The 128,903-nt window shown below is 39.9% G+C and overlaps 6 protein-coding genes across 12 annotated transcripts; 4 read left to right on the forward strand and 2 right to left on the reverse strand.

The window, feature by feature from the left end:
• Positions 1-16,012: 16,012 nt before the first annotated feature.
• On the forward strand, positions 16,013-30,748 carry Pde6 (phosphodiesterase 6). Of its 3 annotated transcripts, none has more exons than XM_076775025.1 (13): positions 16,013-18,101; positions 23,007-23,208; positions 23,867-24,186; positions 24,611-24,844; positions 24,929-25,286; positions 25,577-25,746; positions 25,815-26,037; positions 26,643-26,716; positions 26,779-26,827; positions 26,954-27,235; positions 27,603-27,979; positions 28,119-28,583; positions 28,992-29,252. In XM_076775025.1, the coding sequence occupies exons 2-13, from the start codon at positions 23,155-23,157 to the stop codon at positions 29,101-29,103; spliced, it is 2,718 nt and encodes a 905-aa protein (XP_076631140.1). In that variant the 5' UTR covers positions 16,013-18,101; positions 23,007-23,154; the 3' UTR covers positions 29,104-29,252. The 3 variants fall into 3 exon arrangements, with proteins under 3 accessions (XP_076631140.1, XP_076631138.1, XP_076631139.1); XM_076775023.1 differs by having other exon boundaries at positions 16,025-18,101; positions 28,119-28,555; positions 28,992-30,748; XM_076775024.1 differs by having other exon boundaries at positions 16,033-18,101; positions 26,643-26,717; positions 26,789-26,827; positions 28,119-28,555; positions 28,992-30,748.
• A 465-nt stretch (positions 30,749-31,213) lies between these two features.
• Positions 31,214-38,890, reverse strand: LOC143346691 (uncharacterized). Its single transcript, XM_076775038.1, has 6 exons — positions 38,822-38,890; positions 38,271-38,541; positions 37,336-37,567; positions 36,836-37,000; positions 35,688-36,517; positions 31,214-34,519 (listed from the first exon to the last, which is right to left on the reverse strand). The coding sequence occupies exons 2-5, from the start codon at positions 38,387-38,389 to the stop codon at positions 36,227-36,229; spliced, it is 807 nt and encodes a 268-aa protein (XP_076631153.1). The 5' UTR covers positions 38,390-38,541; positions 38,822-38,890; the 3' UTR covers positions 31,214-34,519; positions 35,688-36,226.
• Positions 38,891-39,500: 610 nt separating this feature from the next.
• On the forward strand, positions 39,501-43,489 carry LOC143346094 (protein-lysine N-methyltransferase SMYD4-like). The gene is made up of 6 exons (XM_076773852.1): positions 39,501-39,657; positions 40,275-41,362; positions 41,423-41,700; positions 41,973-42,137; positions 42,827-42,970; positions 43,048-43,489. Exons 2-6 carry the CDS (start codon positions 40,285-40,287, stop codon positions 43,294-43,296), a joined length of 1,914 nt encoding a protein of 637 aa, XP_076629967.1. The 5' UTR covers positions 39,501-39,657; positions 40,275-40,284; the 3' UTR covers positions 43,297-43,489.
• A 135-nt stretch (positions 43,490-43,624) lies between these two features.
• LOC143346095 (cytoplasmic dynein 2 intermediate chain 2) lies at positions 43,625-45,879 on the forward strand. The gene is made up of 9 exons (XM_076773853.1): positions 43,625-43,869; positions 43,941-44,025; positions 44,103-44,318; positions 44,378-44,612; positions 44,680-44,881; positions 44,941-45,140; positions 45,205-45,347; positions 45,423-45,625; positions 45,688-45,879. The coding sequence occupies exons 1-9, from the start codon at positions 43,811-43,813 to the stop codon at positions 45,755-45,757; spliced, it is 1,413 nt and encodes a 470-aa protein (XP_076629968.1). The 5' UTR covers positions 43,625-43,810; the 3' UTR covers positions 45,758-45,879.
• A 5,696-nt stretch (positions 45,880-51,575) lies between these two features.
• On the reverse strand, positions 51,576-64,244 carry LOC143347093 (uncharacterized). Its single transcript, XM_076775994.1, has 2 exons — positions 63,156-64,244; positions 51,576-62,723 (listed from the first exon to the last, which is right to left on the reverse strand). Exon 2 carries the CDS (start codon positions 62,677-62,679, stop codon positions 62,275-62,277), a length of 405 nt encoding a protein of 134 aa, XP_076632109.1. The 5' UTR covers positions 62,680-62,723; positions 63,156-64,244; the 3' UTR covers positions 51,576-62,274.
• Positions 64,245-65,773: 1,529 nt separating this feature from the next.
• On the forward strand, positions 65,774-113,354 carry Mura (ring finger protein murashka). Of its 5 annotated transcripts, XM_076775097.1 has the most exons (12): positions 73,281-73,851; positions 74,385-74,487; positions 74,813-74,990; positions 102,060-102,535; positions 107,175-107,376; positions 107,478-107,565; positions 107,642-107,745; positions 110,305-110,931; positions 111,255-111,452; positions 111,690-111,979; positions 112,071-112,374; positions 112,876-113,354. In XM_076775097.1, exons 4-12 carry the CDS (start codon positions 102,300-102,302, stop codon positions 112,948-112,950), a joined length of 2,124 nt encoding a protein of 707 aa, XP_076631212.1. In that variant the 5' UTR covers positions 73,281-73,851; positions 74,385-74,487; positions 74,813-74,990; positions 102,060-102,299; the 3' UTR covers positions 112,951-113,354. The 5 variants fall into 5 exon arrangements, with proteins under 5 accessions (XP_076631210.1, XP_076631213.1, XP_076631212.1 ...); XM_076775095.1 differs by lacking the exons at positions 73,281-73,851; positions 74,385-74,487; positions 74,813-74,990 and adding an exon at positions 65,774-66,133; XM_076775098.1 differs by lacking the exons at positions 73,281-73,851; positions 74,385-74,487; positions 74,813-74,990 and adding an exon at positions 65,776-66,133 and having other exon boundaries at positions 107,660-107,745.
• Positions 113,355-128,903: the final 15,549 nt, after the last annotated feature.

Below are 128,903 nucleotides of genomic sequence, written 5' to 3' on the forward strand. Positions count from 1 at the left end.
GTTCTTCCACGTGGACGACCCAACAGATAATAAAATTATCAACAATCTCCTGTACGTTAAACGCTCGAGATGTTTGCTCGATCAAACAGTGTAATCGATGGAATTATTGGTTGACGATCTTCTGTACGTTGTATGCTCAAGCCACTTTACTACCCAAACTATACGATTGATTAAGTTATTATCTAACAATCTTTAAGATGTTTAAGATGTTTGCTCATCTAAACAACGCGATCACCTGGAACTGTAGGTTACCAATCTTCTGTACGTTGTAAGTTCCACTTTGCGCCTATTCCGTTCTATGACCGTTTCCTTAAACTTTCCCTCGACTCCTGCTTTGGGAATTTTCCATCCCCCTTGCAGATATTGAAAACCTTGGATGTCAAAGTAAATATTAATTTTCACGGACGGTAATTGATAGAAAATTTAATAACGGAGAGAAGAAATCGTTCCGGACGTATGGTTTCCTCGAAGAGCGTGGGATACGTGGAACTGAAATAATTCATTTCGGTCCGATGGACGCCCACTCGCGGGTCCAGCCACACGTACGACCCCTCGAACGACTTTTTGGTGCCCTAAACGAGGGACAAAAACCCTTTCGACGTTTTCACCCTCTCAGGCGATCTTGGGGAGGGAAAGTTAGATCGTGGATAGGGTTCTGGGCGGTGTAATTCCTGGGACTTTCTATTCCTTGGTAGGTTATACGATGCGTTATTGCCACGGTTTCACCTGACACTGGTCGGATCAGGATTTACGATGTGTAAACGAGCCGCGTCTCCCCCCAACCCCCCCATTCCCATCCCTCGTAGCCAGTAATACCTCCGTCGGCCTAACGGCGATATCGATTTTTAATTCACAGTGGTCCGTCGCTCCTCACGGCCACGGTTTCGTAAGTAAACTCGCAGCGGGGAAAGATAAACGACTCGTGGGACGACGAGAAAAGAATGATGGCGGATGCGATCGAACCAACGCGACGTCCCGATTCGATACCTCGCCCCCTCGACGTCCTCGAGATATAATTTTTACTTTGCCCGACCGGAACGCGACGCGAAACGAATTGCTCCGCACTGATACGATCGCGCGTGGAAAGCTTCGGGGGTAATAATTTATGGGGGAAAGATGCGCTCGCGAAAGTGACATATTTTTTGACAGGGCGATACCGCCGACCATAAATCCTGCGGAAAAGAAGTACAACGGGTTAGTGGATGGTACAAGATCGTAATTTACGATGGAAAAAGCTTGACCGCCGGGATCGGTCGATCATGTGGCCGGAAGTGCAGAGACTAACGTGACGTTCGTGACAAATAGCAGGAAATTACTACGTTAGCGATCGAGAGCCATTTCTGGGCTACAAAAGTATCGTTTCCAGGCCAACGAAATTGATTTTTATTATTTTATTAATGGCGTGGCGTCGCCTCCCATGCTCGCCACCAGAGGGGTCGCTCTCTCACAAGCGCTCGACCGACCCCTCGGTTGCTATACAGGGTGTTCGGCCACCCCTGGGAAAAATTTTAATGAGGCATTCTAGAGGCCAAAATAAGACGAAAATCAAGAATAAAAATTTGTTGATGGAGGCTTCGTTAAAAAGTTATTAACAATTAAATTCAACAATTTCAAATCGTTCTGAAAAAATTATTTTCAGCTGCGGGGATCAATTACAATCATTTTTGGTCATTACACATACCTCCGAAATCCTATCCACTTTCGAGAAAAAAATTCGAGAAGGTGTTGAAGTTTTTCGACGAAAAAAAAATTTGTCAAATCGTTTTGGAAAAATTATTTTCGGTTGCGGGGGTCAATTACAATCATTTTTGGTCATTACACGTACCCTCGAAATCCTACGCACTATCGAGAAAAAAATTCCTTACCGAAAATCTAATTTGGCGCCTAAATTTTTCGACGAAAAAAAAAAATTTCAAAACGTTCTGGAAAAAATATTTTTAGTTGCAGGGGTAAATTACAATAATTTTTGGTCACTAGACATACTCCCGGAATTCTACCCACTTTCGAGAAAAAAATTCGAGAATGTGTGAAATTTTTCGACGGAAAAAAAAAATTCCAAATCGTTTTGGAAAAAATATTTTTAGTTGCAGGGGTCAATTACAATAATTTTTGATCATTACGCATACCCTCGAAATCTTGCGCATTTTCTAGAAAAAAATTCGTTATGGGCGGAACTTTAAACGTTAATAATTTTTTAACAAAACCTCGATCAACAAATTGGTATTCTTGATTTTCGTCTTATTTTGGACTCTAGAATCCCCCATTAAAATTTTTCCCAGGAGTGGCCGAACACCCTGTATACAGGGTGTTCGGCCACTCCTGGGAAAAATTTTAATGGGAGATTTCGAATTCGACGTACGAGCTAATTGCCTCCGGGAATCGTGCGAGCCTTTAATCCGAAATTATTGGCGAATTTTACTCTCGAATAATTATATTCGTAATTAGGTGAAGTGCACCAGTTATGATCAGGTTTGGGGAAATATTGAAGGTCCTCTCGGCTCTTTGGGATTGTTTGGCTATTAGATTAGGGACAGGATGTTTGGCTACTCCTGAGAAAAATTTTAATGGGGGATTCTAGGGGCCAAAATAAGACGAAAATCAAGAATACTAATTTGTTGATGGTGGCTTCGTTAAGAAGTTATTAACGTTTAAAGTTCCGCCAATACTGAATACTGAAAGAAAACCTTACTGACGAGTCCACTAGCAGGCCCGGACGAAACGCGCCCCCTCTGGTGGCGAGCATGGAAGGCGACACCATATTAATAAAGCAACGGAGTGGTCGGTCGAGCGCTTGTGAGAGCGCGAACCCCTCTGGTGGCGAGTACGGGAGGCGACGCCACAATGAAATAAAAATTGGGATTCTTTAACCAATTGTGCTCGAAACCTCGAATTTCGTACGTGGATTTTCTCATCCTCTGTCTTTAAGCTTTCGAGTACGGTAATCCTTCTTTGATCCTGAACTCTTCTTTTTAAACACGCTGTATAATGACAGCACAAGAGGCTCGAGTATCGACGTGGAGGACCGTGAAAAGGGTTAACGGATTACAGCCGTATCACCATCGACGACGTCCAACGCACTAGGAAACGCAATCACGTGGACAAAGGGCGAGATCGAGTTCAATTTTCAAGTTCCGACGCGTGGAGTTCGAATACTATGTTTCTTGTATCGTTCGTAAATTGTTATTAACTTTGAACAAATTTCATTAATATGAAAATTAAATTGACAATAGACACAAAATATTGTCACATTAGTCGTTAGAATAAACGCGGGTAAATAAACCAATCGTGTACTATAATTAAGGTTAGGTTTTAATAACAACAATTTTAGCCGCGACTCGCCTCCCGGGCCATTATGTGCTTCCTTTATATTCGTGAATCCGACTAAAACGTCCGGCACAATACGACTCGCTATTCCTTTCAGGTCTCCGCTTTTTCTATTCCGACAATACATTCCATCCCTTCCTGTCCAACTCGACACGGCTGTATACTCTACTTACGCTCGGCTGACCAGCTGTGGATACATTCCACTTGCCTTTGCATCATCAGGCACGAGAAATTGCTAAACTTTAGACGAAGAATCGAAACCTCTTTATAGCAATTTACTTGCCACGTTCGTTACATTCAACAGTTATGCGGGTAGGAAGGAGGCTGAATGTATTGACACCATCGATAAAAAAATACCTTCGGTAATAATTTAAGTAAGAATGATCGTGATATCGAGTGTTATTATCAGTATACTGTTTGAGAACAATGGAACTCATGGAATAACCCCTTTAATTCCAAATAATTTTTCAAACACATACCATTTAATTTTGTTTAAATATAGATCTGTTTTACGAATACTTCGCGAATGTAGAAATATGCTGATTTTAATATATATGACTCATGATTGTAAAACTAGACACCAAGAATAAGACTCGCTATTAAAGGAACGTAAACAAGTGTATCTATTTAATATTCAGATAAATCTAAGCAGTAAAAATTACCAAGGACTTTGTTTCATATTCTCAATAAACAATACAGTCAAGGGAAAGTAAATACACACGAAACTGATAGATAATCGATTCTACGAGTCTATCGCAAAATAAATAACGAAATGCTCGAAAGAATTGCGTAAACCAAAAACTCCGGTGTATGTACGGTATTTGGGACTCGATATAAGTCCCCCGGAGCCCGCGAAGACGTTCGTGGCAGCTTAGAGCGGCGCGTCGGGGCTCTGAGCAATTTTCGGTGGAAAATCGCGCGAGCAGACACACGAGGGATGCTGTGTCCGGGACCCGTGCTCCACTATCGATCTTCTCAGCCATCCCCGACGCGGACGCACACAGCCAGACACCCGGCTACCCGCTGGCAGCGTCCGTGAGCTCGATTCGCGAGCGCACGCACGGCCCGTGGAAAGTTCGCGCCTAACCTGTGCCGGCTCCGGGTACTCGCGCGCGCATGCAAGCCACCGCTCCTGCTACCAGGAACACACGTTGCACACGTTCTCGTGCGTGGGAATGTGTGTCGAGACACGCGCGCGCGCGACAGAGCGCTAAGGAGTACGTACATACGTGTGTCGCGGAAGACACAACACACGTGAAACCCGAGACTTCTGTCAGCGCCGTTCGGACGTTGGAACGGTGAGCTTGCACAGGAGAGGGGAGGGGAGGGGACAGAAGCTGAGTTGTATATAGAGGGAGGATTGGGTGCATGAGTCTCTAGAATTTGCGCTTCACTAAAATTCAACTATGGTCGTATGTAAGGGTGTTCGGCCACCCCTGGGAAAAATTTTAATAGGAGATTCTAGAGCCCAAAATAAAACGAAAATCAAGAATGACAATTTGTTGATTGAGGTTTCGTTAATAAGTTATTAACAAAATCATTGTGAAAATTATTATTAAAATTTCTCCACCTACAGGAATTTTTTTCTCGAAAGCACGTAGGATTTCGGGGTTGATTGTATTCACCAAAAATGATTGTAATTGACCCCTGCAACTGAAAATAATTTTTCCAGAACGATTTGAAATTTTTCTTTTTCGTCGAAAAATTTCATACCTTCTCGAATTTTTTTCTAGAAAGTGGGTAGGATTTCGAGGGTATGTCTATTCACCAAAAATGATTGTAATTGATCCCTGCAACTAAAAATAATTTTTATAGAACGATTTGAAATTTTTCAATTTCGCCGAAAAATTTGTCCACCTACTCGAATTTTTTTCTCGAAAGTGCGTAGGATTTTGAGGGTATGTCTAACCACCAAAAATGATTGTAATTGTCCCCTGCAACTAAAAATAATTTTTTTAAAACCTTTTGAAATTTTTCAATTTCGTCGAAAATTTTGTTCACTTTCCTGAATTTTTTTCTCGAAAATGCGTAGGATTTCGAGGGTATGTCTAACCACCAAAAATGATTGTAATTGACCCCCACAACCAAAAATAATTTTTATAGAACGATTTGAAATTTTTCAATTTCGTCGAAAATTTTGTTCACTTTCCTGAATTTTTTTCTCGAAAGTGGGTAGGATTTCGAGGGTATGTCTAACCACCAAAAATGATTGTAATTGTCCCCTGCAACTAAAAATAATTTTTTTAAAACCTTTTGAAATTTTTCAATTTCGTCGAAAATTTTGTTCACTTTCCTGAATTTTTTTCTCGAAAATGCGTAGGATTTCGAGGGTATGTCTAACCACCAAAAATGATTGTAATTGAACCCCACAACCAAAAATAATTTTTATAGAACGATTTGAAATTTTTCAATTTTGCCGAAAATTTTGTCCATTTTCCTGAATTTTTTTCTCCAAAATGCGTAGGATTTCGAGGGTATGTCTAACCACTAAAAATGATTGTAATTGTCCCCTGCAATTAAAAATAATTTTTATAGAACGATTTGAAATTTTTCAATTTCGCCGAAAATTTTGTTCACTTTCCTGAATTTTTTTCTCGAAAATGCGTAGGATTTCGAGGGTATGTCTAACCACCAAAAATGATTGTAATTGTCCCCTGCAACTAAAAATAATTTTTTTAAAACCTTTTGAAATTTTTCAATTTCGTCGAAAATTTTGTTCACTTTCCTGAATTTTTTTCTCGAAAATGCGTAGGATTTCGAGGGTATGACTAACCACCAAAAATGATTGTAATTGACCCTTGCAACTAAAAATATTTTTTTTAGATCCATTTCAAATATTTCAATTTCACCGAAAAATTTTTCGATCAGTATGGAACTTTAAACGTTAATAACTTTTTATAGAATCCTCAATCAAGAAATTGATATTCTTGATTTTCGTCTTATTTCGGCCTCTAGAATCTTCCATTCAAATTTTTCACCTCTGGGAAATCTTTTTATAAGAGATTTTGCAAAAATTCCGTGTTAAGTAGGATTAAAGAGTACCAAGAAATACATTCTAAAGAATGGTAATACTATTAGAAGGTATATTGGAAATAAAATTGTATTATAGGAGGGAGGGGGAGTGTCTGCTGGAGAGCTTATGGTTGGAAATATAATGCGCCTTGAGTTTTATTTAAAAAATTCTGTTATAAGAAACTTCTGTTGCGAATGACAGTTAGGAAGAATTTAAAGCTCGAGCAGCGTCGCTTGCAAGTTAAAGTTCTTGCAGAGGTTCTGAAACGGCTCCGAGGAAGGGGAAAAAATTACCGAAGTATTAAATTTATAATTCCTTTCGAAGCATAACCGAGGAAAAAATAAATTTGTTGATAATATCATAGTTTTTTATTTTTTTTATATGATGCTAGTTAACTTCTGTTTTACTTCGAGATCGGGATAAATATTCGTGTTTGTAATCACGCTGAGTTACGAAATGTAAATATTAAAGTCGACAAAGGGCCACTAACAATTTGTTCTTTCGTTTTTCGAACTTTTTGAGCCACCCTTGTAGGGTACGAGGGTTATTTACGATGACGTTACATCCGGGAAGACTGAGATCAAGGAAGAAGAGATTTAAGGAAGAATTGACTATACACCATTATGTTTTTTGGAATATCGAGAATAGTATAACCCCCGTATGAGAATACTGAAGATTATACAATCTTTTTATACGACTAATATGAAATATCGATGCGAGATACGAGGGTTCTATTTATAAACGAAGTTACGTCCGCGAAGTACAGAATCGACAACGTCTTTGGAACAATTGCGTATTCTACCCTTGTGTTCTTGGGAATATTGACGATCGCGACTCGAGATACGTATTTGGAAATATTAAAAATTGTACGCCATCCGGGTGATCGATAGAAACTATCGCAAGATCGAAGACGAGGCGTTGAATTCATAATGAAATTAAATAAGAATTAAAGGTAGACTCGAAGAAACGATCCCAGAGAGTATAATACTCGCGCCAAATTCTATTCCCTGGATGAAGATTTCATTTCTTTTCCCAGACAACGGTAAAGCAGTAAAAAATTCTATAATCTCCTCGCGTAGCCGTTATAATATATGGACGCGGAATTTAGGTATTCCGCATACGATGAAATTAAACCTGAAAAGTCTGACATCGACACTTTTCCAAAAAAAATGTTGAATACGTAATCCTTGTATCCAGTTCTTATTGAAATATGGTCGTGCATCTGTCACTGGCAGGCATGCATTTGGAAATATTGGAAATTGTATAGTCTGCCTTCGTGACTGGTACAGAATATTGATATAGGATTTACGTGCTCTATTTACAATGCCGTTAAGCCCCGGAAAGATTAAGGGCCCCGGTTTTGTGGAAAAATTTCATACACGAAGGGTTCTCCCGTACTCTCTACCCCGTTGAAATATGGAGACGTTGGTTCGTATTTGAAAATATCGTGGATTCTATGCTCCCCTCCAACCCCTCTTACGGTATTACTAGGGAAGATTTTTACTCGTTACGAAGTTGACTAATATCGGCGATTGTTGCGGAAAAATTGATTACACAACCTTGGCGTTACGGCCCTGGGCGAAATATGGGGACGAGTGTATCAATGTCGGTGGTTGGCGTGTATCGAAAAATGCACGGTTCCCTCGCGTGACTGATACAGATTGTTCTACTCGTTACCCAGTCATTCTCACAATGAACGATGACCACAATTTCGTGGAAAAACTGCATCTTTATGTGCTTCGTAAAAATGTTTAGAAAAATACATAAATAAAAAAATTCCCATCTAAAATTCTTTATAAAGAATTACATCGACTTGATTGAATTGATCTGCAGTGAATGCTCGACGGAAGATTTGATACGTGATTAGTGTACGTGAGTGTCATTCGACTCTGGCGAGGGCGATTCTTTTACTTGGTACATATTTTCTTTCAATACAAAAATACACTGAAATTTATCGACTGAATTGATATTAAATGTCACGAGACATCCTGTGAATGGATAGGATTAGAACTGTTCTACGAATACTTTTGTGGTGTTGCATCCCATGCTCGCCACCAGAGGGCTCGCGCTCTCACAAGCGCTCGACCGACCCCTCAGTTGCTATACAGGGTGTTCAGCCACCCCTGGGAAACATTTTAATGGGATATTCTAAAGACCAAAATAAGACGAAAATCAAGAATATCAATTTCTCAATTGAGGCTTCGTTAAAAAGATATTAACGTTTAAAGTTCCGACCATACTGAATTTTTTTCTCGAAAGTGCGTAGAATTTCGGGGGTATGTCTATTGACCAAAAATGCTTGTAATTGACCCCTGCAACCGAAAAGAATTTTTCCAGAACGATTTGAAATTTTTTAATTTCGTCTAAAAATTTCAGTACTTCCTCGATTTTTTTTCTCAAAACTGGGTAGGATTTCAGGGGTATGTATAATGACCAAAAATGCTTGCAATCGACCCCTACAACTAAACATAATTTTTTTAGTATGATTTGAAATTTTTTAATTTCGTCGAAAAATTTCAGAATCTACTCGAATTTTTTTCTCGAAAGTGCGTAAGATTTCGAGGGTATGTATAATGACCAAAAATGCTTGCAATCGACCCCTACAACTAAACATAATTTTTTTAGTATGATTTGAAATTTTTTAATTTCGTCGAAAAATTTCAGAATCTACTCGAATTTTTTTCTCAAAACTGGGTAGGATTTCAGGGGTATGTATAATGACCAAAAATGCTTGCAATTGACCCCTACAACTAAATATAATTTTTTTAGTATGATTTGAAATTTTTTAATTTCGTCTAAAAATTTCAGTACTTTCTCGATTTTTTTTCTCAAAACTGGGTAGGATTTCAGGGGTATGTATAATGACCAAAAATGCTTGTAATCGACCCCTGCAACTAAATATAATTTTTTTAGTATGATTTGAAATTTTTTAATTTCGTCAAAAAATTTCAGTACTTTCTCGATTTTTTTTCTCAAAACTGGGTAGGATTTCAGGGGTATGTATAATGACCAAAAATGCTTGCAATTGATCCCTGCAACAGAATATAATTTTTTTAGTATGATTTGAAATTTTTTAATTTCGTCTAAAAATTTCAGTACTTTCTCGATTTTTTTTCTCAAAACTGGGTAGGATTTCAGGGGTATGTATAATGACCAAAAATGCTTGCAATCGACCCCTGCAACTAAATATAATTTTTTTAGTATGATTTGAAATTTTTTAATTTCGTCTAAAAATTTCAGTACTTTCTCGATTTTTTTTCTCGAAAGTGCGTAGGATTTCGGGGGTATGTCTATTGACCAATAATGCTTGTAATCGACCCCTGCAACTAAATATAATTTTTTTAGTATGATTTGAAATTTTTTAATTTTGTCTAAAAATTTCAGTACCTTCTCGATTTTTTTTCTCAAAACTGGGTAGGATTTCAGGGGTATGTATAATGACCAAAAATGATTGTAATCGACCCCTGCAACCGACAATAATTTTTCCAGAACGATTTGAAACTCATGAATTTAATTGTTAATAACTGTTTAACGATGCCTCCATCAATAAATTGGTATTCTTAATTTTCATCTTATTTTGGCCTCTAGAATCCCCAGGCGTGGCCGAACACCCTGTATTTAACATCATTAACCTGAGTCTTTGATTATATTTATATCATAAAGAGCATCCACGTCTAATATTTTGCGTACACTAAATGGGATCACTCTGCAAATGCACATTAAACGCCCAAATCCTTCCCCTTTTAGTAAAAAAATTTACAAAAATAAATCGTTGAAAAAGGTGAAAGTAATAAAGAGATTTTAAAATTAAATTTTAATGATCGTAAATTTTTATCAACCCCCCCGAGCGAGAGATATTTTACGTCGCTACGTGAAAATTCTTTGTAAGCCATTTTATTGATTTAAGCTCGCAATTGATGCACAGTGACAACGGGATTAAATCAGACTTAACACAGTGTATGTTTGTTATGTGACTTTGGAGTCGCGCGAGGCGGCAGGGGATTAAAAAATACACACGTTCATCAGCGCATTCCGCAAATATTGTTCGTTTTAAAATAAACAAAACAAGAAAAATGATCGTAAAGACTCGAAACGTATTTTTCAGTAAAGAGAATTTTCTGTTGTTTGGTTCCACGTTTGGCGTGCACGATAACCCCTTAAAGGTTTCGGACACCTGTAGCAGGACACCGTGTATAGAACTACTGAAATACATGTATATTCGGAATCGTAGAAGATTATATTGTCTCCTCGCGTGACTCGTACACATAGTTCATACGGGACAGAATTCAGATATTCTACTTGCAACCGAGCTACAACTACAAAGATTAATATACCTGCAGTTTCAAGAAAATCGAGCGCGCCATTGCGATTAGCTCACAACACGTCTACGTACGATATAGTTGCTTGGACATAATTAGCGTAGAAGTACATACGCGTAGCTAATTGCAGCGTATAAATCAATCGACTTACGCTTCCTTTTTCTTTTTACAGCCATAGTTAAAATAGTCTGGATCGACCCGACACGCGTGCAGCCTGCTTAGGTAGCAAACCTGTAATTTAATAACAGCAATCAACGTTTCCTGGCGCGGACACGGACGAATATACTGTTGCAAGCTGGAAAGAATTATCCCAAAGGGAACCATAATTTAGACGGAATGCTTCTCGACCCTGCAAACTGCTTTTTTCACCTTATTTAGCAGTTTCGCGTTAACCATTTTTTTTCGTTTTTTAATTACTCTGTGAAAATAATTTTTCCAGAATGATTTGAAATTTTTTTTTTTTGCTGAAAAATTTAAGCACCTACACCCTGTCGATTTTCCTTAAAAATTCGTTTTTGATTTTTAATAATTTTGTTTGACGCCCTACAGAAAAGTTGTCTAATACTTTTTTGTAGGTACTCGTAAGCTCTACTTCAGGAAAAAGTTTCATTGAAATATATTCACTCTTGTAGGAATTATGGCTGTTTGAAAATTGGACACTTTTATTTGGGGTTTTCCTCATTTTTCGAGGTCAAGGATCAACTTATCGAATATTTTTGGAATTTCTACATATTATCTAGTAAAATACGCGTCGTTCGTTTTTTTAAACATTAAAATCCGTCAATCCGTTCAGGAGTTATGACATTTTAAAGAATCACATGAAATTTCGGGGAAGCATTTCTGGCCAGAAATTATATTTTCGGTAAGGAATTTTTTTCTCGAAAATGCGTAGGAATTCGGGGGTATGTGTAATGACCAAAAATGATTGCGATCGACTCTTGCAAACAAAAACAATTTTTTTAAAACAATTTGAAAAATTTTTTTTTCTGCCAATTTCAACACCTACCCGATTTTTTTTCTCGAAAGTGGGTAGGATTTCAGGGATATGTCTATTCACCAAAAATTATTGCAATTGACCCCCGCAACTAAAAATAATTTTTTTAAAACGATTTGAAATTTTTTAATTTTTCAAACTATTTCACACCTCCTCGAATTTTTTTCTCGAAAATGCGTAGGATTTCAGGGATATGTCTATTCACCAAAAATGCTTGTAATCGACCCCTACAACTAAATATAATTTTTTTAGTATGATTTGAAATTTTTTAATTTCGTCGAAAAATTTCAGTACTTTCTCGATTTTTTTTCTCAAAACTGTGTAGGAATTCGGGGATATGTCTATTCACCAAAAATGCTTATAATTGACCCCCGCAACTAAAAATAATTTTTTTAAAACGATTTGAAATTTTTTAATTTTGTCGAAAAATTTCACACCTTCTCGAATTTTTTTCTCGAAAATGCGTCGGATTTCAGGGATATGTCTATTCACCAAAAATGCTTGTAATCGACCCCTACAACTAAATATAATTTTTTTAGTATGATTTGAAATTTTTTAATTTCGTCGAAAAATTTCAGTACTTTCTCGATTTTTTTCTCAAAACTGGGTAGGATTTCAGGGATATGTCTATTCACCAAAAATGCTTGTAATCGACCCCTACAACTAAATATAATTTTTTTAGTATGATTTGAAATTTTTTAATTTCATCGAAAAATTTCACACCTTCTCGAATTTTTTTCTCGAAAATGCGTAGGATTTCAGGGATATGTCTATTCACCAAAAATGCTTATAATTGACCCCCGCAACTAAAAATAATTGTTTTAAAACGATTTGAAATTTTTTAATTTTGTCGAAAAATTTCACACCTTCTCGAATTTTTTTCTCGAAAATGCGTAGGATTTCAGAGATATGTCTATTCACCAAAAATGCTTGTAATCGACACCTACAACTAAATATAATTTTTTTAGTATGATTTGAAATTTTTTAATTTCGTCGAAAAATTTCACACCTTCTCGAATTTTTTTCTCGAAAATGCGTAGGATTTCAGGGATATGTCTATTCACCAAAAATGCTTATAATTGACCCCCGCAACTAAAAATAATTGTTTTAAAACGATTTGAAATTTTTTAATTTTGTCGAAAAATTTCACACCTTCTCGAATTTTTTTCTCGAAAGTGGGTAGGATTTCAGGGATATGTCTATTCACCAAAAATTATTGTAATTGACCCCCGCAACTAAAAATAATTTTTTTAAAACGATTTGAAATTTTTTAATTTTGTCGAAAAATTTCACACCTTCTCGAATTTTTTTCTCGAAAATGCGTAGGATTTCAGGGATATGTCTATTCACCAAAAATGCTTATAATTGACCCCTGCAACTAAAAATAATTTTTCCAGAACGATTTGAAATTTCTGAATTTAATTGTTAATAGCTTTTTAACGAAGCCTCCATCAACAAATTGGTATTCTTGATTTTCGTCTTATTTTGGCCTCCAGAATACCTTAGTACAATTTTTCCCACGGGTGGCCGAACACCCTGTATAAGAACGTACGCTTTAGACGTTACAGCACTTTGGCTGGCGCGCTCGAGTGTTCTCACCTTGGTCCCCTTACGCAGGGTGTCAAGTACCGTAGGAACTCCTCTGGCTGGAGTTTCCACGGTTCCACGTGTGCATCGCGGTGGATCAGGCCAAGGGTCGTCCCACGTGCGTAATTTTCTGTACGGTGGTTCTTTTTTGTCTTTGCATCGATATTGATGTTCGCGACTATTTACGAGGAGATTGATGTTTTAAAAAAAGCCACGCGTAGGATTACGTTCGACGGTGCGTGCCTTCTGTTTCGGTACGGCGACTAATTGTCAACCACCAGCGAGCTATTTTTATTTCTCGTTCGACAGTCGTCGGGAGACCTTTTGGTAACGATCCATAAATAATACGCGATGAGCAGAAAATGCATTAAACGATATAAATACGTTCCATTAGACGGACAAAAAATAGAATTTATTTATCAAGATGTAAAAAGTTTGGAGGGCACTGTTTTAAATGAACGTTAACGCGACAAATTTGTTAACGAAGACTTCTACCGCAAAACTCGTAAAAGTTATATTTTTAGGAATGTATCATTGCCCATAGAAGTTGCAGATCTTTGTTCGATTTATTAACTTTTCCAATTAATTCGTCTTTTGAAATATTGTCAGGCGAAACAATGGTCTCGGAACTTGTGCCTGTTTATACTGCATCGCTCGAGACGTCGACGAGACACGTATTTCCATCGCGGAAGTCCGAGTACGCCATAAAAGAGGCTAGAATATTGTCAGGAATGAACCTTCCACTGCCGCGGAGCAAAGTTTTATTAGTCTCGAAAGCCTTAATAGCATTTTACTCGAGGCTACCTTTTTCAAAAGATCAAAAAGTCATTTCTAAATGATAATCTCTGTTTAATTTTTGAATCGAATCAATATCATCAAGCTGGGCACCAAAAAACACCGATTTAGAACAGGTAGCCATTTTGAATGAGAATGTATACTTCTGGACAAAATAAAAATGTTTTCGTACTCTACAAACATTGCATATTCGTGTATTTCAAGCGCAAATCATTCGAACATGTAGTTCCACTGTAATTAATTCCTGAAGAATCGCTTAAATGTAGTGCTAGGTTCACGAAAGATAAGCCCTGGAGCAACGGTGCGGTGGTACTCATACAACAAGACAAGAATCACAAAGTAATTGTATACCAAATCCAAATTATTCGGACATATGCTACCACTGCATTAATTACTAAAGAATTGCTTGAATGTAGTGTACGATTCTTAAAAGAAAAGCCCTGGAGCAACGGTGCAGTGGTATTCATCCAACAATTCAAGAACCACAAAGTAATTGTATACCAAATCTAAATTATTCGAACATATGCTACCACTGCAATTAATTTTTAAAAAATCGCTTGAATGTAGTGTAAGATTCTTAAAAGAAAAGCCGTATGGCGACATTCATCCAACAAGTCAAGAAGTCAAGAAGTCAAGAACCACAAAACAATTGCATATCAAATCCAAATTATTCGAACATATACTTTCATTGCAATTAATGACTAAAGAATTGCTTGAATGTAGTGCAAGATTCTTAAAAGAAAAGCCCTATGGCGGTATTCACCCGACAAGTCAAGAACCACAAAATAATTGTATACCAAATCCAAATTATTCGGACATATGCTACCACTGCAATTAATTTTTAAAAAATCGCTTGAATGTAGTGTAAGATTCTTAAAAGAAAAGCCCTATGGCGATATTCATCCAACAAGTCAAGAAGTCAAGAAGTCAAGAACCACAAAACAATTGCATATCAAATCCAAATTATTCGAACATATACTTTCATTGCAATTAATGACTAAAGAATTGCTTGAATGTAGTGCAAGATTCTTAAAAGAAAAGCCCTATGGCGGTATTCACCCGACAAGTCAAGAACCACAAAATAATTGTATACCAAATCCAAATTATTCGAACATGTACTACCACTGCATTAATTACTAAAGAATTGCTTGAATGTAGTGTACGATTCTTAAAAGAAAAGCCCTATAGCGGTATTCACCTGACAAGTCTGAACCACAAAAGAATCGTATATCAAACCCAAATCATTCGAACATATGCTACCACTGGTATTAATTCCTAAAGAATCGCTTGAATGTAGCGTCAGATTCTTAAAAGAAAAGCCCTATGGCGGTAATCACCCGACAAGTTAGAACCACAAAAGAATGGTATATCAAACACAAACGATTCGAACATGTACTTCCACTGCAATTAATTCCTAAAGAATCGCTTAAATGTAGTGCAAGATTCCTGAAAGAAAAGCCCTGTGGTACTCACCCGACAAATCTGAACCACAAAAGAATTGTCCATCAAACACAAACGATTCGAACATGTACTTTCACTGCAATTATTTCCTAAAGAATCGCTTGAATGTAGTGCAAGATTCCTGAAAGAAAAGCCCCGTGGTACTCACTCGACAAATCTGAACCACAAAAGAATCGTATATCAAACCCAAATCATTCGAACATGTACTTCCACTGCAATTAATTCCTAAAGAATCGCTTAAATGTAGTGCAAGATTCCTGAAAGAAAAGCCTTGCGGTAGTGCTCGCCCAATGAGACATAGAATTGGCATTGAAATAAAGTTATCGAAACCGTCGAGAATCGTATTTGATTTCCAGTTCCATGAAGGTAATAAAAATAGGAATACGATTAATTAGGGAATGTTTGTTGGTCGGTTCCCCAGGGACGGCAGGTACCGGTGGCCGCGTGGCTGTCCAGCACCGCTGGTCGTCCTCCGCGGGCAGACTCAGGCTCGCGAGCGGTCGAAGCTCGCGCACCAGTTCCCGCGATCCACCAGCACGAGCACCAGCGCACAACCCCGTCCCGGCGTGCACGCGACGAGGGGAGATACACGCCTACACGCAGAGGCGGCTCGCGAAGACGGGGAAAGCTTGCGCGCATCCGTCCGAGCTTCGTGTTTCACGAACACCCGTCGCGTCGTCGGTTGGCCTGGCTTCAGTAAGCTCGGAGCTTTCGACCGGCTTGGTTGACCGTTTCGCGATCGTCGCGCCGCCGGAACCCGCGTCCCGACGTCAATCCTACGCAGTACCCAGGACACATGTGCGTGACGGTGAACTAAATTCCATCGAAGGTGGGGGGAGGGTAGCGAGGAACACGAAAAAACGAACTGGTTTCGTTGGCGAACCCCGCGAACCCGGAGGACCCTGACGGCGAAAGAAAATCCATAATCCATCGGAGACCCGGTGAAACGTGCCCTGGCGAGGCTGGCCAGCGAAACGAGCAGAGTCGAGAGAGGCTCAGAGACAAGAGGAGATAAACGTCGATCAAAGGGACGCTCTCGGGTATACGGACGACGTTCCGCCGGAATGCGTCGACGCTGACGGCCGGGGGCTGACGAGGACCCCAGTGCACCGGGTGAAAACGTCGACAGCGCACTCGGTTCTGGCGACACTCCGCCGAGAGGACTCGACCGGCGAAGTCACGATGACCGGGACGTGCGTTCCTTCGAGATCGATGCAAACGTGGAACCGTCTCGATTATCGTTACGCGAGACGAACGGGGGCCAGGACGCCCGGCACTGGGCCAGCCCGCGACTGATTTCCAAGGTTAAATGGGACAACCACGGAGGCCGTTTACGAAAGTCATCGAAAGATTTTTTCACAGAGGGCTGTGAGAACTCTGGGTCAGATTAGGGGTTAGGTCTGCTTCTGATTCCACGGTGTTACGAAACCTGGAATCCTCGAAAGTTTCTTTTTTTAAGAGTATTTTCTCGTCTAAATATGGTTGTTCAAGGGGAATCACGAGGCTATAGAATTTAGTTTCGGTGCCCGAGTAACCAGTGCTTCTCACGAAACAAAATACTTCGACACGTGAATGGCAAAGAGTATTTTGTTCGAATATGATCTTCAAAGGGGATTTTTCGAGATCACGAGGCTGTTATGTAATCCTCGACGATCGGATTAGGAATTAAGTCGAGCTCTGATTAGAGGACGGCTAAATGGCCAGGACGATTGAAGGGTTGAGACCATTTTACGCGTTTCGAGCGAACCCATGAATGATCGACGTTAACCGGCGCTTCCGGATTGCCCTGTCCGGGGCTGTTACGAAACCAAATTGAATCCTCGATGGACGTTTCGACGTCGACGCGTGGACAGCAAAGGTACCTTGACCCGTGGAAGTCGTCGAATACGATTTTCCAAGGGTCCAGAGCGGCGAAACCGACGGACCACGAGGTTATTACGCGGATAACCTCGGAATAGAGGGTTAGGCGGATGAATGAAAACTCGAATCGTCCATTTCCAAGGGAAATCAAGATTCCAACGGAAGCAAATACGGTCTCCGACGAGTCTAATGGATCTCAAGAAATCACGACGATTCCAGAATTAAACGGGAGATAATTTACGGGCCACGAAGATGCTTCACGGTGGTCGAACAAAGGGTTGGATCGATCTTTGATCAGAGGACGGTTAAATGGTCGTAATTGAGGGGGTGCCGGGACAATAAGGCCGTTTCGTGCGTTTCTATAAACCGAAAAATTGAATGGTCTTTGCCTGAGCGTTTACGAAGATTATCCAAGGGGATGTTTTGACGTCAACGCGTCGACAACAAAGAAGGTATTTTAACCGGTGGAAGTCGGCGAATATGACTTTCGAGGACTCCGATGGGGTGGATCTTGGGAAGATCGCGGTGATTCTTCTCCGGAGTTAAACGAAGTTATTATAAGGGCCACGGGCGATGCTTCGATGCTGTCGCACAAAGAATTAACTCTCGCTCGATTGCGGGTCCAGGGATGCAGTAAAAACGCGGTGCACGGTTAACAGGAGTGAATAAAAGGACACAGAGGCGTCGGCGAGGCCTCGTGGCTGAAATATTCACGCGACGGACCGACTCGTCGCGGGAATGATCGATGGTAATTAGATCGCGAGCTTTACGACTAAACGAATCGTTTTTTAAATATCAATTACAGGCTTAAATTAAAGTATTTATCGGCGAGCAATTTCATCGAACCACCGACGAATGAAGCGGGCGATCCATCGAGCGTCTCGAAGCGCGATAAAGAATAATTTTTTAAGGGAATCGCCTGCTTTATTTGGTCACTGTTTCGAGAATTCTCGAGCAAAAGATTCTGCACAAAATATTTGTAGATATTTTTATACAGGGTGTACGGCCACCCCTGGGGAAAATTTTAATGGGAGATTCTAGAGGCCAAAATAAGACGAAAATCAAGAATATCAATTTCTTGACTGAGGCTTGGTTAAAAAGTTATTAACAATTAAATTTAAAAATTTCAAATCGTTCTGGAAAAATTATATTTGGATTCGAAGGTCAATTACGAGCATTTTTGGTCAATAGACATACCCACGAAATCCTATCCACTTTCGAGAAAAAAAATTGGATAGGTGCTTAAATTTTTCGACGAAAAATAAAAAATTTCAAATCGTTCTGGAAAAATTATATTTGGATGCGGGGATCAATTACAAGCATTTTTGGTCAATAGACATAACCCCGAAATCCTACCCACTTTCTAGAAAAAAATTCGAGAAGGTGTGAAATTTTTAGACGAAATTAAAAAATTTCAAATCATACTAGAAAAATTATATTTAGTTGCAGGGGTCAATTACAAGCATTTTTGGTCAATAGACATATCTCCGAAAACCTACCCACTTTCTAGAAAAAAATTCGAGAAGGTGTGAAATTTTTAGACGAAATTAAAAAATTTCAAATCATACTAGAAAAATTATATTTAGTTGCAGGGGTCAATTACAAGCATTTTTGGTTAATAGACATAACCCCGAAATCCTACCCAGTTTCTAGAAAAAAATTCGAGAAGGTGTGAAATTTTTCGGCGGAAAAAAAAAATTTCAAATCGTTTTGAAAAAATTATTTTCGGTTGCGGGGGACAATTACAATTATTTTTGGTGAATAGACATACCTCCGAAATCTTGCGCATTTTCGAGAAAAAAAATTCAGTAGAAGCGGAACTTTAAACGTTAATAACTTTTTAACGAAATCTCCATCAACAAATTGGTATTCTTGATTTTCGTCTTATTTTGGCCTCCAGAATCCCCCATTAAAATTTCTTCCAGGGTTGACGGAACACCCTGTATACCAATTAAGATTACATAGTCAGATAGAATTAAAAGATTTTACTATTTAATAAAAGATAATGAAAAAATGTATTAAAAATATATTTTCATACAGTTTAAGGGTTTCTCCTGGTATTCCTAAGAGTCTGTTACAATAGAACACTTAATTCTATACGGAAAAAAAATTAAAAAGGAAACTTTAATATTGACGCTGTTACGAGAGAATCCACCCTTAATGCGTGAATTGTAGCGGTGTTTTAGGGCCACTCTTTCTCCCAACTAGGCCGAACGGGGCTATTTATCTTGGCGTTTGTATTTATGAATCGGTCCCGCGGAACGGAAGGGCGAAGAAAGCCCCATTGATTAGCACGAAATTTCGCTTTTCACGGTCGGCGCAGGTGATAAACAAAACGATGGCGTGCCATCGTGATAAACGCGTCCACCAGGTGGACGTTAATTTCACGAACGAATGCGTTTCGTTTCGCGTTCTACGGCGGTTATTTTACGCGGTGAACGCACACGGGGACGACGAACGACCGGTTTGAATATCAAATCGCGCAATTTCATAATTCACCGATTAGACGCGAATTTCCCTGGCGAGTCGTTCGCGAAATAGGACGGAGAGGGTGAAAGAGGGATGCCGTAGTTACGCAACCGCGGGGGTTTACGACGCACCAACTTCGCGGCGGAATGTTTGTCCCGACGAATACGTACAGAGAACAACGGGAACCTCTTCGGGGGATACCGGGACACGGTCGCTGGAAAAATTCTGAACGCGATGAAAAGGGAAGGAATCGCTCGAAAAATAAATAACAAGAGGGATGGAAAGCCAAACCGAAACCGACGTCGCGAGGACCCTTTAGTTTTTATAACGACCAGTTCGTCGCGGCGAAAACAAATATAAATATGTGCACAACGAAGCAAACGAAATGGCTAACCGACGAAACGAAAATACAGTTCGTTTTGGTGGGGGAAATATTTGGAGGCGCCCAAAGCGATAGAAATTGGAAATAGTTTCGAGAGAAGTTAGGTTATTTAGAAATTCTGATTTTTTGTGGAATCGAGGAAGGGATCGAAGGCTTCGAGCTTCTTGCTAGTGTACCGAGGTATTTTCTCCATAGTTCACTCAATAAATTCAATGTTACTAGTTCCACTTGCTGTCATAAAGTCCCCTAACATTACGGAACCTCCTCCATGCTTAATCGTCCGTCGGGTAATACTCTTGTAAAATTCCGTGCCAGGCTGTCTCCATACACGGAAATGCTTGCTATAAACCAACTTCCATGTCTTGATAAACATTCAAATTTGATCGTGCAAGCGTGGAAAGCGTTGGGAAATGAATATCGTTGCGCAACAATTTTCCACCATTCAATCTTTCTGGGATCTTACGCCAATGGATTCTACTTCTCTTTGAAACAAATATTGACTACAATCTATTATATGTGACGTAATATTTGATGATAAATTTGAAAAATTAATTCTTTTTTTTGCGATTCTAACTTTGGAAGCGATGGAAATTCTTGTTATCCTGCGCCATTGGATTCTACTTCCCTTTCAAATAAAAATTAACTACAATCTTTTATATGTGACGTGATATTTAACGATAAATTTGCAGAAATTATTTTTTATTTCCGATTGTAAGTTTGGAAGCTATGTGAATTTTTGTTATCCTACGCCAATGGATTCTACTTCCCTTTCAAATAAATATTAACTGCGATCTTTTATATGTAACGTGATATTTAACGATAAATTTGCAGAAATTATGTTTTATTTCCGATTCTAACTTTGAAAGCGATGGAAATTCTTGTTATCCTACGCCAATGGATTCAACTTTCCTTTCAAATAAAAATTAACTACAATCTTTTATATGTGACGTGATATTTAACGATAAATTTGAGGAAATTATTTTTTATTTCCGATTGTAAATTTGGAAGCTATGTGAATTTTTGTTATCCTACGCCAATGGATTCTACTTCCCTTTCAAATAAATATTAACTGCGATCTTTTATATGTGACGTGATATTTAACGATAAATTTGAGGAAATTATTTTTTATTTCCGATTGTAAGTTTGGAAACTATGTGAATTTTTGTTATCTTACGCCAATGGATTCTACTTCCCTTTCAAATAAATATTAACTACGATCTTTTATATGTAACGTGATATTTAACGATAAATTTGCAGAAATTATTTTTTATTTCCGATTGTAAGTTTGGAAGCTATGTGAATTTTTGTTATCCTACGCCAATGGATTCTACTTCCCTTTCAAATAAATATTAACTACGATCTTTTATATGTAACGTGATATTTAACGATAAATTTGCAGAAATTATGTTTTATTTCCGATTCTAACTTTGGAAGCGATGGAAATTCTTGTTATCCTACGCCAATGGATTCTACTTCCCTTTCAAATAAATATTAACTACAATCTTTTATATGTAACGTAATATTTAACGATAAATTTGAGGAAATTATTTTTTATTTCCGATTGTAAGTTTGGAAACTATGTGAATTTTTGTTATCTTACGCCAATGGATTCTACTTCCCTTTCAAATAAAAATTAACTACAATCTTTTATATGTGACGTGATATTTAACGATAAATTTGCAGAAATTATTTTTTATTTCCGATTGTAAGTTTGGAAGCTATGTGAATTTTTGTTATCCTACGCCAATGGATTCTACTTCCCTTTCAAATAAAAATTAACTACTATCTTTTATATGTGACGTGATATTTAACGATAAATTTGAGGAAATTATTTTTTATTTCCGATTGTAAGTTTGGAAACTATGTGAATTTTTGTTATCTTACGCCAATGGATTCTACTTCCCTTTCAAATAAAAATTAACTACAATCTTTTATATGTGACGTGATATTTAACGATAAATTTGCAGAAATTATTTTTTATTTCCGATTGTAAGTTTGGAAGCTATGTGAATTTTTGTTATCCTACGCCAATGGATTCTACTTCCCTTTCAAATAAATATTAACTACAATCTTTTATATGTAACGTAATATTTAACGATAAATTTGCAGAAATTATATTTTATTTTCGATTCTAACTTGGAGGCGATGCAAATTCTTGTTATTCTACGCCAATAGAGTCTCCTTCCCTTTCAAATAAATATTAACTACAATCTTTTATATGTAACGTAATATTTAACGATAAATTTGCAGAAATTATTTTTTATTTTCGATTCTAACTTTGCACGCGATGCAAATTCTTGTTATCCTACACCAATGAATTCTACTTCCCTTTCAATTAAATATTAAGTACAATCTTTTATATGTAACGTGATATTTAACGACAAATTTGTAGAAATTATTTTTTATTTCCGATTCTAATTTTGCACGCGATGCAAATTCTTGTTATCCTACATCAATGAATTCTACTTCCCTTTCAATTAAATATTAAGTACAATCTTTTATATGTAACGTGATATTTAACGACAAATTTGCAGAAATTATTTTTTACTGTCGATTCTAATTTTAAGAACAATGCAAATAGTGCAAAAGACTATCGTTAGTAAAAGATACAACCGAATAAACGGGACGACTCTACACCAAAATTAGAAGGTTTAGGTTAGGTTACTCTATCTTAGGTTATGTTCTCACCCGTATCCGTAGAAAATGTTATTTTCTTCAATTTGACTCCTTTTCTTTCGACCTGTCGCGTTGGCAAAGCGTAAATTCAAGTAACAAGTCCATGGAAACGAATACTTATTTCAGGTTCGGGAGTTGCGAGCAGAAAGCACGTAAACTTTCACAAAGCGACGCGAGCACAATGTCGACGATCCTCGTCGCGATCTCGAGTTAGCGTCGAGAGACGTCGCCCGCCATTGCAGTCCAATGGTAATTAATTCAGACCTAAGATGATATGGAGTCCGAAGACGAAGTGGACGAAGAGCTGCCGGAGGCAAAAGACACGGAGGTACGGACGAAAGTGGAAAAAGGAAACGTCGTAATTAAAACCCGCCCGTTTTATTTTTCTCGAGCCACGTACGACGCGTAACAACCTATAGAAATAAAAATCCCCATACTCCTGTACGGGGAATCCCGCGCGTTGGCTGCACTCGAAACGTCGATGGATACGTATTAACGTTGACGTTTCATTTTAATAAGGGAAATTGTGTTTGCTCTGTAGAGATCGATAGGATAATTTATATGTAATTTTGTAGTCATTCATTATCCGTAACAACGGGAACGAAGAGTATAATTTCGTAAATAAATTTTGCGCGATTAATAGATTGCGTGTAAATTAAACGAATCGTGTGAAACAATATCGAAACAATTTTGTTACGCAATTGATATTCCAAATGAAACTGGAACAAAAAATTGTAACAAATTAGAATTAAAAATCGACTCTAGAAAAATTCTAGTAGCCCCCTTCAACGTTTCGACCTTATGCTGGCATTTTTGGTTATTTTTTTATAGTAAAAAAAAAAGCAGAATGTACACGTGAGAACTGTCTTGAATGAAAGGTCAAGGTTCAAGCGAGCAAGGCTCTCGTCGCGATTTTATTAAGGTTAACTGTTGGTCAGGCATTCCAAGATGGACGACGAACGTAAAAGATTTAACAATGGACGCAGGTGAACGACAGCTTGAAAAGTTTCGAGACGATGAAAATTTCGACGAAGCTCGTCTCATCCAAGATGGTGGAGAGAAGCGAATGCCAGCTGGTGCGATCACCGAATCCCGAGGAACCCGACGCGCCTGACCCGTGTCAGGAACCCGGCAAGATGAGGTCGTGCGCCTCGGAGAAATCAAAATTACCTTTAAGCGCGAGCACCAAGACTGAACTGAAGGAAACCGACATCGCCAGGCTGTGCAGAAGCAAACGGATCACCTGCCAGGAAACTATACACGAGTACGACGAGGACGATGGTCTCACCATGGAGAAAGTCGGAAGGTAGACCAAACGATTCGTTCCTTAACTACTTCCTCGTTCGAATCAACAGAATTAACCCCTTGAATTTAATACCATTCGATTGCAAATAATTTCTCAAACTTACGCTATTTAATTTTGTTTACGTTTGCTCGTACGAGGAATGGCCACGAAAAAGAATAGATTTGGTTTACGAACACCCAGTGAATGTCACCTCACTATTGGCTGAGGTGACCACGTATTAAGCCAGAGTAAGATAGAACCGTATCGTAGTCATGAGCTCATTAACCATAAATAAAGAGAAAATGTATCTCTCCTGAATATGGACATCCTCTTACTACGTATGTAGCTTGCCCTCGCCCTGTTCAATTTTCTATGGTACCCCGCAATATTTTCGACCGATGCACCGGGTGACGCGTATGTATCGCGAGTATTTTTTCGAACAAAGGTACCTCGAGGCGTATCCCGACGCAGCGGAGGCCTGGCTCCGAGAGAACGCTAGCTACGAGCTTCGTCAGAGGTTGCAAACCGTGGCCGAGCCTCAGACCAAGTCACCGGTTAGGAGCTTGCACCGGGAGGAGAGCCTCCTGACCCGAAGTAAACGCAACAGCGTCACCTCGGACTTGTTCCAAACCTGGCTGGCGTCCAGCTCGCCGGCAAAGCGCAGCACAAGCCCCAGCAGGTGAATCACGACGAAACGAACGGCTCCGCGACCTAGCGAAACGAGGATTCGCGCCGAGGTACAATTAGTTTTCGTTCCGTGCAGGACTTACACGTCGTTGGTGGGACGACGGGAGGAGCTCAACAGGCTGGACGAGAGCGATTTGTTCATGGAACTGATCAGGGACGTGGCGAACGAGTTGGACATCAACGTTCTCTGCCACAAGATCCTGGTGAACGTGGGTCTTCTCACTCACGCGGATCGTGGCAGTCTGTTCCTGGCCAAAGGACCTCTGGAGGACAGGTACCTGGTCGCTAAACTGTTCGACGTGACGCAGGACACGGAGCTCGAGGAGGCCATTCAACGCGCGAAGAACGAGGAGATCAAGATACCGTTCGGAGTGGGAATCGCTGGCTACGTGGCTCAGACCAAGGAAAGCATCAACATCAAGGACGCTTACAAGGTTTGGACGATAGTCTGCTAGGTGGATATCGAGTATTTTCGTGTTTCGCTATGCAGGGTGTTCCGGCCATTCCTGGGAAACATTTTAATGGCAGGTTCTAGAGGGCAAAATACCCTCAATTAACAAAATACTATTTCTGATTTGCGTCTTATTTTGCCCCCTGGAATCTCTCATTAAATTTTTGTTCTATAGATGCCAAATGCCCTGTATAGTATTAGTCCCGCTTGGAGTACCGGAACTCCTACGCTCAAGACACCGTCCGAAGGATCAGCTTTTCGAATGGTTTCCAGGACCCAAGGTTCAACAGCGCCATCGACATGCGAACGGGTTACAAGACGACGTTGATCCTGTCTATGCCGATCTGCAATTACGAGGGCGACGTGATCGGGGTAGCGCAGATCATAAATAAGACCAACGGGAGCAACGAGTTCACGGAGAGAGATGTCGAGGTGTTTCAGAGGTTGGTCGACGATTGTCCGATCGCTATAGACATCGTTGTCGTCTTTTAACGGGTGAAACTGGTCCCAGGTACCTGACCTTTTGCGGTATCGGTATACAAAACGCGCAACTGTTCGAACTCTCGGTGCAAGAGTACCGCAGGAACCAGATCCTCCTGAATCTCGCGAGGAACATATTCGAGGAGCAGAACAATCTCGAGTGCCTCGTCACCAAGATCATGACCGAGGCGAAAGAGCTGCTCAAGTGCGAAAGATGCGCCGTGTACCTTTTGGATCTGGACTGCGGCGAGGCAGTAAGTTCGCGCGAATATCAAACGCGTTATCGAACGTATCAAATTGGACATTGCACGTTTCCTGGGCTTTCTCGATTCGTTCATTGTAGCTTTAACGCGGGGGAGGGGGAGGGGAGACTATTTAATAGCCAAAAGTAGATAGATTAAGTCAATTTTATCCAATTTTTTTCTAGTTAATTTGCTAAAAAGATATTCTACAGAATATCTACGGATACAGTAATGATTCGTAAATTGAACATTTCTATCCCGCCCAATTAGTGAGGATCTGTTGCATCGTTCCTATTCCATCGTGAATCGTTGGATACAGTAACGATTCTTAAAATGATCACTAGCCATGATTCGTAAATTGAACACTTCTATACCTCCCAACCAGGGGAATCCTCTTTGGACCCAGTGAAGCGTGGAACACCCGCTGGTGTCGAATTTCACCTCCACTGTACGAAAGATGAACACCCCAACTTCGAAGCGACGTTCATCTTACGAATCCTTGCTGTATATCTAACATTTGATCACGGATCGCGAAAATTGTCCAAAGCGAGGATCCGTTGAACTCCTTGAAAGCGGGCGGCGACGAACATAATAAGAGATCCTAAGTTTCGTTTCAGGGACACCTCGAAAAGATCGTCGAACGACCCGGTAAATCGACGCAAGAGAGCAGAAAGCCATTGTCGAGGAGAGAGGTGAGTGACACCGGCACGTGTTGCTCGAATTCGTAAGTCTGATCGTCTTTTTCTCTTTCCTGGCGGCTCAGAGCAACAACATCGAGGTGGAGGACATTTTCCAACAGCACGTGAGTAAAACCGTCCCGCGCTAAAGGGAACTACCGACTTAAACTTTTCGCGCGATTTAAGGAACGGGCTTCCGCCATTGGTCGCACGTTCGTTTTCTCACAAACAATTCTCATCGACGTTCCCAGGCATCGAACGAGAGCAACAAGTTCACCACCATCTTCGAGATGGACAACAAGAGCGAGGAGGCGAAGGTGTACAGGCCGAGCGGGAGCGATCTTTGCAGCCCTCTGGGTCAGATCGCGAGGTACGTGGCGCTGACTGGGCAAATTCTCAACATCGGCGACGTGGCCACGTGGCTCAAGAAGGACGTCATCCAATCGGGGAACGAACCGATCAAGAGCATCCTCTGTATGCCCATAGTTAACGGCCAGAGGACCGTCATTGGTGTTGCTCAGTTGATCAACAAGGTTGAGTAGACAATTTTCTGTTGCTCGGTAAATCGTGGTTACCAAACGTTAATTTAGAGTCCATCTTCCTTCCACTTTAGACGTTCGTTACCAATACCATTTCTGTTGTTTCTCTGATTCGCCCATCGCCTCCCCTACTTACCACCAGAGAGACAGTTTCTCTCGCAAGCGCTCAATTGAGAGGAGTGTATATGTAGCAACGGAGGAGTCGGTCGAGTGCTTGCGAGAGAGACAAGAGCGTAGCCCTCTGGTGGCGAGTACGGAAAGCGATGGACCACCACGTAGCTTTTAGCAACGACGGCTCCCAGACTGATCGGTTCGAAATGAAAGGATCGTTTCGATGCTCACCGGGAGTATTGTCTTGCAGGACAACGGAACGTCCTTCACCGACTCGGACGTGTCGATCTTTGAGGCGTTCGCCATATTCTGCGGTCTCGGGATACACAACACCCAGATGTACGAGTCAGCGTGCAAGCTGATGGCCAAACAGAAGGTCGCCCTCGAGTGTCTGAGCTACCACGCGACCGCCAGTAACGACGACACGGTCAAGCTGATCTCGGAGACGATACCCTCCGCGGATTCGTACAATCTCTACAGCTTTACGTTCATCGACTTTGATCTGACCGACGAGGACACCTGCAGAGCCACCATCCGGATGTTCAAGCAATGCAACTTGATTCACAAGTTTCACATACCGTACGAAGTCCTGTGCAGGTGGATCCTCAGCGTCAAGAAAAACTATAGGTACGATGTTTCTTCTCTTCACTTCTATCGTACGTTTTGTTTCTTGAAATTTATAAAGTGGCTTTCTTGTTATCTTATTTCTTCTGTCGTTTCCTTGCACGTTGTCTGACTTTTTGCGATGGGATTTGTTTTGACGTAGACCGGTCAAGTACCACAACTGGAGGCACGCGCTAAACGTGGCTCAGACGATGTTCGCGATGCTGAAGACCGGAAAGATGGAGCAGTTCATGACCGACCTGGAGATCCTGGGACTCCTGGTGGCATGTCTGTGCCACGACCTGGACCACCGTGGAACGAACAACGCGTTCCAGATGAAAACCGAGTCCCCGTTGGCCATCCTGTACTCGACCAGCACCATGGAGCACCATCACTTCGATCAGTGCGTAATGATCCTCAACTCCGACAGCAACAACATCTTCCAGAGCCTCTCCATGGAGGATTACAGAAGGGTGATGAAGGTGGTCGAGAGCGCGATCCTCTCCACCGACCTGGCGGTCTATTTCAAGAAGAAGAATCGCTTCATGGAGCTGATAGATGAGGGGGAGTTCGACTGGCAGAGCGAAGAGAAGAAAGAACGTAAGCACTCTACCAATAACGTCACCAGGTGATCCCCGTCTCGTAATCAATCACGAGATTTTAGGTGGTTCAGAAACAAATGGCGGATTTGGCTCTAACGCGTTGAACTTTGAACACCTGGAGCCTAAAACTGAGATCTTCTTTGTGATAAAATATTTTGGGTGTTTAAGAAGAGACAAGGCTACTTATTCCGAGTTCAATAACCCCCTAGTAACGATGAAGTTAATATGTAGAACACAGGGTTTGTTTAGCCTCCCGTTCCTCTCGCAAGCGCTCGATCGTATCCTCCGTTCTTAAAATGATTGAATGCTCCTAGAGTTGCACTAAACTCCGGAAGCAAAAGGAAGCTAAGAGTGTTCCACATGCTTTCATTCAACCGCCATTTGCTTCTGGACAACCTAACGTGTACACTCTAATGTTAACGTTCGATTCGCAGTGCTGTGCGGCATGATGATGACAGCCTGCGACGTAAGCGCGATAGCCAAGCCCTGGGACGTCCAGCATCGCGTGGCCAAGCTGGTGGCGGACGAGTTCTTCGACCAGGGTGACCTGGAACGTCTGCAGCTGAACCAGCAGCCTGTAGCGATGATGGACCGCGAGAGAAAGGACGAGCTGCCGCAGATGCAGGTCGGTTTCATCGACGTCATCTGTCAGCCGCTGTACAAGGTCATGTCAGACACCTTCCCCTGGATAATGCCTCTCTACGAAGGCACCATGGAGAACAGAAGGCACTGGCAAGACCTCGCGGAGAAGGTCGAGATGGGTCTGACGTGGATCGACCGCGACACCATCGATGAACCGGTCGAGGAGTTCGTCGCGTACGAACCTAAGGACATCGAGTTCACGGTCACTACGCTCAACTGCGCGCACCCGGAGAGAAAAGAGGTCCCAGAGAAGTCCGCGCTAGGACGATTCGCGTCGTTGAGGAAAGGCAGTAGCTCGTTGAGCAAAGGCGTCAGGCATCGTATCAGCAGGTCGCTGTACGCGAGAAGCACGCCGGAGGACGCCGCGAAATCGAAGGCTCTGATCCCCGACCGGAAGAGCCGCAACAAGCTCTGTTTGCTCATTTGACGCATCACGTCTACCACGCTTCAGAGCCTGTGAATCAAATCGAGAACGTTCTCGGCCGTCTGCGCGAACTGACAGACGAGGAAGAGAGACACCTTCGGCTCCAAAGGTCGTTCTCCGGCCGCCTTAACGCGTGGGTCGACCAAGGACGCTGCGGCACCTTGCAGGTACCGTAAATCATTTTCGAAATGGACAGCCACCGATCATTGGAGAAAGTCCCAACGGGTTCCCGAAGGGTTAAGGTCGCTGACCAGAAAACTTCACCGACCCGCTCTCCCCTCTACCGGAGAAACGGAGACGAGTGGCGACGCCGGTGATCGCCTCGAGACAGGGACGGTAGAGGTCGCTCGCTACGATTTAATTGTTAGAGAGGGTGGGGATGGTCGTAACCTGCGCCGACGTTGCTCGTAAACGCACGACAACGAACGGTGAATATGAATTCGATTTCGACAATCTTTTTCTATTATAGTCTCGATATCTTAGGATAGCCCGAAGGACGGACGTCGACGGACCGGGGGAACCGAACGTTGGATACTTTTTTTCCGTTTTTTGTTTTTTTTTGTTCGTGAAACGTAGCAGGATCGACCGTTTTTATATGTCACAGCGAACGAAGCACGCGTCACGTTTCGATTCACGGCGAAGGACTCGAGGAGAAACCAGTTGGGCGTATCGGTGTGTCGGTGGGACACTGACGAACGGATCCGACGGCGAGTCGGCGCGGATTGCATTAATGGGGTTCCGTTGCGTCACGCGACCGTCGCCGACGCGGAAAACGAAAACGCGAGTTTCGTGTTTCTCGTATCGACCTGTCCCCCCGTTTCTGTATTTAGTTGTTCGCCGTTTTCTCGGAACAAAGGCGATACGAACGAACACGATCGTGTACGATCAACGAAGCTCGAGGAATAACGGAGGTCCTCTGACCGACGACGCGAACGCGACGGCGGCGAATCGACTCTACGGATATCGTTATCGCCGCGATGTGTCGGGCGCAGTGTTTTTAAGCGAACGTGAGAATTCAGGCGACACGAGTGAGACTGGTTTCTAGTCTTTTGATATAGCTACGAGTGCGAGCATGTCTGTCGGAGACTATTGCGTGCGACAAAATAAAATCTGAATGTGCTCAAATATGTCTTTCCAATCTATTCGCCTTCTCCCCGCCTCGTTTCCTTCGTTCGCGTGTAACCAAGGTCGAATTTCAATGTTGCATTGCCTGGATGTTGCATTCGCACGCGATACTCGGGTTTTAAGTAGCGCATAGATAAACGGAACTGTACCTCTCATTTCACGTGACACAGATACACGTGTACGTAAGATTAAGTGCATATCGAATTTGCATTTAATATTCCGACTGTTCGTATCACGGAAATAAACTTGACTATTCAACCTTTGAAACGTTTGAAAATGTTACAACCTTCCGTCGAATCATTTAAGGAACAGTGAATACCGAAACGTTCTGGGAAAACGATTGTCCGTGAATCCGTGATTTTCACGGTCACGTGTGACGCCATGTTGTTTGAATATGCGTACAGAATGATCGTAGACTCTAATTACAACTTCACCACCCACGTCCCGACATAGTCCCTCTGTCGATGACTTTTACGCAGTTTTTATTATTAAAACATTTAGAAATTACACTCGAACGATGGTGTCCTTTACAGTAACGAATCATCAAACGTTTTGGTCCTACAATTAAATTAAGTATAACAAACGGTTCTTCTTTCTTGATACTCCGTGTTATCGACGATTAATTCGCTATTTACACATTATGCAACGTCGCGCGCGTTGCATACGAGCGGAGCCTGCCGCGCGTAACGTTGCGACGCAAACAAACCGAACCGTGAAGTTTTTACCCTCTTGATCTTTACGCTCAAGATCCACCTGTTAACGCTGTCTGAGATTCGTTTTCATTATTTCGTTTCGTTCGTTTCGTTCGCCGGTAAACGGAAAATAAAATTGTTCGAGGCAGTGGCGCGGCTATTTGGCAAGATTCGTCAACTCCCACGGTGGAAAATGTTCGCTGCTTCTTGGTGCCTGCCCTCCCTCTGTCCATCATCGAACCTTGTTCTAACGTGTCAGCTTGCAGCCATCTTCGACAAGGACTCTGACGACACACCGATCCCACAGTGTAGAGCTCCTGTGCATGTTATCGTTTGATATAATATGATAATATAATACTGTACGATACGGTACAGACATTAGTATAATAGTGTATGATAACATACCACTGTATACTACTGCGCTGTATGGCGATGTATGTCGTAGGCTTGCTGCATGACGTTGTATGATAATGTACGTATGTATGTTGCATGATAATGTACGTACGTATGTTGCATGATAATGTGTGTCGTTGTACGATACCGTGTGACAGTGTATGATATCGTATGCTTGCGTATGATGCTGTACGATAATGTATGGTAGTACGTATGTTACATGATAATGTATGATATCGTATGCTTGCGTATGATGCTGTATGATAGTGCATGACGTTGTATGATAATGTACGTATGTTGCATGATAATGTATGTCGTTGTACGATACCACATGACAGTGTATGATATAGTATGCTTGCGTATGGCGCTGTATGATAGTGTACGTTTGTTGTATGATAATATATGTCGTTCTATCACAATGTATGATATCGTATGCTTGCGTATGATGCTGTATGATAGTGTATAATAGTACGTATGTTGCATGATAATGTATGTCGTTGTACGATACCATATGACAGTGTGTATGATATCGTATGCTTACGTATGGCGCTATGTGATAGTGTACGTTTGTTGTATGATAATATATGTCGTTCTATGACAATGTATGATATCGTATGTTTACGTATGACGCTGTATGATAGTACGTATGTTGCACGATAATGTATGTCGTTGTACGATACCATATGACAGTGTATGATATAGTATGCTTGCGTATGGCGCTATATGATAGTGTACATTTGTTGTATGATAATATATGTCGTTCTATCACAATGTATGATATCGTATGCTTGCGTATGACGCTGTATGATAGTGTATGATAGTACGTATGTTGCATGATAATGTATGTCGTTGTACGATACCATATGACAGTATATGATATCGTATGTCTGCGTATGGCGCTGTATGATAGTGTATGATAGTACGTATGTTGTATGATAGTATATGTCGTTGTATGATACCGTAGTGTATGCTTCTCTGTAGGATAACGTATGAGATTGCACGAAGATCGATGATGATATTAAATGACACTCAATGGTATGATACTGTACGATACCGATCATATCCTCAGATCCTTGAAACGAAGAACAGAGAAGCTGTTGGCGACCAGCCCTCAACGGCCTCGTACGACCAATTGATATCATTTTTCCAACTATAACCGCATCACAGAATCCATTGATATTAATCGTGACACTGATTAATACCAATCAGTACTCGCCTTCGGATCGCTATACACGGTGTTTCGGAGATGTAGTAAATACTTAACGAGTTCAATCCACACGCTATAATATCAGATGTTCCTCGAATAGTCTCCAATCGATTTTGTAGTGATATACCCGAATATTATGGAGTTTTTTACTTCTCCTGGCGTACAGATTCGACTCGACAAATATTCACGCGTATCTCCGACGAAACTCTGTCGGAGCACACTTTCGAATCGACAACACTTTCCACCTGGAAGTCTCACACAATATCAACCGTAAGAATCTAAGGCCCTAGAAGCCTCAAAGGTCTTGTCCATCGATTCGGTCGCGTAATTACGTCGAACAGGCTCCGCGTTCATTGTGACCAAGGACGAGGCGAATACTTTTACCGCAGTATAAAATTAATCATGCTCCTCTTTGTGACACGGTTACGTGTGGTAAGTATACCCGACGCTCGTACGCTTAACATCCGTAATAATTGTCGCGGCGAAACGCGTCTCGCTGTAAAATCAGACCGCCGTGTGAAAGTCGCGGATAAAAAATGGAATCGGAAGTCGCGGCTCGCATGAGATCATCTCTCGTTCCTTAAAACGAATCAAATCGAAAATGACTCAAAAAACGAGCATCGGAGAGAGAGAGAGAGAGAGAGAGAGAGAGAGAGAGAGAGATTTCTGAAAGTTGAATCGCTCGCGTTATACTGTACAAAAATATAAAATAAAAAAGATCATCACGCATACAATATACACACCTGGGCACCGCGACGTCGATGCGCGTAATCGTAATTTATCCTTGATCACAATGTTCACACGATCAATCCGTTTAATACAATGTATTCTACTAATATAATCACCTCTCTTTTGTTCTCGTCTTCTCTTTTTTTCGTTTTTCGATATTTTTTTTTCTTTTTTTTCTTTTGTACAATTTCTCTTAGCCAATCCCTGGATTTCTTAGCGCAAATACTTTGTGCCAGCAATTTCGATTCGAATTCTGTTGGTTTTCTGGAGAGGTGTCGTCCAACGGCAAGCGAATACCTGGCCTCACGTACGCGTTCGAAACAGAAACGGAAAATCGACTCGGGCGTTCTCGTGAACGTAAAGCATCGTGGAAGATAGATCGCGGAAGAGGAAATTAATTGATGTCGCTCTTAGTGTTTACGAAGCATAGAAACTTAGGACGCGAAGAGAAAAACATTTTCAGTACTTGACGGAGACGGTGAATCAAACTTGAAACCAAAATCTGTTCCTCGTACGAACGGCGTCGCGATCAAGTTTGATTCGTATGTCGCCTATTAAATGCAGATGACGATAAAGTCTTTAAACGAACAGCAAAAAACTGTTTATACCTCGCCCAATGTGCGAAGGAACGACGCGTGCCGGATTTGTAAATAAAGCTTTCTTATTTTAAACGCAACTTGTTGCGCGCGTAACAATTGTTCTGAAATAAACGTATAGCCCCGTTCCTTCGCGTTAAACGTTTTATTTGCACTGTTATATACAGGGTGTTCGGCCATCCCTGAGAAAAATTTTAATGGAAAATTCTAGAGGCCAAAATGAGACGACAATCATAATACCAATTTCTTGACTGAGGCTTCATTAAAAACTTATTAAAAAATTTAATTAAAAAATTTCAAATCATTCTGAAAAAATTATAGTTAGTTACAGGGGTCGATTACAAGCATTTTTGGTCAATAGACATACCCCTGAAATCCTACCCAGTTTCGAGAAAAAAATTCGATTAGGTATTGAAATTTTTAGACGAAATTAAAAAATTTCAAATCATACTAAAAAAATTATAGTTAGTTACAGGGGTCAATTACAAGCACTTTTGGTCATTATACATACCCCTGAATTCCTATCCAGTTTTGAGAAAAAAATTCGAGTAGGTATTGAAATTTTCAGACGAAATTAAAAAATTTTAAATCATACTAAAAAAATTATATTTAGTTACAGGAGTCAATTACAAGCATGTTTGGTCAATAGACATACCCTCGAAATCCTACTCAGTTTCGAAAAAAAAATTCTTTACTGAAAATCTAATGCGAGGCCAAAAATGCTTCCTTGAAATTTCATGCGAATCTTTAAAATGTCATAACTCCTGAACGGATTGTCCGATTTTAACGTTTAAAAAAGCAAACGACGCGTATTTTGGTCAAGAATATGTAGAAATTCCAAAAATATTCGAAAAGTTGATCCTTCACCCCGAAAAATGAGAAAAACCCCATAAAAATGGTTCAATTTTCAAACAGCCATAACTCATGCAATAGTGAATATATTTCAATGAAACTTTTTCCTGAAGTAGAGCTTACGAGTACCTACAAAAAAGTATTAGATAACTTTTCTATAGGGGGTCAAACAAAATTATTAAAAATGAAAAATGAATTTTTAAGAAAAATCGACCAGGAGGTGCTTAAATTTTTCAAAATCGTTCTAAAAAAATTATTTTCAATTGCGGGGGTCAATTACAATAATTTTTGGTGAATAGACCTGCCCCTGAAATCCTACCCAATTTCGAGAAAAAAATTCAGTACGAGCGGAACTTTAAACGTTAATAACTTTTTAACAAAGCCTCCATCAACAAGTTAGTATTCTTGATTTTCGTTTTATTTTGGCCTCTAGAATCCCCCATTAAAATTTTTCCCAGGGGTGGCCGAACACCCTGTATATATATATATATATATATACATATATCTGTACGCACATAAAATTTAACTTGTACAACGCCATGGTCTCTGTATGTGTCCATGTTTTAAACTGAACTCTATATGTGGACTCCAAATACAATAATTCTCAACCGATCAAAACATACATGCAAAAATAAACTCTGTCGTTGTTTGCGGACAAAACCTGTGATAAATTGTTAAATTCCATCGATTCTGTTTGCATCCGTGAAATATAAAATTTGCCCTTGAACGAGAGAATCGATTCTTATTCTGTGTAATTTCGAAGAGGGTAAGTGTCGTTCGCTGGATTCGCGACAATATTGCGTGTATGTTTACAAAACGGTTCACTGAAAATTGTAAATCATCGTGGATCATTACGAAATTCACGTTGCATTAACTAAAACAGAGGAGGTCGGAGTTCAACGTAATTATGTCCAGAAACACTCATCGGCTCACATAGATCTGCAATCCTGGCAAAGTGGCAGAAGCGCACGGATCACATAAAGAACTCCCTGGATCGGCTAATGTGCAGTCACGACGCAGGTCTGTCCAATACTGAAATTTCTATTAGCCTAAGTCCACGCATCGTTGGATCCGTTAAGAACAGCCCACGCGGCTTATAGACTCTGTCATTTTGTTCGTTAACAAACTTTGCCACTTTTCGCAAACACTTCTCGTAATGAGTCTCTGTACATATATAAATTAGATAAGCAGTGAGACAAGCAAGGCAGCCTTCGCAGTATGTAGAACAACTGGCCCGTTCCGCTTCGGCAAAGTAGTTGTTCAACTGAGTGATCGTATACTCGAACGACTGTCTGTCCAGCTAAATTGGGAAGTAATATAGCAAATCATTTCTGATAAATGACATACAAATTGCAAATATCCTACTATCTAGTTTATAAGGAAAAAGTTAGGTCAACAACCAAAGCCAATGTATCTCTTCGACATCTTCTAGCATCCTATAGGGGACTCGGATACATATACACGAATGAACATAAAGTGACATTAAAAATAGTAAACATGTAGAAACATAGAGAAATATGCCGATGCCGGTTCAACTTGACAGAAACAAAAATCAAACTCTTCCTAATTGTCTGAATTTTATAAATAATGACGATCAAATTAAAATTCTATTACATACTCTGCTCTCTAATTCCGTTGGAAACTCTGTCTGAAATTTAACCATAGTGCCTTCACTGTAGTCACGTTGTATAAAAACTTTCTGACAATTCGGTGGAGACCCCCCACCTCCTTGTCCCCGACCAGCTGACATGTCCTCCAGGGGTGTAAGGGCAGCATGATTGCCCTGGAAAAACGTGATCAACAATCTCCTGATCAAAGAGTCCCCTTCGATATCGGACATTTGTCCTTTCACTGTCTGCGTTCGCGACGATTGTTATTTTATTCTGTCGCGGATGTACGTATTCTCGGGGTGTCTAACCACAAAAACCGCACCCATAATCGCTGGATCAAAAATCGTCGACGAGAAATTGAGAATCCAACGATAACCAGGTGGCATGTCAAACTCGAAATTAACTTTCGGACGCGAAGCAATCGAGAAACAATCGAGGAACGAAAATGTTTCGCTGAGTGAGTGACAGTGAAAGAACGAGAGGAAGACAGCACGAAAAGTGGACTTACCAATGGCATTTTGAACTTCGTCTTGACGATTTGGTAGGACAGGTCCGTTGAAAATAATCTCGACTCGCTGGTCGGACGCGAAACGAAGCGATAACACCCGACGGATCGAACGACAACGAACGTATCTTCGATAATACGGAGGGTAGTGCTCTGACCGACGGACTGTGGCACGACGTCGCCATGAAGCGTGCGCGCGCAATTCGTTGTAATTGAAACAGGCGATTCATGGTGCCTTCGCAAAACTCACTTACACTAATCAAATATGATCTTAATCATATAATAATATAAGTAACTTCACGGTAATGTTTTACAATTGCTCAAATAATGTTTCACGTTCGAACGTAATGCCTATCGATGTCAATCGTCCATTGTTATTTAAATTGTTACTTGCGATCATTCTGTACGCTATTTTTGCATCTACAATCGTTCCTTTATCTAATATTTCCCGTTATTTTACTTTCCGCAATAATTGTAATAATGAATGTTTAGTTTAGAAAGGAAATTATTTAATAAACATTGATTTATCGTCGAATTTATTGAGTCTTGAGTTATTGAGCTTAGATATTGTACCGGGTGTTTCAAAAGTGTACTGTACAGTTCTGATTACCTTTCACTCTGTATCGATCGAACAAACATCACGAATGAATCGTTGTAAGCTGATTTTATTTGTCATTTATTATTTGAATAAAATCTTGCCCACCTTTGGTGGCAAACAAGGGGACTCATGAATGCTTTACCATTTCTATCACTTCCAATGTTATCGATTCGGACTGGAAGAAGATTGCAACGCTATCCCCGATAATAATTAAAATTAAGTATTCCGAGAAACACTTATTCGAAAACGATCGAAATTTAGGTTATCTTATTAAAAAACACAAAGTGCAATCGACATGATTGAGAACCAAAGAAACAACAAATAGTAGGCAACAACTCACCAATTGTAGAATGCAATCAAGTAGTACCTTGGCGACGAATCGACGATGATGCTGCTGTACAAGGATGTCGTAAATGTCTCGGTGAAATTCTCCATAGTGCACAAAAAACCACAAAACATTACAATCTTTTACTAAAGATGCAATGGTATGTTACTTGTTATAATCAGATATAATTGATTCCATTTGAAATTCGTTCGAAATGATTTTCAACTGTCATGGCGTCGATTGCGCGCCAATAGCACGTTCCTGGCATTCGAATTGCAATCTGAAACTGTAACAGAAGTAAAATACAAATTTAATGCAAATGCGTTTACGTAAATGCACTCATATTATAATACGGCAACAATTTAACTCGAATTATATTGGAAAATTGTAATTTAATTCAGACAGATCGGAGAAAATGCACAAAATCGATTGAAATCTTTTCACGCTATCCATCGAATTTATAATGAAATGTGTATTAATATTGGACGAAGGCATCGATGGACAGTAAACGGCAGTAATAATAACGATTAGAAGTGATTATGTATTGACAAATCAAAAATACGAACCTCGTTAGTCGAAAAACACGTCTTACCTCGCCAATTTCCAGAAAACAAATGACGGTCCCGCGCTCTAGCGTGCCAACCGTTGAACTAATAGCAGAATCCAAGATTCTTGAATTTGCTAATGTTACCGACTTTAGTGGTTAGGTTGAATATAGTTTCCCGAGATTTGCAGAGTGCGCTGCAAATGCATTAATTTTTTTCATGAGATCGATACATACTGAAGCTCATGAAACGTAAATTCCCATAAAACGAAACGTTTGTTTCAGAAATAAAAGATCAGAGACTGCATGCCACTTCGTGAATTCCTCATAAAGCTGTACATTTCATGGCAATTTTAATAAAATTATATGAAGATAATTACCTGCCTAAAAATTAATGTCTTTCAAAGGGCTTATAAATCAGCGACTCATTGTTTAGTTTACATTTTTTTCTCGCATTTTGTTCGCGAACCAAACAAGAACAAACATGACCCCGCCAAACACAGATCTATACGGTTTACTAAATTGAATAAAATATAAATTGTAAAATTAAGAAACGGACAGTATGTTAGTTTTTAGAACGTTGCAAAAAGCATTGTCGTAATTGCGTTTTGCTATGATCGCAGTACACTTGGTGTACACGTTGCTGTTGATCGCAATAGAATTAAATGCTAAATAGTGCACACTATTTTAGTCCGCGTACCAAAAATGAATACAGAGTAAACTAAGTCACTCGTCAGTGATGGAAGCTTACAATATTTTCTTGACATTTTAAAACGATTTAAGATACGTGTTAATATTTTGAAAGTTCCGAAAATTAATTGTCAAAATCGTATTTACAAAGCCGCCACATCCTAAAAGGTATTGTATTACAAGCTGTAACTCGTCAATGTTATTTCCAAGCAGGAATGGGCGTATTCAAATAATTTTATAATTGAAATACACGTAGAATATTGACTGTATTGTTTAAAATAACTGATAAACAATCTGTCACGTTCCATTTTGTCATTAAATATTGATATTTGTTTCTATTTTAAATTCATTCATGCTGACGAATATTAAATACTCATTTAACTTTCGATGTTTCGACGAATACCGAATACACTGTGTAATTAATATTCGGTACATTGTTAATAAAGAATATTTATATTCAGACTCACTAACGAATAGAAAATATATTTTTTATAAAATTTTGTATAAACCAAAAAATAAATTTAGAATAATACAAATATTTTATAAATCTTTACAAAATTTAAATACTTTAGAAAATATTTCGTGAGTTATGTCCTTCGTAAATTTTTAGGAATATATAAATTTAATTGTTTATTTCTCTACTTATAGACGATTAATGCACGCAGTTATTATTAATTTTTCCTAATAAATATTTAACACGATGTACGAATACTAATAAATATATAATTAAAAATAATTTTTTATTAATGTGTAGTTCTCCTTTTATCCAAAATTTCTCATTGTAGCAAATAAAAGATGAATGTAATAGAAGCATGGAGTGTAATAAGGGAAAAGATAATTGCAAATGACCATCAAGATTTTGTTAATGATTTCAAAATGCAATGCACAGATGAAGAACGTATAATATTTATCCTTAATGTTATGTTAAAATATGATATTATTCCTAGCATGTGCCATGATACAAAGAATGCAAAGGAATCTGAGAAATTAAGGGAATGTGGTAATAAAATATTTCTTTCCATGCCATTGTCAAGTACCTCTTGCATGGAAACACTAAAACTGTATACTAAAAGTATAGCTTATGCACCTCATCCTTCTGAACAGCTTGCCTTGGCTTATGCAAATAGATCTGCAGTTTTGATAAAATTACATAAATATGAAGAGTGCATTCGTGACATAGACAGAGCATTGGCATTAATGTATCCAGAGAAGTTGAGAGCAAAAATTTATGTAAGAAAAATTGATTGTTTCGAGGCTCTAAATCATCCCAGCATGGAATTTGCTATAGATGAAGCACAACAGTGGTTGAACAAAATGTCTTTGGACAATGTTAATTGTAAAAACTTGAATGACAAACTTGCTTCTATAAAAAGGATGTCAAAAACATGTAACACGAACAAACAAAGTAATACAAAACATAGAATCGAACCTCCTCTTCCTACGATAAAGACTAGCAGTGCTAAATTTCCTTGTGCCTCTGATGCATTAACTATAATGTACAACGAACAATATGGTAGGCATGTTGTGGCTACCCGCAAAATAAATCCTAACGAAATACTAGTTGTGGAAAGGCCTTATTCGTTATTTTTAAATCCTGAAAATATGTACACGCATTGCTCGAATTGCTTAGAACTATGTTGGGCTAATATACCTTGCGACTACTGTATTTGCTCTATGTATTGCTCGGAAGAATGTAAGATCTCAAGTTGGAAAAAATATCATGACGTAGAATGCCCGGTGTTTCCTTCTATGCTGAAGATGAATTTTAGCACGTCACAGTTATTCAGCTTAAGGCTTGCCATACAGGCTGTGAGAGAAAGTTCGAGTATACAGGAATTAAAAGAAGAATTGAAAGAAGTCGACAGTTGCAATGGTAACTAACTTCGTACATTTTACATGGAAAAATAGTAATTTTAATTGTGTAATCTTTCAGATCCACTTACGAAAGGTTTCTCTAAGAATGGTGACTTTATGGGCAATAAATACAGATGTTTATTAGCGTTCGACACTCACGCGAAAGATACGGAAGACCGTTTGTTTATTAGATCCCTGAATGCTAGTTTTATTTTATACACCTTGGCGACATGCACCAACATGTTTGGGAATCCGTTGAAGAAAGATGTATCTGAGTTGCTGAAAATCAACGATGTCACATTTGTCGGAGGCCTCATATTAAGGAACCAACAGTTGATTCCCTGTAATAGACACGGCGTAGGTAATCGCGAGAAAGGCAACCATACGGAGGCTAATATGAATTTGTCTTGTGGACTTTCCGTACACGCCATCTCGAGCTGCAGTAATTTGCTAATAATAATGACTTTTGTAATCTTAGAAATGGCGTAAATAAAACTGTTACCCTTGACAACGTGGTGCATATACAACCCACGCGACGTGAACGGAAAGTTATTGAAAATTGATCCGGCACTTATTTTGATGAAAGTTTTAAAAAAAGTATATAAAATGTAGAGTTAATCTATTTACAGGTCTCGGAAATGCAGCTTCGTGAAATGCACCCACTTTCACGTGGTTCTGCAATTATGCCGTTTCTTTCTTTCATTAATCACAACTGCAATCCAAATATAACCAGACATTTCAGGTCTGGACATATGATTATGTCTGCCCTATACCCAATTGAAAAAGGCGAACAGGTATATAGACGAATATTTAAACTAACCGTTGAAGTTATACAGGGTGTTCGACCACACCTGGGAAAACTTTTAATGGGGGATTCTAAAGGCCAAAATGAGACGAAAATCAAGAATTTTTTTCTCGAAAATGAGTAGGATTTCGGAGGTATGTGTAATGATTAAAAATGATTGCAATTGACCCCCGCAACTGAAAATAATTTTTCCAAAATGATATGAAATTTTTTTTTTCGTCGAAAAATTTAGGCGCCAAATTAGATTTTCGGTAAGGAATTTTTTTCTCGAATGTGCGTGGGATTTCGGGGGTATGTGTAATGACCAAAAATGATTGTAATTGACCCCCAGAGCTAACAATATTTTTTTCAGAACGATTTGAAATATTTTACTTTCGTCGAAAAATTTCACACCTCCTCGATTTTTTTTCTCGAAAATGCGTAGGATTTCGGGGGTATGTGTAATGACCAAAAATGCTTGTAATTGACCCCCGCAACCGAAAATAATTTTTTCAGAACGATTTGAAATTTTTGAATTTAATTGTTAATAACTTTTTAACGAAGCCTCAGTCAAGAAATTGATATTCTAGATTTTCGTCTTATTTTGGCCTCTAGAATCCCCTGTTAAAATTTTTCCCACGGGTGGCCGAACACCCTGTATTAGTATAATGCTACCGATAAAAATTATTTTTTTTTAAGATATTCGATAGTTATAGCCAACTCTACGCGTGTATACCAAAAGCTATACGACAGAAACATCTAATGGAGAAATATTTTTTCAAATGCAATTGTTTACCATGCCAGGAAAATTGGCCTGTATGTAACGATCTGAAATCGGGCATTGTGAGTTCTTTACTAATGTAATTTATACCAAAAATTACAGTATTTGAATATTTATTTTTGCTCTTATCTGATCATAGAATTTGGGCGTCAAAAAGGATGTTTTATATGACGTCATTCAAGTGTTAAAGAAATTGAAAACGTACAAAGAGAATGCTAGTAAAGGAATAATTTTGGATAAATCTGATATCGAAGATGATGTGATAAAAATGATTAAAGTTTTATATTACCGGACACCAAAGCCCTGGTTGGAATTGTCGAAACTGATAGAAGCGTTGAAATCCATCGTCTATTTAACCGGGAACAAATTCGAAATTCCTAAATTATAAACGTGTTTTGTATAATTACGAGTTGCCCTTTTTATGAAAACTAAATGTATGCTTTCCGAATACTTTGTTTACTTACAATACGTTTCAAGGTATTGTAGTTCGATCGTAATAAGTTACTAGTCCAATGAACCAATCTTAACGAAATACCTATCGTATTATTTTCAGAATTAATTCTGATACAAGTAAATAATATTTCGCGAATGTATTAAAATGTGATGTATTATGTATTAATAAAAAGTTTGTCCATTGCACCAATAACCTATTTCAAAGCTTAAATAACACCATCTGGCGTACTATTCTCGCGACAATTGAGAAGGAGAATTTCCCAATAAATGGACACTGTGTTCCAAACGAAGTTCTCAAATAAACACTGACGTTATAAAATATTACAACATATATCCTTATTTTTATTTTCATTGGAATCATGAATTGTTCACGTATTTTTCATTAACAACTGAAAATATTCAGTCAAACGATAAACAATTTTCAAAAGTGAAACAAGTTTTGTTTAATAATGTTCACCGACCGATCTCTCGATACAGTCAATTTTGACTCGCAATTATCACCTGCAAAGTATGTTTAATTATTCGGATATTTTTATTATAGAAATTTCGTTATTCTTTTTCATTATGAATGTCTTCCAGATCAGAATTGTCTGCAAATGTACAAACAACAGAGATTATTTATAATCAAAACACCGTGCAAACAGTTGAAACAAGAAGCATCGAGGTGGGTATTAAAGTTACCAGGTCAAAAAGGATATATTTTTACATGGACTCTCTTATGATTAAAATGTCTTTTCTTAGATTCAAACTGTACCCGAGGAAAAGGAGAAATCAGAAGTGGACTATCAAAGATTGGCTCAGTTTTTAAACAAAGTTACACCGAGTATATTGAAAGCTTTAGATGAATCGTACGGGACCAATGCATTTGAAGATTATGACCCAAAAACCAGCGATGATTCGCTTGCTAGCACTCAGCTTCTACAAAAGATTAATACTACAAATGAAACAGATTTGCAGGTACTATTCCTAATCATTACTATTTTATATGATTTTTAACTATTTAAACATGCTTTCAGACCAAAGTGAGCGACATGTGTTGGAGTAATGTAGGTGGAACGTTAGCTGTATCTCACGGTAACCCGTATCATGAAACATGGTGCGATCATCTATCTAAAATACAATTGTACAGCCAAACAAAGGACGGTGATTTCACAGATACGCCAACTAAAACATTAGAAACAAATTCTTGCGTCACCTCTTTAGCTTATCATCCAGTCGATCCGTCCGTTATAGCAGCTGGCTTGTTTAATGGTAACTTAGAAAATTGTCAAATAAACGTTCATGGATCGATAGCTCTACATGTATAATTTTTACAAAGGTGATGTTCTTGTTTGGAACTTGAGGGACAACGTATCGGCGACATCGATGGTTGTCTGGACGCACGGGGACAGCGTGTCTCAAGTGTGTTGGAAAGCAAGAACTCTAAACGATGCATCCGTACTAGTAACCTCTGGCAAAGATGGTTATATTTATATTTGCAGAATAGTGGCTAACTTTAGCCCTGCACGTTCATACAAACGGTAATTGTTGCTTTGGAAATTGTTGAAATTATTTCCTGTTATGTCGTGTTTCTCTTTAGATACAAAATAGCCAAAGAATACAATCCAATAGAGAGTTCGAGGCCACGTAGCGCGGGTGGAACTCGCGAACGCGCGATTGAATCTGGTTTGTGCATCACCAGCTTCGACTTTTCGTACAAAAATCCAGCATTGTTTGTTGTGGGTACCTTGTGTGGTGGAATATACAAGTGCAGTTTAAATCGCGTCGCTCCTATCGAAGGTGTGCATTCTGTTGATTTCTTTTTTGTACCGTTGTATTGGAATCTTATGTGTTTCAATTACAGGAGACGAAGCTCTTATGGATCCTGTGATAGACGAATACGACAGACACGAAGGTAGTATCACTTGCGTTAAATTCTCTCCTATTCGTAATCTTTTCGTCAGTGCTGGCACGGATAAGGAGATGCGTATATACGATTTTGACGAGGTAAAGATTCCGTTTGTAAGATTTACCGTGGACCAAACGAAGTATATTAATTTTATTATTCTTTATTTTATTCAGCATGTGTGTCTACGATCGATTTCCTTTGAAAATACGATTGTAGGATTTACGTGGATGATTGGAAATAAAGATGTATTAGCGACTTATGGTGCCGGTTCAAACGTAAGGCTGTATAATGTCACGGATGGTAGACAAGTAACAAATGTGAAATTTGAGACTTCCGACAGGGAAAACACCAGCTGTTTATGCGTCAATTCTAAACAGTAAGTTCCGGCAATATACGATCGAATATTTCCGTTATATTATTTATATGTTTGTTTTATAGAGACTTGCTGGCTATAGGCGACACCCAAGCAAATATAGAAATCTGGAAAATTCCACGACGATTATTCTAACGATATTACTCAACGTTTATTTAATTCACAAATTGTACTACTAATAAACTTTGTTTTTCCTATGACACATGTAATAAAATGTATATTTATTAAAACAAAATATATTACTTTTGTACGAATTGTATCCGGTTATTTTATACAAATTTGATTCCCACTATTCCTGTCAACAATGTTGCATTTTCGAATTCTCTTGCAACGAGGATAATAATACCGCGATATTAATAACGTTATTTCTACATCAGACATATCGTGGACGAGCTTTAAATATATCAGGACAACTTCGAAGCGGATACTTCATTGCCCAAAAATAGCTTAACATGTTTACTGCGAAAATACACGTATAAAGAATACAGATAAAAGTACAAGGAAATAAGACTGTTGGTAGTCCAAGAAAATATTGAAAAACAGATACAAAATTGCGTTTCAATTACTTCTCACGATAGGACTGAATAAGTGAAAGCTTAAGGCCGATCGACACGACCTACTATTGTGATCGATTCTAGAAAGTTTAAGAACTTACGGTATTTCCTAGGACTGGAATCTGCGAATTAGAAATTGAAGAATATTATAATGTTATTATTTAAAAATACATTTATTAACGCTTCGTTTTCGGTACAAAACCATAACCTTAAAACATATCGTGTTTCAAAGTTACACAATAAAGTCGTTAACAGCGAGACGAATTACTATAACGGTCCAAACCGATTTCCCTCGCGTAGAGAACAGCTATGCTCGTCACGCTCTTACTTTCAATTTTTGAGCCGTGACTTCATTTCTTTCGATTAGTCACACTTGGACGTCATAGTTACGCACGTCACGAATCATACGAATAAGATAAATTTGCCAGCTGTACGTAAGCACACAGAACAAAATCAACAATAAGAATAATCGTCAAACAAGTCGACTTATTCCTTTTCTTCATTCAACGTGACTGGTTTACGTAAATCGATGCACCAAGAGTATTAATCTTCATACTATTTTATCAAGTTTCGAGGCCACCATGTTGCATTGATCACTTGGTTCAATGCACCTACTACAGGGTGTTCGGCCACCCCTAGGAAAAATTTTAATAAGGGATACTAGAGGCCAAAATAAGACGAAAATTAAGAATACCAATTTGTTGATGGAGGCTTCGTTAAAAAGTTATTAACAATTAAATTCAACAATTTCAAATCGTTCTGGAAAAATTATTTTCGGTTGTGGGAGTTAATTACAATCATTTTTGGTGAATAGACATACCCCCGAAATCCTATGCGTTTTCGAGAAAAAAATTCAAATAGGTGAACAAATTTTTCGACAAAATTAAAAAGTTTCAAATCGTTCCAAAAAAAATATTATCGATTGCGGGGGTCAATTACAATCATTTTTAGTCATTACTCATACCCTCGAAATCCTACCCATTTTCGAGAAAAAAATTCGAGAAGGTGTGAAATTTCTCGATGAAATTAAAATATTTCAAATCGTTCTGAAAAAAATAGTGTTAGCTCTGGGGATTAATTACAATCATTTTTGGTCAATAGAAATATCCCCGAAATCCTACGCGTTTTCGAGAAAAAAATTCAAATAGGTGGACAAATTTTTCGACAAAATTAAAAAGTTTTAAATCGTTCCAAAAAAAATATTATCGATTGCGGGGGTCAATTACAATCATTTTTAGTCATTACTCATACCCTTGAAATCCTACCCATTTTCTAGAAAAAAATTCGAGAAGGTGTGAAATTTCTCGACGAAATTAAAATATTTCAAATCGTTCTGAAAAAAATAGTGTTAGCTCTGGGGATTAATTACAATCATTTTTGGTCAATAGAAATATCCCCGAAATCCTACGCGTTTTCGAGAAAAAAATTCAAATAGGTGGACAAATTTTTCGACAAAATTAAAAAGTTTTAAATCGTTCCAAAAAAAATATTATCGATTGCGGGGGTCAATTACAATCATTTTTAGTCATTACTCATACCCTTGAAATCCTACCCATTTTCTAGAAAAAAATTCGAGAAGGTGTGAAATTTCTCGACGAAATTAAAATATTTCAAATCGTTCTGAAAAAAATATTGTTAGCTCTGGGGGTTAATTACAATCATTTTTGGTGAATAAACATACCCCCGAAATCCTACGCACTTTCGAGAAAAAAATTCAGAACGGGCGGAACTTTAAACGTTAATAACTTTTTAACGAAGCCTCCAACAACAAATTGGTATTCTTGATTTTTGCCTTATTTTGGCCTCTAGAAGCCGCCATTACAATTTTTCCCAGGAGTGGCCGAACACCCTGTATAGTTTACTAGTCTTAATCGGTGTAAAAGGTCACATCAAAATAAAGAAATTCTAGATAAGCGTATGAAATTCATTTTTGGGGTCTTATCGAAATGACTAGATTTAGTTCAATCCATAGATGGTCAAATAAAGTTGATAATTCTTTTAGTCGCGAGCTGTAACAAATAAATATTCATGTAATGAATGCCCACACAAGCACGATAATCTTGATAGGGCATCGTCCAAGCAGCCACGAATACCTCCTACACAGCATGTTGGTGGAAAGAGTCACACGATGATACTGCGAAATAAAATAAACATAGGTTAAGTGCTTGAAAATAGTTCATTAAAGTTGATTTTTTTCGTTCTTTTAAGCACGATAAAGTCACCATTCAGTTTTCAAGCAATTATTCAAATTGCTATTTCGAATGAAACCGTTTACTACCACTCGTTAGTGTACTCGATGCATTACGACGATTTTCTGCTATCGATAATTTTATAATGTAACGCTTCCCAACAACACAAAAAAATGGATCAGAAATTACGACGTGACTGTACGGTAAAACCTACTTGTTTTTCTAGTGAAACGTGACGCGGCATATTTAACTTCCTGAACGTTCCATAGCGGTTATCTTCCATGGCCTTCTTAAGTTTTTACGCAAATGAGCTCGAGCCACGCTCGACACGTGTACGTACATCTGCATGCACAAACCATATGTTGCGTAAAAAAAAAATTGTTGGTTTTCGAACGAAATTAAGTTTCTTGCGAACAAATTACATTTATAAAACTGTAACAAAAAATGGAGTTAATTCACGGAGTATAGCGTTAGAATTTCACAAGAAAAGTATACGCACCTAACGAAGCGTCATCCAAGCTCAGAGTTTCACATAAAATCTAATATCATTATTCAACCCTAGAATGAATGCAAGTAATTCAGGTACAATAGAATTTCATTAAAAGGAAAACAATTTTATTTAATATCTCTTCCGAGACTGGTAAAACTCTTTGTCCTTACGAAGGACAAATTTCACAGTATCCTGTGAAAAAAGCATTCACGAAGTTTGCCTCGAAAAGAGACAAACTTTGATCATTTTGTCCTAAAACGGACACGGTAAATTGTCCTGAAAAGGACAGTTTTAATCGAGTGTCCTGAAAAGGACATTTTTTTTATGTTCAGTTTAACCTGAAAAGTTGCTTCTTCGTGGATGAAGTATTTGCGGGCCCTGAGAAGGGCCCTAAATTAAAAAGGGATAGTAAGAGGAAGTGTGGACGGGATATGCAATAGTCTTTGTTGAAGTGTAAGGCGAAAACAAAAGCTAAGGACGATTCTCGTCGAGTAGTCTTGAAGAATGAAAGGTTATGTAGTTTCGTAGCTTATGTCCGCCATGTTTCGTTTCACTAGTACCAAGGGAAAGCGGGGGTAGGAAGAAAGTTGGGGGAAAAACGAGACGGGAGCAAACGAATAAGAGGATATTAGTTGCGATACCAGGAAACGGTAAAAATTTTCTCCGGGTTCTATTTCTTCTTCCATTTTGTTCGTGAAATGGCTCCATCTGCGCTAGGTAAACACCAAAGAAACTTCAAATGCGGCGTGTGTCGTGTTCCTTCCAGCGTAACGGTGGCCTTTCATCGAAAATTGTCAGGCGTTCCCGTTACAGAGACAGCTTTCTCTCCATTTTGCATCTCTACCTCTGCAATCTTTCTCTCGATTCCTCGAAGTTTCTTGCACTTCCCTCTATCCGTTATTGTGATAATGCCAGCGGTAGGATATGTGCGTCCAGTGTTCGAATTTTGCACACGTGACCCACATAAACGTTCGTTTTCCTTTTGTTTCCTCTCTTAATATCGAACCGACACAATGTGACCTTTTTTTTTTTTGTTTCTTCTGCACTTCTGTCGCGTTATGTACATATATGTGTATGTGGATGTATTTGTATGCCTGTGTGTATGTAATTGTGCTGTACCGAAATATTCTTTTAAAAGACCGTCAATTTTTAGAAATAGTCTCGCGAACATCAGAGACTTCTCCTTCGCACCAAATACACCTTTTGTTTTCGGATGGAAGAGGATCCAAAAATTTGTCCTTCCATCGACTCGTCTCTTCGAGCTTTCTCGCCGGAAGCTCTCAATTTCTCCCGACGATTATTGCACACCAACAACTCCTGATTTCTCTCTTCTTCCTGTCGATATCATCTTCTTCGTCACTTTCTCCCAGCTTGTTTATACTTTTTCCACGAACCTTCTTTACGTATCCATTCATCCTCTCTTTCATACGCGCACGCACTCTCGACTGATTTTTATACAGATTTTTTTTTTTTGGTGCTTTTTGTTCTCAAAAAGACATTTTTCTGATCGTTTTTTTTTCTTTTTCTTAAAAAATTCTCACATTCGCTCCGACTTCGCTCACAGATCCGATTTTAATCTCAAAATGATCAATATGGATTTTTTCTCTTTTTGATTCCCATATATATTTGCTTCGTTCTTTCGCAGATACGTTTCTCACAATCCTTCAGCGATCAAATCGACGATCTTGAAAGACACATGCTCTTCATACCGGTTCGTTCTGATCTTTCTCTTCGGTGCTGCCCACCTAAGCTCGATCCTCATCTTTTATATTCTCTTCTCGGTGCTGTATCTACAATTTCCTCTTCGTCTTCGTGCCCATCGTCGATACACGCGGTGTATCTTGCAAATACGCGTAAGATACCGGATACAACAGTACCAAAATTACGATATAAACGATTACGGTTTAGGTACCGTCATGATTATTATGCATTCTACCCATCTCGAATTATTATGCATTCTACATCCAATCTCGTTTACTGGCTCTCCAAATGTTCCCCTTCATCTTCGTACGATCTCTCGATCATTTTAACATCATCGTCGTTTGCGTTCAATTCATTTCGCCGTAACTGTTTTGTTCCTATTTTGGAAACTCTTTAAGACTCGGTTTCCTCGGTAGGTAGGAGATAAAACGGCAAAAAATAATTGTTCCTCTATAGAGCCTCGTAATGGACGATGCTTGAAAAAATTTTTCGAGCCTTCATTTTCCCAACGACTGGACCTCTTCGCTTGTTATTCTCTCTGCCAAATAACCGGGTTTCTTCGAGCAATCCTCTCTTCACGTCGGACGCGCAAACACGAGACAATTGTTTCGCCAAGAAAACAACGGGATGCGCGTCGAAAGGTGGCCCCAATCGATGATCCATTCTTCGTCGATCGCGCCATCGTCAAGCCCTTCCCGTTATCCTCTTGTCTCTCGTTTACTCTTCAGTCTTGGTCCTCCTTTTCCATTGGAAAAAAAAAATCCCCAGTCCGAGACTACCACCTCCTCCTCTCGAATGAATTGTGAATCGTGCGTGATCTTGAGATCGGCGATTGTAACCGGAATGTATTCTTAATCGATGCTTCAGCGACGTACACGTTCAGAACGTGGACCAAGATGGCGGATGAGCTTGGGAATGATAAAGGAAGTCTCGTTCTTGCGCGTAACGACGGCGTTCCCTCTCTTCTCTCTTCTCTCTTCTCTTCTTCTTCTCTGTTGCCACCCTTTTGTCCATCCATGCTCTCTTGCGTTACTCGAGTAACTTTAGCTTCAGAGGCCGCTAAAATTCCATCCTTGGAAAACGTCGGGGGAACCTCGGTCGGACGACTTTGAAAACGCGCGTTCGAAAATTACGCACAGCCATCGTCATCCCCACCAATTCATCGAACATACACCTCCATCGTTTTGCATTAACAAAATATTTTATATAGTGCGTCTGTCGCACAGCTCGCACGTACGAATTTTCGTTTCTTTTCATTTTTTTTTCTCTCTCTCTCTCCGTATGTACAGCTTTGTTATCGTTACATCGTTTATTATCAATCGTCGACATCCTCTTCGTCGTCACGTGGGAAACGGGCACCCGTCATAATGCGTTGCACGTTTACGCGTTTTCTCGTACCGTTAATGCGCATTAGCCGAACCTTAAACGTACATTTTGCATTTTACGTACAATAATAGATATACTTTTATAACTCTATTTCCTTACGTACTCTAAAACTTGACAGCAAATTGCATCGTGTCCGCGACGGAGTTATCAAAGGAGACACGAAAGGGGGGAAAAAATCGTTATCTTTGTTCTCCGGGTTCTCGTTATCACCGCTCGTCATCGTACGGTGATTATCATCTCCCTCAGCGTTTCATCGTTTCTCATCACAAAGATCGCGACTCGATATCCTTAACATTATCTACGATTTTTTTTTTTTTTTTACTGCTTACGGTAAACTCTCGTCGCCCTTCTATTCGTTGGAACGTCGGAACAAAAGTTCCCGACGACCTTCTGCTTCTTTTTTTTTTTTTGTTTTTTGTATAACCTTATCGGACTCGTGAAGCCTATACTCGCGAACGCCAACGGGCAATGGATACGCATATAATACTTTTGCATCGTCTTTGAGCTATTTTTTTTTTTCTTTTACTTTGGCGTGATTATTTTTCTTTCTGCCTGAAACGGATTCTTTTTTTTTTTCATTTGTCTCCAAGGTGAACGGGTCGAAAATCTTAAAATGGCGCTGATGAACGAGAAAAATGAACCCCGTGTCGTTTCTGAAGTATAAGCTTCCGCTGAGTAGTGCCATCTGGGTGCACTGGCGCGAGTCGCCTCCTTTCGTTCGTTACTTTGATCGTCGTTCGATTAAAGCAGACCAGAGAATTCGCGGAACAATGCTCTGTACAGCGACGCTCGGTGTAAAATGTAAGCTTACAAAAGACGGGGAACAAAATATAAGGAAACCATTCGAAGAAGAAATGCCACGTGGTTCGTAGGACGTACTCGAACGACGAAGAGAAACATCTGCGCGCAAGAGAAAGGCCGTTTTCTTCGAACCATTTTTATTCCGATACCGTAAGCGTTTTGTGCGCATCAAGTCGCATTTAACACGTTCGTTGCGCGACGGAGATACGAACAAATTTAAATTTCATACGCTGAATTTTGAAAAATAATAGGGATCTGGTAAACCAAACCACATTCCCACCATAAAGCCATCGCAAAATGGTGGAGTATAGGCGAGGTAAAATACTACCTCTTCGGCAACGAACACGTTAAATTTCGTCTCTTAACATTCTAAAATCCTAGTCTCCGACACGGAAATCATCGAGTCCAAGTCGATCGTTTCTTCCGTCTGGAGCATCGAGAACTCGCGTTCGAGGATTTTTTTCAAATATCCTTGAACGTACACGGCAGTTCGGTTTAGAACCTCTATACACGTAACGGAGTATCTCGAGCAGACGGTGAGAAATGATCTGGTGCACTTAGATCCCACTAATCTAGGCCTACTAAAGAAACAGCCGTCGCTGACCAAGTTCTGACGGCCATTTTGGATCCAGCTTCTCCAACGAGGTCGGCGGGGGGAGCCACGTGTCCGCGGCCCCGCGAGTTCCGACCTTGTTGCTGAAACCTTACGGCGCGTATTCCATTAACCCCTCAGGCGCGACGCGACTTTCGATATCACAAGCTACACACGGTACAGCTTGTCGTTTAAATTTTAGTGACCTTTGAAGGAGTTGTGTCGTAGAAAAGACGTTGAAAAAATAGGTGCGTATCGTCGCCGGACGATAGAGTTTGATCCGTGAACACAGAAATACACTGCAAACCGTCGATCGCTATAAAAAAGGTTCGTGAGTCGGTAAATTGCACGACAGTCGGCCTAAAAGGGTTAACTGACTAAACTTAATTATCGAATGAGTATCGTTTCGTTTGAACCGCTTCAACAGCACGAAGCTCGTCTAGGGATCTGCTGACGATCCTCTGGAACGTTTGGAGACTAGAATTTTCTAATTTTTTAATACTGGCCAATTATAATCGCAACAGAGATCCAGCGGCGCAAGTAACTTAATAATTGACGATTCGAATCATCGGTGGTATATCGTGAAATTTGTAGGCGGTGTAGCACTTTTTTGCGTCAAGGAATCCGCCCTATACTTTAGAAACGACACTGATCTATAAATCTTTGTCCAGAATTAACTTGATAACGAATAAAAATTTGTTTTCTTTTGAATTTTACTTGAATTTTTGTACAATCAATTCTTTAACCTTTAACCCTCTATAACCCAAATTATATTTGGCTTCTGAAAACAATTACACGGTGGGGCAATTGATAAACACAAATAACGGTATGTAAATTGAAAGGTAAATACAAATAAACGCAACCTTCCAAGCGTACCAATCCTGGCACGATAAATTGTAGCTAACATTCGTAAATAGATTGTTCGTCGGCCATACTAGTGACGTAAGGCCACAATCGATACATATTAATGATGGGATTAAATCAGACTTCGAAAATGCAAATAATGGAAACGCGTAACTTCAAAGTCAACAGGGTCATAGAGGATTAAAATTCTCGTTAGTGTAACAAAGCGTAAATAAATACGTACTTTTTAAACAAGTTTGAAATGTCGCCCAGTTGTTGGGGCTCTAAACTAAAGGCGGACCCCTCAACGGAAGACGCGTTAATTTCAAGCTCGACGGAGCGACAGAGACAGAGCCGTGATTCGTCGAAATTCTTCGCGCAAACGTTTACTCCCCGGCGTTAAGTCTTGTAAACGAAAGGTAAAGACGAAAGAAACTAAAAGTTACTTCGCCGATTTACACGTAGGAAAAATGTTATTGTCACGCACGTGCGGGCGACGTCACACGATCGTTCTGTGTTTGTTAAAATTTGGAACGCAAACGTCATATCGTGTTCCTTTGTTTTTTTTTTGTATCGGTTGCAACGTCGGGGAACCAGCGCTCTGCACGTGCGAGAAACTGAGAAACCAAACGGACGCGTTCTTCCAGCGAACCTCCTCCCCTTCGCTTTTTTTTTTCGCTCGCTTCGTTCGTCCAGTTAACGGATCAACGAATCTGTCCGACTCGCGGGACAAAACGCGCCCGTGTTTTGTTTTCTTTCTTTGCTTCAAGAGCGAGAAACTCTCCCTCCGTATATAATATATATAATATGTATATATATATATTTATCTCTCTTACTCACACAGACTCACTGTTTTGGCACGCTCGCACACTCAAGCACACATTCTCTCGTTTCATTTCTCTCGGACGCGAACATACTTTCTTGAAACACGCACATGGTATATTATATATCAAGGTACATGGTCGAATCTCGATTCGCTAAAATAGTCAGTGCGTTTTCTTGCCGCGGCAGCGGCCGATCCGTTTTCCCTACTTTTCAGTTAACCGTGCGCCGGAACGACCGACACTCGACCTACCAAACGCTTGTGTAATTTTGTGCAACTCCACTCTCTGTTCGTTTTAGCACTCGACGCGAAATTGTTCCATTTTTAAACTTAGTCGAAGAATAAAAATGGAGGGGAACGAAGAACGTTCGGGTCGTCGAGCGTCGCGCGTGTCCGACGTACGGCCGGACTTTCACAAGCAGCAGCAGGAAGAAGGATAAAAAATATTGTCATCGACAGGCTCGTCAAAGATTACGTTTTAACGGGAATTTTTTACGAGTAAACAATCGATAGATACGCGACTTCTCCTTGCTACCGTAGGTAAAAATCGTGTTTCCTTTAACGATGGTCTAATAGCTTTTCGAAAATGTCGTCTTCAATCAATCGATACATATGAAGATCGGTTTTGATCACGAAATCACGCAGCGCGTAAAAGCTTTTGTTTGCTTTTTTTTTCCTGTTTCCTCTCGTCGACGAGTGGAAAGAGTGTCGCGTCGTGTTCGAAGCGATACGATTCGAATACGAAACGACACCGACGACCGTCGACGACCTTCGAAAACAAGCGAACCTGCGTGGTCGAATGACGAAACGCTTTCTTGGCTCTCTCGAATCAAAACGGAAAAATATTCGCGCGACAATCGAAACAAGAACGGCGTGTCCTGAATTTGTTTTTTTTTTTTTGTTACGCCAGACACTCGACCTCGAAATTAAAACGTTACCGATATCGGACGTAGGTACGTACGTACACAGGAAAAATCGAAACTTTGAAAAGATCCGATCGGAATAATTATTCGATCGTAGACCGTGGACTATTTTCAACGACAGAGCTCTTTCTCTCCTTCTTTCTCCATTTTTCCGTTTTATCTATCTCTCAGACCTTTTCAACTTAATTCTAAATTTAAGGCTTAATTAATTAATCGACATAGTGTTTCGTGTGGCTGTGTTTTGTGTCCCTGTATATGATCAGTGCATACTTTGTATGAAATCGATGAGCTGTTGTGATTCCATTTTCTGCTCTCGCGCGAGAAATTGTGAATGATATCGACGCAAATGTACGCCACGAAGTTCTTTCGTGAAAAATACCTTTTGAAAAAAGTTCGTGGCGCGACTCAATATGTCCGTTTGACGATCGTTCGAAGACGTTTGGTTCCTTTTGTTTCATGAGCGTGTGTGTTTTCTTTTTCTATTTATTATTCTTTTAAAAGAACGTTCGATTAGTCACCGGTTATTCTTTCCTTACGAGAAGTGGCACGGATATGCAAAATTCGTAGAATTTCTCTGCTCTTTAACGTTTACATGTGAGTTTCCCCAGAAATGAAAAGAAGAACGCTAAAACGCATAGAAAGTGTTCAAGTGTTACCCAAAAATTTGATTAAACCGAACGATCGAATCGATTGCTTACAAACCTTAAGGTAATCGTGAATAAAAAAAAAGAAAAAAGAGTAGCAAGAGACAGGTTTCCCGAAGTCATTAATCTAAAATTATGCGAATGATTTTAAAACGAAGAGCACACTTCGGTAAACTTTGTTAAAACTTATTAAGAGAAAGGGAAAGAAGCGTTGCTTACGAGAACAAGCAAGATACCTGCTTAACGAAAGAAATGGTCTGCAATAATGATCACGATTCGCTTTTACTGGAAAGTGACGAACTCTCTTTCGATCGGAAGAATCCGTACGAATGCTTGTACGCGTCACAGAAAAATCTAACAACGACGGGGGGAAAGCTAATTTACCTAGGAAACCAGAGACACGCATGTTTCTGACGTAACGATGGAATTGAACCGTGCTTTTTGAGGGAATTCGATAAACGAAATCGGGGACAACCAAAGAGATACGTAGCGTGAACGTATGTTTCGCTCGATATATTCTCTTCGGCGTTTTAAGTAGGTATACGCGACAGTTTGATCGCGTAACGAGCGTACAGGACACGATTTTAACTTTCGAAAGAGACCAGTAAAAGAAAATTGTTCAAAAGGTACGAAGATACATATGTAGATTTAAACGAGACATACAAGAGGCACATGCAAAGTCATGTGTTCGCTTACATGTCACGCAATGTTCGTCGACGGATGCATCACGGTGTAAACAATGGTGGACATGGCAGTTTGTAATGACGCATTCGCTTCGACGCAAACGCGTTTCCGGCGCGTCGACTAATTCTCCTATCGGTATTTTTCATTTCTGAACATTCGCTGGCTATATAGTTTCGAAACAAAGCGATGCTGGCCGAACGAAACTCTGCTAACCCGAAACAACGACAAACCATAAAACAACATTTTTCGATTCTTTTTATCGTAGCTTCTTCGATCTCTGACGTGTGTAACTTATCATTAAGTAACATTTTACCGTAATAAATGGGTAATTTATGCGACCATAAAAGAGGGCAAAATAATTATACGTCGCGACAAATTTGAACAAGAGAAAAAGAAAAATCTAGGCAAAAAAAAAATATTGCAACCCATAATCGATAATTCGAATTTCGTTGCTGAACAACACTGCGAACATAACAGATAAATGCTATAAGCCACAGAATGTTCCGACGTGGATGCCACTTGTATCTTTTGTGTTTCCGTTTTATTTATTTTTTTTCTTCAAAATGGACCCATGACACATCCGTGAAGCTTTTCACGAGAATCATAATTTTGTCTTATCGATTATTCCTCGATCTCTCGTGTAACTCGCGACGAACGATTTGTACGTTACAATATCACAATAAATGCCAGTCGAGTATGGATCGTCTCGTGTCCTTTGTTTTCTCCCTCTCCTGCTCCCGTGACTACCGGTTTCGACAAAACGGCCCCGCGGGGGCTTCTCTCCACCGTTTCGCGTAATCCTAGCAATTCGAAATTCTTGGAAAACGGAAAAAAAAAAGTGTAAATCGAAAACCGGAAACGTCTCCGAAGATAAAATTCTCGCCTGACCTCGATCCCATTTTTCGAAACGACCCAAGTTCTCGTTGGCTCTTATAATTAGAACTACTAACTATATTCTCATCTTAAAGTCACGAAGGTAGATTACGACACACGATGGACGACGTATTCGAGAGTTCTTAAACAATATATTTTTTTTTTCCTTTGTCCTTGTCGCGGTAAACATTGCACCCCCTTGTTTTATTTTTTTTATTGCGTCGCGCGTTCGAGCACTATTTATCTGCGTGTATCGCTAACCACTAAAACATTACGATAAATTAATAGTAACACTTGAAGAGCGTGTGGGGCGGTAACCCCATTTTTTTTGAGACAGAGAAAATCGTCTCCCAACGTTTTCGTTTTGTTTCGAATCACGTACACAGAGTATATCGTATCTTTCTCTCGCGTAAACCTCGTGTTTTTCACGAAAGAACCGTAATTTTCATTTTGTCATCGTAACTCGCACGTTCTTAAATTACCCCACCTTATTATTTATCATATACATATAATATATAATATATATGTGTGTATATATATATATATGTTGATCAGTTACCAATTAAAAATTAGTAGTACCTATAGAGTCATCATCACAGCTAATTTCTTATCATTCTTTTTCATTAATATTATCGATTGGTTGATTAGTTCACTTTGTAAATCGTGCCTCTCGTTCCCCGTCCACTCCGGACGCCATTTTTCTTTCTTTCGTTCGTTTTCCCTTCGCAGCGCCCCCTCTGTTTCATTCGCCAACAGAAAGATCGCTCGAATCGAGCCTGGCAAACCTTCGACTGGTCTTTCCTCCCTTCTATTTATGTTTTTTTTTCTTTTTTCTTTGAAATCTTTGTTACTTTGCACATACTGACTATTTTTCGCTTCTCCGCGAGACTCGAGCAAGTGTACGCGTTATATTGCTGCACTTAAAGATCCGAATTTCTAATCACGCTCTCGATCGGAACGGAACAAAACGCCGTTACCATCGAGACCATTATTCCCCTTATTCGTATGTGTATATATATATATATATATACATATATATATACATATACATAATACGTGTCTGTTTACTTTTTTTTTTCGTTCGTATATACACTAATTTTTACAGGACATTTACACGTGCTGTTCAAAATTACAATTTCCACCGCTGTCTATTTACACAATTTGTAATCGATGCGCGTCTGTGCGATAATCTCCGTACGTATCAGCTTTGTTAGTTCATCGACCTCTCACAGGACGGCAGTGTTTTAATTCGTTTACTTCGCGCCCAATGAGCCTTCAGAACAATTCGTAAACGCACACTCATGAAAAATTTAACCGATCCCTGGCACGTATTTACAAATGATGTTTAAATGACTAAAGAGGAGGCTCGCGACATTTCGAAAACTCAAAGAATCACTGGGTAAATACTGAAACGCCTCGCGGCTCTGAAGAAAGAGATCTGTCGTACTAATTATTTCGAACTAAAAACCACCGAACGGAACAAGGACACCTAACGAAATGATTTTTTCCCAACAAAGACGAATATATGCTTGAAATATTTTTCAATGTACTATTTCACGATGAAAAGCGACAAATTAACAGGTTACAGGGCGACGTTCTATTTCCAGTTTTCATCTACTGCTGCGACGACGATTCCTCTTCCATCGAGAACAGGAACTATTTCGCAACTAACCAGATTACACGTATGGATCTCGTCGGTTATTTTTCCGACTCTATCGCTTATCACACATGAGCTGATGAAACATTCTCGTTTGCGAAACGTTTTCAGTGAACGGAAATCGTCGATCGACGCGTTCAACAAAAATGCAAATTGTTTCGATAATTTACGAAGAATCTCAACCTTAACGATTAACCGATATCAAGGGGAAATAATAATTTTGTGGAAACTATGTAAATTTTAAAACATACATTCGCGAATAATCGAATTACGAACGAGACGTTTTCTCTTTTCTCGAAACTGTTCCTTCTACCAGCCGCTGCACGGCACCGGCTATCGAGAAAGAAAAACAAGAATTGATCGAGAGATCGTGTTCGATGAGAACCGGTTGCTGATTGAAACCAATGAAATTCTCGTCGGACTTCTCACATCGGGATTTCTATCAACCATTTCACGCGACGGCTGTTAAAGATGCTATAGATACGATTAAAAATTTTGCCTTACTGGACTACAAATACGGAGAAAGTAATTGAAAGTTCGAAATTGCACATTTTGATGTTTCTTTTTCTCACTTTCCCTCTCACTCTTCCATGCATATTATTCATTCATACAGACGTATTGGATGCACTCGTTCTGAGATCTGCATATACATACACCATCTTATTTCGTAATTCACCCTACAAACTAACTTATCAGACAAAAAAAGTATATACTAAGGGGGAGAATGAAACTAACGTAATTTAAAAAAAACAATGCCTTCTTTTAAATAAAACAAAAAAATGAAGTATTGGTTAAAATATCGCTTCGAGTAATTTGGTCAGTCTACATATTTAAATGTATCTGTGCTTCGGGTAAAAAAAAAAAAAAAAAATTTTGCAAGGCAATTAAAAACCATTGTCACTTTTATTATAATGTAATGTCAAAGTAAGTGCGATATTATTGAAAAAGAAAGACGAAATAATATTGTTATATCCATCAAGCAAAAATTTAACGTTTAGAAGAATTGTTGAAACATACGCATTTATGGAAAAAAGAAAAAAAGATAATGAACAAAAAAAAACTTTTGACTTTACGTTCCAATGTAATATTTATGTAGTAGGAAATTATCGACAGTATTATCGAACGATACTACAATTTAGAAGATAAGCAAGAGTCCTATATTGACTTTATAACGACAATGTCCCGACTACACCTCGTATATTATGTAAAAACTAATTTTTAAATTTGTCACGTATAGGAATTTTTCGTAAAAATTATTTAATTTAAGCACAAATATTGCTAGATCATGAACACCTGAAAGAAACGAATAATTATCATATATCAACACACATCTTAATCTCTTTCTCCATCATTCATTCGATCATCAATCACATTTATTTCATTTTTTAATCAATGAATCACGAATTCCAAAGTATTAATCCAGTTGTATACACATTGGAAACTCGTCATTTGAATCTTATATATTGCTTTACAGAAGTATTGCAAAGCTGCAAACATAATAAGAATACTTTCGATAAAAGAGTAAGACGAATAGAAATAAGAAATTTTGCATGGAAAATTCTCACAAGGATAATTTGATTACCCCATTAAGAATAAACTTACGAGTTACACCAAAATATCAAAAGCTTAACAAAAACTGGGGATGACAAATTAGAGATTATAGTCATTAGTCAGAGACATACTGAATCGATACCTAGGTTTACGCTAAAGAGCAGTAGATGAATATATATAATACTTAAAGTTTACCACTTATGTTGTAAGTATATAGTAATCCTCGATGAAAAAAAGAAAAAATGATAGCATGAATCCCAGGACAAACCATATAAACAGTTTTAGAATTGCTTCGGACATAACGCGAAAATAACGAAAGATTACTATCGCGATCAACAGTGCCAATGTTGTGGCAATTTTGAGTAAAGAAAAAAAAAGAAGAATATAGCTATCATTTCTAAAAATAGCTAATGCAACTTTGCTCGTGTCTTCGTACCATTTCGTCAAACAGATAATATAACAATGTTTGTGTATATGTGTATGTGTATGCGTCTCTGCAAGTTAACCATATATAATAATAATCTAAAATACATACGTTTATATCTTCATAGACGGCGCATAATAGAATTGTTACAAGTTATCATATACTTGAATCACGGTTCGCAACAGACGCACCCGCGTCGTTCTCCTTAGTGTTTGTATGCTTTGTATAATAGCTTAAAGAACAAATTACGGTTTTCACTTAGCATCCATTCCATGAAACTGAAGACACTGGTGCCCTGAACTAGTTGCGTATTACTTGTATCGTCTTTAGATTGTGTTATCACGCAGTTGTTCTCATGTAAACACTTTCTCTTTTTTTTTTTTTTAAACGAGCAGCTTGATATCACATGTAAGAGAAAAATACATCCTTCATCCACGAGGGAGGACGATAACGTTGTACCTGTCTCTTTGTTTTAAAAGCTGACAACCGTTTTTAGCGGTCCGTTGGTCTTTGGGTATCAGGCTTGGACGTTTAATATCATCTTAAGATGATTTGAAATATCGCAACTCCTGTCAGCTTGCTGACAGCTGCCCATCAGTCTCATAGTCCAATGGCTCGGTGGTCTGGGAAGGCTCGCAGGAGACGGCGGTTCGGAAAACTTTGCGCCAGCATAAAAGCTGTTTGTTGGACTTCCGCGGGGACTGTAGTCGTACCGTATCAGAGAATTTCTTGTACTTTTGGACGAACAATGAGGACTGCAGCTCAATCTACCGGTTGAATTTCTGCCAAAAGATCTTCCGCTATTGTGGAAGAACGTCGACGATTTGATTGCACCCGTACGGTGATGGTGCCGGTCTACGCCGACATTTGGCGAACCATGCCGTTCTACCTTGTTGTTCAATTTTGGTGCCGAATTCGTCATGGCTTCTTTATCGAACTTTCGACTTACAAAGTCAACCAACCCGTCTGTAAAACGAATTGCTCTTTTAATCATATACGTCGTCATATACACAGTTCCGATCGAATCGATAACCGTTAAGTTCGATAAGACGATACATCGCATTTAATAAACATCCCTTAATTAAATTCGTTTATTTAGTTTTGTTTCATGATGTCGCGCAATGTGAATACTCATGATCGAAGAATAACAAAAAACTTTGCATCGTGTTAACGTATACATTCCGCGTTTAAGTGGGAATAAAATGCACCGAACGAAAAATTTCTCAACGCGCAATATTCCAGAAAAAATCAATTTCATTATTTTGATCATACATAAATTGATAATAAAAATATACCGAGGGATTTTGTTCGCAACTATAACGCTTCGAAGCCGCATAAACATAAAAGAGGGGACACGAAGGTATGTAATTAATTTTCAATATACACCGGAAGACTTACCGTATTATGTCCGCGGGCTACTTTCTGAAGATGAAACCAAAAGCTTTAGATGGTGTTGTGTGTTCAGTGATTTTTCTAACTGCGCAATAATCTCGAGATCCAGGACATAAAGGGTAGGGGGAACGCGGAGAAATAAACTTGGTGGGGTATCCCACGAACCACCTCTACGAGCGCAATGCTACCTCGCCCCGCTTGCTTCGAGTTCTCTCGCAGTCCTCCCTATTCGTGTTTTTTGCAAATTTGACCACATTCGGTGACCGTAGGCCACCTCTTGTTCGCACTTCTTCCAACAAAATAAAAGCACACACGTCGTTTTAGTTCTCCCACTTCTTTTCAACGCAGCTGGTGAGGCGCAAGATGGCGGACACGAATTGTTTGTTTTCGCTGCCCTCCGCGGATTTTTCACGATACGATCACAGTCCGATAGCGAAATTTACGTGTTCGTCCTTTCACTACGCGCACGCGCGTGTACGACATATGTTCACAAACGTGAATTAACTTTATCTGTAATACCGCGTACGTGACTGTATACGCACACGCATTAAACGACGTTCATTGAATTTCAAAAATGCTTGTAATCATCCTAATCGATGCCCGTCAATTTTCAGCTTCGTCTTTTCCCTCCTTCCTCTTCACTGTAACCTTTACTCTTCACTCCTCTAACTCACACTATACTCGCTGAAACCAGATACTGCGATTGAACTCGTAAACTTCGTGCCCGTAAGCACAATCCTTCTCCAATACTGTCTCTTGTCTTTGTGAAGACGCAGGCCTATCTTAAGGGTACGAACATTCCCCTCTACTCGAGTTTGGCCAATAGTAAAGAGCGTTTCGATTCACATGACTTCCTCTGTCCAATCGCGTCGCTTCTCTTTCGTGTGTTTTCGGCTTTTTTCGTATAATTTATTATATGCCCTTAAAAATCGTGTTGTAAATATAATTTTGCAATTTCTGATATGTTAAAAATGCTTTAGAATTTTTTGTTGTACGACACACTAATTTATTGTTGTATTCTATGGCAAATTTGTGAAATAAACTGGCGTTCCGTATAACGATCGGAAGGTACTGGCGTGATGATTGGTCGAAAGTAGTAAAGCACGACACCTTGTGACACAGGTCTGAATTTAAGAAATGGTTTTGCACACCTTATTGTTTCTTCCCTTGTTTATCAGATCGCCTTTATGAAAGATGAACAGGAAATGCTTGAAACCTTTTGATAAAAATAAATAAAAATGGTGTGTCAATTCGAACGTAAGTTTCTCCTTGCTTAGCAATAATATATTTGCATTCGTGCTTTTAATAATCGACCAAACATATGTTCGTGCATTGTAAAATATATAAACATAGTATAACAATAGAATATTCGTTATTAAATCGTATATAATAATTTTCTTAATCTACTTTCTAAATATGGAAACATTGAAGAAATGTAACTATACATTTGTTACTTTTCATATTAATTTATAAGCGACAAGGTAAACGTTAAATAAAAGTACAAATAAAATTATATGTTTGCGAACTGTACATTGATAGAATATATTTCGGATAAGTAGTTGAAATTAAATAATATTACACATACGAAAAGTTAATATCAGTCACGCCAGTTAATTTGTGGCGTCAACCATTTATGTGTCAGCAGTTTGGTAATAATAATAATAACATGATGGCGATACGTAATAATATTTATTTTATAAGTAGGTTATTCGTGTCCAGGTTAGATGTTTCGGAAAGTTAAAGCTGTTCTATCATACGATCAGCATCATAGTGATTCTACGTCGTGCAGCTGCAATAACGCCATCTAGTGTTTCATCTGCACGACTTTAAAACCTTGCAGGAAAGAGAAGGGGTTGCATTTACGTATCTACTATATTCCCTTCAGCGCAACTTCAGTGTAGCGAGTGTATGTATATGCATAAGGTGGTATGATTCGAAGGAATAAGAAACGTAGTTCTGTATAATTTCCCTATAATCTGTTGTAAATCATAGCTTTTTATTATTTAGAAGTTACAGCATCTGGAGACGATATTTAAAACCCTACAAGGTACCGGTTTCTTAGTTTAATTAATTTCCGCGATATTAAACAATCATTTTGTCCAGTTGTTCATTGCGGAAGCTTAGTATACCGTATCTCAAAAATTGTAGAAAGAATATACGTTTTTCGCGAATCGATCGCTCAACAGCCTCTTCGAGTATTGCGAAATTAAATGGATTTAAGAAATATATAATCTTGAGATTCGTAAAATACTACGACGCAGGAACTGAAAGAGAAATAGTCTATGGAGATTCACAGTACGGGAAAAGCGACTCGCCTACCATACTCCCACCGTGGCGAACTTTTTAAACTTGTCGAGCTTTACGTGAATATGCGGCCCCTTTGCATAAGGTGGAAACGCACAAACGCCAAGGCAGACAACAAAGGAGATTCGTGGATACGACATTTGTAAAAATTCGAACGTAAATCGTAAATAAATAAAGGAGCAACGATAACGAAAAAGAAGAAACCGTTTAGTAAAAATACGAGAATAAACGCTGTGTCGTCGAATATTTTTTTCTCCGTCGATATCGGTGGAAAACAACGCGACTATTGCGATGCAGGCAAGTGGTGCCGCCATTAACCTACGGCGAGATATCGGAAGTTCGTGAAAGGCTTTGACGTCAGTGCCCAAGAACGCTGATAATCTTGCGACGCAGATACTGCTACGCGGAATATCAGACGATATCTTTGCTAGTTTACGGGCGATATTAATCAGATATATGAACGTATTTGGTGGTTTATGGTTTAACATACGACCTCGAGAATATCAGTAGGCCCATGACATGGGCGAGGTCGTGGCTTGGGTCGAGTGAGAGACATGGAGCGACCTCAGTGTTCTCAGTGGTGAGCTGCACGGCCATCGCCGACCGTCGGTTTCGCCTAGCACAACGAACGTACTCTGCTATGACATCACTCTGAAAATCCCAGATTATCCCAGTAAAAGGTAGGAGTTTTCCCTCCGAAATTTGGACGCGCGCTGTCTCTCTATCTCTATCTCTCTCGCTCGCTCGACCCTGTCTTTAGATCACCCTGACGGTGTGCTGTCCCCGACACTTCCATCGCTTTTACATTTACATCCCAAACGCGTTTTTCTGGTGACTGAACTTGAAATTTTTAGCCCCCCTACTTCCCTTTGCCCGCGCCCAAAAAGCTTCCTGCTCCCACCTCCCCCTCCCCCTCCCGTTTTCCGTATTTCTTTCTTTCTCGTTTTCCACCTCCCCACCATTCGATACGCATTTTGCCCACACTTCTTTGTCCGCTCGGGTTCGTATTTGGCTTTCATTGTGGTATCCCACCTTCGATTTTTTTTTGATAAGTGTCCTTCGCAGACAGAGGATGCACAGTCGCGTGGTGAAATCCCTACATGCACAGGAAAGATTTATAACACGTTCGATCGCACCGATGCACATGTGCCGTACGTTACGATTATTCTCCGATTTGTTACTCCTATTTACCCAACTTTTTCCTTCGTTCCGTTCGTACCGACATCCCTGCATATCGAGTGACACGAGTTTGTTTATCGCGTGCGAATGATCACGCGGCGTCCGTGTATCCGCGAAAGCGATACGCTTTTCACGCGGCCAAAGCTTTTCTTCCGAAATTGTTTTCGGGGCTTCGTGATTTCGTTGTGTTCGCGCAACGTAGCCGAGGCACATTGTACTCCGACGGTTAGTCGTTATTTCGCCGACAATACGCAACGGAACGAGCGACGGACGCATCGTTCGAAACGAAAAGTGTCCCGATTAACCCGACAGAAATATTTATCGTCGTTCGTAGCTGTGATGTTTCGGATTTTTAATTAGACGCCGCTGACTCTTTAAATTTAAACGCATGTGACGTGCAATCGATTATGTGCTTAGTCTATATGTACATACAAAGCAACACTAATAGTTCTCTGTACATAGCTATAGATAGTGAAACTTTGTTGCTTCGATCAGTATGCAATAAATTTTCGACGCTTCTCTTACTCGATACTTGCCGCCATTTATTAATCGCGTGTTTTATCCACCCTACGCGTACACGCCCGATAAAGGTGTAAATGCACTGCTAATTAATTTGTGGATGTAAACAAACCCCGGCGTGAAATCGAGTTATTTTATCGCAGATAACGCGCGTTTTATTTGTTTCGTTTTGAAAGGGAATTGCCCCGGTTACGTTAGGGTACAGTTACAACGTATACAGGGTGTTCGGCCAACTCTGGGAAAAAATTTTAATGGGAGATTCTGGAGGCCAAAATAAGACGAAAATCGAGAATATCAATTTCTTGACTGAGGCTTCGTTAAAAAGTTAACAATTAAATTAAAAAATTTCAAATCGTTCTGGAAAAATTATTTTCGGTTGCAGGGGTCAATTACGATCATATTTGGTGAATACACGTACCTACGAAATTCTATCCACTTTCGAGAAAAAAAATCGGATAGGTGTTGAAATTTTTCGGCGAAAAAGAAATTTTTCAAATCGCTCTAAAAAAATTACTTTCGGTTGCAGGTGTCGATTACAATCATTTTTTGTCATTACACATACCCCCGAATTTCTACTCATTTTCAAGAAAAAAATTCGAGAATGATCCTAAATTTTTCGACCGAAAAAAAAAATTTCAAATCGTTCTGGAAAAATTATTTTCTATTGCAGGAGTCGATTACAATCATTTTTGGTGAATACACATACCCCCGAATTTCTACTCATTTTCAAGAAAAAAAATCGGATAGGAGCTGAAATTTTTCGGCGAAAAAGAAATTTTTCAAATCGCTCTAAAAAAATTACTTTCGGTTGCAGGTGTCGATTACAATCATTTTTTGTCATTACACATACCCCCGAATTTCTACTCATTTTCAAGAAAAAAATTTGAGAAGGTGCCTAAATTTTTCGACGGAAAAAAAAATTTTAAATCGTTTGGGAAAAATTATTTTCAGTTGCGAGGGTCAATTATAATCATTTTTTGTCATTACATATACTCTCGAATTCCTACGCACTTTCGAGAAAAAAATTCCTCGCCGAAAATCTAATTAGTTGCCTTTTTTCGATGAAAAAGAAAAATTTCAAATCGTTCTGGAAAAAATATTTTCTATTGCAGTAGTCGATTACAATCATTTTTTGTCATTACACATACTTCCGAATTCCTACTCATTTTTACGAAAAAAATTTGAGAAGGTGCCTAAATTTTTCGACGGAAAAAAAAAATTTCAAATCGTTTTGGAAAAATTATTTTCAGTTGCGAGGGTCAATTATAATCATTTTTTGTCATTACATATACCCTCGAATTCCTACGCACTTTCGAGAAAAAAATTCCTCGCCGAAAATCTAATTAGTTGCCTTTCTTCGATGAAAAAGAAAAATTTCAAATCGTTCTGGAAAAATTATTTTCGGTTGCGAGGGTCAATTACAATAATTTTTGGTGAATAGACATACCCCCAAAATCTTGCGCATTTTCGAGAAAAAAATTCAGTACAGGTGGAACTTTTGACGTTAATAACTTTTTAACGAAGCCTCCATCAACAAATTGGTATTCTTGATTTTCGTCTTATTTTGGCCTCTAGAATCCCCCGTTAAAATTTTTCCCAGGGGTGGCCGAACACCCTGTATAGATTTTACTACTGCATAAATTGTGTGTTTACAAATTGAGTCGAATTAAAAGTTCCTTCGGATATTTAAATGGGTACAAGATGTTCGCTATTCAACAATCACGATCTTCTTATTGGTTTATGGAGTCTACTTACAAATGCATAGAATTTTTCAAAAGTGGTTGTGGAGGGTTCTGGCTCATGCATAAAAGTTCGTACGCCGCAGCGTAATGATAACTGAAATTTCTTGTTCGCAATTATAATTCTTGCACTTTTAATACCACCATTTTCTATAAACGTTCGAAACACTTATAGACGTCGAATAAAATTAAATGTTATTGCAAATTATTTTTACGTAGCGTTAGGATACTATCGTATGATTCGTTTAAAGCATCGATAAGCGGCTGTAATTTAATTATACGGATATATTTGCAGAACCTAGCCGAATATAAATTTACTGCGCGAAGAAGCACACCATTTGCTGCTACGAAGCGTCATTCTCTATTTCCTCGAGCCCAACCCCAAGGATTGTAGCGCGAGCCTCTAAGCATCGGATAAAAGTTTCGTGAAAAATAGGCCCTCGGCAACGACGTAACTGGGAAAAGTTAAATTAGAAATTACGACCGGGGCATCGGTTGACGTTGCTCGTCCGAGTTTCGCCTAGAGTTCGGACAACTCGTCCAAGTTTTCTGATCAAATATATGGACTGTACGACGTGTAATTATTTTAATAATAATACACGAATAACGATGTTAGAATAGGCCCCGCCATGGTCGAAACGATTCCAACATTCAGCATCCGTAATTCCAATATTTTGTGCGCTCGTTAAATATTTAGATATTCGTAGTATCCGAATGGCGTGATACGTTATCAGTTGCATTCGAGTAGTTGAATATTCGAGTACTCGTAAAATATTCCAATAGTCTCAACCCTAGTCTCGACGCTATTTTACGAGGCATGAATCACCGATTGGCGACTCGTCGTGTCACGAGTATCATTTCATGGTGCAGTAATTTAAAAAAAAAAAAAAAAAGATTAGAATAACGTCGAGAGAAACGAATCGTCGGACGGGTCATCGCGTTGGGTTTCCATTCGACTCAGTCGTCTGCGTAATATTTTCTGAATCACCGTCGACTTCGATAAGGTTCGGTCGACCATTGGCAACGTCAGACGCAATTTTGCGATCGGAACGGAAGGGAAGAGACCCAGATTTTGCGAGAACGGGGTGGACCCGCAGTATGGGAACCGCATCGACGATAACCCGGGCGTCGTGGCGTTAGAGCCACAACGTTCTCTCAGGTTCTCGTGTCAACACATTCCCGACGCCCACGACGAGTGACGCATGCGCCCTAAGCGCCTTATCTCTCTTCCTCGTTCGCTCCTTCGCTCGGTTCTCGTCCCTCTCCTGTTCTCTTTGGCTGATTCACTTGCTCGTTCTCTTGGTTCTCTCAGCGTGCACACAAAGGCTCCCTTCTATTCCTTGGATACGCCCCTGGCTTTTGTACGAGTCACCCTTCTCGCCACCAGGGCTCTTCGGTCGGTAGGCTGAAATTTCTAATTCGCGAGGGTGCATAGACAATGCAGGATCGTTAAAACAATTTCTGACTTTGGAGGATCCCCTCCTGTCCGACGTGTTCGACGAAGGTTCGAAAACTGGAAAATTATACCCGAACTCGATACAATTTCTTCGGTGGCCCCTCCCAAACGACCTCCCAACGCGTACGTCCCTGACGCGTAAACCTAATCGCTCTTCCCCCTCCATCGGTGAACGTAGTCGAGTCCCCTCCTCTTCCGCTCCCACTGCACACACCAATTTTCCAATTGATAAGGGTGCACAGTTGATACAGACTAACCCTATCCCTCCGTCCTCTCTTTCACTGTCACTCCATCTCTTTGTTCGCTTCGTCCCCTCTTCCTCGTGCTGCAAAGTTAACATAGGCTGTGCCGATAATATCGGTTTGTTTTTCGAAAGCACGTCGAAGCAGTCTGCTACGTCTCGTTCTGCGACCGAATGAAAACGTTCCTCGAGACCGTGAGAACTTTTACGAGAGCTGCACGAAGTAGTTTTTTCCATCGTCTTTCGTTATCATTATTATTTATTCGCATTGTTCGTATATCGTCGTCTACCGAATAACTCGCGCGATAAAGAGGCACAGCCCCCGGGGGGGCTTCGACCTAACCTCTTCCTCTTGCACGAAAAATGGAAAATAAGATTTTTTTTTCTTCCTTTATCGACCAGAACAGGGATTGGGAAACGGAGAGAAAATTCAAGTCCGGTATCGAGCGGAGATCTGGGTAAAAGCTGGAGGGGAAACTTGTTCCTAGCAAGCAGACAAGCCGTACGTTACGTAAAATTAACAATCATGTTCCGAAACTCACTTTCCCGTCTGGGATTTCGGGAGAGGGAAAAGGCGTACGGCATGAGAACGCCACGAGTTAACGCCGGTACGGCCCGGAGTAGTAATACCATGGCCACGCAACGCTGTCCTTTAACTCGGAAATGGCTTTTTACCAGGAACAAAGTTTGATAGTGTGCAGCCGCTGTGTCGTGTTAGTTCCAGCGGTTCGTATCGCCGCACGGAGGGAGACAGAATCCGGCGACTCTTATAAAACACTTATGTAGAATAAGTTGAGCTTTGACTCGATGCGTGACGCGGTATGACAGCTGTGGCGCGGCGTTGCCACGTGTTGGCTCTTGCTTGACCAAAGGCGACCAACTCGTCGGCCGAAGCATGTGCATTCTGATTGTCTCGTATTCGTGTATTACCGCGGTACGTCACAGTGACTAGATGACGCGAATTCGCTGTAAAGACGAAGGTGTCGCTTGGCAAAACGTAGCGCAACTTCGTCGATATTGTGCAAGCCTCGTGTGATCGGAGTAACAATGGTCAGACCTGTATAAGTTTCGCTCGTCCCTGTACGCGATTCGATGGAACGAAACTTGTCTCGTGTCACGGAAACTATCGTCTATACGATATTTCACACTGCGGGTCAGTCGAATTTTCGATGGTTTCTGCTTACACGACGACCGACACGTTCCCATCTTACGGGCTTCCATTATCGTTTCGTTTTCTTCATGGTGGCCCAACTGGAAGGCTCCATGCTACACGCGAGCGACCGTTTGCGCTTCACGAGGGTACCCAACCTCGTGGAAAATGCTTCGTTCCATATCGAAGTACCAGAACTTCGGCGTGTTTACTTACTCGCTCAGGGCTGTGCCAGCAGGGACCTAGTGTGATCTTGAAGAACAGCGTGGGTGCGGCCTTTCCCCAGGCTCGAAAGAAGGGGGACCGGATTCTCGCTCTCCCTTCCTCGTTCGTTCGTTCGCTCAGTAGGTCCTACCTTTTTTTTTATTTGAAGGTCCCTTCATGCTCGCGGCTTTAGCATCAGCACTCCCTCGCTGTAGGGTCGCCCCTATCCTCCTTCCTCTCGGCTACCCTTCACGATATTAAACCCTGTAGGACCCAGGGATGTACAGTACAGAGCAGTTCCATAGTTACGGCGGTCGAATATATTTTTTATCTACCAGATCAACGAAATATACATTAATGCAGAGTATAGTGAATTAAAGCGAGAATATTTTATATTTTACACGGATTATTATGTTATATTACATTCGTGGATGACCGATACATGCGTTAACGTTTTAATTGTGAATGAATAATAAAGGACTCCATGCAAGATTTGCATTCTGTTAATTTTAGATTTTCTACGTATTGTAGCGTACGAAAATAAATTTCCCTTGATTCACTGTATTCTAGATTAACACTAGGTTTACGGACACTCGTTGCGCATATTTTTATTATAATGCAATTTTTTCTTTTAATTAGAGTATACATCCATATCGTTACATCAATTCAGTTCAACATAAATTGCTAACAAATAATATTTATGAATCCTATAACGTTAAGACGCGTACCATAAACCTAGCGTTAATGTCATATTTCATTGTCGAGGAGGATCAAAATAAATTGGCTCGATGAAACACTTGAAGAAATTTAAAGAAATTCTGATCTTCTCAAACAGTTGCAAATATATTTTTAAACAAATCGAGCTCGGGACTTGTACCGAACGACATACTTCTCGATCAAATGGGGGACATATGTAAAAGGTGTATAGTATTCCTTTAAAACTACTTACGTGCCAATACCGTCTCTGTACTTTTACATTTAATGTCAATCGATAACATCATAATATAGGAGAGAGCATAGGTTACATAGTATGAAATTCACAATTCGAAGCGCCTTGTACACTTTCCCTTTGATTTAGCGTGATATTACACTGACCGGAGGAAAAATGGACAGTATGTACATTATCAAACGATCGGACGCTAGAATAGTTCGATAGTTTCGGAATTGTTACAGGTTTTTCCATACCTTGATCGATTCTCGATCAATTTTAACGAGCATCATATTCGAAACAAATTACGAACAATGCTTGTGATTTACGATCGCGTATCATTGGCAATGATATCGCCTATTAATTTAAAGTTTATATCTTCCGTTGCATCGTATATTCCGTGTTCGTCTTCTACATTTGGTTTTGTATCCCGAAAAGGGCGTGTGGCCGAAGCGCAGATAAAGAATCACCGTATTGTTCTGCTATCGCTAAAAACTACTTAACGAGCGCTGGCACAGATAGTTAAATGCATAAAAGAGAAGAACAACGTTAAATCTTATCGACCCATGTCGACAGAGCACTTATCGACCGTATCGTAGCGGGAGCAATAGGCGCGGGGCACCGTGGTGGCGTTGGCACATCCTTGCGACGAGCCTCCCCCCACCAGAGCCACTTCAGCCCCACTGCGCGGCTACCTCCCCTTCCAGTCTAGCGAGCCGCGTTTCGTCTCAGTCTGTCGCGCGCCGCCATCGAGTTCGGTTGTGTGATTCGTGTACCGGGCGGTGGTGGTTGTTCACATATCCGCGCGTGTGTGTAGGTGCTGTGTGCGCGCTGGCGTGCGTACATGCGTGTACCTTCTACGGTGTCACAGTGTGTACGTGCGTCTGATACTATCATCGTGGCCCCTGCTTTCAACCGTTCGCGCACAGAAACGGTGTGACATCGAAGGCATGACAGCGACGCGGGAGTGTTACCCCATACGGTAGGAAAACTGAGTTCTGTCGTACTTCTTACGGCAACTGCCGATCGTGAACAACGTATAAGCGTCGCCGACGTAGAAAAACACGAACCTCCGGTCTGGTTCGTTGGAACGTGTTTCGAGAACGGGTACACTTGGCCACGGATGTTTTGTCCGAATCGATACGCCCTCCGGCGGGCATTTCGTATCTCGCGGAACGTACACCGGATATATTTTCCTTTGCACGCGAGTTCGAAACAATGTAATAAACGACAAACAATGCGTTAGAACGCGATAGGGTACGTCGCCGTCAGTATGCGTGGTCTCCTTTTCCGTGGTTATCCGTCGATCGTTTCGCTTGGCTCTGTCTCGCTACGTCAATGCTTCTCTCGACTCATGCTCGTCACGCGTTCAGAGCTCGCGAACAAACAGACCTTCTCGCTAGGGGAAACCGCACGGGGTTCTGTCGATAGTTGCACGATACACTGTACGAGACGGACACGTATTTTTTACCGTCGATATTCTGCTAGCCAACGTTTCTTTTTGCTCTTCCCAAGGTCGTGTGCTTCGCATTACGATAAAAACGTTAAGAAGATGCATCGATTCGAAAGATACACCGTATGCGAGCCACCTTTGCAAACGTAGTTGGCGTTACTCATTGTATCTTTATAAGCTGTTGAAGATGTATGAATCACGAATCGAGTAAAGTTTCACAAGTTTGTCGCAATGATCGGTTGGTAGACAGAAATCTAAATCGATCGTTCGAATAGTACTTTGAGTGGTTCGATTATCCAATCAATACTTCGGATAGTTTGAACGTATTCGAACCGTACAAGTTGTTACTTTTTTTTTTACTAAATATGATCATTGGTACTACCACTGATCATCGTAGTGCCGCAAGTGAACTTGGCACGATCGGGACGGACGCGTGAGAAATCTCGACAAATATTTGCGGTTCTGTCAGATAGCGTGATTTAAATTTCAGTCGACGCCCGGTTGACCCGATATACACACCGGTCTACCAGTGCGAAGATAGTCCCACTCGAAGCCATAACTTCGGCGTGTGCTCGCTGTTGCGTAGTTCTTATTTCTACCGATAACCAAGCACAGAATCAAACCATTTGTGTGCTTGACCGAGTGACACCGACCGAAAAGGTTACCAGGTATATTCTTGTGCAATATTTCTGTCATCTCTGAAACCGCTTCGCGAAACGTTAACCCGCAAGCGAAGCGTGTTCGTCATTGGCGAAGGGTAAATGCGCGACGCTAACTGGTCTTCTCCGTCGCGAAATTAACGGAAACGAATACGTCACAATTCTTTCAGACGCGTTTCTTACGATACTATATTAATTCCAAGATAGAAATGATTCGGGCAAAGGAACAGTTTTATTAATTTTTACAAATCCACGTCGATGAAACGTCCAGATATGATTTATTCAAAAAATCTAAAAGGGTTCGTAGCGTGATTTTCGGCGCGTGAAAAGGATCTATAAGTTGGAGACGTGCGTGTGTTGGGACGCAAGGTGCGCGTACTACGCGTTTCTGTGCCTTGTTCGTTTTTTTTTTCTTCCTTCCGTGGTTTCTCCTTCTTTCCTTTGTCAGGAGGATTCTACTGGCGATCCATGGGTTCGCCCATCCGGCCATCCGCCGAGAGAAATGCGATACTGTCGCGATAAACAATGTGTGCTCCTCCTTCTTCCTAGTAACGTTTCTTCTTCTTCTATTTCGCGCGTCGTCACGTTTACGAACATAGAATTTTTCAACGTTCCGTCTCCTTTCTCGTTCTATTGTATTATAGCGAACGAGATTAGATTTTAGGGTGGTATTCAACTCAGGATTCTTCTTCCCCGATTTATCGTAGAATTTATTCCATCGATTAACCCCTTAACGTTCATGCCCGAGTCTGCATTGAAAAGCGATATTTGTTTAATCTAATGGTTTGAGGGATGATAATATTTGTTTTCTTTCAAAAACCGCATTTTTAGAAACAAATCCAATAAAGAAATCTCATCATTCTTGGTTAACTTGAAAAATACGAGCGTTAAGGCGTTAAAAGAATTGGAGGTTATGTGCGCGTAGTTACAAATTATTCGAGTTCCGTTGCAAGTAATTCGATTGTTTCTGTCTAATTATTACTTGTTATATTAGTAAATGTCATTGTTCAAGATCATTGAACTTTATACCAAAAATCATATGATAGTTAAATAAATTTGAATGCAGGTTAAAAATGTATTTTCCGTACGTTCTCCAAATAGGGCTCTGCTACTTAATGGGTTAGAAAAAATTCACGTTTGCCCTCCGAGGCGACCTATCCTTCGTAAATTGTTTTATTCGTTTCTATTTACGAATAAAGACCCTTTAGCATACAATACGTTTACATTAACGTCCATCGTCGTTTACGACCAGCAGCTTCTCGGCTGAGGTGAGGATAAGGATCCACAAAGACTAATTCAGCAATAAATATTCACTAAATTGGTTATTCTGTACGTGGAGGTTGCGGGCGTGTAGCAGTTTATTCTCCACAATGTTACTCTGTGTTCTGAAATTCTGCGTGTCTTCTTTCTTTACAAAGTACGGTGAACTTCAAACAAATTTCTTAGTTATTGAAAAGCGGTAAAAAAGAACTCCCCGCCTTTTGTTCGGTACTCGAAACTTTTATCCGGATAAGAAATTTGCCTGTCTCTGCCTTTGGGGCGTAGGATCGTGTATCAGGGGCCAGAGCTTTGGGGTTATGTTCGTACAGTGTCGTCAAATATTTTGTTAGATTCGAACCGAGGCGTACAACCTACAGTTTCACCCGTTCGTTCTTGCTACGAAACGCGAGGGGAATCGAAAGCGTTTTCTTTATCGATCGACGTGGAATTACAGCTCACGCATTCTCGTTTCGAAACGAGGCGGCAGGCCAGGCTGCCTGAGAATATCCTTCACGGAAAGCGTGCGCTGGTGAGAACGGCTTGTTGCGAGGGACGGGCAGGTGGTGGCTGAAGAAAGGCGCCAGGTCCACCTGGGCTTTTCAGGAAGTGGACATCACCCATCCAAAGATGGGCAAAATTCTTATCTAGTTATAAATGTCTAATAACGAACGTAAGCCTATCCGAATAACCCTGCCTAACTGCATAACCTAACCTATAGAAACCTGCATAATTCTATCGGGAAGTAATTTTTGATCGTGTACCAAGTTCGAGTAACAGTAAGAGCCTGTGAATAAATTTACGTGCTAATGACATTTTACGTGTTATTAAATTGTGAGGTCATTACATTATAAAATACGTAAAATGTCATTACTATGCAACTATACTTGCGGATATTTCAATTAAAGTCGTACCGATGGAGGAGAACGCAAACCCTGGGTGCCATTTTGTAGGGGCACGGTCAGGCGCTGTTGAAGATTTTTAAAAATGTTATCAACCGCGTTGACCGAAATAAATCTCATGATATATTTTTACATTCGTCTTTAACATTAAAATATTTTACTAATAATCAATAAATAACTTGACGGAGAGTTAATAATGTAACAAAGTTTGTTCCACAGCCTTTGAACTCGGGGTAGAAAGTTAACGCGCAGGCTATGCCTCGACCGTTCTTGCTGGAACAGTATAGTTAATGTACATATACAGGGTGTTCGGCCACCCCTGGGAAAAATTTTAATGGGGGATTCTAGAGGCCAAAATAAGACGAAAATCAAGAATACCAATTTGTCGATGAAGGCTTCGTTAAACAGTTATTAACGTTTAAAGTTCCGACAGTACTGAATTTTTTTCTCGAAAATGCGCAAGATTTCGGGGGTAAGTCTATTCACCAAAAATGATTGTAATTGACCCCTGCAACCGACAATAATTTTTCCAAAACGATTTGAAATTTCTTTTTTTCCGTCGAAAAATTTCACACATTCTCGAATTTTTTTCTAGGAAATGAGTAGGATTTCGAGAATATGACTCTTCACCAAAAATGATTGTAATTGACTCCTGCAGCCAAAAATATTTTTTTTAGAACGATTTGAAATTTTTGAATTTAATTGTTAATAATTTTTTAACGAAGCCTTTAAAAATCCATAGGTACTGTCGGTTCAATTACAATTCTAGGATATGACATTCTTGAAAATACTATCAAGTAAAATTTCCCAAAGTATAGTCTTTCTTTTCTCAAGAGCTTTTAACCATATTCGGCTAATAATTGTATACCTGCGTATTTTGTGGGCTGACACGCTGATTTCGTTGAAATCGGTGTCTTCTACAACTAACCTCTTCCCCCCTCAGGTGGAAGGGCCCCGCTAAGGCCCCTAGGAAACTACAGTTTCGGCCATAGAGGCTGGTCGTGACTATTCGACTTATGTTAGCTTAGTCTTAACCGCCCCCCTCTTCCGTCTCTTTTGGGTCATGGCCCTTTAGAAGCTAAGAAATTTCCTTGAACACGATCGTTGGACGATGACAGAGAGAGAGAGAGACCGATGGTATGCCCCACGCGTTTATTTTCGTTTTACAAGCGATTCATCCGTGAAAATGACGCGTTCGTAGTGTCGACGTACTCGAAATACACGAGTAGTTTCGAAATTCGAGCCGAACGGAACTCGTCCTGTCCCACCGTGCCGTGTATGTAGGTACTCGACCATCGACTAATAAAGTCAACAAACCCTGGCCCGTTGGGCACAATGGCCGCGCTGCTCGGGACCCTACAATTTCCCCGTTTATTTTGCGAGTAATAATATTTACGATTCGCGCTTTTTATCAACAGACGTTCATACTGTTTATTCATGTAAATAGTTATTGGGTAAATAAAGTAATTCTCGGCATTCTTATGATTCGACCATTCTATTTTGGGCCTTTTTAGAAAAACATTTATACAGGGCGTTCGACCACCCCTGGGAAAAATTTTAATGGGAGATTCTAGAGGCCGAAATAAGACGAAAATCAAGAGTATCAATTTCTTGATTGAGGCTTCGTTAAAAAGTTATTAACAATTAAATTCAAAAATTTCAAATCATTCTGAAAAAATTATATTCAGTTACAGGGGTTAATTACAAGCATTTTTGGTCATTAGACATATCCTCGAAATCCTGCGCATTTTCGAGAAAAAAATTCGAGCAGGTACTGAAATTTTTCGGCGAAATTAAAAAATTTCAAATCATACCAAAAAAATTATATTAAGTTACAGGGGTTAATTACAAGCATTTTTGGTCATTAGACATATCCTCGAAATCCTACGCACTTTCGAGAAAAAAATTCGAGCAGGTACTGAAATTTTTCGGCGAAATTAAAAAATTTCAAATCATACCAAAAAAATTATATTTAGTTACAGGGGTTAATTACAAGCATTTTTGGTCATTAGACATACCCTCGAAATCCAACGCACTTTCGAGAAAAAAATTCGAGCAGGTACTGAAATTTTTCGGCGAAATTAAAAAATTTCAAATCATACCAAAAAAATTATATTCAGTTACAGGGATTAATTACAAGCATTTTTGGTCATTAGACATATCCTCGAAATCCAACGCACTTTCGAGAAAAAAATTCGAGCAGGTACTGAAATTTTTCGGCGAAATTAAAAAATTTCAAATCATACCAAAAAAATTATATTTAGTTACAGGGGTTAATTACAAGCATTTTTGGTCATTAGACATACCCCTGAAATTCTACGCACTTTCGAGAAAAAAATTCAGTACGGACGGAACTTTAAATGTTAATAACTTTTGAACGAAGGCTCCATCAACAAATTCGTATTCTTGATTTTCGTCTTATTTTGGCCTCTAGAATCTCTCATTAGAATTTTTCCCAGGGGTGGCCGAACGGTATAGTTGTATTAAAAATATTTTTTTTTGTATAAAAGTTGGAAGTACATTAATTTCGAAGTTATTTTAATTCTCAATATTTCTTGGTTTAATTTTTATTTCTACAGGCTTAGAAGTTTGTCTATCACTTCATGATGTTAAGATTAAAATATCTTCTAAACTAATGATTTTTCGATATAAATAGCTCAGTATTTTTTCATAGATAATAATGGTCCATTAACGCATTGAAAGTTATACGATTCCATCTAAGAACCCGTGACCTTCGTATGACCTCTACGCGTCCATTTACAGAAAAACTAATTACACCATTCAATTGTTACCATTTTGCCTACAGCGGAATAATTCACATTTATACATAAAAATCGAAGATCTTGTTGTCTTTTAAACAAATTTTATTCGAATGTTGTAAAATCGCGAAGTGGGCGAGTTCTTGACAGGGTCTCCATTGCCCCCCCTTCTCGGTGATTGATATCAGAATATCTTCATCGATGCATGCAACTGCATATTAATGCACGAATTAATACACGAGTTTCCACAGTCTGGAACGTGTTCGCGTCGATATGGAAACGAAGCACTTTATGTGTGCGTCCTCGATGGTATTGTCATCAGATCCCTCGCGATCGCCTTTTGTCGATACGTCACGGTCGAAAATAAGCAGGCATTTCCTTTGCAGAGGGAAACGGTATGCAACACTTTCTGAAGTTCACTGTCGACTCGAGATCTCTTTTATGCAGCCTCGTCAAGACTCTGGCGTCATTCTCGGTCCTGTTCCGCCGATGGGATGCAATTATTTATATCAGCCGTTCCTCGTGCCCTGCTCCGGAGCGTATCAAAATTCATAGAGTATTACTGTAAGCTGCAATTTTTCTTTTTGAATATGTATCGCGAGTACGATTCCGTTTGATATTTCCGTGACGCGGACGACTTGTAGCGAAGATCGAAAAGGAATTTTATATCGATCTGTAGGGTGGGCTGTTTAGATGGAAACGATCATACATCACCATTTAATCACGCGGTTTACTTTATTTCGTAACGCGTCGTTTTGATACTATTTTTATTTTTTATTTCCTTATCGAGCGAACTAACGGCGTTACAAATATTGGAACGATTAAATAATTTCTCCGATCGATCACGATTGATTAAAGACAACTATTATTTAAACGAAACGATTTATTAAATATTATTTATGACACAAGTTATTAATGTGTTTAAGTATGCAGTGAATATTAAAATGATAGTATTTCGTCCGCATTTTCTTCGATTATAATGTTTCCTTTCTTTGTAGACCGGAAACTAATAAACGATGATAATTTAGTCAGTATTAACCAAGCTATTACGGCATTTTGAAAAACGAAATGAAGTAACAGTAATGTTGAACTAAAGGTTAACTGAAAATTTAGAAAAGTTAACATAAATTATGAATGAATTAATATGGGAAGATAAGCGGCCAAAAAGTCTATTGTTTTCGAGAAGGTTCCCTTGCTGTGTTTCCTAAGTAATAAGGACCCCAATATTGTTGGTTAAACGAGATAAGGAAACGCAGAGTTGACCGTGAGAAAATACCGATAAGAATATCTTCCGCGTGCAAATTAAGTAGTGTGTACTTACCATCGGAATATAAAAAGCAACGAAACAAAATTTAATCTGAATCGACCAAAAATAGCACGTGTTACAGGGTAATCACAAACCCACAGATTTTTACTAAGAATCCAGAGAAATGATCTTTACAAATGCTCTACAGGGTGTTTGACCACCCCTGGGAAAAATTTGGGGGATTCTAGAGGCCAAAATAGGACGAAAATCAAGAATTCCAATTTGTTGATGGAGGCTTCGTTCAAAAGTTATTGAGAATTAAATTAAAAAATTTCAAATCATTTTGGAAAAATTATTTTCGATTGCGGGGGTCAATTACAATCATTTTTGGTGAATAGACATACCCTCGAATTCCTATCCATTCTCTAGAAAAAAAATTCAGAAGGGGTGGAACTTTAAACGTTAATAACTTTTTAACGAAGTCTAAATAGAGAAATTGGTATTCTTGATTTTCGTTTTATTTTGGCCTCTAGAAGCCCCCAAATTTTTCCCAGGGGTGGTCAAACACCCTGTATGCAACATTAGTAATCATATCAGGTATAATGACATGTGAAATTGATTTTTCGAGCATTGATAATAATTGAAAATAAACGTGCAAAGTTTTAACTTGCACGTTAATTTTTGTCAGCGATATTCGAAAATTGTATTTTGTTTCGCGTCATTTATTCTGTTTCCGTTTCAAACGTTATTTACTATCGTTAATTCAATAGTTTGTTTATTTGAAGAGGAACGCGTGAAAACGTTGATCAAATAATTATTATTAATACATTATCATTGCATATTAATGTCAAAGTAGGACACAAAGTATATTGCATACTTTCGCGAGTAACATAATCGAAGCAAATTTTGTCTATTATTGCTGCATGCATAGCATAATGTTTTTCTCAAACACGTAGAGGAAGCTACGAGGAAAATGGCGATACGAAAAAAGTTTCATAGGTACTTTGAAAGGTTTCAAAGAACGAATACATACGTTCAAACGCTACGTGCAACGCTTTTCCAATTTTAGCCTTCCCAGAATTTTGTAGATCGCGTATTTGTTTTTATTTTTTATACACAGGAATACATATTAATCGCTTATGTATGCTAACATAACCTTAAAAATGAAGTTCAGAATACTAACTTCAGAACCTAACCTAAAATCCAATGTTCAGGTTCGTTCTTTGAAAGAAACCTACAAAATATTAACGTGTTTCTCTTTAAATGATCCACCCTGTACATAAACGGAAACATTACATCCCCAGAATTTTGTAGATCGCGTATTTGTTTTTGTTTTATACACAGGAGTACATATTAATCGCTTATGTATGCTAACATAATAACATAACCTTAAAAATGAAGTTCAGAATACTAACTTCAGAACCTAACCTAAAATCCAATGTTCAGGTTCGTTCTTTGAAAGAAACCTAAAAAATATTAATGTGTTCCTCTTTAAATGATCCACCCTGTACATAAACGGAAACATTACATCCCCAGAATTTTGTAGATCGCGTATTTGTTTTTATTTTTTATACACAGGAGTACATATTAATCGCTTATGTATGCTAACATAACCTTAAAAATGAAGTTCAGAATACTAACTTCAGAACCTAACCTAAAATCCAATGTTCAGGTTCGTTCTTTGAAAGAAACCTACAAAATATTAACGTGTTTCTCTTTAAATGATCCACCCTGTACATAAACGGAAACATTACATCCCCAGAATTTTGTAGATCGCGTATTTGTTTTTGTTTTATACACAGGAGTACATATTAATCGCTTATGTATGCTAACATAATAACATAACCTTAAAAATGAAGTTCAGAATACTAACTTCAGAACCTAACCTAAAATCCAATGTTCAGGTTCGTTCTTTGAAAGAAACCTAAAAAATATTAATGTGTTCCTCTTTAAATGATCCACCCTGTACATAAACGGAAACATTACATCCCCAGAATTTTGTAGATCGCGTATTTGTTTTTATTTTTTATACACAGGAGTACATATTAATCGCTTATGTATGCTAACATAACCTTAAAAATGAAGTTCAGAATACTAACTTCAGAACCTAACCTAAAATCCAATGTTCAGGTTCGTTCTTTGAAAGAAACCTACAAAATATTAACGTGTTTCTCTTTAAATGATCCACCCTGTACATAAACGGAAACATTACATCCCCAGAATTTTGTAGATCGCGTATTTGTTTTTGTTTTATACACAGGAGTACATATTAATCGCTTATGTATGCTAACATAATAACATAACCTTAAAAATGAAGTTCAGAATACTAACTTCAGAACCTAACCTAAAATCCAATGTTCAGGTTCGTTCTTTGAAAGAAACCTAAAAAATATTAATGTGTTCCTCTTTAAATGATCCACCCTGTACATAAACGGAAACATTACATCCCCAGAATTTTGTAGATCGCGTATTTGTTTTTATTTTTTATACACAGGAGTACATATTAATCGCTTATGTATGCTAACATAACCTTAAAAATGAAGTTCAGAATACTAACTTCAGAACCTAACCTAAAATCCAATGTTCAGGTTCGTTCTTTGAAAGAAACCTAAAAAATATTAACGTGTTCCTCTTTAAATGATCCACCCTGTACATAAACGGAAACATTACATCCCCAGAATTTTGTAGATCGCGTATTTGTTTTTATTTTTTATACACAGGAGTACATATTAATCGCTTATGTATGCTAACATAATAACATAACCTTAAAAATGAAGTTCAGAATACTAACTTCAGAACCTAACCTAAAATCGAAAGTCCAGGTTTGTTCCTTGAAAGAAACCTAAAAAATATTAATGTGTTCCTCTTTAAATGATCCACCCTGTACATAAACGGAAACATTAACATTACGTTCGTTGCAATCTATATACCGCAAGAAGTGTCTGCATCATCGCTTCTCTGCCGCGATATGATACCGCGACATTCGTCAATAACGCGATAAAGTGTCGCAGTGCAACCAGCTATCAGCCTTCACGTTCGATTACCAGCTCGTCTTTTCTGATCACGTCAATGCAAAATTATCAGAAGCAGCCCATAGCCCGCTTATTCACTCTAAAATTGAACGGAACATCGTACCTCGAAGCGTAAGAATACGAAACAGATACAGTACTGCCTTTCTTCTCGCGATCGAGTCGAGACCGTCGGATTTCGTGCTAACAGATTTAGTCGAGACTTATTTCTAGGAACACTGGGGCCAAAACATAGTTGTCTTCTCTGTTACCAGACCCCTGCTAGTAGAAAAACCATAAAACGCAACTGCTATAACTATGCAGGAGTCAGCAGGAGATGCACGGTATACAGGGTGTTCGGACACTCCTGGAGTTTTAATGGAGGATTCTAGAGGCCAAAATAAGACGAAAATCATGAATATCAGTTTCTTGACTGGAGCTTTGTTAAAAAGTTATTAAAAAATTTCAAATCGATCTGGAAAAATTATTTTCGGTTGCAGGGGTCAATTACAATCATTTTTGGTCATTACACATACCCTCGAAATCCTACCTATTTTTTAGAAAAAAATTCGAGGTGTGAAATTTTTCGGTGAAAAAAAAATTTTCAAATCATTCTTAAAAAATTATATTTAATTACAGGGGTCAATTACAAGCATTTTTTGTCATTACACATACCCTCGAAATCCTACCCATTTTTTAGAAAAAAATTCGAGAAGGTGTGAAATTTTTCGACGGAAAAAAAGAAATTTCAAATCGTTCTGGAAAAATTATTTTCTGTTGCAGGGGTCAATTGCAATCATTTTTGTGAATAGACATAACCCCGAAATCTTGCGCATTTTCGAGAAAAAAAATTCTGTACGGGTGAAACTTTACACGTTAATAACTTTTTAACGAAGCCTAAATAGAGAAATTGGTATTCTTGATTTTCGTCTTATTTTGGCCTCTAGAATCCCCCATTAAAATTTTTCCCAGGAATGGCCGAACACCAGATATACTAGTTGAGCTTTATCGTTTCTTCACTGGCGGCGCTAGCGTAGAGGGTCATTTAAGTATAATAGTTGCTACTAGTTGTAATTTAGTCGTTTTCGAGAATTTTGTGTAAAATTGCATTGCAGTTGTCCGAAGAATCTTCGATATACATTTACAGTTATATCGTTTTGGTCTGGGTTAGGTTTGGAAGATAAAGTTCGTTTAAGGTAAAAAGTGAAGAATATTCGTGATTCTCACTAATAAAATTTATATTTACCTCGTAAACATTACACGCTACAATTAACGTTTCTATTTTACGACTATAATGCTCTTGGAAAACGATTCATCAGGGGTCCGACGACTCACGAATAAGAAAACTTGCTTCCAGGTACCTGACGAAGCTTTGGAATGTCTGAATCATGTTCCAAAGGGACATGGTCTACAGTCCAGAGCCTCTAAGAGTATTATCTTACACGGTATTTGAGGTTCTAACGGTTTCCTATAATTCATACTATTTAAAATGTCCGGGTTTCTGGTCATATTCGTCCAGAAAATAATAATTGGGGTGAAAATTTAATATCATCATTTCATAATCTTTCGCAAACCATACATATACATAACTGTTATGACAGTACACAAAATCATGCTGAAATATCGAGTCTTCTTTAAGTACGAACAATCAGAATTCTTTTTTCTGTCAATAAATAACTGGTTGGAAATACCTGTAATTAATATTTTGAAATACCGACGAGTTCATACTCAGTGTATACCGAGTGTCAAAGTAATAAAGTTTGTATTCGACGGTTGGAAATTATCGAACGATATCCTCCGGGTCTATAGCTCTAAAATTCATTATCCCGCCATAAACATTGAACGCTATAACAGCGTGTATTGGGTGCTTCCAGTGTCTAACAATGCTCACGGCGAACGGTTCATCGGGATTACGGGTGACTCGTCGAACGAGAAATCTTGGTTCAGGTATCCCAAGGAGCTACAGGAACGTTCGAGTCGCGTTTCCAAAGGAACATGGTTTATGGCCCAAATCCTCGACCAGCATTAACATCCCCCCCAACTCGTCCACGATGTCCCTGTAATTGTCCCAGCGATGCACAAAGAGAGGTTCCCTTTGGTCGATCGAAAACGCGAGTCCAGGTTGCCTGGGAATTGCAAGTAGTCGAACAGCCCGAATGGCTCGGCCCGGTTCCTGAAAACTCCGGGGCGGATTTATGAATAGCTCCGGCAGCGATCGCCCACGCCCGACGACGACGACGACGACGACGACGACGTGGAAGGTGCATGGACACCAGGTGAAAAGGCTGCAGGCGCGGGTCGCCACCGAAACTTTTCACGGAAACCTTTCTCGAACGAACCTCCAGCGTTACCTGGGACGATTGTTGTGCTCGGATCGACTGAAGGGAGAGGACGAGCCTACCTCGAGGGCTCTGGCCACAATATCCATCATTATACGAGCAAGGGAAACGTCGGGGATTCGCCTCTCTCGCTATATACAGGGTGTCCAAACTCGAACGGTTCGATCCTCGCGTTTCACAGGATATCGTGACTAGCGTCTTCGAGACATTTTTCGAAGATAGAGTGTGGCTTTGAAAGTTTGATTTGCTCGACTTCATCATACGGTTTCGATAAAATTATTTTTAACGTATAGATGGTTTTTCATTCTGGATTTTCTATACGTTTTTTTTAAATATCACGATACGTCTTATGTGTACAGGTCAATTTGCAAACCTTCGACGCAGGGGAATTTTTTTAATATTTTATGTATACAGGCTGTCCGAAAAGTTCTGGACCAAACTTGTACCGAGTATTACCGAGGTCAGATAGACGAGGAAAGTTCATGTAAACTTATGTTCGAAAATGCTTTATTGAAAATATACAGGGTGTTCGGCCAACCCTGGGAAAAATTTTAATGGGGGATTCTAGAGGCCAAAATAAGACGAAAATCAAGAATACCAATTTGTTGATGAGGGCTTCGTTAAAAAGTTATTAACAATTAAATTCAAAAATTTCAAATCGTTCTGGAAAAATTCTTTTCGGTTGCGGGGGTCAATTACAATCATTTTTGGTCATTACACATACCCTCGAAATCTTACGCACTTCCGAGAAAAAAATTACTTACCGAAAATCTGATTAGGTGTCTTCTGGACGAAAAAAAAAATTTCAAATCGTTCTGGAAAAATTCTTTTCGATTGTGGGGGTCAATTACAATCATTTTTGGTCAATAGAGATACCCCCGAAATCCTACCCATTTTCGAGAAAAAAATTCGAGAAGTTGTGAAATTTTTCGACGGAAAAAAAAAATTTCAAATCGTTCTGGAAAAATTCTTTTTGGTTACGGGGGGCAATTACAATCATTTTTGGTCATTACACATACCCTCGAAATCCTACGCACTTCCGAGAAAAAAATTACTTACCGAAAATCTGATTAGGTGTCTTTTCTGGACGAAAAAAAAAATTTCAAATCGTTCTGGAAAAATTCTTTTCGGTTGTGGGGGTCAATTACAATCATTTTTGGTCAATAGAGATACCCCCGAAATCCTACCCATTTTCGAGAAAGAAATTCGAGAAGTTGTGAAATTTTTCGACGGAAAAAAAAAATTTCAAATCGTTTTGGAAAAATTATTTTCGGTTGCGGGGGTCAATTACAATAATTTTTGGTGAATAGACATACAGTACTGGCGGAACTTTAAACGTTACTAACTTTTTAACGAAGCCAGGGGTGGCCGAACACCCTGTATAAGCGTTCAAAGATTTACAGAATCGAAAATGTATTAAAAGTGCATTCACTATTGGTTTCAATACTAATTTGACGAATGAAAGCCATTTTCGAATATTTTTTATAAATGCCGCAATAAAACAAGTATTTTTAAAAGCTTGTAACTTTTCAATAAAGCATTTTCGGGCATAAGTTTGTAGGAACTTTTTTTATCTATTTGTCCCTAGTAACACGTAGTATAAGTTTGGTCCGAAACTTTTTGGACACCCTGTATATATTTTCACAACTTTTTTAATTTTTAAAGCACATCGAATCCCATCGCTATCTGTGTCACAACCGTTTCCGACGCAACTCGAGAATCGTTGATTCCTGGGCCCAGATTCGCCCAAGACTTTTTCTTATTTTGACGAACGCTACACGTAGCCAAGAACCATCAATCTTAGTCCACCCTATATATGTATCTTTCTCTCTCTCTAATTCGCTGCAACGGCATGCGGGCACGGTGACGCATACGGGTTGTCGGTGTGTCGTCTCTCTCGCTCTCCCTTTCTTCGAAGTCCTACATCAGTTCTACGAAGGAAAACGAGGGGGAGAGAAACGACTGGTAAAACTCTCTCGGAGAGTACCCTTTAGGTTGCAGCCCGTGGAAATTTGTAGTTCTTTGTGACGGATATGCGGGCGTGCGTACAACGCATGGTTATGGCTCGAATCGTATTCGGGGGACGCTCGAAGAATTCGAAAGAGACGCACCCAGAGTAAGATTAATGAAGGTTCGTTAACTGCTTTTATCGAGGAATTTAGGCTTGCTACGGGTAGGTTTTGTTTGGTCGAAGCTTTCGTGAACTCTTTGTTTCGATAGTAAATAAGGAATCGATAGGAACCTGTTACGAATATTTCCAACCGAAACGGGGATGACGACTTGGTCATGGAAATTTTTAAATAAAAATAAAAATTTGTGTATTTTGTAGATCTGAAAAATATCTTCGGATTAAGGGCTCGAGCTCTTCTGGGTCCGCCGTCTGGAGCACGACGGGTATCATTTTCTTGGTCCTCGTTTCGTTTTACGCGAACTTTCAACGAACAACTCACCTATGCTCAAAGGGCGAATGGAATCGAGACGTACAAGTTCACGGAGATCCGCGTATCGCACGTTCCGCTTACACAGGGAAACGCGTGTGTACCTCGGGCCAGCTCCTAGGAGATTCTAACTCCGGAAAGCCAGTTATCTGACCGTGTATTTTTGCTCGCGAGTAAAAAACTTGGCTTCAACGGAGCTCCAACCTTATAAACCAGCGCCGGAGAACGCTGGAATCTTGGATCTTGGTCGAAATTTCGCAATGAATTTGTTTTCTTTCATTTGTAGGGTGCTTTAGAGCCTCGCGAGAATGGTCGATGTCGAGAAAAATCAATGTTACGACGGTATATGTAAAAATACAGCGAAACGACCGCGACAGGGCGATTCCTCTCGAAAAAGTACGTCGAAAGTGCGGAATGAAGTTTTTTCATACGAGTAATCGTTTTCGTAGAAAATCGATTCTGGTATACGCGGGGCACGCGAGTTTCGAAATGCACGCGCGCCGCTCAACCCTCTGCGCCCGTTTTCGCGAGAACGACGCCTCGCACGGAAAAATGTTGTTCTTCGTTTTCGATCTAGTTTTTTATTACCTTTCAAATGGTATACGGATATTTAAACATCGAGTAACGGTCAAGTCCCATTTGTTTTACACGATTGATACAATTTGGAATGATTTTACCGGATTCCTGACGTAGAATGAACTCGTAAAGATACGAGGAGCGATACGGATCGTAAAAGTACGTACAAGTACAGCCTTGTCAGGTGACTACGCTAATTTCCTTAAGGAAACCGTGCTCGTAAGGACTCGTTAGTCATCGGACGTGACTAACAAGGGAACGTCGCGAACTGTTAGACGCCGATTTTGATAAAACGTAAAGTAAAGAGCTCAAATTGAAAAAAATTAAATAGACTGATTCTATCAATTGGTTGGTAATTCGACAATATTTCGACCAGTAATTACTGCATCCTTTAATTTCCCGTTCACGGTGTGAACAATTATTCAAAGGCTTCCCTTTTTCCGAGCAATCGGTCGGGAAGTACTGAGCGAGATTAACCGCGTCTCCTTAATTTATGCGGTGCACATATAACAGGTACACTTAGGCCCTGCTAAACTGGACCTACTGGTTTGACGAAACGAACGAACCGGACCGTGGCAGCAATCCGGAAACGACGTTCTGCTTACGCAGTGAATCAAATTAGCATTCGGGCGCTGAGCAATATTTACTTTATCGCGGTTAATTTCGTCGACGATAAAATGTGAAAATATTTTGTTGCATGTATCAAAAGTATCCAGCCAACGAATGAATTGCATTATTCGATTGATAAATACGGAAATGAACGGCCAACTCGAAGGGTCGAATTCCTCATTTTTGTTCTCCGTACTCGGAGCAATGGATAAGAGAATCGTTCGTCTTGCGTTCGACATTTTTATTCGTCCAAACAGTTTTGCGCGTCTCTGATTGAACCGGACTGCATTGTTCGTTTCGCGAAACAAGAGGAAATTGTTTGCTTGTGCTCCGAGTAACTTAATAATACCGAAGACGTAGGCTATAGCGCCAAACTATGGCGCTTGGGGTCGCCTCGAGTCTTTAGAATGGAGCTCTACTGACTCGATACTCCGTTCGCATTAACATCATTGTAGAAAATCAATAGATGACTTGTTTGATTATTTGGTCCGCTGCTACTACCAATAAAAACCAGTCGAAAGCCGTCAACTCGATGCACATTGAATTAAAAATTTACGAACAACGTTTTAGGTTAGGTTAGGTTAGTTTTAAGTTAGAAATTGTCAGGAATATGGCGCTGTTGTATGCTTTCTTTGCTCCCTTAAAGCCTGTACATGCTCTACGTTCGTTTGGATTATCTTTTTAACACAAAACAATGTGATTTTTTTAACATCTACTGAAATCATGATTGAAGTGTTATTATCAATACCAAACTTTTATATTTTCATATACGTTTTAATAAATACATAGATACTTTATTTAAAGGTTAGAAAAAGGTTATGTGGGTATCGGGAATCGAACTTGGACCTACCTGAGTAGGAGTCTCTTACTTTATCATTACTCCGTAGTGGTAATCGTTAGTCGATAGATTAAAATTATATCTGCAGATAATAATGAAACTTTAATCATTAATATTTCAAAAATTACTGAATATCTGCCCTCATACTGTTATACAGGGTGTTTGACAACACCATGGGAAAAATTTTAATGGGAGATTCTAAAGGACAAAATAAGACGAAAATCAAGAATACCAATTTGTTGATAGAGGCGTCGTTAAAAAGTTATTAACAATTAAATTCAAAAATGTCAAATCGTTCTAAAAAAATTATATTCAGTTACAGGGGTTAATTATAAGCATATTTGGTCATTAGACATACCCTCGAAATCCTACGCACTTTTTAGAAAAAAATTTAAGAAGGTGCAAAATTTTTCGACGAAATTAAAAAATTTCAAATCATACTAAAAAAATTATATTTAGTTACAGGGGTTAATTACAAGCATATTTGGTTATTAGACATATCCCCGAATTCCTACCCACTTTTTAGAAAAAAATTCGAGAAGGTGAGAAATTTTTCGACGAAATTAAAAGATTTTAAATCGTACCAAAAAAATTATATTTAGTTACAGGGGTTAATTACAAGCATATTTGGTCATTAGACATATCCCCGAATTCCTACCCACTTTTTAGAAAAAAATTCGAGAAGGTGAGAAATTTTTCGACGAACTTAAAAAATTTCAAATCGTTCTAAAAAAATTATATTCAGTTACAGGAGTTAATTACAAGCATTTTTGGTCATTAGACATACCCTCGAAATCCTACGCACTTTCGAGAAAAAAATTCGAGAAAGTACTGAAATTTTTCGACGAAATTAAAAATTTTCAAATCATACCAAAAAAATTGTATTTAGTTACAGGGGTTAATTACAAGCATATTTGGTCATTAGACATATCCCCGAATTCCTACCCACTTTTTAAAAAAAAATTTGAGAAGGTGCAAAATTTTTCGATGAAATTAAAAAATTTCAAATCATACCAAAAAAATTATATTTAGTTACAGGGGTTAATTACAAGCATTTTTGGTCATTAGACATATCCCCGAATTCCTACCCACTTTTTAGAAAAAAATTTGGGAAGGTGCAAAATTTTTCGACGAAATTAAAAAATTTCAAATCATACCAAAAAAATTATATTTAGTTACAGGGGTTAATTACAAGCATTTTTGGTCAATAGACATACCCTCGAAATCCTACGCACTTTCGAGAAAAAAATTCGAGAAAGTACTGACATTTTTCGACGAAATTAAAAACTTTCAAATCATACTAAAAAAATTATTTTCGGTTGCAGGGGTTAATTACAATCATTTTTGGTGAATAGACATATCCTCGAAATCTTGCGCATTTTCGAGAAAAAAATTCTTTATGTTGCACAAGAATCAGGAACATAGTAGCCATAGTCGATACTTGATAAAGCTCGATATCGTTGAAAAATGTGCGACATACAGAAACGCAAGCCTTCAGCGATGATATTGGAAAAAGTTGAGAACCCCCGGCGTGGATTAATCAGAGTTAAGGGATCGGTTCTTAGAGTATCGGTTAAAACGATCCTTTGATTATGTTAATTACGTTTGCGAACGACTCCAGCAACATATTCGAAATCGAAAACCTATCGATTCGCGGCGCGTAGCAACGGTCCAATCGTTCTCGCATGATCCCGTAAATTCCATTTTACACTGTGCACGGGGAACGGTCTGGGCAAAGGGGAAAATGCGCCAGAGGCTCGCGGAACCCGAGAAACCTCAAATAGTAATGATAATCAAGCCCCTGGGTGGGAGGAGCAGGGATAGGGCGGGGGGGAGGAGCGTTAAATTCGATGGAGAAAACAGAAAACCCGTCGTCTGACCAGTACATCCTTTGAAGACCAAAGTGGAAATTTCTCTCTCCCCCCTTCTCCCTCGTCACTCTTTCTCGCGTTCCCTCCCTTCGAACCTCTTTCTCCCTCTTGCACGGCTCTCGGGGTGCCAGCCAGTTTCGTGATACGAAGCGGCCTGGATCGATAGAGACTGGAGCTCCTTCGAGTTCTCTCGAGCTGGCGATTCCTAGAGGATTCGAAGGAACCGAAGCATTTTCGAGGAGAGACCCGACGCCAGGGTCCCGACCTGCTGCCGCGCCGTCGCCCTAGGGACCGCCTTTTGTCGTTGCCAGGCCTTTTAAGGGCTAGTCGAGTGGACGACGAAAGTCTGCGCCGCCACGTCCGTGAGACACGAAGGCACCAGCTGTTGGAAAATCGAAAACGCAGCTGCTGCCTCCTCGACCGGCATAAATTCGAGCCTTTGTGGCCCCGCGTGTAGGTTCATTTTTATACCCCACGGTCGTCTCTCTCTCTCTCTCACACACACACACACACACATACACACTCTCACTCACTCTCTCTCGACCGTTCCATCGGATTCGAGCGCACTACCTGCTCGTGGGAGTCGTCCTCCGTCGAGATACTACGGTACTGGACTGGTCCAACTCGCAGCTCCACTTCGGCGCACGGAATTAACGAGTTTCCTACCAGATATTCGACTCTTCCGAGTCTTTGCAACCGCAAAACCGGCTTGGTCCGATCGGCTAGACTTGATTTCCAACTCCGATCTCTTGGACCCGTTATACCTAGACTGTTGGGGAGGTGTAATAGTCGAAAACAGGTTGTCAGGTGCAATAATATTATACAGTTATGCTCGTCGGGAGCCTAGGATCAATTTTATGCACATGGTCGTTCGTCAGCTCGTTAGGGGCGTTCTTTGCCCAAATCCATCGCTACTAGCGCACCCCTAACGCTCGTAGGAGTCGCCATTTTGGATTGGTTCAACTTAATACCCTTATCAAGCCACTGAATTAACGTCCTGCCAAATATGCGTCCCTCCGATTCTTGGATCAGCTATACCTAGACTGTTGGAGAGGTGTAATAGTCGAAAACAGGTTGTCAGGTGCAATAATATTATACAGTTATGCTCGTCGGCAGTCTAGGGTCAATTTTATGCACATGGTCGTTCGTCAGCTCGTTAGGGGCGTTCTTTGCCCAAATCCATCGCTACTAGCGCACCCCTAACGCTCGTAGGAGTCGCCATTTTGGATTGGTTCAACTTAATACCCTTATCAAGCCACTGAATTAACGTCCTGCCAAATATGCGTCCCTCCGATTCTTGGATCAGCTATACCTAGACTGTTGAAGAGGTGTAATAGTCGAAAACAGGTTGTCGGGTGCAATAATATTGTACAGTTATACTCAACGGCAGTCTGGAATCAATTTTATACCCATGGTCGTTCGATGGTCCCCAAGATATACAGGGCGTTCAGCATCTATAGGGCAAAAATTTAATGGGAGATTCTAGGCATCAAAACAAGACGAAAATCAAGAATAGCAGTTTGTTAATCGAGGCTTCGTTAAAAAGTTATTAACGTTTAAAGTTTCAGTGTTCTCACTCACTTCAGAGTGGTTCTCACTCGGTATGAGGAACTCTACTTACCGACGTATCGACAGCCTTACAGTTTTCTCAGTGAGAACCACTATCTGGTTGCCGTTTTACAGGCGGAACTTTAAACGTTAATAACTTTTAAACGAAGCCTCAATTAACGAATTACTATTCTTAATTTTCGTCTTATTTTGCCCTCTAGAATCTCCCATTTTGGATTCAACTCAAAACCCTTATCAAGGCTCTGAATTAACATGCTACCAAATATACATCATTTCCGAGTCTTCGCCAGTGCAAGATCAACTTTGGCCCGGTTTAGACTCGATCTCCACTTCTGATCTCTTGGATCGGGTACACCAAGACTGTCAGGGAGTAATATTCTTGAAAACCGGATCGCAAATAGAATAATTCTACGCTATGTTGACCAGTCCAGGACCCAAGAGAATCGACTAGGTATCAGGATGAACCCTGAATCTCAGATACAGCTAAACTCTTAGTACCCGTAATGTTAAAAAATTACGTCCTACATTCTCCACGGTGAATCTCGATTCTCTGGTATCTAGTCTCCCAGCAGCTATACTGTTAAACTAAAGCGTTCGTAGCTTGTCTAGGCCCATCGATAGGTCTTCTCTTCTGATACTCGAATATTCCAACACCGTGTCCGAGCAGAACTCGAGTCTCTTAAACGGTCGTACGAGCCTCCAGCTGGCTGACTGTTCGAAAAACGACTACCACCTACATTCTCCGGAGTGAAACTTGAATCTCTGGAACAGCTATCTAGGCTATCGACAGGTCTCCCTAACAGTTGACGGTAGACACCATATAGGACCAACGTTCTACGGCCACGTCGAGCGGAGTCAGTCGTTCCTGTCTCGCTGATGGGATTATTAAACTTCGGGTGCACGGGATATCGGTCGCGTTTGACCCCGTTCGGGCCAGCTTTTGATCACATTGTTGTCTCGATGCGTTTCTCGCCGCCTCCTTCGTCCTCGAGTCTCGACGGTTTTTGCGTTCGCCTTCTCTCGAGAGAGTCGCTACCACGGGAGAGGAGTTTAAAGGTAAACGGGTTTCTCGCAGACGGTCTGCGCCACATCATCAGGAAGACTGTCCGGGGCCTCTCGCTCGCGCGGCAGTGGACTGTTTTGCAACCCAAGTTTTCGTCGTTTCGTTTAAAAATAACACGTGACCCCTCACGTGCGCGCGCCGGAACAGGGACATCGCGATGCGGTAATTTTCGTTGAACGTCCAAGTCGCTGTCCTTTGTTCGCTCTCTCGTTGTTGAAATTCATCCCTATCCCGCCCACGTAAACAGGAGGAGGGAGGTGGGGAGAATGGACCATCGATACACCGCCGCTACAAAGCCCGGCGACATTTTTATCATTGCAACAAAGGGACGTATTAGCCGTTAAATGGCGCTTAATAGCACCTGTTAGGCTACTTTGCTTCTTGCCTCGCCACTCTTAATGATATACAGCGCAATGGACACGGCGCATACGCGCGGCATATGGTGCGACTCGTGCACGTGCAACGTGTTATCCTTCCCGATGAAATAAATGTCGGTGTCGGTGATACGGCAAAAAATACTATCAGGGCGGCTCGGAAAATACCGCGCGGATCCCTCTTCTCCTAACCAGGGAGCACCAGCCAATAGGAAGTCGTAATCTTGACTCGAGTGCTCGATTCAAGTTTCATTTATGATGACGCAAATTTAAATTAGAAAATATAGAAATAAAAGGAACATAAACATGTACATATTTGTGGAAAGAAGAGTATTTCTTTCATTTTTAGAAATCACATCGTAAAATTTAGTTTGGTATTGCCAATCGTTCATGTTGGTAAATATTCTCGGAGTGCAAAGGGTTAGAAAATGGCGATGGCCAGAGTCCACAGTAGCTAAAGTCGTCCCGATACTTTGCAATTACGTTCCCAAGACTTGGAATCGCCAGGAAATTGCAAAAAAAGAAACAATCTTTTTATTAGAGAAGTTAGAGCCATTTTAACGTCGCAGCTGCGGTCCGTTGGGACCGGACTCCATTCGTGTGCGCGTCGAAAGTCTGCCGTCGACGGAAACGCAACGCGGAACGAGGCACCAACGAGTCCCTCTGTCAGCTGTGCGTTTATGTAAATTCCCCACACGATCGTCGGCGGAATCGTATCGAAAGCGACCGGGAGACCCGCGGCTGAACGGAGTCTAGGCGCCAGGTGAACGACGCCATATGTCGCGTTGCGATAAGAACGTCCGACGAAAGATAGTCGGGGGCTTGGTTATTATCCTCCCCGTGATAGCCGATTCCTCCGCTGACAATGGACTGACGAACGAAACGAAAGCACGCGCGACGCTGGTCCACCGGAAATGGAATACGTGATCGCGTCTTGCGCCGCCCGAGTTTCTGATTTTAGTAGGATGAACAAAGGATTAGATGGTTCTTACGTGTCTGCATTCTAATGCGTGCCAACTTTGGCCCTTTGCGCTCGGATGTCCCTTCCGGAGGGATTACTTAAAGTTTTTTGTTTACAAAGGCAAATAAAGAAATGGTAAATACGAGCAAGAGAATATCATCTTCTGTGTAACAGGATATAGCATTTTAAAATCTGATATAATGGTTATTGGGAACCAAGAAAATATTTAATGAGTTTAAACGGAGAATATATAATTATATTCGAATTTTTGTCTTGTTTTGATTATAACTACGGTCTAGGTTAGGTCTGGGTTATTAAATGGAAAATATATAGTGGTTATACTCGAATTTTTGTCTTATTTTGCTTATAACTATGGTCTGGGTTAGGTCTGGGTTATTAAACGGAAAATATATGGTGGTCATACTCGAATTTCTCTCTTATTTTGTTTATAACTACCGTGTAGGTTAGGTCTGAGTTATTGGGAACCAACAAAATATTTAATGAATTTACACGAAAAATATTTAATGGTTATATTCGAATTTCTGTCTTATTTTGCTTATAACTATGGTCTAGGTTAGGTCTGGGTTATTAAACGGAAAATATATGGTGGTTATACTCGAATTTCTGTCCTATTTTGCTTATAACTATGGTCTAGGTTAGGTCTGGGTTATTAAATGGAAAATATATGGTGGTCATACTCGAATTTTTGTCTTATTTTGCTTATAACTACGGTTTAGGTTAGGTCTGGGTTATTAGGAACCTACAAAATATTTAATGAATTTAAACGGAAAATATTTAATGGTTATATTCGAATTTCTGTCTTATTTTGCTTATAACTATGGTCTAGGTTAGGTCTGGGTTATTAAATGGCAAATATATGGTGGTCATACTCGAATTTTTGTCTTATTTTGCTTATATCTATGGTCTAGGTAGGTTAGGTCTGGGTTATTAAACGAAAAATATATAGTGGTTATACTCGAATTTCTGTCCTATTTTGCTTATAACTACGGTCTAGGTTAGGTCTGGGTTATTAAATGGAAAATATATAGTGGTTATACTCGAATTTTTTTCTTATTTTGCTTATAACTATGGTCTGGGTTAGGTCTGGGTTATTAGGAACCTACAAAATATTTAATGAATTTAAACGGAAAATATTTAATGGTTATATTCGAATTTCTGTCTTATTTTGCTTATAACTATGGTCTAGGTTAGGTCTGGGTTATTAAACGGAAAATATATGGTGGTTATACTCGAATTTCTGTCCTATTTTGCTTATAACTATGGTCTAGGTTAGGTCTGGGTTAATAAACGGAAAATATATAGTGGTTATACTCGAATTTCTGTCCTATTTTGCTTATAACTACGGTCTAGGTTAGGTCTGGGTTATTAAATGGAAAATATATAGTGGTTATACTCGAATTTCTGTCCTATTTTGCTTATAACTACGGTCTAGGTTAGGTCTGGGTTATTAAATGGAAAATATATAGTGGTTATACTCGAATTTTTGTCTTATTTTGTTTATAACTATAGTCTAGGTTAGGTTTGAGTTAATAAACGGAAAATATATAGTGGTTATACTCGAATTTTTGTCTTATTTTGTTTATAACTATAGTCTAGGTTAGGTTTGAGTTAATAAACGGAAAATATATAGTGGTTATACTCGAATTTCTCTCGTATTTTGTTTATAACTACCGTGTAGGTTAGGTCTGAGTTATTGGGAACTAACAAAATATTTAGCGAATTTAAACGGAAAATATTTAACGGTTATATTCGAATTTCTGTCTTATTTTGCTTGCAACTATGGTGTCTGGAGGTTGCAGACACTGTTGTCCGTTCCACCAGGAGTGTAGAATGCTCAGGATCGAGGATCGAGCGTGCAGGGTTCCTTGTCCAGGTCGAAAATTCGCTACAATCGTCCGCTTATTGCTACTCGGCCGGAGATTTTTTTCTTTCTTGTAGGGGCCCAGAGGCTGCACGAAACCAGAGAGAGGCTGGCCCAAAGCAACGGGGCCTGGATATTCCGGTTCACTTAATCGTTTCTTCGGAGTTGAGATCGTGGCCGGGCTACACTCCTTCTCTCTGGCCCCGTGTTCCGACCGAAAAAATGAAAAAAAGGTCAGGCATTCTGGGTACACAAAGGACCCAGAAAACGTTCTAGCTCGGGCCCCGTAGAACGCGGCTGCTCAAATTGTCTGCCGGATGTTATCGAATATTGTGAAAGAATCTTTCACGGCGTGTCTCGAAAAATGCGGTACCATCTGGCAATACAATTCACCGTGGTCCATCGAACGAAAAATAATTCCTTAATCTTCCTCCTAAATCCTAGAATTTGTTAATTCTACCGTCGAATTTCTTTTATTAAACTTGAATACAAGTCTGGGCTTCGAAGAAACAAACCTTGGTTAAGGTTTATTTGAAAATATATTTGTAAATCATTTATTTTTACGTGTTATAAACGTGTGCATCCTCTGTCCCTTTGCGCATGAAGCCTTGTTCTTGTGCAGCGCTGTGTTTCTTGCATCGACGTAGCAATATTGTACACGTACCTTTGGCGCCGAGGGATTTTCGAGTACACGAGACCTCGACTTACGCGGTTAATTCTGAAACTTTTCGTGTCAGCCGAGTATTAGGCATTTATCGTAAACAGCGTATTTTTAGGTTTTTATCTAGAACTTTTCTTGTAAGTAAAATAATCATAACCTAGAAGAAAAAGCTTCATTTTGGCGTCCATGATTTCGGTCATTTTACACATTTGAAACGAAAAATGAGAGAAAGATTCTTAATTAGGATGAGCCTGATCCATAGCAGGCATTAAAATGGACGGAAAAAGTCGATAATTAAAAAGAATGATCACACTTTGAAGTTTAATTATCGATTTTTCAATGGCTTTTTTCATCTTCGTCGACCAAAAAGACACGAAAGAAACAAGATGTTAAATTGATTCTGGTACAGGCTATAACGACGTGTGTATCGAAAATGTACGCCAAATGTTGTGCAAATTGGTTAGATAGATTTCGAGATACCATCGAAACTAGTTAAATTAGTATTTAAGCCGCATAAGTCGAGGACTCCGCTGTGTATTTCATTAAATTTCCTTTTATCGTTTCCTACACATACCCAGCTAATTGCAATCTTTCTGTGCCACTGTCGAATCCCTAGTTTAGATCCGTTTGTTTGCCAATTTTTGCAACCCTGTTTTGTGCTTTTAGCCTGACGTTTAAAGTCACGCTTAAACGTCACTCGTGCTTTGCGTGCCGACGAGCCGTCGAAGAGGAGCGATCCCGTCCAATTCGTTAGTTCGGGAACACGCCATGCGGCGCAACGATCGCCGGGACTGATGAGAAGACATGGGCTTGCCAGACGAAAATGTTCGCGAAGCCTCGTCTGGCTGTTTAAACGCGATACTCCGACGCACGTGAACCTTCCGTAACTCTGATAACGAATAACGAACACACCGGGTGTCTCGAAGCAAACGTAGCTCGACGCAGACACTCCCAAACGTCGATACTCGTGGGGAAACGCAAGATCTCCGTTGGTCGTGCCATATTTAAGGGAGTCCTTCGCAGATTCGATCGAAAAAGCAAACCTTTTTGTCCATTTTTGATAATACGTATCTTCGCAGTAGTGAAACAGAAACATATAGCATGTAAAAATTAGGCGTTACGCGAATGTTTGAAAAAAAGTTCGCTAACGAGACACCCGGTATAATATGAAGTGTAATAACGCAAATTCTGGTTTTAACAGCGTGTCTGTACTTTGTCGTTAAATGTCGAAACGGAAGAATATTCTTAGTTTTTTCCCCTGTGCTTCGCAGCCGAGAATGAACGCAGTCGGCACGGAATTAGCAATAAGAATCGAGCGCAGATCCGCGCGTGATTTCATAAATATTCCCGCGGAATTATTAGGCGGGATTTGCATACGTCGTTCGCGCGAATCGCTCCTTTTCGCAGGCTCCGCGGCGCAAACGGTGACAAAGGCAAACGTTTGCCAACGACGAGCGAGAGAAACGAGGATCAACGGGGACGGTTGAACAGCGGAGAATATGTACATATCGACACACAGGGAGGCTAGATGGCGCAGCGAGCTTTTATCCGAACGCCAAGAAAATGCATCCGAACTGGTCGCCACGCGATTCGGACGCACATCGAATGTTTTACTCGATTCGCTGACAATTCCATTCCCTCGCGACGACTTTTAATCATGCAGTCTCGCGTAATCGGAACGAACGCAAGTTTCTCCGGATGTAATCGCGAATTAGCATGATAAAACGATTGTTTCCTTCCCGTTTTCCTTGTTCTGTTCTTTTTCTTTTTTTTTTTGTTCTCTTTAAACAATTGCAAACTGGATACTTTGTAATTCGATTTAAGTGGTACCTTAATTCTATGAACGCTTATCTCGAACGTTTTTAACCGTAACTTATGATCGTCCTCGGTGATACAGACATCTACAGTTATCGAAAAGAACAAAATTAAACAGCTATTGGGAAGAAGGGGATCGTGAAAGTAAGTATTTCGATTTAATCCATGATAAAGTTACTTTATTGCTTGCTTAAAAAAATAAAGACTCCTTAAACGTGTATAGTTGCTCATTCCTTGGAAGTAGTATGTAATATGTATTTTGAGGTTAACTCGAGCGAAAACCCCTTAAAGCTCGAAAGTACGTTTTCGCGTGGCAGTAAAGTATCGTAACAGTGTAGCAGTTTTTTAATGATTCATATAGAATTGAGCGTTATATGATATTTAATTACTTTTAAAATCACAATTGTCACGTTGCTGCCATAATAGTGATAAAAGGCCACGACGTGAAAACGTTTAAAAAGACCAAGGTATTGCTTGAATCGATTTAAGAAGTATTCGAGTTCAATTTTCGTTACAAGCAAATAGTTCTACTTTTAATTTTTACATAATTGGCACCTCGCACTGCATGGGTATGTTTGCCTGAAAAATACTGTTCGTACCGTAAATTTTACGATGGAAATCGTCAGACTCTGAAGGCGTTCGTTAAATAACGAATACAACCTAAAATTTCAAGTCTAACTCGTACGGGGTGAAACGATGTAATTTCTAAAAGATAAAGAAAAAGAGGCGCGGGGCGTTCGAGATCGTTGGAGCCGTGCCTGGCGTTTCGAGCAACACATGCAATATGGCGGCGAGCTCGGATGTTCTTTCGACATTTCGAAAGAGCGGCAGGAGGTTGAAATTTCCTGAAATCATCTAACCAACCTTCCCTTCTCGCCGTCGTCGTAACGTTGTTCGAATATCTCGCCAGGTTCGATACCTCGGAGGACTTTGCGCGGGGCGTGCACGTAAACAGGGGCCAGAGAAAATACGAGCCGAGCGAAATTGCACGGTGAGGTTAACCTCGCCGTTTCTGCTATTCGACAACGACACGAACGAGGAAAAGAGAAGAAGTTATACACGTGCAGGTGCTGTGAGAGAGAAGGTAAAAGGGATAGAAGTGGAAGGAAGGGTAGAATAGGATCGAAAGAGACAGAACGAGGGGGAGGGAATGAACGGCCCTGGGAGTCATCAGCATCGCGGCTTGGGCATGCAGGAACGTTACAGGGCCGTAGTTAACGGCGGTGCCCCGGCAGGGCCTCATTCGCGGCCCCCAGCGCCACCTCACGCCCGCGGTGGATGGCACCTTCATAATCAACACCCTCAACACGCCCAAATATCTCAGCAGTACACCGGCAACAAGGAATACCCGTATCGACAGTGTTGTCCACTACGCTTCCATAATGGGTACATAACGATTGCGTGTACTATTCGTTTGTCTCGCGAATTTCGATCAATGTTTTTTTTCCTTTTCGTGCAACTCCTTCGACTCGAGACTAGCTCAGTTCCGTTCTTATCGGTACCCCCGAGAAAGTAAAGTATTCCAAATTTTACGCTGCCTGCTACTTCCCGAAATCTCTTCATCTTCTTGAAAAAGCATATTTCGAAGCGAAAGGTTCAGAGTCGAATGGTATCTTCGTTAATTTGGAATACTTTGCTTTTTTCGAGATTATCAACGAGTACTGCAAATTTGAGAAAAATCGGTGACGATAAATCGTTCACCTCCACGTTTCGACGCGAGATCGTTCGTATTTTTTCGACATATTTCGTTACTGCGCAAACAGTTACGCGATTGGTTAACGTCGTAACGATGGTCTATACAGGGTGTTCGACTAACCCTGGGAAAAATTTTAATGGGGGATTCTAGAGGCCAAAATAAGACGAAAATCGAGAACATCAATTTGTTGATGGAGGCTTCGTTAAAAAGTTATTAACAATTAAATTCAAAAATATCAAATCGTACTGGAAAAATTATTTTCGGTTGCAGGGGTTAACTACAATCATTTTTGGTGAATACACATACCCCTGAAATCCTACCCACTTTCGAGAAAAAAATTTGAGAAGTGAAATTTTTCGACGGAAAAAAAAATTTTCAAATCAGTCTAAAAAAATTATATTTAATTACAGGGGCCAATTATAAGCATTTTTTGTCATTACACATACCCACGAAATCCTACGCACTTTTGAGAAAAAAATTCCTTTCCGAAAATCTAATTCCCCAAATTTTTCGACGAAAAAAAAAATTTCAAATCGTTCTGGAAAAATTCTTTTCGGTTGTGGGGGTCGATTACAATCATTTTTGGTGAATAGACATACCCCTGAAATCCTACCCACTTTCGTGAAAAAAATTCGAGAAGTTGTGAAATTTTTAGACGAAATTAAAAAATTTCAAATCATACTAAAAAAATTATTTTCGGTTGCAGGGGTCAATTACAATCATTTTTGGTCATTACATATATCCTCGAAATCCTACGCACTTTTGAGAAAAAAATTCCTTTCCGAAAATTTAATTCCCTAAATTTTTTGACGAAAAAAAAAATTTCAAATCGTTCTGGAAAAATTCTTTTCGGTTGTGGGGGTCGATTACAATCATTTTTGGTGAATAGACATACCCCTGAAATCCTACCCACTTTCGAGAAAAAAATTCGAGAAGTTGTGAAATTTTTAGACGAAATTAAAAAATTTCAAATCCTACTAAAAAAATTATTTTCGGTTGCAGGGGTCAATTACAATCATTTTTGGTCATTACATATATCCTCGAAATCCTACGCACTTTTGAGAAAAAAATTCCTTTCTGAAAATCTAATTCCCTAAATTTTTCGACGAAAAAAAAAAATTTCAAATCATTCTGAAAAAATTCTTTTCGGATGTGGGGGTCGATTACAATCATTTTTGGTGAATAGACATACCCCTGAAATCCTACCCACTTTCGAGAAAAAAATTCGAGAAGTTGTGAAATTTTTAGACGAAATTAAAAAATTTCAAATCATACTAAAAAAATTATTTTCGGTTGTGGGGGTCGATTACAATCATTTTTGGTCATTACACATATCCTCGAAATCCTACGCACTTTTGAGAAAAAAATTCCTTTCCGAAAATCTAATTCCCTAAATTTTTCGACGAAAAAAAAGAATTTCAAATCGTTTTGGAAAAATTATTTTCGGTTGCGGGGGTCAATTACAATCATTTTTTGTGAATAGACGTACCCCTGAAATCCTACCCACTTTCGAGAAAAAAATTCGAGAAGTTGTGAAATTTTTAGACGAAATTAAAAAATTTCAAATCCTACTAAAAAAATTATTTTCGGTTGCAGGGGTCAATTACAATCATTTTTGGTCATTACACATATCCTCGAAATCCTACGCACTTTTGAGAAAAAAATTCTTTACCGAAAATCTAATTCCCTAAATTTTTCGATGAAAAAAAAGAATTTCAAATCGTTCTGGAAAAATTCTTTTCGGTTGTGGGGGTCAATTACAATCATTTTTGGTGAATGGACATACTCCCGAAATCGTGCGCATTTTGGAGAAAAAAATTAAAAACGGACGGAACTTTAAACGTTAATAACTGTTTAACGAAGCCTCCATCAACAAATTAGTATTCTTGATTTTCGTTTTATTTTGGCCTCTAGAATCCCCCGTTAAAATTTTTCCCAGGGTTAGTCGAACACCCTGTATATTGGCTTGCATATAAATACTGCGACAGTCCCGTCATCGGAGGTGTTGCGATCTATTATCGCGTAATGAGGCGAATAATTATCATTCGGTTTTCTTTTCTTTCCTTTTTGTATGTATTGCTATGCAATTTCGTAACGTACGGGCGCCGATACGCAACTGTCGACTAGGAAATCGAAGATGGGTTCTCTTTCGCCATGGCCGCGTAAAATTCGTCGAATAGAGAAACGATCGGACGCGAGCGCGTCGCTCGGTAGAGTAAGCGAGGGCGAACGGTCGGCGCGAAAGTATTCTGTTAAGCGACGCGTACAGCCTAGCAAGTGTGTATTTAATTTTCAGAGTAACCGACATTGAAGAGTCGACGATTCTAATCGACGATAATAAACGCGCAAGGGGTGCCCTTGCGATGCACACGTTACGACGCTGCGCGTGCAGACGTCGGAACGGCCCGTATACTTTTGTTTCCGCGCTTGTTGTGCTCGGTCGTGTTCGTCGTCGCGTCGTTAAAAAAACCTCGCGTTCGCTTCCTTCGATTTTGCTCGACGAATCTCGTATCGTTTGCCGTCAGCGTGTTTCGTCACCGGAAACGCGCGCGAACCTCGCGTCACCAGTTTGCTGGTCGCGTTGAAAATTTGACCGTCGTCTATGTTTCACGCGATACATAGATAGGCGACACATTTGCGATACATTTGCATGTGAAAAAAAAAAGACGCAACGTTAGCTTGCTCGCAAGGCGATACGTTTGTGAAAGTGTATCCGTACATACGATCACGTTGTAAATAGAATAGAACAATACACACGGAGGCATATTCACGAATTGCACAGTAAATATAGAGCGAGAAAAAAAAATATTGTATTCGTGTGTTCGATGACGATCATCCGCGGAATGTAAATTTCAAATTTATTGTCAAGCGAGTCATTGCTGCATGAGACACCATACAGCACGCGACCTTGAAGGTACGACTGAAATCAATAACAATCTTAGTATATTCGTTAACAGAGTAACTATGATTTTCTTATTCACGAATGCTTGAACGTTTGTTCTGTTCTTTATTCCCCCTATTCTCTCTGTTCTTTGCGTACCATGTTTACACGTTTCTTCACTGGTTATCTTATTTAGCATTCCAATCGCATAAATATGTTTTGAATGAGTACACACAATTTTTCCTTCTACGTCTATATAGTTCTGATTGTTGCATATATTTGATTGTTTCTCGCGTGAAAGAGACCCTTCCTTACCGACCGAGACTTTAACGTTGAAAACACGATACGTGTTACGATCGATTACCGACAGGCTCGGCGATAGATTTTTTTCGTGTGCATCTATTTACTGTATCGCGAATGATTCGTGTAAACACGACAGGGCCTCGTCATAACGACGGCCACATTTATTCAGCTGCGCGAAGCTAGAAATAATACTGTGCCTCGCTTCGTGACACGGTATCTAGTCCAACGGAATGCTTTATCGCACGTTCGGATTTAGTAACGAGTTAAGGATAAGAGAACAGAAATGTCGCCACGATGATAATTACACTGCATAAGACCGCGGTTCGTAGAGGTGTGTTTATTGCTAACAGTTCTACCGGTATCGTCGAGTCGTTAAACCGGTACTCGGAACACTAATTCTCGAATAGATCGATACACGTCGGCGGTTTAAAAGCTGACGTAGATCGAATTCAGAGAAGAAACGTTCTTTCGTATCAAGGGCCATTTATACTTACCGACGGAACCGTGCACGAGCCAAACGACTCCACTTATTTCGGCAATTATTCGACAGAGTCCTTCAACATCGATTTTGATGATGTTGAAATATGTTGTCAGAGCCATCCAAAATGATTGTTACGCGTATAGAAGGATATATCTCCGATCGAATGACTAATACGAAAGAATATTCTTTCTGATCTATCACGTTTACAGTATACGAGACTTGAGTACGAAACGAAGATACGAAAAGAGATTAAAAGACCTAAACGTATGCAGTCGTTCTGCTCAGCTCGTGCACGGCTCGTCGATAGTATAAGTAGACCTTCGTGCGGATTAAGTTATGGTAAAAGTACTTGAAAAATTTACCGCCTTTCTTGCACCATCGTCTGCAGTTTACGCTGTTACGCGAAACGATAACTAACCTTAATTGGTAATTGTAACTTCATAAATTTCTTTCGAAATTAAATCGAAATTTTTTTTAAAATTATTATTAAAACAAAATTGTAGATGATTCAAAAGGTTAAGGTTAGAAACGTTATCAATTACGCGATTAACGTTGCGTTTGTCGTCGATTTTATGGAAACGGGGCTAGTTACTTTTACCGTAACATAATTTGGGAGACTGTGCGGTATCATTATTAACAATTTGATGGTTTTGTACGCGTTTAGGGATTGTCCCGGGGTTGGTACGTCTTCTGGACCAAACGGTAAGGAAGTCTCGTATCACGGGAACGTAGGCGGATCCAGCGTGGGGTATAAACCGCCCCCGCAACATAGTCCACAATCAAGAGGACCACCGGCACATTTTCCACAAGAGTCTGTGGGCCCACCGGCCAATTCTCCGCCATTGCATATCAACATCTGCGGTCAAGTAAGCATTTTTCATCTCGCCTATCTTTATTTCTTTATTTGTTTTATTGAAACGACGCGTACAGTCGATCGGGTTTTTGAAAAATTTCTGTATTCTCGCAGGAGAACGCGATGCGTGGTCCATTATTGAACATGAGTCCAGGCCTCGGAGCTAGCGGCGTCGATATGGAGTACCGTAGAAGTTCTCAAGGTATATTCGGAGTTTCGAAACCGTCTATCGATCTTTCCTACTTGTACGCGTCCCCTCGTTGCGATCCTCCTGAAAGTAACGACACGTTTTTCAGCCACAAATCAGCTACCTCTGAGTCCTGTACAAATTCAGCCGTCGCCGCCATATTACAGACAGCCTAGTCAAGACGATGGCAGAAAGGTAAATTCTGTTTCTGTTAACGTTCATTTTTTCACGTGTAAATTTATACAATTTGCAATCTATGTACAAGGTGTCCGGCCAACCATGGGAAAAATTTTAATGGGGGATTCTGGAGGCCAAAATAAGACGAAAATCAAGAATACCAATTTGTCGATGGAGGCTTCGTTAAACAGTTATTAACGTTTAAAGTTCCGACCGTATTGAATTTTTTTCTCGAAAATGCGCAAGATTTCGGGGGTATATCTGTTGACCAAAAATGCTTGCAATTGACCCCTGCAACTAAAAATAATTTTTCCAAGACGATTCGAAAGTCTTTTTTTCACCCAAAACTTTCAGCAATTACTCGAATTTTTTTCTCGAAAGTGGGTAGGATTTCGGGGGTATATATAATGACCTAAAATGCTTGCAATTGACCCCTGCAACCGAAAATAATTTTTCCAAGACGATTCGAAAGTCTTTTTTTCACCCAAAACTTTCAGCAATTACTCGAATTTTTTTCTCGAAAGTGGGTAGGATTTCGGGGGTATATATAATGACCTAAAATGCTTGCAATTGACCCCTGCAACCGAAAATAATTTTTCCAAGACGATTCGAAAGTCTTTTTTTTTCACCCAAAACTTTCAACACCTAATCGAATTTTTTTCTCGAAAGTGGGTAGGATTTCGGGGGTATGTCTATTCACCAAAAATGATTATAATTGACCCCTGCAACCAAAAATAATTTTTCCAGAACGATTTGAAATTTTTGAATTTAATTGTTAATAACTTTTTAACGAAGGCTCCATCAACAAATTGGTATTCTTGATTTTCGTCTTATTTTGGCCTCTCGAATCCTCTGTTAAAATTTTCCCCAGGGGTGGCCGAACACCCTGTATATAAAATGAAAGGCCTGACTCACTGACTCATCAACGCTCAGGTTAAACCCTTGGACATAAAATGTTGAAGTTTTACACAGAGGTTTTCTTTATGATGTATACAAGGAATAAGAAAGGATATTCTGAAATTCAACCCGTAAGGGGGTGGAAAGGGGTAGCAACGTTCGTATGAGGAATGCTTTATTTGTTGTCGGATTTGCTTCAAACTTGGTCTTAATACTCTTTGATATAATTAATCAAACACCTATTTCGTCATTTTAAAAAATTCAACCTCTGTGGGGGTGAAAAGGGGTTGCAATGTTTTTATGAGGAATGCTTTATTTGTTGTCGGATTTGCTTCAAACTTGGTCTTAATACTCTTTGATATAATTAATCAAACACCTATTTCGGCATTTTAAAAAATTCAACCTCTGAAAGGGTGAAAAGGGGTTGCAACGTATGGGACATATTTTGTTCATTGTCGGATTTACCTGATACTTGATCTGAATGCTCATTAATACACATATTTCGCTTTGAAGTTCCCTTATTACCTAAGCGTGTCTTTTTAATTGTTTTCTGTATGTTGAGGCCCATTAGAAACAATATCAATTTCCGAGGGAACTAAACGGTGTTGTATAAAATTCGTAAATCCGTAAGAAATTTACGCTATTTCAAGTTATATAGAAAAGGTATTCGTTTTCTTGTATAAAATCTAGAAATCCGTAATAAATTTAATGAGCGTACACCACACGAGTAACATGCACCAGAACCGATATAGACCACACTAGCAACACGTACGAAAACCGATATTAGAACCGTAACCGGAATCGATATATTCAATTTACGGACAGTCTCAAATTTTCAATTATTAATTACAATTTTAATTGTCAATTGCAAACGGACAGAATTAATTCTACCGAACAATTTATTATTGCAATTGAAAATTTTTTTTGTTCAATTACAATTTAAATTAACTGTTATTAAGGATTTAACACCATGGACCGACTGTAACATTTCTATAATATATTTTAAATAAAATCACATAGTTTTCTTATCTTTCAAACTTCAGATTTCAAGAAATCGTACTACAAAGAGATTCTAGAGGCTAAGATAAGACAAAAATCAAGAATACCAATTTGTTGATGGAAGCTTCGTTAAAAAGTTATTAACAATTAAATTAAAAAATTTCAAATCGTTCTGGAAAAATTATTTTCGGTTGCGGGGGGCAATTACAATCATTTTTGGTCATTACACATACCCTCGAAATCCTACGCATTTTCTAGAAAAAAATTCGAGAAAGTACTGAAATTTGGGTGAAAAAAAAGACTTCCGAATCGTCTTGGAAAAAATATTTTTAGTTGCGGGAGTCAATTACAATCATTTTAGGTGAATAGACATACCCCCGAAATCCTATCCACTTTCTAGAAAAAAATTCAGTAGAGGCGAAACTTTAAACGTTAATAACTTTCTGACGAAGCCTCCATCAACAAATTGGTATTCTTGATTTTCGTCTTATTTTGGGGTCTAGAATCCCCCGTTAAAATTTTTCCCATGGGTGGCCAAACACCCTGTATAAATGGAAATATAGCTGCACAGAAGTGTTCTATTTGACGTGTAACGACGTAATGCGACGTGCTCGAACATGTATCCAGTGCCTGAGAAGTAAAGCTCGTCCATTTTTCTAACAAAAGTAAATTCTGTTCCAGAGCGAGTCTCCATCCAGGAAACGTCGTCGAATATCGCGCAACGGCGCCGTCTCTGGAATAGAAGTCCGAGAAACGACACCCCCGTCGCCCACGCCGTCGTTGCATACGACCCTACCATCCATATCGTCTCTGCCATCCCTGCCGACGCCACCGCCATGGGAGTTCTCACCGGCGCCTCAAAGACGATCGCCCCGCAATCATATGTCTACTCGCGGCAGCCCGACCATCAGGAGTCGTTATCAGCGTTACACGGATTCTTTCGGGTTGTCTCATCCCTTCCTGCCGGGGCACAATTCCCATCCGACGATTCACAGTTCTCATCACGAGATCCACGGTTCTCATCACAACATTCACAGCTCCCATCACAATCTGCACAACTCGCACCATAACATGCATAACGCGCATCAGACGCATCCCCATCATCCAGCGGGTACCGGGCATCATCCCGCTCAAGGAGCGAACGGCCCCGTGGTCGTCGACGTAGGGCAAGTCGGTGTTTCCGGGTTGGGCGTTGCCGTTAGCGGGGAACCTCTTTGGCATCCCCCTCCGACGGGTTACAGGATTCCTTGTCAGCTGCACAGCATATACACGCCGCCCTCAGCGCACCCGTTCGCGCACTCGTGTCAGGTAAATACTCGTTCCTACCGATGCGATCCGACGATTCTCCGGCGTGGCGTTCGCAGAACTTTGCTCCGTGGAACGAGTAAAAGGAATAGAACGGTTTTTTTTCTCTTTAATATCATGTACAGGGCGTATAAAAATATTTTGTAATGGAAATCATAGGCGTGTTCTAGTAATGTAAGAAACCACATTCCGCAATTCAACGATTTTCATTGAGTATATTCTGTCGAGAATTCATTAATATTCTATTAGAACTTTGAGCTAATTTCTCAGCTAGTATCCCAGCTAGAAAATCATTCGTGACGCGATAAATGAGTCTGTTTCTTCAGGTCACACATCACAGTCACTATTCACCGACTCATTCGACCCATCCGGGTCACAGTCTAGTCGGTTCGATAGTCGGCGCTGCATCCAGAGGATATCCAACGCCAGCCGGTGGTCCTGTCGCGGCTCTTCATCACGCCCACGCGCCTCCGCCGCCCGTCCATACTACTCATTACACAGCACACCATCAGCTCTCGCAGCAGGTACGACAAGAAAGAACGCCTTATTAAACTTTGTCAAGACCTCCAAGACTCGAGATATTCGAGACATATTCTAAGCTTTATCGAATCTTGGTGGTCTTAAAATCTATAAACCCTCTCAAAGTTGAGATTCAAAAACTCAACTGTCGTCCAAATACGGGTTCTTTTGCGACGATCCTCTCCAGCATTCTAGCTCGATGATCGACCTTCTATTTATGCATTCTTCTTTTTCTGTTACAGCGAGAAGTTGAATTAGAGTTAATCGAATCCCATCACCACCACAGAGTCGGAGCTGCCGCGGGTGCCCCATTACCGTTACCGCACTCGTACTCGCCGCCAGCTCTCACTCAAGTCACGACACCTCCTCCCATATTCTTATCAGAGACCAGGAACAATCAGTTGGAGATGATACAGGCCAGAACTCGACGCGCGGCGTCCAACGTTCACACGCTCAGACGACCAAGGTCGAACAGATGGAGAGTCCCGGCACCGATACCGACAACTTATCCAGGACTGTTGCTACACTTCTTGTAAGCGTCGCGGAGACGAGACGACGTAGTCGTCTGTTGCGTTCCAATTGTCTGGTCGTTGCGTAAATCAACGAAATTTTGCAATTCGCAGAGCGATGTTCAGCAACCCGCCATTATCCCCGTACAGCCAAGCAGAGCTGTCGTCGCCTGATTCGGCCACCGAGAATTACGAAGCTCTGCTGTCTTTGGCGGAGAGATTAGGCGAGGCTAAACCGCGCGGACTGACGCGTGCCGAAGTCGAGCAGCTGCCTTCGTATAAATTCAACGCCGAGACGCATCAGGGAGACCAGACGAACTGCGTGGTTTGCATGTGCGACTTCGAGGCACTGCAGTCGCTGCGCGTTCTGCCGTGCTCCCACGAGTTTCATTCGAAGTGCATCGACAAATGGCTCAAAGTAAGTAACAAACGTACTTGTAATTCATTGGTCAACCGTTAAATTGGACAATGAGAGGCTTACCTGACAACGAACCGTCATTATGAAATAGATTATTTTCTAGAACTGTCGTGTATAGTCAACGAGTGAACCGAAATCCAAAACATTGTTATTAATTATTTTTCTTTCAACGTTACAGCGATTATTCGGTACTCTATCGGTTTCGGTATGATTTTTCCAACATGATATTGGTAAAAGAGGTAACATCCCTTTTATGTGTCTGTTTAAAAACACCTTAAAAATTGTAATCAAATAAAAAAACCGAGAAAATTACGATAAATATATCGTTATGGAGATTATATAACTGAAAAATACCAGTATTTTATGTCTTTGGTCTAAAAGCTACTACTGTACACGCGTCACCTGTCTCCTCGAATAGTCCTGAGGAATTAGAAGGTTGACGGGGGAACTCTGTTCCGTTAAATCGTTCGGACGAGTGATTGTTCGTTTTGATATTTTCAGTCGAACAGAACGTGCCCAATATGCCGCGGGGACGCTGGCGAATACTTTGGGAATAGCGGTGCCGGTAGCGACTGACGCCGAGCTGCTCAAGTGCACTAGCGCCAACTGTCGCGGGTCTCAGGGACGCTACTTCGCACGGAGCTTCCAGCCGTCACGCTGCTGGTTTGTGCAAATTTCTGTTGATAAGCGTTTCGCGCCTTTTCTCTAGCCGAGCTGAACCGACCGGAGAAGCGTGTGTGTGTCCGTTCTCGTCAACGATTCGATCTCCCCTCCCCCCGCCATCGTTCACGAAGAACGGCTACCCCTGCCGTTTATCTGCGCGTCGACGAGGAATCGTGAAAGAAGCAACAGAGACGCAACAGCAACAACAGCAGCAACAAAATACAGTCAGGGTATGAGATCATGTCTGGTGCCGAGAAAAGGACCGTAACGATAAATAAAGGTACACGATTTTTGAATTAACAGCATGCAAAAAAGAATTTGTACAAGGCGAATAACGTTGCTGCGTTTAATTCCATTGTTTTCTCTGAGGAATAGAAAAGTCTGAGAGAAAGAGAGAGAGAGAGTAAAAGAGCGAGAGAGAGAGAGTATGTATGCGTTAACGTTAATAAGCAATCAACCGAGATTCGAGGGAAACGAAGAAAGAAGGCGTCCGAAGAAGATATTTAAAGCCACCATTACGCATTTCTCGTCAGGATCCGGATTCTGACTTCGTCCTGTTCGTTTGTTTTTGTTTCACGTAGACGCTTACGAATTTACGGAATCTAACGCTCGTTTGTTGTTTGTGTTGCTATACTTTTTATATATAGTATCTCGGGTTTCTGTACATAATTACCTGTATACGCGATTACTATTGCCACTTTCCATTAACGTTCCAAGTTTTTATTATTATTATTATTATTATTATTATATATTATATAGTTGTCTTTCAATCCTACCGAATTGTACATACAACTTTGTATAAACACTCCTATATATATACACTCCTATATGTATACGTGTGCGACATACAACCGATCCTAATGGTAATTCGTTTGGGTGCTTAACCAAATGTAGTGTGTAAATTTCTTCTTCTCTTTTTTTTTAAATGTTTTTTTTTTTCTTGCAATAAAGGAGAACAACGCGCGTTATGTCGTCGGGTAAAATGAACGATATAAAAAGGTTGCAACTTCCTAAACGAGTGTAAAACAGGCTTTTCGTGTATTTTCGTCTAGACCGGGTGATTATAGTTTGTTACGTCGAACATTCGTATGTAAGTTTTTTTTCGCTATAGCTGCGTTGGGTGCTATAAATGGGTCGAGCAAACGTTGTTGGATCGTTTTGTGAAGTTATCTGGCATCACCGAGGTTCGTTCACGAGAATATTTCGTTTCACCGGCGCTGTGATTCGTGGGTTTACTTGTTTTCTGTTTCGTTTTCTTTTTCTCAGCTTCGTCGTTTGCCGGGAATGAACAATAGGATAGATAAGTTTGAACCGTTACTTAACGCGATCGCACGGTATCCGGTAGAAACGTACACAAAGAAGACGAAACCAACGGATCAAATTCAAGTTCGGACCGTGAGTGAGAGAGAGAGAGAGAGAGAGACAGAGACAGAGACAAAAAGAGAACGATCAAGCTCATCAGCAATAGTTATTACGCATTAAAAAAAGCTACGTAATAAAGATACAATACCGAATAAAAGCAAAAAAAAGAAAAAAAAAATGAAATGTAAGAATGAAAGATAAGAATACTGCTTCTGTTTCCTGCGTATCTACCTCTAATAGATGAAATGAAACGATTCATATTTTTTTATACACACATCTCATAAACAATAAACGTACGTACGCTAAGAAAACCAAAAAAAAAAAAAAAAAAGAAAAAGAACAAAGAAAATAATCGAAAGGAGAGCGAGAAGGGGGTGGGGAGAACAAAACCGCCGGAAACGAGTAAACCGCGATTTTGGAATTTTCGATATTTAAATTACCGGTTACGGATCAAGGGTTTTATCGGATAAAAGATAAAAAGTACACATTTAGAAAGGTCCCTGCAGAGTTTACGAATCGGATTTAACCGCTCGGACGAAATTGCGTACGTTATCCAAAATGGACGATGCCACGCGGAAAGAGGAGAGAAAGAATGGGATTTTTCGATCGCTCTTCTGTTTCTTCGTCCAGATGTAACGCGTTTCCAACGATTTTTGATTAGCAAATTTGTTATTAAATTGTTTGGGGGAGAAATTATATGAAAAGAGAGCGCCCTTTTAATAAAGAATCTTATTTAGTTCGTGAGTACTTTCTCAATCTCATTTATCGGTTTGTCGCTTCGAGCACTTTCTCAGGCAGAGTAAAACGTACGATTTAACGCGTGAAATTGAATTCTTTCGCTGGTTTTGCGTTAGTCGGGGCTGATAAACGATGGAAAAATCGCGTGGTTCCTCGTAGAGAAAGAGATTGTGCACAGAAAAGGTGGACGATTTACGTAATCGAATGGGAAAAACGAGCGTGACGCTGTACGGTCATGTTTGTACCTCCTTAATCTATCCTTCCATTTCTTATTGCGTGCCTTTACTGTACTGACCGAGTGTCGGGAAACGGAGAGTTCGAGCGAAAAGTTAAAAGGGAAAATACGCGTAACTCGGATCTTGTGCGATCATCGAGACGGAGCTGCTCGAGCGGCGCAACATATTGGAGTCAATTTCCAATAAAATTTAGATAATGATACCTTCGCAATTCGTATAACGATTATTTTATCAAAACGCTTTCAGCGAGAATCTGTTTGTTATTTGTTTGCTCGAGCAGCTCCGGAACGAATGTTTGAAAATTCGTTTGCCACGACGTAATAACGGGAATCTGTATAGGAGCACAAAAGCAAAACCACGCGACTACGTGGCTAGAAAATATCGCGTTATTGCCCTGTCCGCCTGTGTAACTAGAAACCATCGAAGATACGAAGTTCGAAACCCAACGAGTCCGATAACGTTATTTACGAGCGTCCAGAAACTCTGCATAAATTGCAACAACATTGTATCCTTATTTTCCAAAACTCAAACTGTAAGTGTCTGCGTACTCTTGCCAGAGAATCGCAGATACAAGTCGTTCCGTGTCAGGACTTGCAGAGTTTCGAATTTGAAGTTTTCATTTCACGATCTTCGTGAAGATGCTCCAGGTAGAACCCAATCATAGGGAATATAGTCGTTTGATTTTCTATATTTTTAGCGGTTATTATATAGTTTAACGTCGCATCCAATGGCGGGCAAAAATGTATCATCCGAATTCCAATCGCTTGGAACGATTTCTTTATTCGTTAGCTAAAGTTCAACGACCATGGAAACATGAATGTTTACGTTTTCGTTTCGAATTTCTAAAGGTGGGACTTTCGAACTATCGTATTAGTCCCCCCATCCCCTCGAACTCTCGTAGATCCGCCATTGGTTGCATCTATTAGATTATTAGTTGTCAGTAGTATCTAGCACACGAGCGTTCCACTTGGAGGATCTCACGATCCAGCCATCGATCTATAACAGGTTGACATGGTGCACAGCGATTTACTTGAAAGCGAGACTCGTCCGTGCAACCACATATACGTAAAACATGTACATTTAAATAGCGACGTACGGGTCTACAGCTGCGTTTCCACGATAAGCGTCGGAAGATGCGAGTTAACCATAAAACGGGTCGAACGGAGGCTACCAAAAGTAAACTGCCTCGCTTCTTGCATCTACGTTAGGGTTACTTGCAACGAAGTCACCTCCATTACTGTTTTTACGTTTCTTGCCGTTCCAAGCAAAAAATACGTATCTTAATCCTCGGTTGTTACAAGATAAATAAAGAACGTGCTTTGGTGATCCCTGTTTGATCGCAAGAAGAGAGACAGTGAAATTGCAACGAATAAAGAGTAAACGTTTATTCGTTGTTTGTTAAATAAGGAATAAAATGTACTGCGCGCGCGAGACAGGTATCAGGAACCCCGTTCGACCATTTTGCGTTTCGGTCAGATTGCCTTTCCACACGAGGAATGTCGCGTTGTCGCGTCGCTTAACTGCAAACGCAGCCAAACACGGCGTATAACTCGGATCGTTATCTAACACAATATCAAAAACTCATAAATGTGTGTTATGTGCGTGTGCATGCGGGTGTGTATGCGTGATGGAGGGCAAGAGAAACGACATCGAAGAGTGCCGGTTTCTCCTAGATGCGTAAGAGAACACATATCACAATTTTTCCATCGTGTCCACGCGTCTCGCACGCTCGCCCTTTTTGTCGCGTTTAGACTCGGGCGGAGAAATAAGGAAAAGGCTCATTTTCTACTAGCTTAAGTCCACTTAAGTACAGAGAGTGAAAGAGAGAGTTTGTCGAAAGGGACGAGCGTTCGATCGGATGGAGCCAATACCGAAGAAGATCGACGCGAGGCATCGTCGGTGTCCAAACAACGACAAATCGTGACCATTGTTTTTTTTTTTACTAAATCCCGCTCCGTTTCCGGTCAAACGTAACGGCGTTCTTGAGCGAGCAATGTAAAAATTGATCTTCAAGTCGTCGTCGTGCATTCTCGGGCAACCGGACATACGAAGAAACGAGGAAGCAAATTGCTTCGAGATCGTCGATGCCCGTGGTTGGTTTTACAATTGGTACACATCTTTCTCGGGTCTTCTATTACCTAAGACGGCAACTAATACTATTTAGGGCTTACGGGCACATCGTTCCAATGTTTAATTGGATTTACCAATAATTTTATCAACGTTGCAGTCGGTTTCATCGCGAGTCTCATGACGCAATGATACTATAACACCATATTGTATGGTAGTATATAATAACGTGTGGTTCTGACCATTGTATATGATGAAGTATGATACTATACGACAATATATGCGTAGCGCATGATATTATATGGTTTACGTACGACGATGTATGATAGTGCATTCTACTAGATAGTGCTTAGTATCGATGCTGCGTCAGACTCTCGGCGAAGCCGCCTGCAACGCTGCCAGTCCGTCGTCTAAGCATCGAACAGAATTAAAAAAATTCGAATCGCGTAAAAAAGCGATAGTCTGTCTTCTACGTTCGAAAATGTCGATTTTCGGCTCGGGTGACCTTCACGCTCATCCAACGCTCCGTCCCTCGATACGTTTAAACTAAGGTAGCATAATTTACCCGTAACGCCGTACCTTAAGCACACCCCGAAGCCTAGTGTACCAGTCGCAGCAGAAAAATACGCGATCGATTCCTGGAACGTTCCCGTTTCGTCTCTCAACGATGCTTCTCGCGCAACGAACCGCGCCATGACCACAAAATCGGTCGTTTTTCCCCGAATCGGACGACCCTACATCGTCCCTGGTCGTTTACGCTTACGTTCGAGGAACCGATCGCGCGAAAACAGTACCAAAACTAATTGTTCCGACGTGTGAGTTCGCGCGAGTTGCTTCTAGACGTAAAAGATAAGCCCGTGTAATTTGTACATAGGAAAGTAACCGTGTATCCGTTTGTATACACCACTGTACACACAGACGCATATACGTATGCACGTATATACACGCAATTTAACCGACTAACCGAGACGACGCGAAAGTGTGTTTGATTTTCGATCGCTTAGGGGCGGAGGAGAAGGTGGTTGCCCCGCGAGTATAATATTGAACTTGCGCGTTAACTTGGCTGTCGTGGCGCGGCGCCGCGCCGTTGAGGCCAGCTGCGCGTTTAAACTGATTTATGCACATCGAAGGCCATTGCTGAAGTATTCATCTTCTAAAAGCCCCGACGAACAACGCGGACGCGCCAAACGTATAAAGGCCTTGCTAGAATAACGATGACACCTTGGCCAGGTCTTTCGACCTTTAAGCTTTCACCGAGCGTACGTGGAAAATGAGTTGGAAAATTATTTCCCTACGAGTCTCTCCGATAGTAGAATAAAATTTGTTGAGTTTCCAGTCCTCGCGATTAAAGCTATCTTCCTATTTATTTGGCTCTGGTTTGTAAAACGTAAGGCATAATTCAAATTTGTTAAAAATTATAACGAAATTACGTAGTCTTGCGACTCTTCTGTTAAAAAATTTCCACCTTCAGTTTGTGTCATCGGAAAAACTGGAACCAACATTTTAATTCGTCTGTCATTTCCGTGCAACAGAGACTAGAATCGATCGCTTAGAAGTAAGACCAGTGTAATTAGTCGTCGAACACGCCCCGAATCGGGACGAGCGTAACAATTTAACGGGCAGAATGTCGAGCCTGGAATGCGTGGTTTTTCGTTTGAAATTTTTATCCGGAGCTTGTCGGCGAAGGAAATGGGACAGCAGCGTTCTCGAAACGTCTGGCAACAGCAATAAATCAAACACGGTTCGCGAGACAGAAACAATAGCGTGGAAGCAATAGGGACGTCGAAGTGTGTTTCGAGACCGCGATAAAGAAGCACCGATTCTCGCCTGAATCGCTTTGTCCCGGAGACAGGCAGAATTTCGAACAACGTAGAAACTCGAATTCGAATCGTAGTGTGAAATATTTCACGAAACTTCGCCCGTCTCCGGTTTCACCCGACGCACATAAGTACAAGCTCCTCCCCCGCCGCCATTAGTTTTACGTACGCGATTCGTTCGCTCGCGCGCGAAGAAAAAAGAAACGGTAAACAGTATTCCCCATGGCCAGAGCGGTGCTTTCTTATCGCGGTGGCTTTTTTTTCTTCTCAGCGTTGTCTATGTCGGCGGACCTGCGTCGAAGTTGTGCACCGTTATCTCCGCCACCCGAGACGATATGTTTCGAGACGGACGGCCATAGTGGAAAGGATCGGCGATCAGAGCGAAAATTAGGACGGGAGAGAACGTCTTGCGGTTACAAGACGTCCACGAACGTACATTTCGGAACAGCCATAATTCGTCCGTGGGGGGAAGTTACAGGATTCTGTTCGGTTTTCGATTTATTCTTCCTGTAGGTTGTCAAGGTCACCTTGCGATTACTACGCCAAGAGAAAAAAACACGTTCCCATTTAAGACACGCGACCTCGATTTCTATATATGTATATATACATGGTGTTTGGCCACCCCTGGGAAAAATTTTAATGGGAGATTCTAGAGGTCAAAATAAGACGAAAATCAAGAATATCAATTCGTTGATTGAAGCTTCGCTAAAAAGTTATTAAAAATTTAAATTAAAAAAATTTCAAATCATTCTGAAAAAATTATTTTTAATTGCGGGGGTCAATTATAAGCAGTTTTGGTGAATAGACATATCCCCGAAATCCTACGCATTTTCGAGAAAAAAATTCATTACTGAAAATATAATGTCTGACCATAACTGTTACCCTGAAAATTGAAAAGTTTCAAATCATTCTGAAAAAATTATTTTTAATTGCGGGGGTCAATTATAAGCATTTTTGGTGAATAGACATACCCCCGAAATCTTACGCATATTCGAGAAAAAAATTCATTACTGAAAATATAATGTGTGGTCATAACTGTCTGTTACCCTGAAAATTGAAAAGTTTCAAATCATTCTGAAAAAATTATTTTTAATTGTGGGGGTCAATTATAAGCATTTTTGGTCATTACACATACCCCCGAAATCCTACGTACTTTCGAGAAAAAAATTCTTTACCGAAAATATACTCCGTGGAAATGTTCGTATAACTTTTTAACGAAGCCTCGATCAACAAATTGGTATCCTTGATTTTCGCCTTATTTTGGCCTCTAGAATTTCCCATTAAAATTTTTCCCAAGGGTGGTCGAACATCCTGTATATTTAAAATAACGTGCGTTGTTTTTGGTCGTGGACGAAATGCGTAAATCTGTTCCGTGAAATGTCGAAAACCAAGAACGATTTCCATGTAACTTTTCTTCGTGGAATTATCGCGTTAATTGAAAAATCGTGAACGCAGTTGCTGAAACCTTGTACGTGGTTTTGTCCTCCCCAATTGTTTGTCTATTCTTTTTATTTTTCTCTCTCTCTCGTCGGCGTAGCCAACGTAGGTTGATGCTGTTTGGGGCAAAAATAAGTTAGCGTTAATGTCGTCGGGATCGTAGACGCCTGTGTACTCGGCAGCCAACTTCTATAGCGATTTTCTATTTTATAGTAAGGATTAATGTCGCTGCCACCGCCGCTGCTGCTGCTGATACCACTATTTTCGTTAATATACCGGAAATGCGTTAGACGTTTTTTTATACACGCTCGATTTAACGTTTTTTAGTTGTATTACGATATTTAATTTGTTTGTTAGTTATTGTTGTTATTATTATTGTATCATTACCATTATTATTATGTTATTATTAACGTACGATGACATTGGTTCATTAAGTTTATCAATAATTAGATTGTAATCGCCAATATCGGGAACACTTTGTTAACCACCAAAACGATACGAGTTTCTGTGTACCGGGGAGACGTTTCGATCGTTTTGAAACGAGAAATGGCAAAACATCGAATCGCGTCTCCGTGGAAAGCAAACCATTGTACAGACGCGAAGATAACGATGCCAAACATTATATATTATTAATACCGACACTACTGCTACTACTGCTACTACTACTACTACCGCTGCGATTATTCTCATTATCCTTATTATTATTTTTATCGCTATTATTAATATTATCACGATTATTATTATTATTATTATTAATGAAATATTATCAATCATTATTATTCTCAGATTACATGATTTTTTTTCACGTTACACTCAGAATTTATTTTCAGTTCATCTTCATTTGTCGGCTCGCCCCTTAACGTCTCTCGTGCGGTTCCCATGAATCGTTAAACCGCGATCGTAATCGATTTTGTCAACCGTGTGCTTGCTACGTGTATACACGCGGCTTGCAACGATCAGATCCTCTTTTTTTTTTTTTCTTTTTTTTCTCTCTCTCTCTGCAGTGTACGAAGCCCCCGGTCGATACACAGAACACGCGTGATGTAGAGACGCAATTGAGCGCGTTTCCTTTCTGCATGTTTTGGTCGACGCTACACGAGCGTGCACGTCGCGTCGTGTTTGCAGTCGACGTGCTCCCTATTCGTTTCATGTTTTAGTTAGCGAGCGCCGGGACCAAGCTTTATCGACTCATCGGCAGGCTAAACTCGCGTGGGTTCGTTTTCGTTGATTCTCGTATTTAGCGGCGCGACGCAACATCGATTCGAAGTCGTTTGAAAATGATTATTACGAAATTCTTGAAGGTCTCGATTGTCTTGGAAATCCTAAATCGTCGAACAAAGAAAATGCGAAGAATCACGGGTTACCATAAATGTCGTCAAAGGTTTTCGAGACTCTGGGCTTCGGAATCAGATTCGACGTAATTCGAGTTTTTCGCCGTTTCGTAGATACGAGGACGTTCCAAATCCCATCGCCTGCTCATATTCCGTTGAACCCGGTCGAGCACCTAACGCGTTATCGATCGCGACATTATCGATCGATCCGCTGCCGTGGTAACGGGGGGCCCCTCTCGATCGTGTCGCAGAATCCCGTAATGCAGCGCGCCTCGACTAAAGGGAGTTAGCCTCTAATTTGCGACGACGATGCTATTCCAATCGACAGGATCCCCCGATGTGCTCTCGACACCCTCGGTGCTCGCGGGTGAAAACGCGCGACGAGGGTCGCAAGAGGAATGGGAGAAAAGGGGGAAGAAAGTAGGAAAAAAAAAAGAACGAGGAGAAATCGCGTATACAAAAGATGGGGGTAATCCACGAGGGTCTGGCCGATGCGATAGAATTCGAGCTCTTCAAACCGAGATATGCCCATATCTCGCGATCCGTGGCACACTCGAAACTCCCTATCCCCTTTAAGATGCACGACAGATATAGTCCGGGCCACGATATAGCGAGTTCGTGAACTCGAGTGGGTGTCAAAGTTTACACGTTTCAGTTTCCGAAACAAATGAATTGACAGTCATACGAGCAGCTAAGGCCCTTAGACCATAGTCAATATTTTATCTAGCGTCGCCATTTTTAGAGGTATCGTAACAGGTAAACGTCTTACTCGAGTCTTTAATATCTTAATTTATCTGCTTATAATATAAGGTGTTCGGCCACCCCTGAGAAAAATTTTAATGGGAAATTCTAGAGGCCAAAATAAGACGATAATCAAGAATACCAATTTGTTGATGGAGGCTTCGTTAAAAAGTTATTAACAATTAAATTAAAAAGTTTCAAATCGTTCTGGAAAAATTATTTTCGGTTGCGGGGGTCAATTACATTCATTTTTGGTCAACAGACATACCTCCGAAATCCTACTCAGTTTCGAGAAAAAAATTCCTTACCGAAAATATAATTTCTGGCCAGAAATGTCTGCGAATTTTTATGCGAATCATTAAAACGTCATAACTTCTGAACGGATTGGACGATTTTAATGTTTAAAAAAGCAATCTACGCGTATTTTAGTGTAGAATAAGTAGAAATTCTAAAAATATTCGAAAAGTTGTTCCTTGACCCCCTAAAATGAGAAAAACTCCATAAAAATGGTCCAATTTTCAAACAGCCATAACTCCTACGATAGTGAACATATTTCAATGAAACTTTTTCCTGCAGTAAAGCTCATGAGTACCTACAGAAAAGTATTAGACAACTTTTCTGTAGGGCGTAAAATAAAATTATCAAAAATGAAAAACGAGTATTTAAGAAAAATCGACAGGATGCCTAAATTTTTCGGCGAAAAAAAATTTTTTAATTAATTCTGAAAAAATTATTTTCGGTTGCGGGGGTCAATTACAATCATTTTTGGTCATTATACATATCTCCGAAATCCTACCCACTTTCGAGAAAAAAATTCAGTACTGGCGGAACTTTAAACGTTAATAACTTTTTAACGAAGCCTCCATCAACAAATTGGTATTCTTGATTTTCATCTTATTTTGGCCTCCAGAATCTCCCATTAAAATTTTTGCTAGGGGTGGCCGAACACCCTGTATATGCATGCAGAAAATGAAAAAAGATAGTGCAGTTGCGGACACAGAAAAATATTCAGAATGGCACCCTCAAGCAAGATGTCATGTACGGCCCTAAGTACCGCAGCAGTAGTTGGTCCCAACCCTCAAGAGTTTAGTTCACGACCTCGCTATATTTTGGCCCGGACTATACACTGTCGCGCTGACAGCTCCTCTTTAATGGAAACCCCTCTGGCTGCTAGAATTTATAGGGGGTGGGACGTGGGCTTTAGAACGTAAACCCTCTTCCACCCTGTTCACTGTGTCTCTCGCTCTGCTGCCCATCCGTGGGTTCCTTCGTTTCTATTCGCATTTTCGTTCCTCCGTTCCGCTGTCTCTCCGTTTCTGTTTACGTTTTATCTTTCGCTTTCGGTGCCCCCTATACTCGGCTGCTTCTTCTCTATCTGTTCTAACCTGTCGAATTCCGCCAACTTCGCTTTCCTTTTCTAGCTTTTGCGCCATTTTCCCCCAGTTTTCACTGTTAAGGGGTTAAGTAATTGTAACGGTATGGAAAACAAGACAATTTTTATCCTGAGATTTTGCACTGTATTTAGGTATAACAAATATTGAAAGAAATCCCTGGCAATGTTTAAAAAATATTTATAATTAAGTCTACGTAGCGCCATGTTCCCGAGCCACTTCGTTTCTTGATGCCCAACTGGTGTGCAGGATTATGGCAAAATATTCCATTAACTATGATAGAACTCCTTAGCATTGACGGTGAGACATTTCAATTTCTAGAAAAATGAATATGGCAGATATTTGAAATCAAATTTTATCAAAAACCGAGTTTTTATTACTAATATTTTGCAGAATTATTAGAGAATTTTTTAAAAAACGGATCGTCAATGCTTAATAAATATAATAGTAAAGATAACTGTAAATTTTAAAAGAAGTTGATTAATTAGAACATTTAAAGTTTGATATACGCAGATATACGTCATTGTTCGAGGCTTGTTCCGACACTGGGACCATTCGCATAATGATTTTAAGGCTTCAAACTATTATTTGAGCCAAAAAACATCGAATTTTTCAAAATTTTAGTTACCTAACCCCTTAAGCATTATTCCCCTCGGTCCCCCCCCCCCCCAGTCCCCCTCCGACGTTTCCCCCATTGTCCTCCGCGCTTTCATTTTTTGCCCCCGCGTTTTCGCTGTTCCCGTTGCATTCTGTCCTCCGCGACGTTTTCTCTTCTTTCGCCTCGTTTTGACCTCCACCGTACTCCTCCGTTTCCCCGCCTCTTTCCTGCTTCTCTTAAACCACGGCAGCTGAACGTGTTCCCTTTAGCTACGTGTCTCTCCAGTTCCCCTCCCGAACCCTGGCTCTCTCATTCCGCTCTCCGATCCCGGGCTCTCTCCCTGTTGGTGGTTCGCAACTTTGATCCAACCGGGCAGAGTTAACGCAGGAACGGGCAACGGGAACGAACCGGCTACAGCAACGGCGGGGTCGAAATCAATTCGCCGGGCAAAATTAACGCGCTCGAGGACCGCGGAGCATCGAGGGTGGTGAATTCACGAGCTTCGAAACGTAGCGTCCCGACGATTAGATGCGCCGTGGGCGTCGCTAGAACGTACGTTTTAAACGTGCGTATGTACCCCGTGCGAGCACCATTTTGGCTCTCGACCGATGAGATACGTGCCATTAACCCTTTCGCTGCGAGCACGCGTCTCTACGGGTTTTGCGATGCAATGCAATTACGATTCTAAAATAATTTCCATGGGTTAAAATGTTTGTGCCGAGGGTTGATGTTATTCTGTCAATCGAAAGCCTCGTTTCAACCTTGTATCTGTGACGATCGAAGAACAACGGTGACCGAAAGATTTATGTCTTTTTTCTCTCCCGTTAGCAGCCGAAATGGAAATTTGCAATTCTATCGGGCGAACGCCAAGGAGTAGCGTGTTACGCCCAGAGCGGATCGATGCGCGAACGCTTGCTTCCGTCGTACGAGGGTATACGCATTCGCTCCACCCTGGTCAATTGACAGACTTTTCTGCGGAAGTGGACGATTAGCGCGAGACATTTTCGATCGGATGACCGTTACAGTTTAATCTCGATTGTTCGGCCACTGCTGGGAAAAATTTTAATGGGGGATTCTAGAGGCCAAAATAAAACGAAGATCGTTACCCACCATCTGCCTTTCAGATGTACTTTTGTTATTAGTAGAACATCTGAATCTTACGTTAGTTTGAAGCTTCGTAGAGTACCTCGTTTCTTGCGTCGATTTGCGTTAAGGATACTTGCAAATATTTTGAAAATTTATATTTCGAGTATGATTATACAAGGTTCCCGGCCACGCCTGGGAAAAATTTTAATAGAGGATTCTAGAGGCCAAAATAAGACGAAAATCAAGAATACCAATTCGTTGATGGAGGCTTCGTTAAATAGTTATTAACAATTAAATTCAAAAATTTCAAATCGTTCTGGAAAAATTATTTTCGGTAGCGGGGGTCAATTACAATCATTTTTGGTGAATAGACATACCCTCGAAATCCTACGCATTATCAAGAAAAAAATTCGAATAGGTGGACAAATTTTTCGACAAAATTGAAAAATTCCAAATCGTTCTAGAAAAATTATTTTCGGTAGCGGGGGTCAATTACAATCATTTTTGGTGAATAGACATACCCTCGAAATCCTACGCATTATCAAGAAAAAAATTCGAATAGGTGGACAAATTTTTCGACAAAATTAAATAATTTTAAATCATTCTGGAAAAATTATATTCGGCTGCAGGGGTCAATTACAATCATTTTTGGAGAATAGACATACCCTCGAAATCCTACGCATTATCAAGAAAAAAATTGGAATAGGTGGACAAATATTTCGACAAAATTAAAAAATTCCAAATCGTTCTAGAAAAATTATTTTCGGTAGCGGGGGTCAATTACAATCATTTTTGGTGAATAGACATACACTCGAAATCCTACGCATTATCAAGAAAAAAATTCGAATAGGTGGACAAATTTTTCGACAAAATTAAATAATTTTAAATCATTCTGGAAAAATTATATTCGGCTGCAGGGGTTAATTACAATCATTTTTGGTCATTACACATACCCTCGAAATCCTACGCACTTTCGAGAAAAAAATTCCTTACCGAAAATCTAATTCAATGACTAAAATTTTCGACAAAAAAAAAAAAAATCTCAAATCGTTATGGAGAAATTATTTTCGTTTGCAGGGGTTAATTACAGTCATTTTTGGTGAATAGACATACCCTCGAAATCTAGCGCATTTTCGAGAAAAAAATTCGAATAGGTGGACAAATTTTTCGATAAAATTAAAAAATTGGAAATCGTTCTGGAAAAATTATTTTCGGTAGCGGGGATCAATTACAATCATTTCTGGTGATTAGACATACCCTCGAAATCCTACGCGTTTTCGAGAAAAAAATTCGAGAATGAGTGAAATTTTTCGACGGGAAAAAAGAATTTCAAATCGTTTTGGAAAAATTATTTTCAGTTGCGGGGGTCAATTACAATCATTTTTGGTGAATAGACATACACTCGAAATCCTACGCATTATCAAGAAAAAAATTCGAATAGGTGGACAAATTTTTCGACAAAATTAAATAATTTTAAATCATTCTGGAAAAATTATATTCGGCTGCAGGGGTTAATTACAATCATTTTTGGTCATTACACATACCCCCGAAATCCTACGCACTTTCGAGAAAAAAATTCCTTACCGAAAATCTAATTCAGTGACTAAAATTTTCGCCAAAAAAAAAAAATCTCAAATCATTCTGGAAAAATTATTTTCGGTTGCAGGGGTTAATTACAATCATTTTTGGTGAATAGACATACCCCCGAAATCTTGCGCATTTTCGAAAAAAAAATTGAAAACGTACGGAACTTTAAACGTTAATAACTTTTTAACAAAGCCTCCATCAACAAATTGGTATTCTTGAGTTTATTTTTATTTTGGCCTCTAGAATCCCCCATTAAAATTTTTCCCAATGGTGGCCGAACACCCTGTATAATCGTTCAAAACATGAACTGGAAACCTGACATAACCTCTTAACCTTCCATGTACGACGTCTGTACTATGTACCAATCCAGAAACCTTCGTCAATCGTCGACACTTAACCGTGTATTTCTATGTTTACGAATCAAATTTAATAAATCTAAAAATCACTAAAATTTTAATTACAAGTCTAATCTTGTCGCTTGGGAAATTGCGTCGTACCTGAGAGGTTAATATGCTTGTCTCTTCGACTATTGGGATTTGTATTTTATATTTTTAACATTAGATTTGCGGGCATCGATTGTATTCACGGAGCAAGCATAACCCGTCAGTCGACACGAATAATCGAGATTTTACTGTAGAGAAAATTACTCGCGTAGTACTATCATTTTGGGTCTTTTGATGGTAACCTACAGAATGTAGAACGTTGCACCGTAGTCGCCCCGTTTGGAACCTTTCAAATTACGTCTGAACCGTCGAAAATAAGAGATAATAAGATGTCCTGCCTTCGGTGGGACACTCTGTACAAAAGATTTACGTAGAACGTTGTCAAAGCGATAAGTTTTGAGGAAAAAAGAAACCAGAAAGAGAAAATATTTGTTGATCTCGGTGCAAATGCATAACTGCTTGGGTTTTACGTAAACATCCGATACTAAGAGGATGACACGCAATCAAATATTATTGTACGTAGCAAGAAATAGCATCGATAATAGCAGTTACGATATTTTTCTAGTACGATAACGTTGTATCTTTGTTCGGTGCGGAAACTCGACGAATCTGAATTTCTGTTGCAACGTGGTTAGTATTGTGTAATTGCTAATATCATCAGTGACGCCAAGGAGGTTATAGAGAGTACCGAGCCTTTCAAGATGTCGAAGTCTCGCTAAATTCTAGAAGGTGGAGAATCGATATGAAAATTCTAGCGCCTATCGAGTATCGCAAGAAGCAAGAGATTATTTTGAAATCACACCGCGAAAGGAAATAGCAAGATCAAAAAAGAATTTATTTTTCACCCACGCCATTAACCAACGCCATTAACGGCACACCGGTTGAAAATCAGGATCGATCACCAAGTTCTAATACTACTTTAATACCTCACGAAATCGAAGAAACGCATAGCTGTTGTTAGTAATTGTCGGGGCAAACGAAGCAACTGTCGTTGTTATATATTCGTATTACCTTTACAAATCGTCGCTTGTG

The sequence above is a fragment of the Colletes latitarsis genome, chromosome 10, assembly GCF_051014445.1.
Source record: "Colletes latitarsis isolate SP2378_abdomen chromosome 10, iyColLati1, whole genome shotgun sequence".
Taxonomy (NCBI): domain Eukaryota; kingdom Metazoa; phylum Arthropoda; class Insecta; order Hymenoptera; family Colletidae; genus Colletes; species Colletes latitarsis.

Excerpts from the sequence above, each read along its gene's own strand:
- Pde6 (XM_076775023.1), top strand. The coding sequence starts at position 23,155 with ATGGAGTCCGAAGACGAAGTGGACGAAGAGCTGCCGGAGGCAAAAGAC. Across the intron at positions 23,209-23,866 it reads CGGAGGCAAAAGACACGGAG|GTGAACGACAGCTTGAAAAG; the intron begins GTACGGACGAAA and ends CAATGGACGCAG. Across the intron at positions 24,845-24,928 it reads CGCAGCACAAGCCCCAGCAG|GACTTACACGTCGTTGGTGG; the intron begins GTGAATCACGAC and ends CGTTCCGTGCAG.
- LOC143346691 (XM_076775038.1), bottom strand. The coding sequence starts at position 38,389 with ATGTTTTGTGGTTTTTTGTGCACTATGGAGAATTTCACCGAGACATTT. Across the intron at positions 37,568-38,270 it reads TTGATTGCATTCTACAATTG|GCACCATGAATCGCCTGTTT; the intron begins GTGAGTTGTTGC and ends AGTTTTGCGAAG. Across the intron at positions 37,001-37,335 it reads CGAAGTTCAAAATGCCATTG|GGCAATCATGCTGCCCTTAC; the intron begins GTAAGTCCACTT and ends ACGTTTTTCCAG.
- LOC143346094 (XM_076773852.1), top strand. The coding sequence starts at position 40,285 with ATGAATGTAATAGAAGCATGGAGTGTAATAAGGGAAAAGATAATTGCA. Across the intron at positions 41,363-41,422 it reads AGAAGTCGACAGTTGCAATG|ATCCACTTACGAAAGGTTTC; the intron begins GTAACTAACTTC and ends GTAATCTTTCAG. Across the intron at positions 42,138-42,826 it reads CAATTGAAAAAGGCGAACAG|ATATTCGATAGTTATAGCCA; the intron begins GTATATAGACGA and ends TTTTTTTTTAAG.
- LOC143346095 (XM_076773853.1), top strand. The coding sequence starts at position 43,811 with ATGTTCACCGACCGATCTCTCGATACAGTCAATTTTGACTCGCAATTA. Across the intron at positions 44,026-44,102 it reads TTGAAACAAGAAGCATCGAG|ATTCAAACTGTACCCGAGGA; the intron begins GTGGGTATTAAA and ends GTCTTTTCTTAG. Across the intron at positions 44,613-44,679 it reads AGCAGCTGGCTTGTTTAATG|GTGATGTTCTTGTTTGGAAC; the intron begins GTAACTTAGAAA and ends ATTTTTACAAAG.
- LOC143347093 (XM_076775994.1), bottom strand. The coding sequence starts at position 62,679 with ATGACGAATTCGGCACCAAAATTGAACAACAAGGTAGAACGGCATGGT.
- Mura (XM_076775095.1), top strand. The coding sequence starts at position 102,300 with ATGAACGGCCCTGGGAGTCATCAGCATCGCGGCTTGGGCATGCAGGAA. Across the intron at positions 102,536-107,174 it reads CCACTACGCTTCCATAATGG|GGATTGTCCCGGGGTTGGTA; the intron begins GTACATAACGAT and ends GTACGCGTTTAG. Across the intron at positions 111,980-112,070 it reads GGACTGTTGCTACACTTCTT|AGCGATGTTCAGCAACCCGC; the intron begins GTAAGCGTCGCG and ends TGCAATTCGCAG.